This window comes from Grampus griseus, assembly GCF_964374135.1.
Source record: "Grampus griseus genome assembly, chromosome: X".
Classification (NCBI taxonomy): Eukaryota; Metazoa; Chordata; class Mammalia; order Artiodactyla; family Delphinidae; genus Grampus; species Grampus griseus.
In genome coordinates, this window is record NC_138999.1 from 87,495,438 (window position 1) to 87,639,616 (window position 144,179).

The 144,179-nt window shown below is 41.4% G+C and overlaps 3 protein-coding genes across 5 annotated transcripts; all 3 read right to left on the reverse strand.

Annotated features, from left to right (window-relative positions):
- Positions 1–9,021: 9,021 nt before the first annotated feature.
- Positions 9,022–18,715, reverse strand: LOC309817572 (nuclear RNA export factor 5-like; the record flags this gene model as incomplete). The annotated part of the gene is made up of 19 exons (XM_082646857.1): positions 9,022–9,193; positions 9,731–9,803; positions 10,434–10,476; positions 10,572–10,687; positions 10,796–10,854; positions 10,961–11,068; positions 11,212–11,267; positions 11,351–11,419; positions 11,802–11,838; positions 13,639–13,748; positions 13,933–14,040; positions 14,160–14,248; positions 14,395–14,464; positions 14,603–14,683; positions 14,800–14,904; positions 15,020–15,103; positions 16,110–16,285; positions 16,709–16,877; positions 18,521–18,715. 19 exons carry the CDS (start codon positions 18,713–18,715, stop codon positions 9,022–9,024), a joined length of 1,920 nt encoding a protein of 639 aa, XP_082502983.1.
- Positions 18,716–38,513: 19,798 nt separating this feature from the next.
- Positions 38,514–50,557, reverse strand: LOC309817573 (nuclear RNA export factor 2-like; the record flags this gene model as incomplete). The annotated part of the gene is made up of 22 exons (XM_082646858.1): positions 38,514–38,676; positions 39,214–39,286; positions 39,916–39,958; positions 40,054–40,169; positions 40,278–40,336; positions 40,443–40,550; positions 40,694–40,749; positions 40,833–40,901; positions 43,124–43,255; positions 43,413–43,520; positions 43,640–43,728; positions 43,875–43,944; positions 44,083–44,163; positions 44,280–44,384; positions 44,500–44,583; positions 45,422–45,537; positions 45,644–45,696; positions 46,059–46,114; positions 46,216–46,266; positions 47,925–48,032; positions 50,140–50,246; positions 50,386–50,557. 22 exons carry the CDS (start codon positions 50,555–50,557, stop codon positions 38,514–38,516), a joined length of 2,019 nt encoding a protein of 672 aa, XP_082502984.1.
- Positions 50,558–75,737: 25,180 nt separating this feature from the next.
- On the reverse strand, positions 75,738–109,457 carry ZMAT1 (zinc finger matrin-type 1). Of its 3 annotated transcripts, none has more exons than XM_082681598.1 (7): positions 109,173–109,457; positions 94,908–95,014; positions 90,903–91,004; positions 90,651–90,825; positions 88,973–89,041; positions 78,621–78,720; positions 75,738–77,068 (listed from the first exon to the last, which is right to left on the reverse strand). In XM_082681598.1, exons 1-7 carry the CDS (start codon positions 109,450–109,452, stop codon positions 75,754–75,756), a joined length of 2,148 nt encoding a protein of 715 aa, XP_082537724.1. In that variant the 5' UTR covers positions 109,453–109,457; the 3' UTR covers positions 75,738–75,753. The 3 variants fall into 3 exon arrangements, with proteins under 3 accessions (XP_082537724.1, XP_082537723.1, XP_082537725.1); XM_082681597.1 differs by having other exon boundaries at positions 88,757–89,041; XM_082681599.1 differs by lacking the exon at positions 88,973–89,041.
- Positions 109,458–144,179: the final 34,722 nt, after the last annotated feature.

A 144,179-nucleotide genomic window follows, 5' to 3' on the forward strand; every position in this document is an offset into this window, starting at 1 on the left:
GCTGCTTTTAATATTCTCTCTTTATCTTTAATTTTTGCCATTTTAACTACAGCGTGTCTTGGTGTGGTCTCCTTTGGCTTGACCCTGTTTGGGACTCTCTGTGCTTACTAAACCTGGATATCTCTTTCCTTTCCCAGGTTAGGGATGTTTTCAGCTATCATGTCTTCAAATATGTTCTCTGCTCCTTTCTCTTTCTCTTTCTCTTCTCCTTCTCAGACCCCTATAATGCAAATGTTAGTACACTTGCTGTTGTCCCAGAGGTCTCTTAAACTGTCCTATTTCTTTTTCTCTTTTATTCTTTTTTCTATTCTGCTTCAGTTATTTCTACTACTCAGTCTTCCAGCTTGCTCGTCCATTCCTCTGCATCATTTCATTTACTGTTGATTCCGTGTAGTGTATTTTTCATTTCCATTATTGTATTCTTCTCTGTGTGGTTCTTCTTCATATTTTCTAAATCTTTGTTAAAAACTTCTCACTCTGTTCATCCAATCTTCTCCTGAGTTCTTTGAACATCTTCATGATCATTACCCTGAACTCTTTATCAGGTAGATCGCCTATCTCCACTTCACTTTGTTCTTCTTCTGGGGTTTTATCATGTTCCTTTGTTTGGAATAGATTCCTCTGTTGCCTCATTTTGTCCAATTTGCTATTTTATTTCTCTGTGTCTGTTAGGTTGGCTCCATTTCCCAACCGTAGAGAAGTGGCTTTTTGTAGGAGATGTGCTGTGTGTCCCAGCCAAGCTCTCCTCTCTGGTCACCAGAGCTATATGCTCTAAGGGTGCCCCCTGTTAGGGCTGCATGTGTCCTTCTGTTGTGACCGGCACACTACTGTGGATGTTGTGGTAGGTGTGGCTGCCCCTGGTCCAGCGGGTTGCCAGGCCCTGCCTTGTGCAGAGGCTGGTGGCCACTGGCGAGTGAGGCTGGGTCATGAGGCTGCTGGCTGCAGTGCCCCAGGAAGTCCCGGGATTAGCGCTGGCCCACTGGTGGGTGGTGCTAAGCTCTGCAGTGGGTGGTGGTGGGGCTAGAGGTCCTGTATCTAGTGTCAGCCTGCTGGTGGGCAGGGCCAGTTCCACATGGCTGGCTGCCGGGTTTGGGGGTGTCCAAAAGCTGGTGTTGGCCCACTGTTGAGTGGGGCTGGATCCCAGGGCAGCTGGCTGAGGGGTCCAAGGTGTCTTGGAACTGGTGTTGGCCTGCTGGTGGGTGGGGCTGTGGCCCAGCGAGTCCTGGAGCTAGTGCTGGCTCGCTGGTGGGCAGAGCCAGGTTCCTGGGTCTCTGGCTGCAGGGCCTTGGAGTCCTGAAGCTAGTGTCGATTTGCTGGTGTGTGGGTCCAGTTCCTGACATGGCTGAGTATGGGGTCTGGGGTGTCCCAAAGCTGGCGTCATCCCACTGGTGAGTGGGGCCAGATCCAGGAGCAGCTGGTTGAGGGGCCCAATGTGTCCCAGAGCTGGTGTCAGCCTGTTGGTGTATGGGCTGAGTCCTGGTATGCCAGGCGGCAGGGCTGTGGTGGTTCTTGGGCTAGTGTTCCCAGAGGAATATTCCTTTTTGCATATTTACAAATATGTACATTAACAGAAGATGTTCTTTAATTTTATTACATTTTCATGAGACTGAATTTCTTCTAAAAGCTTGAAGCTTTTAAAGATATTCCATATTGAATTTTAATGGTGCTCTTTAAAGAAAATTGTTGCTGATCATAAATGTTGACAATTTTCTTGCTTCTCATCTTTCATGTCTTTATGAACTCTGTGTTGTATGTGTACAGAATGGTAATACTTGATGAAATTGTAACTGTAAAGAATCCATTGTGTCAAACTATCCTGACACAATAATATCAAAGTACGATAGTAAAGAAAAAGCTTTGCCAAAAATTTGAGAAAGAAAAAGAGATTTAAGTACGCTACCATGGATGCCTTTGTGGTCCTTCCTAAACTTACTGCAGGGGTGAGAGCTCTAGTGCTTTGTAACTACCCATTCACTGATTCAATGTAGGTATTTCCTGAATAGAAGTATTTGTTACCTGGAAAGGCATAGTAGTTGAAAACCATTTGAGCTTGAGTACTGTGGGTATTATGCTCATATTGATAATTGTGCTTTCAAATGGTGCCGGAAGGTGGTATTTTTGTTTACCTACGCAATATACATTCCTCATCTTCCTAAGTGGTCTCAAATTTTCATTAGTGCATTTCCTCCCTCGTACAGTCACATGTTGGGGGGAATTTGCCTGCTAGTTCCAAGGGTGAGACCAGAGTTACTCTAGATCTCACGCAATAATCCTGTGTCCCTAGCCACAGTCATTGGTTCAAGATTGGGCCTGAGTCTTTATATCTTTGAGCCACTGGATCAACGAACCTAAAGTCTCCTCTACCTCTGGGCTCTCAGTTATATAAGCAAGTATCTTTCCTTATCGTATACACAAAAGTGGATTTTACTTTCTGTTACTTGTAGCTTTGTTACTTACTGCTATATATGTTTTTGAAGATATGTTATCGGGTGAATGTAAGTTCAGAATTTGTAATCTTCTCAATACATTTTCTTTTATGGTTTGATAGTAGCCTTCTTGGTTGCAATTGCTTGATGTCTATTTTGCCTGATAGTGATACAAATTAACCACGTTTCTTTCAGTTTTACTGATCATTGGTATTTTTTACCATCACTTTATTTTCATCCTTTCTGACAGTCTACTCTACCTGCTTCATGACCTACTGAAACACGTTCATAATGCCTGTATTAGACTGTTCAGACTGCCACAACAAAAATACCACAGACTAAGTGGCTTAACAACAGAAATTTGTTTCTCACAGTGCTGGAGGCTGGAAGTACAAGATCAAGGTGTGAGCAGGGGTGATTTCTTCTAAGGCCACTCTCCTTGGCTTGAAGATGGCCATCTTCTTGCTGCTTTTTCACATGGTTGTCCCTCTTTGTATACACACTTCTGCTGTCTCTCTGTGTGTCCTAAACTCCTCTTCTTATAAGCACACCAGTCAGATGGGATTAACGTATCCCCTAACAGCCTTAAATTCACTTAATCACCTTTTAAAGGCCCTATCTCCAAATCCAGTCACATTCTGAGGCACTGGTAGTTAGGGCTTCAGGATATGAATTTTGGGAGAACACAGTTCAGTCAATAACAAAACCTAATGTTAAGATGACGTTATCATAGAAAACAAGAGAGCAGAGGCAGGAGCAATGATGCGGAGCAGGCAGGAGGATGGTATGTTAGGCTTTCATTTTCCTATAGCTTCTCCAGTTCCTAAAATTCTCGAATGGCCAATGAATCCCAGGCATTTGACTGAGAAATTTCCATTGCTACTACCTCAGCCTGGACCTAAAGGATGGGAACTAGTATTCCACACTAGTTAACAGCTCACAGCTTAAAATCTAACCCTTTCCTATTATCAATAGATCTGCTATTTTCTTCCAAGACACTTGACCCTTCTTAACCTCAGCTTCTTAATTAGATACAGAGACAAAATAATTAGTCATACAACTCCAACTGTGAGAATTAAATGAAATTGAGATCTACTTCTGCACATAATCAGGGCTGATTGCTGGGTGGAAGGTTTGGAAAGCTGTTTCCTCAGCCATTTATGCACAGAATGTTCAGGCTCATTCTATTCTAACAGCTCTATGTTCTAGGTCATGCCACAGCATTGTCTATGAGACATGCAGAAGGGGAAGAGTTGCGTCTGTGCACTGGAGTTAGACCTTTTGGGGGCCCAATTATCTCATCAAATGCCTCCCTTACTATTTAGCAACCAGAGCCACTTGCAGTTCTCTATTTCGACTCCTAATCTTCAGGAAGACAGAGACATTGTTTGAATTTTTTCATGGCCCTATCTTCCCTTCTTAGCACTAAGCTTGACATGCACTAGGTGCATGAATGAATGAGTAAGTGGATGAATGATAGTTATATGCCACACATATATCTTTCTTCTCTGACAGTTCGTAGCCCCTGGCAGGCCAGAGCCTTAGCCTTATAGCTAAGTCCAGTGGTTAAGCCTCGGTGCTCTCACTGCAAGGGGCCCAGGTTCAATCCCCGGTTGGGGAACTAAGATCTGGCAAGCCATGCAGCACAGCCCAAAAAAAAAAAAAAAAAAGATGGATGCATTATGTTGAACATAAATTATAGCTCAGTGAAGTTGGCTTTTAATATGTCTTTGTATCCCTTCCAGAATCTGGAGCTGTGTCATGCTCATATGTGGAATCAACCTGTATTTTCAGATTGAACTGTACAATTGGGTTTTTCATGTGTTTGCTTGCATGCTTGATTTTTGTTTTGTTTTGGGTTTTTTTTTTTGCCACAGCCAAGAATGTTCTCAGATCTCCTGACTTATACATCCAACCACATGCTCCCCACCGAGATTATTCGTAGGCTCCACAAACGACATGGTCAAAACAGAACTGTCAGTTTCCTGGCATTGCACCGAAGCTGGTCCTCCATTCATTTCCCCATCGAAGAAAACCGCCCTAACCCAGCTGCAAAAATCCACATTCCAAGAGACACACTTAATTCCTCTCTATCCCTTACCACAAACGTGGACTTCATCAACAGGTTCAGTACTTCCAAGATACATCTCATCTCAAACCCCATCTCACCCCTTCCATTGCTACGACTGTAGTCTATGAGACTGTAACCTCTCACTGTCATGTGTGTAGTAGCCTCCTAATCTTGTCTCTTGATCTTACAGTTGCTCTATTTCAGTCTGTCCTCCAAGGAACATTTAGAATGAGCTTTAATAAAGCAGATTTTGATAATAATTTCCCTTCATTTCAGAAAGCACCCAATGGCTCCATCATAATAAGAACAAAACCCAGAGTCCTTACCATGGCCCACAGGACCTTCTGTTATTGGGCCCCTCCTACCATTCTCACCTCATTTTCTAACACTGTCCTCCCAATACACACTGGCATACAAGCTGTTCCCTAAAACTGCCAAGCTTGCCCATATCTTAGGGCCTTTCGTCTTGCTCTTCCCTCTGCCTCGAGGGCTCAGCTCCTATATCTTCCCACTGCTGACTGTGTACTTCTTGTTATTTGAATATTAAATCTAAATTACGTCTTCAGAAAATCCTTCCTTGCTTTCCCCACCCTAGTCATTCTCTGTCACATTTTCCCAAATTATTTTCTTAATGGCTCTCAAATCTTGAGTGTATCAACCCCTGTAGAATGTGAGCTCCATGAGAACCATGACCCTGTCTGTCAGGTTCTCTGATTTATCTCCAGTGCCTATCACAGTGCCTCACATATCACTGGTAACCAATAAATATTTGTTGAATGAATGACTGAGTGAGTGAATGACGTAGATTAAGCATGCTAAGTTGTGAGGACTCAGGCATAGTCTGGGACATGGGATTTGGGAGGATGGGAGAGTGAGCTCAGGTGTCTCTGAAGCAGCAGTTTTCTTTGAATCCATGAAAACTGTGGTTGGAAAACTGGGTAGAAAGGACATGATAATTGAGGTGGTGCTTCTAGCTGCCTTGGGTATGAAAGTGTAGCATATGTTCTATACTTATTCTCCTTCTTTCTTAATAAAAGAATCCCAAATTTGTTTGGGACAGTAATGTTTCCAGTAAAAGACCACATTTATAGCCTCCTTTGCAGCCAAGAATGGTCACATGACCGACTTCCACCTAATGAGGTGATGGCAGAAGTGTTGTATAGTAGTTCCAGGAAGGTGGCTAAAAGGGAGATGAATTTCTCAGACCAAGGTGTTTCTCATACCATCTGTTGTGGACTGAACTGTGTCCTACCCAAATTCATATGCTGAAGCTTTACCCCCAGTACCTCAGAATGTGACTGTGTTTGAAGATAGGGCCTTTAAAGAGGTGATTAAATTAAAATGAGGCCGTTAGGGTAGACACTAATCCAATATGATTGGTTTCCTTATAAGAGGAGTTTAGGACACGTAAAGAGATACCAGGGTGTGTATGCACAGAGGGACAACCATGTGAAGAAGGAGTAAGAAGGAGGCCATTTGCAAGCCAAGGCGAGAGGCCTCAGAAGAAACCAAACCTGTGGACACCTGGATCTTGGACTTCCAACCTTTAAAACTGTGAGAAATAAATTTCTTTTGCTTAAGCTACTCAGCCTGTGGTGTTTTGTTATGGCAGCCATAGGAAACTAATACACCATCAGATAAGGTTTTCAATTTTGACAGCTCATTAGAATCAACTGGGGTGAACCTTAAAGATACTGATGACTGGGCTTATCCCTAGAGGCTCTGATTCAGTTGGTTGAATCTGAGCATTCGAGGGGATCCTAATGGATATCCAGAGTTGAAAACCACACGTCTAGGAGAATAGTTTTAGCACTCCATTGAGCAGGCTGAGAGTGATGAATCTAGCATCATTTAGAAGGCATCCCCCCGTATCTCCCTCCTTCCACTGTGTTTCCTCTACCCCATATCCCCCTTCTTCTTCTGCCCTATCTAGATCTCCACAGATGGACCCAGAGATGCCCCCATCTCTTAATCCTGTTCCATATCCAAGTTCAGTCCTAATTTGAGGAACATTTAATAGCTTCAGCCCCACTTCTGCCCTCCCTGTCAAGAAAAGTGAGTCTCGAGGGGCCTCACATTCTCTTACTCTGCCTGTTAGCCAGAGCCAGGGCAGCTCTCTAGAGGTAACTTCTTGCCTCTTAATCCAGTTATAAAATGGATGAAAGACATGGACAGAGGGCAAACAGGCTTAGGAAAAGCTATTCAACATCTTTAGCCATCATGCAAATGCAAATTAAAGGCACAATGAAATGTTAAACCCACCTATCAGAATGGCTGAAAAAAACAGTGACAAAACCAAATGCAGGCAACACTGGATAAACTGAGTCACTCACACATTGCCAAAGGCAATGCAAAATGGTACAGGCCGTCTGGAAAACAATATGGCAGGTTTTTCAAAACGAAACATGCGATTACCAAATGATACAGCAGTTGCACTCTGGGCAATTTACCCAGAGAAATGAAAATTCATGTTTACACAAAAACCTTTACATGAAGTTCATCACAGTTTTACTCACAATAGCTAAAAAGTGGAAATAGCCCAGATGTCTTTCAGCGGGGGAATGGGTAAGCAAACTGTGGTACATTCACACCGTGGAATCCTATTCAGCAATAAAAAGGAACAGACGATAGACACACTTTACAACTTGGATGGATCTCAGGAGAATTATGCTGAGTGAAAGGAATCCATTCCTAAAGGTAGTGTACTATATGATTCCATTTCTATGACATTTAGGAAATTATAATAGTGTTTGACAGAGTTTAGGGATGTGGGATCAGGAAGAAGGCGGGTGTGGCTATAAAGGCTAACATGAGGGAAACGTGTGGTGATGAAACAGTTTTTGATCTTGTTTGTGGTGATAGTTAGAACACCTACACTGCTGGTAAAAGTGCATGGAATTATATATATAAGTATTATGCACAAGTGTTCTAACACACAAAAGAGTGCATGTAAAATGGCGAAATTGTGGTAAGCTCAGTGGATTGTACCAATGTCCATTTCTTAGTTTCGATACTGTACTAAAGTAATACAAGGTGTTATCATTAGGAGAAGGTGAGTGATGGGTATACATGACCTCTGTACACATTTTTTTGCAACTTCTGGTAAATCGATAATTATTTCAAAATAAAAAAGTTAAAAAAACAACACAGGAGTTGTGGGGAAAATCGTCTTAGGTACAGAACCTAAGAACCTAATAAAAATGTTAACACAGTTTTAGACCTGTTAAATGATTAAGAAATCCATAATTATTGGAGTAAATATGGTACTTTACTTGCTAAATACCTTATGTTTGCTTATAGAAGTGAACATCAGAACGGTCACAACTTGTGAGTACTGAAGTGGTGGAGAGAAGGTTATCAGGAGGCAAAGCTTGGATTTTAGGGTTGTCCAGGAATGGAGTCCTTACTCTATAATTTTCAAGCACTGTGTAGGTCGGATATAAATGCTAGAGACTGCCAGGGATGATGTGGGAGAGGGGACTTTTTGGTCCTGGCCCCACTAACTCATGGTTGGGTCAGGGGAAGAGCAATCCAAGACACACAACATACGATGTGCAATGTTACTCTTTAATATAAAGATAAACAAGGATCATGTGTGGGAAAAATATAAAACAACGGGCAGGCCTACACGGTAAACTTTGGCTTCCTGGTTAGCTGGACTGCAAGCTTAGTCATGGATATGGCTTCAGTTAAGAGAAGAGAGGTGACAAATATGATGAGGATGAAAATGACATCTAAAGGCTCATTTGCAGAGTTTTGTTCTCAAGATCCCAGGTCAGTGGATGAGGGTCACATGTGGAATTTTGCCCTTGGACTGAAGAAAGTAAAGAGAAAGAATTGGGATGTCAGCAGAGCCAGCAGCCGTGAGTGTCAACCCCCGGGCACCTGACTTCTGTCCACCTTCACCTTCCTGAAACCCTAGACGTCTATTTCTTCTTATCTCTGAATTCTCAGAATTCACTTTTTGATGAGTAAAGAAATTTTTAGTTCTGGTATAGTCTAGTCATTGTACTGAAAGCACCTCTAGTGGGGAGGATAGATGACCTCCCTTAGGACTAAACGGGAGACACTTGACCACACAACTTCACTGCTACATCTATGCTACAAGAGCAAGCCTTCAAGTTTACCAACATGTATGTACCAGAATGAGCAGATGCCACTGCATGTAATGCTGAAAAAGAGGCGAAAAGCTAAATGCCTATCAATAATAGCTTATGGCTTCCTGGAATTCAATTGTTTAATATATTGATCTTAGAAAGAATAATGTAGCTTCACATATACTGAGAAGAAACTATGCTGGCACTAATAATAAAAGAAGTTTCAAGACAGTATTTAAGATAGGATACCTGTATTTTATAATACATGGAAATGTATTAATATGAAATTAGGGTATTTCTCACAAGTAAACGTTTGTAAGGAAAAATAGATTTAAAATAATTACCTGAAAATTCCCATTAATCACTCCTCTACTCCTCCCAGCTCCCTCCTATCCCCATGCAACCCCAGCACTCACTTCTGAGACCACTAGCGGTTCATCTCAGATGGGGTGGAGGATGCCTGCATGATGTCCTGCTGCTGCTGGGAGAGGGGGTGCATGGAGCTGGAGGTGGGTGTAGGCAGTGGGATGGAGAACACACTCTGGGTCTCGCTGGGGTTGGCATCCCTCACATACAGCTCGTCATTCACGATGCACAGACTGAAGGAAAAATGGGGCCTCAGACAAGTGGTGGATGGACACCCACACCCCCAATACTGACTCTGCTCCCACTGGCACTCAGCAACCAGATTCCTTCCACGTCCCTCCTGTGTCTGTCTCCCAGGTTCCTTGACTGGTACCTCTGCCCCTCCCCACAGAGCCCACCTTTGGAGAGACTATCTACCACCTTCACTTGATTTATAGGTTCATCCCCAAACCAGGGGCAATTTCGCATTTACCCTTTACCACAGTGCAAGGGGTGGACAGTCTGATCCCCATTCTCAGAAGAAGACACTGAGTCACACAGAGGTCATGGGAATTGACCAAGGTCACACAGCGAGTGAGTGTTGGGTCAAGGAGTGAACGCATAGGCCGATTCCAGGCCCATACTCTTCCTAACCACTAGGCTACACTGCTCCTGGGATCCCCCTGCTGGCTTTCCACAATACTGAGTAAACCTAAGGTCTTTGCCACCACATTCCCTGGCCCCTGAGCCCAGGCGGGGATGGGCATTCCCTCCCACAACAGGGCTCTCACCTGCAGTCGCGGGCAGGGGTAGCGATGAAGGTCCGGGTGAATGCACGCAAACAGCCCTGAGAACTTCCTTCCACTTCAACAGCAAACAAACAACAGTACCCCTTACAGCTGCATGTGCTGTACACGCTCACACAGCGGTCCCCAGTCAGGGTGTGACTGGACACTCATGCTGAGAGGGCAGTTGTTCACGGGGGCCAGGGTGTCGGGAATGGGGAGGGCAACTATAGGAGCAGTCTGCACCCAGTGACAGGGCCCCTGACGACCACTACACAAGTTCACGGGATGCATTTTTCACAGCCGCCCAAGAGGTGGATACTACTACCCTATTTTGCAAATGAGGAAACTGAGAGGTTCAGTAACAGCCCAAGTTCTCAGAGTAAGGATCTGGGATGAGAGCCACCAAAATCCACAGCCTGTGTCCCCAACGCCCAGGGTGTGCAGGGCAGACAGGCATGGACACAGCTCAGACCTGGGTTGTCTGTGGGAAGCCTGAGGGCAGGAGAATACAGTGGGGAAGGGGAGGCGGGGGGAGGGGAGGGGAGGGGAGGGAACAGAAGGGAATACAAGGGGAGGGAAGGGAAGGGAAGGGGAAAGAAAGCGAAGGGAAGGGAAGGGGTCAAGGACGCTGGGTGGTTCTGGGTGTGAGCCTGGCCAGGGGGAGGCAGCAGTGGGCCATCTGCGCTGGGGGTCTACACACACTCACCTGCCTTGAACACTCCGCAGACGGAGAAGCAGAGCATCGATTCCTGAAAGGGAAGAGCCCAGGAGCCCAGTCACCACCTCCACCTCCCACCCACCTGCGGCTTCCTGGGCCCACGCGAGGGAGGAAGCAGGCGCTCACCGTCTGGAACCACGTGTCCACCACGAAGGAGCTGAAGGCATGCTGAGTCTTGGGCAACACACAGAGGGTGTGCACAATGACACGTTTTGTGTGCTTCAGCAGCTGGACCCGCAGGTCTGTGAGGGGAGGGGAAGCGAGCGAAGGTCAGGGGCTGCCACGCCCTGGGCCCTATGATTGACCCCTTCACCGCCCTTTCCCACCCAGTCTCCCCATCACACACTCACAGGGGTCCTTGAGCTTCTTCATATTCCTGCTGTCCTTGAAATACTCGCACAAGCTGCTTCTAGGAGACAAAGAGCAACAGTGGGTGGTGGGTGTTTGCAGGAGCTGGCCTGTGTCTGCTGGGGAGCCACACGGCCCAGGAGCACAGCCTGTGCTGTCATACTCACGGGGCTGGGTCCTCGGGGTGGAAGGGAATCGTCAGGGAGAAGCAGGCCTCCTCGTGATAAGCACCCGCGAGAACCTGTCTGTCTCCATAGTCATGGATCAAGTAGTACCTAAGGAGGAGCAATGAAGACAGTCTATCTCTGTGGTCTGGACCTCAAATGAGACTTGAAAACTCCCCTGAGCAGACCTGTGCTCAGGTGGCCTCACCTGTCCTAGACCTGCCCCCCTTGCTCAGCTTCCCAGAGATACTTACTGCTTCAGGAATTGCAGGACTAGGCTCTTCAGCTCATCAGATCCAAAGTAGCTTCCCTGGAATCAAATGGCACTTGAGACTATGCAGTAGATAAAGCCTCCCTGCAACACCCCAAATGTTGTTTGATCCTCTTCCTCACCTTGCAGGGCTTTACTATGTAGGGAGTGTCAACGTCAACGGTCACTGGTGACGGTAACTCCTGGCCATCCTGGAGAAGGGAAGAGAAAGTCAGGAGTGGAGACGAGGGGAGTGGCCCTGGATGATCCGGGAAAAGGATGGGCCCAGGAGGGTGAGGGTCAGAGGTCAGGTGTGAAAGGGCCCTGGAAATTCCGTGGGAAAGCTTACAGTGGATGTCTTCATCATGAGGTCCTGAAAGTCTCTAGTGTTATATTCAACTTGTGTGTGTGCATGTGTGTATTTATGGGTATTTTTCCAGCAAGTATATCCATGTCATTTTCAGGAGTCCATGTCCCCCAAAATGGTTAAGGTTCTGATGCTAATATGTGATCTAGGCAAGACCCAAAGGGCTTGAGGGCAGGTGCAGAGGCCACCGACATTTGTAAGAGACAATGATTTACGTAGGCACTTACCAGGCGTAACAACTTCGGGAAACATTCTCTGATGGCCCTGTCCAAAACCAAAAATAGAGAAGAGGTGGTTGATAGTTCAAGGTTGCAATGCTTCCTTTGAGTTAAAACAGTAATACCATAAACAGAGATCAGTGTGTTCTGGCCAATCCAGCAGCACCCTTTGCCCACCTCTGCTCCTGATTTTAGGGGTTTTCAGTCCACTTGCCTGTTGAGTACTGAGCATCTGTCATCTTACTGTCTGAAAGACACTGTCTCCTCATCTCTCTCAGTACCTTCACTTTAATATTCCTCCCCTCCCTCCCTTCCTCTCCTTCGCCTTGGTAGCTCCCACCCAGACTACTCGGACTCCCTTCTCCAGTGCCACAGGGACCAGCATTTCAAACCCATGCTGCAGGGCTTCCTTCTCCTCCCTTCCTTCCTCCAGGGCCCCACTGAAGGCTGTGGGGAGAAGAGCGGATGGAGTGGGAGCCCGGGGCTCTGCTACCTCACTGGGGGTCCAGCACTCTGGCAAGACCCCGACACACCCCAGGGATGGCCCAGGATGCTGGGCCAGCGAGGTGAGTGAGGTGGTGCTCAGGGAGGCAGATGGAGGTGATGAAGACAGAAAGGGAGTGAAGGTAGGAAGGGAGAGATGAGAGAGACATAGGGGCACAGAGACAGGGGAGAGAGAGACAACAAAGGGAAGGGAAAGAAACTCTCCCGTGGTGAGGGTCAGGGAAGAAGAGAGAAGAAAGGGGAAACGGCACACTTGTTGCGGCTCTTCACCTGCCCCAGAATCGCCCAGACACACCAGGTAGGAAGGGAAAATATGCACATGTTGGGCTGGGGGCCCACTGGATGCTGGCTGAAACTTTGTCACCTGTGTGAGCTCAGCCAGACTTGGGCATGGGAAACCGAGCAGCCATGGGGGCAGATCTTCCTCAGAAGGAGGAAAGGGTCAGGTCCCAGCTCAGTATGGGGTTGAGGATCCGTGGCCCCCTCTGATGATCACTGTCTTCTCTCCCGATGACCCCTGCACCTCTCTGAGTTGGTTCTTTATCTGAGGAATCATAGCTGTCTCAGGCTGCCCAGGGCTCCTGTGAAGGACCAGGCGGGATGATGTGATGTGTGCAGGGAGGGATGGGAAGTGCCCCTGAGAGCCCTGTCCTTCTGTCTCCTCTACCACCTCTGCCCTCTGCCTTCCACCCCTGCCTCAGGAAGCCCTCTGATCACTGGCGTTAAGCCCACGTCTGGCCCCTTGACTCAGGGAGCCCTGCTTCTTCCCAAGGAGGGTCCAGCTCCTGGCACTGGGCCAGCAGAATGGATGTCATGACAGCAGCCACCCATGGCCTCAGCCCTCAGCATGGCGCAGGAAAGCCCCCATGTCAACCTGGGAGAGGAGGGGGGATCCCTTTGGAGGAAGGGGAAGAGGGCCCCTCTCAGAACGGGGGAGGCAAACCCCATCTCAGCACGAAGAAGGAAGGCTTCTCTCAGCAAGAAGCCCTGGACAGGAGGACCCTTCTCAGTCCAGGGCGCCAGCATCTGGATCAAGGCTGGTCGCTCCTGGTCCTGGTGAGGAGGAGAAGCCCTGCTTCCTGGGGCACACTCTTGGGAGGCCTTGCTGGAATATATCTGGGCGCAGAGAGCTGGAAACAGACCCCAGAGCGCCTGCAGAGCTGAGCAGGTCAGGGGAAGGAAACTCCTCACCGGTGATAGGCACAGAGAGAGCAGAAGTTGGGGCCTGTGATCCTCCCAGAAGACCAGGGCTGCCACCTTTGGCAAAGGGGCACTGTCACAGATAGTCTAGGCACCCATGGGTGAAGGTCACCAAGAAGGGTGACAGGGTGTTCACACTGACCTTACATAGGTGGACTGGTCTGGGAAGGTGTCACACAATGGGTTCCCTTGCAGCCACAGCTCTTCAAGCTTCAGCCCTTGCATCTTGCTCAACTCCCACATAGACGTCAGCTGAGAAATATGGCGTGGAAGTGGGAAAAGGAATCCCAGGGAAAGAGGGACATCTGGATCCCTGCACCCCCAGACCCCTCCCTCCCACACAGGTACCTTCACCTGCCTCCTGTCATCACTCTGATGGCCACTAACATGCCCCCCCCACTCTCAACCCAACTTTGACCTGGCTCCCTCTTCTCACCTCATTTTTGGAGAGGTTCAGGATCTTGACGGTGAGGGCCATCTGTATAATGTCAGACAGGCCATTCAGCTGGTACAGTTTGTTGTTGCTCAAGTTCAAGGACAACAGCTTTGTGGCAAGAAGAGGTAGAGTGAAGGTTACTATCTAGGACCTTGGAGACAAATCTGCCCTCCTCCCCATCTCTTCCACCCCCTACCCTAATACCAGCACTGGGCCTACAGCCTCACCTCAGGGAAATTCTTTTCGATGACCTGCAGGGTGGCAGTCATGCAGCTTCTTCGATTCAGAAATATATCAATATCATAGCCCACCAAGTCTTCAGGAAAGAGAGGGGAGGGAATCAGATGGCTGAGTGGGGTGTGGGGCCAGCACCTGCCCCTCCCCACGTTACCATCCCTAAGTCTCCCTCCAGGAAGACCCCTCTGCCCTCACCCGCCCTAGAATTACCGCTGTCAGCCATACCTGGGTCAACGTAGAGCCTCTGCAGGTCAAGAGCTAGCTTGGAGACATCAAATCGTTTGATAAAAGTCAGCTGCAGAGTGAGAGATGGAGAGAGCTGCTCTGAGGCTGTGGTGGTGGCAGGGAAATTGGGGGCGAGGGGGACGGGGGTCTGGAGGAAGGAGAGGTGGGTCTGAGCATTGGCACACAACATGCCTTGCATCTGCATTACCTTTAGCTGCTCCATTTCTTCTGGCTTCAACTTATACCGCACAGAGTAGGGAACAGCGGAGGGCCTGACAAAGACAGGTATCTACAGCAAGAAGAGGTGGGGTAAGCACCAGGAACTCTAGTTCCAAAGACGAATACCAGCCCCTGGCCTGTACTCCTTCCTCAGGATGAGGTACACGTAACGCCCTCGACACACACCTTTCGGCTCTCCTCGTCACGAATCTTGTAGCTGACATCCATCAATGCAGAGGCAGTGCTAGCTTCCTGGACAAAGAATCGAGCCCCATTTTTCACAAAGTGGAACTACAGGGATTGAATGCAACAGCAATAGAATCAGAAGCCAGCAGACCCTGCTGAACCAGGTCTCTCTCTCCCCCTTCCCTGTGCCCATGCGTCTGGCTTCGGCATCCTCTCTTACGTCCACTGGAGTGAAGGGGACACTGCAATGTCTCTGGATTGAGTTCGTTAGCCATGTCCTGTTATACTTTATCCCATAAGGAATCTAAGGATGAAAAGAAGCGATGGGAGAGAGGACAGACAACAGGGAATTTAGGCTGGAGGACGAATCTTTTCCTGTTCTTTTCCGGCCTTCTACTGAGCTTGAAAGGGCTTGTAAAGAAGGGACCACTGGCATGATTTCTTATGGGTGTGCGTAATATGGATTTCCTAAATACTCTTTCTCTCCAGTCAAACTCTCTTCCACATAATCAAGGTGTCAGTGATGATCTTCCTTTTATAAATTTCCAGGAGATCCTACCTGGTGCAGACACTGCTTGCCCCTCAGACAAGGTGTCCAGAGGCTAAACCCTCCATCTCCCACACTCAGCTTGCCAAGCTGAGACCTCCAATGTGGAGTTGCTCCATATCCTTGGCAGTAGTTTCCATCTTTGCTTTGAGACAGGCTCCTCCGTTCTCCTCACGGTCAGCCTGTTCCCTTTACATTGCTTCTCTGAATCTGCCCTTAGATGAACAAGACTGTTAACTCCCGCTAGTAAAAGGGACAGATTACAAACTGTCCCCAGTGAAATAAACCAGCATCTCTACATGAGACCAACAAAACTCCCCCGGGGCTTTTCTCTCCTGCACGTTCCATACATTTTACAGGATACTCACTGTGACCCTGAACCAGCTCCCTGGGGTTCCACCTTGTGTGTTCTCCCCCATTTCCCTCTCCAGAGGTTTTCTGTTTCTCCCCACAATCGTATCCATGTGGCCTTCACTGTGCCATCTCACTCCTCTCTTGTTGCCTGGGATGGTACAGGGAGAGCTGCAGGGGGGATGTGGAGAGAAGGCGGATGAGTGGCCATAAGTGCTAAGAAAGTCTTCTGTACACCCTCGTGTCTTTGACACCAGCACTACAATTAGGATTGCTCAACCATTATTTCACTTCTAGCATGCCTCAGATTTGCAGTGAGAGAAGAAAAACAAGTCCACGGAGCGTGAGAGAGGTGCATAGTCCCAGGGGCTGCTGTGCACAAACCCTGCTGCCTGGTCACTTACTGTCTTACTTCGGGGTCCTCCTGGACATCCTTCTTCATGACGTTTCCATCATCCTCCTTGAGCTGTGAGGGCTGAGGCTCACATCTATCGTGTTCATAATGAGGGCTCCTCTCGCCAGAATTACCTGGGAAAGAACACCAGCCTTTCTTTCTTCCTTGAGGTGGTCTACCACCATCACTGTATTCTGAAAAGAGGAACAAAAATACAAGTTTGCAGACACATCTGTGGTCCACTTACCACATTCCATGTCTTAGGCTAACAGCATGGTAGGGCAGGCAAAGTGCCAACCTGGCCTAAGGGACCAGTCCCACAAGCCTCAGAAAGGACACTCTTCTGCCTGTGCAGAGAGGACAGCCTTATCCGACAGATGGCACTATCAGGGGAAGAATCGAGGAGGAGCAGGATGAGGAAGAGGACGACAAGGAGGACAAAGAGGGAGGAGGGAGGAGAGGACAACTGCGCTGAAACTTTTAAAACAGTGGAGCAGGACTGATAAAGAACCGAGGTGTATGCATCCATGGGTTAGACTGGACACCAGTCATAGAGATACCAGGAAGGCCCCCGAATCTTGCCTTCTCTCAGGACTTTCCAGCAACCACACCAATACCTCTCTCATGCTTCCCAAGTCCAAGGAGCCGCCAAACCGATTCCACTAACAACCAGCAAGCTAGCTGGACTTCCTTTGCCAGTGCACTTGGAGCTTTAATGTCAGGTGGCACTGATGTAACGGCCTCCTGAACTGTCTCCCTCCCTCCAGCCTTGCCCTGAACAATACTCTGTTTGAAAGAGCCAGAGTGAGCTCTCTTTCGGGCCAGCCTGAAATGCCTTTCAGCTCAGCAGGCAACTCTTCCTAATTTCAGCCCTTCTATAACAAGGGTGTGAATGATAACCTGGAATGATGTGTCAACCACCATTTCCCAGTGTTTAGGGATTCTTCTTTTTGCTTTCCATTACTGTTTTCTAATTTGATTCCATCATGGCCAGGGAACACACTCGGGGAGATTTGAAATCATTTTTTTTATTTTTATTTTTTTTAAATAAATTTATTTCTTTATTTATGGCTGCATTGGGTCTTTGTTGCTGCACACGGGCTTTCCCTACTTGCGGCAGCGGGGGCTACTCTTCATTGCGGTGCATGGGCTTCTTGTTGTGGCGGCTTATCTTATTGCGGAGCACAGGCTCTAGGCATGCGGGCTTCAGTAGTTGTGGCACGCGGGCTCTAGAGCGCAGGATCAATAGTTGAGGCGCACAGGCTTAGCTGCTCCGCGGCATGTGGGATCTTCCTGACCAGGGCTCGAACCTGTGTTCCCTGCACTGGCAGGCGGATTCTTAACCACTGCGCCACCAGGGAAGTCCCTCAATTCTTTTTGAATTTATTGAGGTTTGTCTGATGGTCGAGGAGATGGTCTAACTTGGTGAATGTTACAGAGACCCTCGGGGAAAAAAACTGTACTCTGCTGTTGTTGCGCAGACTGTTCTATTTATGTCATGCAGATATCATTAGTTTACTGTGTTATTCAGGTCTCCTATATCCTTGCTGATTTTCTCTCTAGCAATTCTGTCACTTGCTAAGAGGGAGGTGGGTGTGGAAAGCCCCCACTATAATTATAGATCTGGCACTTTCTCCTTTCATCTCCATCAGTTTTTGCTTCATGTACCTTGAGGCTCCATTGTTTGGTGCGTACACATTTAGGATCTTTATGTCTCCCTGGTGTGCTGATCCTTTCACCATTCTGTAAGGCCTCTCTTTGGCTCTTGTTCATTTTCTTTACTCTGACATCTACTGTACTGGATACTGAAGCTACAGCCACGCTTAGAAAGTGTCCTGGGTGTACCTCACCTTGTATTCACTCCTAGCAGTTGTGTTGCTGTTCACCCCTCCACCCACAAATTCTCCCCTCCAGCATATCTAATTCACCATGTCAAAAGATTTGGAAGTTTTTCAGCACCTGCAGAAATAAGATCGTGTCAATTCTCTCTCCCATGGGTGGATTCATTAAGGGTATTTTATTTTTAATGCATTCCACTGAAACAGTGAACCAGCAGATAATCATACTAGTGGCTTGTGGGGAGGGAGGATTATGGTAATTACACTGTTAGAAACAAGCTTCCGTTGGGTTGTAATACTTAAGGTTCTCTAGGTTTGTGTGCTGTGCCTTTTGTACATTAACTATTCCATGTTGTCTCAGGGCACGCTTATGAGTAAAGATCCGCCCACTGCTGATCACTCCACGATGGAGTGATTATGACCAGGCCTCAGATGAACTCCTCTGGGGAGCCCTTGCTTTCCCTGTGTGGCCCGCTGTCAGGGCAATCCTGCTACTCACAACCTTGGGACTTTCCCTGTGTGGCACTGGAAGTGAAAGGAAACACAGATAGGGCATTTGACCCACAAATGCTACTTGCTCAGTCCCCAAACCTCGGAGGGGGCCTGGCGTGCTCTCTTTCTCCCACACTCCACATCCAACTGGTCAGGAGATTCTCTCGGCCCCTCTCTCAAAGTATGTCCAGAAGCCAGCCACTTCTCACCACCTTCATTACCACCACCCTGGCCAAGATACCAACAGCTACCTCCTGGACTGTACTGCTGTCCAGCTGGCCCCTCTGCTTTCATCCTGGCTCCCTTACCTGTCTCTTTTCAACCCAGCAGCAGAGAGCAAGTCAAATCATTTCACTCCTCTGCTCAACACCACATAACGATGGTTTGAAGCCCACCAACATGTTCAAAAGCCAGGAGTTCATAATGACACTCATCAACAATAACAACAACAAAGAGGAACCTTACTGGTGACCTTTGGAGAATGCCGGGCAACCAACTCGTTTTCAGGAAAATCCAGCAATGAAAGGGAAAAATTCACATTTTAAAGGGAGCAGTAAGGGCATGTGGTCTACGTACGGTGTATAGGAAGAGTCAGAGTCATTTGCAAGAACCCACTTTCCTTCCGTAATAACGTTGCCGAGGGGAAAGCGTAAAAGGGAGCTATATGACAGCTACCGCAGTCCCCCGGCTGACCAACTATGTCGGGTGCCTGAACAGGGCTAGAGACCTCCCTCATCAAGGTGATTCAGACACAAGCAATCTCAGACATCGACTTGTCAAGTATTTGATAGAATAATCCAGTGAATCTCTGTCACTTACTGCGTATGTGATTTTCGGCGAGTATTTTACCTCTCTGAGCCTCAATTCCATCGTGCGGTAGTGCTGTTTGCCATGTGTTTCCATTTGTCCCTGTTCCGGCGACCTGGAAGAGCTGTACTTCTTGACCTCCTTTGTTTGGACAGGGCTGTGTATGTGACTGGTTCTGGCTAATGGGCTGTGAGTGACATGTGCTATTTCTGGGCCAGAACATATGCTTGTTGGATTGAGACCTTGCAGGGTCCTCTTCCCCTCAGGCACAGAGACTGACAACTTTCTAGATGATGGCTGCTCTGTCAGTTTGGGTCTCCAAGTCATTCCAGTAAGAATGGCTCAGACCCCCAAAGTCCACCATCCTGTGAGGGGTATGCACCCGCCATGGACATGTAGTCGAAGTGAGGAATAATCCCCTGAGATGCAGGGACTGTCTATTACCACAGCATAATCTAGCCTATCTTGATTCTTGTATCTTATCTGTAAATTAAAATAACATCCTCTCAGGATTTTTCTGAGGATTAAATGAGAAAACTGGTATGACAAGGTTGCCACAGTGCTTGACATATAACAGGAACGCAAAAAATGGCAGCTATAATGATTAAATAATTATAACAAACTAGTTTTGAAAAAGTGTGGAAAATTGGTATAAAATGAGAGCTATTTCATCCACTCATCCTTACGGGTAAGTTGTATCATATTTTCAAGAGTGGGGCATTTTATTTTATTTTTAAGACTTCCTAATGACTAGCACTTATGCACTTATTTCTTGCCGTCATGATATCAGAAACATAATTTGAGGTTATATGTAAAGAATGAAAAAGTGGAAAGATTAGGCAAAAGAGAGAATGACTAATGACATAAGATAAAATGAGTTAGCAATAAGTAGTTTTTAATGAGAAGAACAGATTTTAATTATTAGTAAGCATACATTCTTCTTAGTAAACAAAGGTACAAGGTATTAATGCGGCAGAAGAGACTTACTTTGAACAGGCTTTCCCAAAAGGTTTTCTGAGGAACACTAGTACTTCCAGTGGTCTGTGGAAAAATGTTCCTTTCCCATATAGCTTGAGGAAACTACCTGCTACAGACTGAATGTTTATGTACCAACCTAGTCTCCAAGGTGACAGTATTTGCAGGTAGAGTCTTTGGTAGGTGATTAGGTCACGAGGGAGATGCCGTCATGAATGGGATTAGTGCCTTTATAAAAGAGGACCCAGAGAGCTCCCTTGCCCTTTCTGCCATGTGAGGATACAGCGTGAAGACAGCCCTTTATGAACCAGGAAGCAGGCTCTCACCAGACACTGAACCTACTGGTGCCTTGATTTTGGATTTCACAGACTCCAGAACCGTGAAGAATAAATTTTTGTAATTTGTAATCCACCCGGTCCATGGTGTTCTACTACAGCAGCCTGAACAAGCTAAGACACTACCCTATTCTTTGAGATTCAAGTGGCATATTATCTTAAAAATATGACAATATAGAAATCCTTTTTACCTTCATTTTTGTATGTCCCATATTTCTTCGATGGATAAAAACATTTTTGTTGTTGCTGTCTCCCAGACATAGTGTCTTGTAGAGCAAACCTGAAAGTGCTGAAATGAGAGGAAAGAAATGGCTATTATATAAGAAAAAATATATATATCACCCCTTTAACCATCTCTCAAGCAATATTTAAATCCCTCACAAATGTAAACACCATCTTTTACTTGCTGCATTTTACTCATTAAGTACCATCTACGTGATTTTTATGAAATGTATCATCTATAATTTTACTTAATATGGTTTTCTTAAATAAATTCACTGTTTTTTTTCCCACACGAAGGAAAGGGGAGAGCTTTCAAGGAATGTAACAAGGAATGGTTAGAAAGTCAGGAGGAAAATCAGAAGCCAATAGTGTCTGGCTGGACTAATTTAAGCCGTTTAGAGAGTCCAAGCAGAAAAAGATTATGGCATCCCACCCCCCCCCACGCACTTCGAAAAGCTACTGATCAGCAAAGCAAATACAGAAAACAAATTCTGAACCTTAAGATGCTGGCTACTTTCACACTTTTACTGAAAAAATATCAAATTAAAAAAAGTCTCTCTCCTTGCCTCTCTCTACAGAACAAATTAAGAGACAGAAATTCAGATCAGATTTGAAATCATCGATACGAACTGGCATCTAGGAGTTCTCTGGTGTCCCTAATAACAAACGTGGTTGGAGGAGCGCAGAGGACGCCATCACATGGCAGGCAGTGAATACGAATATGGAAGAGAGATAAGCAAGAGTAGGGCTTTAATGTGGGGGTTGGGAACGAAGGGCGAAGGAAGGGGTCCACCCAGTTTCCTGAGCCTAGCTGCCGAGAGCAGCCCATGAACGCCTGCCGCCCGCTGTCCCGCCAATTCTGAGTAAACCTCTAGTACCGGCGGGCGCCCCTCCTACCCGACTACCGCCTACCGTCTACCGCCTACCGTGGCAGAATATGAAAGCCGGTGGAAAGGTTGGCATCGGAGCCAGAGCCTCATCAAAGTTCCCCCTCAGCCAGGACAAGTACCTTAATTCTAAAGGTCTTCTTCACCTCTCGGTCTGACTCCTCAGAAGGCTAAGCCGAGGTACCGACCATTCGGCAGGCTCTCCACACGCTGAAAGGGCGCCCCCCTCGGTCGCGACCTTATGGCGTCACGTGACTGCGCGACCTACGTAACGTAACGTAACGCAACGCACCGCTGTGGGGCCCTACCTGACTTCCAGGGGCTTGGCTGGCGGAGGCCACAGAGTAGAAGGATGCAGGTGACCTCAGGGTTCAGGAGCCCTCAATCGTGAACTGTGACCGAGAGAACTGAGCCTCAGGAGACCACAGCATGTCCCATGACTGTAGAATATACATGACCAACAGCCGAAGGGTAGGTGTGGTGTTCACATGACGGCAGGTGCTTTGCCTGCCATGTGATGGTAGCGGCCACATCCGTGTTGACTCAGGGATCTGAAGATTCTGGTAGCCAGCAATCTTCACGAGACAGAGATGGCTGAGCCTGATGTGTGACCAAGGGGGATATGTGACCGACCATAGCATCCATACGACTCTCAGAAGCAGGTCACCTGTGTGACTTGGAGGGCTGAGGCTTCCACATGCCACTAGCTAGGGAGGGCCACATGACAGGATGAATCCACATGATGGGCAGGGTTTAGGAGTCTGCCATGCTCTAGCGACTTGAAAAGCTGGATCTACCACATGATCATAGTGGCAATAGGTCCAGAGAGACTACACGAGCTCAGGGTTTAAGGGCTCATGGTGCTGACATGGCCAGTAGGTCTGGGCCTGCCACATATCTGTCAGGGCCTGCCACTTGATGGCCGCATCCGCGTGACCATAGCCTTAGGAGCCCACGGTGCTCAAAAGCTGGGTCAGCCTCCTGAGTGTAGGATAGTGACAGCAGGGTTCTCCCGGCTGCATGTTTCAGGAGGCCGTTCTCTTCACGAGACCTGGAGACCTGAGACTGCCCACATTCCTGGGCTTCCCGTTGATGGTGGTGCCTCTGGATGACCTTCCTCAGAACACAGGCTGGCTTCACCTGCCCCAACCCCCTTTTAATGTGCTAATGTGCTTCTTTCATGTGCTAATTCTGTTTCCCTATAACACGTGAAATTTAACACATAAATTAACACATAGCAATGGACTAGGTCCTCCCTAAATCTATAACCATTGCCATATTTTAGGGACCACTTGAAAAACATAAGCGGTGGGTACAGGTAAGCTTTGTTGCTGTAATTTCATGCAAGTCTAAGAGAAATTAAAGCAAACTCAATAAGTGAATTTTAGCAGTTAATTTGAAAACAAATGTATATAATGATTACTATGTATCAGGCACTTTAAAACGTCAACTCCTTTAATGCTGGCAATTCTATAAATGAGGTACTATGATTATTATTCCAGTTTTCAAAGATGAGAAAGTGGAAGCACAGATGTGTTAAGTCACTTGCCTAAGAGGTAACTGAACCTATAGGTGCCAAACCAGGGTTTACTCCCAGGCACCCTGGCTCCAGACTTTGTGTTTTGATCACCCACAAGAGTCTCCAAAGAAAATTAAGAATAATTCAGCCTTCCTTATTCAGACTAACTGGAAAGCCATCCGCAGTTACTGAAAAGTTGAGATCATAGCGGACCTCTTTAAAGTGCCATTTAAATAATTTCCACTACTACCAGTAATTAGAACGAATCCAAGCTGAAGCCAGGTAAGGCCCTCGGATTCATTTTAAGGTATAAACTTATCCTTAATAAGTGAAGTATTTGTGTATATAAAAGGTGGTATAAAATTCTAGACGTTAGTTGAAAACGTTTCCTTCTTTTATTTTTAAACACTCTAAAGAGAAATATTGCAGACTTTATGGCTCTTTTTCTCTAAAGAGAAAAAGTGCAGACTTTATGGCTCTTTACGGAATTCCAAAAGTTAAAAGTGAGCAGAATCTGAATTAGATATTACTGCATTTATATTTTGTTTGCATCTTCCTAGAAAGGACAGAGAAAGGGAAAGGAGAATATACAATATACTTTAGTTTTTTTTTTAATTGCAGTTTTACAAACACCTCTTTTGCTGATTGGTGCGGAAAACAGAAGACCTATCTGTATATCCAAAAGAGATTTGATGTGATATTGCGCGTTTGCTGGCTTAGGCAAACTTAATGCTATACAAGCAGTGGGATTATTTTGCCGGCACCCTGCAACGTGGCATGGCTACATAAATAACCTGAAGAAAATACAACAGACCAAATTTTGCACCATGGTTAAATTTGAATATACTAGTAAGGATAACAGACTGTGTTTGTAGTTCTAAGCCTGTTGAAGGAAGTAGTGATTTTTTGGAGTGACTCTGTTTGGGCACATTGCTGTTACTTGGATAATTTTGGAAAATTATTTATGGGACACATGTAAATGCACGGTATGAAAATGGAGCCGCGTGTTTACAATAGAGCCTATTATGAAACCTCAAGATGCATTTAGGAAGCATCTGTATACAATCACTGGATGGAATCCGACATCAAGACCTGATGTCTGTCCCAACTGTAGCTTCTGTAATGGACAAATCCACTAATGGTGATTGAGGTCAACTTCTTTCACCAAAAGGCAAACCCTGGAGTTCTAATTATAACTTTACCTGGGAAGGGTCAGATATTCTCCTGTCAGAACTAAAGGTCGTATCATTTATTCTTTCCCTGCGATGATTACCAGGAGTTATTTTAGGATTTAAAGATATATTTAGTTACACCAGTGGTTGCCCGTCAGCTCTTTGTAACATACATTGGGGAAGGGACGCTAAGGCTATGGGTAAACACCTGTATGAACACAGCTTATATGAGCTAGGCAGTTTAGGCACTGCATGTATCAGGTGCTCCGTCTGTTTAGGTGAGGCAGGCTGATAAGCTATTTTTCTTGAATGTTGTTTGGCAAGGTTTACTGGGAACAACTTTTACTTCTTTTATATTTCTGTTTTGGGGTGGACGTTTTGGAGGTCAGTGCTAGTGGCTTTGTTTAACACAGAGAAATGGGAAAGGAGAATAACAGACATTTGTGATGCTGCTAAATTAAACACAAATACTCAAATGGTTTTGGTTCAAACACAAATATGTACAACTCAAGTAGAGATCCTATGTGAATTTACTTTCAGAAAGTAAAATTGACTTAATCTGGTAACATTATCCAAGAGAACTTATGAGATATTGCTGTGCCTTTATAGAAATGGTAATCGAAACATGTTTTTCTTTGTTCCTTTAAGAAGCTCATTAATTAACTAGAAGTGACTTTACTGTCAGTGTCAAGCAATGGGAAAGAAGAGAAACAATTGTAGATAGTGCTCCCTGTCAGAGTACTCAGTGTGCTCCCTTCCCCCAGCACCGTGTAAATTTTAACAGCTCTAGGTGATGAGCCCATTCTTGGGGACTAGCAAAGCCTAGAAACAGAAAATTACATCCACCGTGAAAACTTCTTTTGAGGCCAAAGGATGGAAGGGGGCGAGAAGGCAGGGATTCCTTACAGGGTTTTTGCTCATAGACTATGTCATTTGTGATGGTATGATTCTCTGATACAGTTTGAAAATCCCATCCACGTGAAGACTATTTAAAAATTAAATAAGTGTGTTTCAAGGCTTTAAAAATTATGAGACAGGGAGAATTGAAGTGGTCCTAGCTTGGCTCTTGTTATCCACTCATTGTAACTATTTTTTTGCCACACCCCCCCAAATAATTCTAACTATAGACTTTGAAAGTATTGTGAGATGGGTTTTTACGTAAACAGCCACATTGTTTCCTTGTTACGATATCACACTGGCATCTACTGCTGGTGGATATGTTCCCATATGATGTAAATGAGTGACCTTTGCCAGTTTTCTTTAGAATAAAAACAGGCTCTGAGGACTAAATTATGTCAATGAACTTTGCATTTCCATAACATCACCAGATGATTTTTTAATTATCTACTTCATGTAGCCTGTTTGGGGCCAGCGATAATCTAAAGTGTACATGATGCTCTACCTTTTTTTCCCACAAAATCTGGAAAAACATGGCATATCCTGTGCTCTCTAAAAAATGACAGGCACTTGCAATAGTTGACTATCACTGGATTCTGAAATTCTAATTTAGTCTAGTGTATCTGTTTTTATATGGGACACTTTGATGCAGTTCAAAGTCTCCCAAATGGGGAGGGGGATCAAGATGGTGGAGGAGGAGTATGTGGAGCTCACCTCTCCCCACAAACACATCAAAAATACCCCTACATGTGAGGCAATTCTCACAGAAATCCAACTGGAAACTGGCAGAGGATCTCCTACACAACCAAAGCTGCAAGGAATATCTCTATGTATCCAGGAAGGACAGAAAAAATTTTAAAGGCATGAGGACGGTCCTGGCACCCGTGGGAGAGAGGAGGAAAGGTACACATAGGCAGACCCTTGCCTCGGGGAGCCCCCTTGCCTGCTGGAAAAGCCACTGGGATAGATGGAGGGGATGGAAAAGCCTAAATTCTACTCACAAGGAATGCATGGATGCTGGCTTGCTAACAATCAGGGCAGAGAGAGACTGGCACTGGCGGCTGCTGCCTTGCTGCACTTCCCAATCCAAAGCACACACAAGGTGGTGGGGCCACAGATGCACACAGCAGCTGAGTATGGAATCTTAGGTAGACAGGTCCAGGGAGAGGACTTGATCTAGATGTGTGGAGACAGCCCGGAGGGCCTGGGGTATGGTCTGGGCCAAACCAAGAAGCCCATGGTGAGCCCGCACATAGTGGGGGCAGGTCCTGCCACAGTGCCCATTGTCAGTGTGCACACAGTGGGGGCAGGTCTGCCCATGGTGGACTTTGCCAGCACATGCACCACATGGCACCATGGAAAGGCACAGCAGCTGGGCACTGCATCTCGGTTGGACGGGCTCTTGGCAGGAGTATGCAGCCGTTCATTTCACGGTGGGAGCACACTGGCCCCACTCACTCTACACCATAGCTTGGAGCCAGATCTGGAGCTGACAGGTCCTGGGAGAGGGCTTCCACAGAGGCAGCCCAGGTTCCAGGCAGCGGCACAACCACCTCAATTCCTGTAGCCACAGGGCCCCGGCCGCCAGCACCAGCCTACTCCACACCACAGCCCAGCACTAGGTCTGGGATGAACACAACAGAGAAGGGATGCAACCTTGGGCTGCTTCTGGGCAGAACCATGGATGCCTGCACGGGAGGCACATAGGTTTGTGGTGACCACACGGACCTCATTAGCTTCAGTGGTCACCTCCTTTGCATCAGGGCATGTGCTCAGGGGCAATGGAACCTGACTGAACCTGACCCTCAGGGCTTCTACTCCAACAGCTGGGAAGCAGACCCCAGCCCCAACAGGGCTGTGACACCCATCGAGCAAAGAGGAGGCCCCAGCCAACAACCAGTGCAGGCTCTGGTCAACACAACTTCAAACACACCCCCTATCAAGGGAACAAGGGCCAGCACAATTTAAGGAAATATGTGGCAAGCACCCACACCAAAACCAGCCCTTGCACCAAAAATATTGGACTCATACCGTCTACACAGGAATCCTCCAACTTCAAAACACCCCTTCAAGAACACAGTAGATTCATGCTTCTCCTAAATTCAGAGACAAAGAAAGTTAAGTAGAATGAAAAACAGAAGAACTATTCCCAATGAAAAGAACAAGAGAAATCCCCTGAAGGAACAAATAATGAAAGAGACCTCACCAGTCTACTAGTCCCCAGATTCAGAAAGGAGGTAAGAAAAAGGCTAAAGAAATTAAGAAAGATTATTGATAGAAATGCAGATCCCTGCAACAAGAACTAGAAACTATAAAGAGAAATCAATCAAAACTAGACAACTCGGGCTTCCCTGGTGGCGCAGTGGTTGAGAGTCCGCCTGCCAATGCAGGGGACACAGGTTCGTGCCCCGATCCGGGAGGATCCCACATGCCGCAGAGCGGCTGGGCCCGTGAGCCATGGCCGCTGGGCCTGCGCGTCCGGAGCCTGTGCTCTGCAACGGGAGAGGCCGCAGCGGTGAGAGGCCCGCGTACCGCAAAAAAAAAAAAAAAAAAAAAACTAGACAACTCAATTGCCGAGATAAAAAACAAACTAAAAGCAATAAATAGCAGACAAACTAAAGCAGAAGAATAAATAAGTGATCTGGAAGATAGAATAATGGAAATCACCAAATCAGAACAGCAAACAGAAAGACAAATTTTTAAAAATAAAGAAAACATATGAGATCTATAGGATAATATAAAGCATGCGTAATATGCATAATCATATGCATAATGTGCACAGTCATATGCATAATAGGGGTACCAGAAGAAGAGGAGAGAGAAAAGGGGATAGAAAATGTATTTGAAGAAATTATGGCTGAAAACTTCCCAAACCTAAAGAAGAAAACTGATATCCAGGTACAGGAAGCACAGAGGGTCCCACACAAGAAGAACCCAAATAGAGTGACACCAAGACGTAGCATAATTAAAATGGCCAAAGTGAAAGATATAGAGAACTACAAAGTCAACTGGGAAACAAGGTTTAAAATGGCAGTAAGTACATACTTATCAATAATTACTTTAAATATCAGTGGACTAAATGCTCCCATCAAAAGACAGAGTGGCTGAATGGATTAAAAAAAAAAACAGAAAAAAAACCAAGAACCTACAATATGCTGCCCATAAGAGACTCACTTCAGGGCACATGACACAGACAGATTGAAAGTGAGCAGATGGAAGGCTCTTTCATGCAACTGGAAACAACAAGAAAGCGGGGTTAGCAATACACATATCTGACAAAATAGACTTAAAGTACATAAAGACAAAGAAGGACATTATATAATGATAAAGGGATCAATAAAGAAGAGGATATTACACTAGTTGGCATATATACAGCCAATATAGGAGCACCTAAATATATAAAACAAATAGTTACAAACATAAAGGGAGAAATTAACAGGAATACTATAATACTAGGAAACTTTAACACCTCACTGACATCAATGGACACATCTTCCAGACAGAAGATCAATACGGCAACAGAGGCCCTAAATGACACAACAGACCACTTGGACTTAATTTATATCTACAGGACACTACATCCCCCAAATAAACAGAGTACACATTCTTTTCCAGTGTGCAAGGAACGTTCTCTAGGCGAGGCCACATACTAGATCAGAAAACAAACCTCAACACATTTAAGAGGATAGAAATGACTTCAAGCATCATTTATCACCAAAATGATATGAAACTAGAAATCAACCACAGAAAGAAAACTGGGAAAAGAACGAATACATGGAGACTGAACAACATGCTACCAGAAAACCAGTGGGTCAATGATGAAATCAAAGAAGAAATCAGGAAATACCTCAAGACAGATGACAATGAAAACACAACCTTCCAAAATCTGTGATGCAGCAAAAGCAGTTCTCAGAGGGAAGTACATAGCGATTCAGGCCTTCCTCAAGGAACAAGAAAAATCTCAAATATACAGAAAGAGAAAAAGAATTAGAAAAAGAAGAATCAAAAAATTCCCAAAGTCAGTTCTTTGGGAAAGAAATAAAATAGAGATAAAAATACAAAAGATCAATAAAACCAAGGGCTAGATTTTTGAAAAGACAAACAAAATCGACAAACTTCTAGCCAGGCTCACCAAGAGAAAAAAGAGATCATACACCGTGATCCAGTTGGATTCATTCCAGTTGCTCTGATAGCCTTATGGAAGTTCCCTTGTATGTTATTTGTTGCTTTTCCCTTGCTGCTTTTAATATTCTCTCTTTATCTTTAATTTTTGCCATTTTAACTACAGCGTGTCTTGGTGTGGTCTCCTTTGGCTTGACCCTGTTTGGGACTCTCTGTGCTTACTAAACCTGGATATCTCTGTCCTTTCCCAGGTTAGGGATGTTTTCAGCTATCATGTCTTCAAATATGTTCTCTGCCCCTTTCTCTTTCTCTTCTCCTTCTTAGACCCCTGTAATACAAATGTTAGTACACTTGCTGTTGTCCCAGAGGTCTCTTAAACTGTCCTATTTCTTTTTCTCTTTTTTCTTTTTTCTATTCTGCTTCCGTTATATCTACTACTCAGTCTTCCAGCTTGCTCGTCCATTCCTCTGCATCATTTCATTTACTGTTGATTCCATGTAGTGTATTTTTCATTTCAGTTATTGTATTCTTCTCTGTGTGGTTCTTCTTCATATTTTCTAAATCTTTGTTAAAAACTTCTCACTCTGTTCATCCAATCTTCTCCTGAGTTCTTTGAACATCTTCATGATCATTACCCTGAACTCTTTATCAGGTAGATCGCCTATCTCCACTTCACTTTGTTCTTCTTCTGGGGTTTTATCATGTTCCTTTGTTTGGAATAGATTCCTCTGTTGCCTCATTTTGTCCAATTTGCTGTTTTATTTCTCTGTATCTGGTAGGTTGGCTCCATTTCCCAACCGTAGAGCAGTGGCTTTTTGTAGGAGACGTCCTGTGTGACCCAGCCGAGCTCTCCCCTCTGGTCACCAGAGCTACATGCTCTAAGGGTGCCCCCTGTTAGGGCTGCATGTGTCCTTCTGCTGTGACCAGCACACTACTGTGGGTGGTGTGGTAGGTGTGGCTGCCCCTGGTCCAGCGGGTTGCCAGGCCCTGCCTTGTACAGAGGCTGGTGGCCACTGGCGAGTGAGGCTGGGTCATGAGGCTGCTGGCTGCAGTGCCCCAGGAAGTCCCGGGATTAGCGCTAGCCCACTGGTGGGTGGTGCTAAGCTCTGCAGTGGGTGGTGGTGGGGCTAGAGGTCCTGTATCTAGTGTCAGCCTGCTGGTGGGCAGGGCCAGTTCCACATGGCTGGCTGCCGGGTTTGGGGGTGTCCAAAAGCTGGTGTTGGCCCACTGTTGAGTGGGGCTGGATCCCAGGGCAGCTGGCTGAGGGGTCCAAGGTGTCTTGGAACTGGTGTTGGCCTGCTGGTGGGTGGGGCTGTGGCCCAGCGAGTCCTGGAGCTAGTGCTGGCTCGCTGGTGGGCAGAGCCAGGTTCCTGGGTCTCTGGCTGCAGGGCCTTGGAGTCCTGAAGCTAGTGTCGATTTGCTGGTGTGTGGGTCCAGTTCCTGACATGGCTGAGTATGGGGTCTGGGGTGTCCCAAAGCTGGCGTCATCCCACTGGTGAGTGGGGCCAGATCCAGGAGCAGCTGGTTGAGGGGCCCAATGTGTCCCAGAGCTGGTGCCAGCCTGTTGGTGTATGGGCTGGGTCCTGGTATGCCAGGCGGCAGGGCTGTGGTAGTTCTTGGGCTAGTGTTCCCAGAGGAATATTCCTTTTTGCATATTTACAAATATGTACATTAACAGAAGATGTTCTTTAATTTTATTACATTTTCATGAGACTGAATTTCTTCTAAAAGCTTGAAGCTTTTAAAGATATTCCATATTGAATTTTAATGGTGCTCTTTAAAGAAAATTGTTGCTGATCATAAATGTTGACAATTTTCTTGCTTCTCATCTTTCATGTCTTTATGAACTCTGTGTTGTATGTGTACAGAATGGTAATACTTGATGAAATTGTAACTGTAAAGAATCCATTGTGTCAAACTATCCTGACACAATAATATCAAAGTACGATAGTAAAGAAAAAGCTTTGCCAAAAATTTGAGAAAGAAAAAGAGATTTAAGTACGCTACCATGGATGCCTTTGTGGTCCTTCCTAAACTTACTGCAGGGGTGAGAGCTCTAGTGCTTTGTAACTACCCATTCACTGATTCAATGTAGGTATTTCCTGAATAGAAGTATTTGTTACCTGGAAAGGCATAGTAGTTGAAAACCATTTGAGCTTGAGTACTGTGGGTATTATGCTCATATTGATAATTGTGCTTTCAAATGGTGCCGGAAGGTGGTATTTTTGTTTACCTACGCAATATACATTCCTCATCTTCCTAAGTGGTCTCAAATTTTCATTAGTGCATTTCCTCCCTCGTACAGTCACATGTTGGGGGGAATTTGCCTGCTAGTTCCAAGGGTGAGACCAGAGTTACTCTAGATCTCACGCAATAATCCTGTGTCCCTAGCCACAGTCATTGGTTCAAGATTGGGCCTGAGTCTTTATATCTTTGAGCCACTGGATCAACGAACCTAAAGTCTCCTCTACCTCTGGGCTCTCAGTTATATAAGCAAGTATCTTTCCTTATCGTATACACAAAAGTGGATTTTACTTTCTGTTACTTGTAGCTTTGTTACTTACTGCTATATATGTTTTTGAAGATATGTTATCGGGTGAATGTAAGTTCAGAATTTGTAATCTTCTCAATACATTTTCTTTTATGGTTTGATAGTAGCCTTCTTGGTTGCAATTGCTTGATGTCTATTTTGCCTGATAGTGATACAAATTAACCACGTTTCTTTCAGTTTTACTGATCATTGGTATTTTTTACCATCACTTTATTTTCATCCTTTCTGACAGTCTACTCTACCTGCTTCATGACCTACTGAAACACGTTCATAATGCCTGTATTAGACTGTTCAGACTGCCACAACAAAAATACCACAGACTAAGTGGCTTAACAACAGAAATTTGTTTCTCACAGTGCTGGAGGCTGGAAGTACAAGATCAAGGTGTGAGCAGGGGTGATTTCTTCTAAGGCCACTCTCCTTGGCTTGAAGATGGCCATCTTCTTGCTGCTTTTTCACATGGTTGTCCCTCTTTGTATACACACTTCTGCTGTCTCTCTGTGTGTCCTAAACTCCTCTTCTTATAAGCACACCAGTCAGATGGGATTAACGTATCCCCTAACAGCCTTAAATTCACTTAATCACCTTTTAAAGGCCCTATCTCCAAATCCAGTCACATTCTGAGGCACTGGTAGTTAGGGCTTCAGGATATGAATTTTGGGAGAACACAGTTCAGTCAATAACAAAACCTAATGTTAAGATGACGTTATCATAGAAAACAAGAGAGCAGAGGCAGGAGCAATGATGCGGAGCAGGCAGGAGGATGGTATGTTAGGCTTTCATTTTCCTATAGCTTCTCCAGTTCCTAAAATTCTCGAATGGCCAATGAATCCCAGGCATTTGACTGAGAAATTTCCATTGCTACTACCTCAGCCTGGACCTAAAGGATGGGAACTAGTATTCCACACTAGTTAACAGCTCACAGCTTAAAATCTAACCCTTTCCTATTATCAATAGATCTGCTATTTTCTTCCAAGACACTTGACCCTTCTTAACCTCAGCTTCTTAATTAGATACAGAGACAAAATAATTAGTCATACAACTCCAACTGTGAGAATTAAATGAAATTGAGATCTACTTCTGCACATAATCAGGGCTGATTGCTGGGTGGAAGGTTTGGAAAGCTGTTTCCTCAGCCATTTATGCACAGAATGTTCAGGCTCATTCTATTCTAACAGCTCTATGTTCTAGGTCATGCCACAGCATTGTCTATGAGACATGCAGAAGGGGAAGAGTTGCGTCTGTGCACTGGGGTTAGACCTTTTGGGGGCCCAATTATCTCACCAAATACCTCCCTTACTATTTAGCAACCAGAGCCACTTGCAGTTCTCTATTTCGACTCCTAATCTTCAGGAAGACAGAGACATTGTCTGAATTTTTTCATGGCCCTATCTTCCCTTCTTAGCACTAAGCTTGACATGCACTAGGTGCATGAATGAATGAGTAAGTGGATGAATGATAGTTATATGCCACACATATATCTTTCTTCTCTGACAGTTCGCAGCCCCTGGCAGGCCAGAGCCTTAGCCTTATAGCCAAGTCCAGTGGTTAAGCCTCGGTGCTCTCACTGCAAGAGGCCCAGGTTCGATCCCCGGTTGGGGAACTAAGATCGGGCAAGCCACGCAGCACAGCCAAAAAAAAAAAAAGATGGATGCATTATGTTGAACATAAATTATAGCTCAGTGAAGTTGGCTTTTAATATGTCTTTGTATCCCTTCCAGAATCTGGAGTCTTTGTATCCCCTCCAGAATCTGGAGTCATGCTCATATGTGGAATCAACCTGTATTTTCAGATTGAACTGTACAGTTGGGTTTTTCGTGTGTTTGCTTGCATGCTTGATTTTTGTTTTGTTTTGGGGTTTGTTTTTTTTTGCCACAGCCAAGAATGTTCTCAGGATCTCCTGACTTATACATCCAACCACATGCTCCCCACCCAGATTATTCGTAGGCTCCACAAACGACATGGTCAAAACAGAACTGTCAGTTTCCTGGCATTGCACCGAAGCTGGTCCTCCATTCATTTCCCCATCGAAGAAAACCGCCCTAACCCAGCTGCAAAAACCCACATTCCAAGAGACACACTTAATTCCTCTCTATCCCTTACCACAAACGTGGACTTCATCAACAAGTTCAGTACTTCCAAGATACATCTCATCTCAAACCCCATCTCACCCCTTCCATTGCTACAACTGTAGTCTACGAGACTGTAACCTCTCACTGTCATGTGTGTAGTAGCCTCCTAATCTTGTCTCTTGATCTTACAGTTGCTCTATTTCAGTCTGTCCTCCAAGGAACATTTAGAGTGAGCTTTAATAAGGTAGTTTATAATAATAATTCCTTTCCTTTCAGAAAGCACCCAATGGCTCCATCATAATAAGAACAAAACCCAGAGTCCTTCCCATGGCCCACAGGACCTTCTGTTATTGGGCCCCTCCTACCATTCTCACCTCATTTTCTAACACTGTCTTCCCACTACACACTGGCATACAAGCTGTTCCCTAAAACTGCCAAGCTTGCCCATATCTTAGGGCCTTTCGTCTTGCTCTTCCCTCTGCCTCGAGGGCTCAGCTCCTATATCTTCCCACTGCTGACTGTGTACTTCTTGTTATTTGAATATTAAATCTAAATTACGTCTTCAGAAAATCCTTCCTTGCTTTCCCCACCCTAGTCATTCTCTGTCACATTTTCCCAAATTATTTTCTTAATGGCTCTCAAATCTTGAGTGTATCAACCCCTGTAGAATGTGAGCTCCATGAGAACCATGACCCTGTCTGTCAGGTTCTCTGATTTATCTCCAGTGCCTATCACAGTGCCTCACATATCACTGGTAACCAATAAATATTTGTTGAATGAATGACTGAGTGAGTGAATGACGTAGATTAAGCATGCTAAGTTGTGAGGACTCAGGCATAGTCTGGGACATGGGATTTGGGAGGATGGGAGAGTGAGCTCAGGTGTCTCTGAAGCAGCAGTTTTCTTTGAATCCATGAAAACTGTGGTTGGAAAACTGGGTAGAAAGGACATGATAATTGAGGTGGTGCTTCTAGCTGCCTTGGGTATGAAAGTGTAGCATATGTTCTATACTTATTCTCCTTCTTTCTTAATAAAAGAATCCCAAATTTGTTTGGGACAGTAATGTTTCCAGTAAAAGACCACATTTATAGCCTCCTTTGCAGCCAAGAATGGTCACATGACCGACTTCCACCTAATGAGGTGATGGCAGAAGTGTTGTATAGTAGTTCCAGGAAGGTGGCTAAAAGGGAGATGAATTTCTCAGACCAAGGTGTTTCTCATACCATCTGTTGTGGACTGAACTGTGTCCTACCCAAATTCATATGCTGAAGCTTTACCCCCAGTACCTCAGAATGTGACTGTGTTTGAAGATAGGGCCTTTAAAGAGGTGATTAAATTAAAATGAGGCCGTTAGGGTAGACACTAATCCAATATGATTGGTTTCCTTATAAGAGGAGTTTAGGACACGTAAAGAGATACCAGGGTGTGTATGCACAGAGGGACAACCATGTGAAGAAGGAGTAAGAAGGAGGCCATTTGCAAGCCAAGGCGAGAGGCCTCAGAAGAAACCAAACCTGTGGACACCTGGATCTTGGACTTCCAACCTTTAAAACTGTGAGAAATAAATTTCTTTTGCTTAAGCTACTCAGCCTGTGGTGTTTTGTTATGGCAGCCATAGGAAACTAATACACCATCAGATAAGGTTTTCAATTTTGACAGCTCATTAGAATCAACTGGGGTGAACCTTAAAGATACTGATGACTGGGCTTATCCCTAGAGGCTCTGATTCAGTTGGTTGAATCTGAGCATTCGAGGGGATCCTAATGGATATCCAGAGTTGAAAACCACACGTCTAGGAGAATAGTTTTTTGCACTCCATTGAGCAGGCTGAGAGTGATGAATCTAGCATCATTTAGAAGGCATCCCCCCATATCTCCCTCCTTCCACTGTGTTTCCTCTACCCCATATCCCCCGTCTTTTTCTGCCCTATCCAGATCTCCACAGATGGACCCAGAGATGCCCCCATCTCTTAATCCTGTTCCATATCCAAGTTCAGTCCTAATTTGAGGAACATTTAATAGCTTCAGCCCCACTTCTGCCCTCCCTGTCAAGAAAAGTGAGTCTCGAGGGGCCTCACATTCTCTTACTCTGCCTGTTAGCCAGAGCCAGGGCAGCTCTCTAGAGGTAACTTCTTGCCTCTTAATCCAATTATAAAATGGATGAAAGACATGAACAGAGGGCAAACAGGCTTAGGAAAAGCTATTCAACATCTTTAGCCATCATGCAAATGCAAATTAAAGGCACAATGAAATGTTAAACCCACCTATCAGAATGGCTGAAAAAAACAGTGACAAAACCAAATGCAGGCAACACTGGATAAACTGAGTCACTCACACATTGCCAAAGGCAATGCAAAATGGTACAGGCCGTCTGGAAAACAATATGGCAGGTTTTTCAAAACGAAACATGCGATTACCAAATGATACAGCAGTTGCACTCTGGGCAATTTACCCAGAGAAATGAAAATTTATGTTTACACAAAAACCTTTACATGAAGTTCATCACAGTTTTACTCACAATAGCTAAAAAGTGGAAATAGCCCAGATGTCTTTCAGCGGGGGAATGGGTAAGCAAACTGTGGTACATTCACACCGTGGAATCCTATTCAGCAATAAAAAGGAACAGACGATAGACACACTTTACAACTTGGATGGATCTCAGGAGAATTATGCTGAGTGAAAGGAATCCATTCCTAAAGGTAGTGTACTATATGATTCCATTTCTATGACATTTAGGAAATTATAATAGTGTTTGACAGAGTTTAGGGATGTGGGATCAGGAAGAAGGCGGGTGTGGCTATAAAGGCTAACATGAGGGAAACGTGTGGTGATGAAACAGTTTTTGATCTTGTTTGTGGTGATAGTTAGAACACCTACACTGCTGGTAAAAGTGCATGGAATTATATATATAAGTATTATGCACAAGTGTTCTAACACACAAAAGAGTGCATGTAAAATGGCGAAATTGTGGTAAGCTCAGTGGATTGTACCAATGTCCATTTCTTAGTTTCGATACTGTACTAAAGTAATACAAGGTGTTATCATTAGGAGAAGGTGAGTGATGGGTATACATGACCTCTGTACACATTTTTTTGCAACTTCTGGTAAATCGATAATTATTTCAAAATAAAAAAGTTAAAAAAACAACACAGGAGTTGTGGGGAAAATCGTCTTAGGTACAGAACCTAAGAACCTAATAAAAATGTTAACACAGTTTTAGACCTGTTAAATGATTAAGAAATCCATAATTATTGGAGTAAATATGGTACTTTACTTGCTAAATACCTTATGTTTGCTTATAGAAGTGAACATCAGAACGGTCACAACTTGTGAGTACTGAAGTGGTGGAGAGAAGGTTATCAGGAGGCAAAGCTTGGATTTTAGGGTTGTCCAGGAATGGAGTCCTTACTCTATAATTTTCAAGCACTGTGTAGGTCGGATATAAATGCTAGAGACTGCCAGGGATGATGTGGGAGAGGGGACTTTTTGGTCCTGGCCCCACTAACTCATGGTTGGGTCAGGGGAAGAGCAATCCAAGACACACAACATACGATGTGCAATGTTACTCTTTAATATAAAGATAAACAAGGATCATGTGTGGGAAAAATATAAAACAACGGGCAGGCCTACACGGTAAACTTTGGCTTCCTGATTAGCTGGACTGCAAGCTTAGTCATGGATATGGCTTCAGTTAAGAGAAGAGAGGTGACAAATATGATGAGGATGAAAATGACATCTAAAGGCTCATTTGCAGAGTTTTGTTCTCAAGATCCCAGGTCAGTGGATGAGGGTCACATGTGGAATTTTGCCCTTGGACTGAAGAAAGTAAAGAGAAAGAATTGGGATGTCAGCAGAGCCAGCAGCCGTGAGTGTCAACCCCCGGGCACCTGACTTCTGTCTACCTTCACCTTCCTGAAACCCTAGACGTCTATTTCTTCTTATCTCTGAATTCTCAGAATTCACTTTTTGATGAGTAAAGAAATTTTTAGTTCTGGTATAGTCTAGTCATTGTACTGAAAGCACCTCTAGTGGGGAGGATAGATGACCTCCCTTAGGACTAAACTGGAGACACTTGACCACACAACTTCACTGCTACATCTATGCTGCAACAGCAAGCCTTCAAGTTTACCAACATGTATGTACCAGAATGAGCAGATGCCACTGCATGTAATGCTGAAAAAGAGGCGAAAAGCTAAATGCCTATCAATAATAGCTTATGGCTTCCTGGAATTCAATTGTTTAATATATTGATCTTAGAAAGAATAATGTAGCTTCACATATACTGAGAAGAAACTATGCTGGCACTAATAATAAAAGAAGTTTCAAGACAGTATATAAGATAGGATACCTGTATTTTATAATACATGGAAATGTATTAATATGAAATTAGGGTATTTCTCACAAGTAAACGTTTGTAAGGAAAAATAGATTTAAAATAATTACCTGAAAATTCCCATTAATCACTCCTCTACTCCTCCCAGCTCCCTCCTATCCCCATGCAACCCCAGCACTCACTTCTGAGACCACTAGCGGTTCATCTCAGATGGGGTGGAGGATGCCTGCATGATGTCCTGCTGCTGCTGGGAGAGGGGTGCATGGAGCTGGAGGTGGGTGTAGGCAGTGGGATGGAGAACACACTCTGGGTCTCGCTGGGGTCGGCATCCCTCACATACAGCTCGTCATTCACGATGCACAGACTGAAGGAAAAATGGGGCCTCAGACAAGTGGTGGATGGACACCCACACCCCCAATACTGACTCTGCTCCCACTGGCACTCAGCAACCAGATTCCTTCCACGTCCCTCCTGTGTCTGTCTTCCAGGTTCCTTAACTGGTACCTCTGCCCCTCCCCACAGAGCCCACCTTTGGAGAGACTATCTACCACCTTCACTTGATTTATAGGTTCATCCCCAAACCAGGGGCAATTTCGCATTTACCCTTTACCACAGTGCAAGGAGTGGACAGTCTGATCCCCATTCTCAGAAGAAGACACTGAGTCACACAGAGGTCATGGGAATTGACCAAGGTCACACAGCGAGTGAGTGTTGGGTCAAGGAGTGAACGCATAGGCCGATTCCAGGCCCATACTCTTCCTAACCACTAGGCTACACTGCTCCTGGGATCCCCCTGCTGGCTTTCCACAATACTGAGTAAACCTAAGGTCTTTGCCACCACATTCCCTGGCCCCTGAGCCCAGGCGGGGATGGGCATTCCCTCCCACAACAGGGCTCTCACCTGCAGTCGCGGGCAGGGGTAGCGATGAAGGTCCGGGTGAATGCACGCAAACAGCCCTGAGAACTTCCTTCCACTTCAACAGCAAACAAACAACAGTACCCCTTACAGCTGCATGTGCTGTACACGCTCACACAGCGGTCCCCAGTCAGGGTGTGACTGGACACTCATGCTGAGAGGGCAGTTGTTCACGGGGGCCAGGGTGTCGGGAATGGGGAGGGCAACTATAGGAGCAGTCTGCACCCAGTGACAGGACCCCTGTCGACCACTGCCCAAGTTCACGGGGTGCATTTTTCACAGCCGCCCAAGAGGTGGATACTACTACCCTATTTTGCAAATGAGGAAACTGAGAGGTTCAGTAACAGCCCAAGTTCTCAGAGTAAGGATCTGGGATGAGAGCCACCAAAATCCACAGCCTGTGTCCCCAACGCCCAGGGTGTGCAGGGCAGACAGGCATGGACACAGCTCAGACCTGGATTGTCTGTGGGAAGCCTGAGGGCAGGAGAACACAGTGGGGAAGGGGAGGGGAGAGGAGGGGAGGGGAGGTGGGGGAGGGCAGGTGGGGAGGGGAGGGGTGGAATGCAGGGAAGGGAAGGGAAGGGAAAGGAAGGGAAGGGGTCAGGGAAGCTAGGTGGTTCTGGGAGTGAGCCTGGCCAGGGGGAGGCAGCAGTGGGCCATCTGCGCTGGGGGTCTACACACACTCACCTGCCTTGAACACTCCGCAGACGGAGAAGCAGAGCATCGATTCCTGAAAGGGAAGAGCCCAGGAGCCCAGTCACCACCTCCACCTCCCACCCACCTGCGGCTTCCTGGGCCCACGCGAGGGAGGAAGCAGGCGCTCACCGTCTGGAACCACGTGTCCACCACAAAGGAGCTGAAGGCATGCTGAGTCTTGGGCAACACACAGAGGGTGTGCACAATGACACGTTTTGTGTGCTTCAGCAGCTGGACCCGCAGGTCTGTGAGGGGAGGGGAAGCGAGCGAAGGTCAGGGGCTGCCACGCCCTGGGCCCTATGATTGACCCCTTCACCGCCCTTTCCCACCCAGTCTTCCCATCACACACTCACAGGGGTCCTTGAGCTTCTTCATATTCCTGCTGTCCTTGAAATACTCGCACAAGCTGCTTCTAGGAGACAAAGAGCAACAGTGGGTGGTGGGTGTTTGCAGGAGCTGGCCTGTGTCTGCTGGGGAGCCACACGGCCCGGGAGCACAGCCTGTGCTGTCATACTCACGGGGCTGGGTCCTTGGGGTGGAAGGGAATCATCAGGGAGAAGCAGGACTCCTCGTGATAAGCACCCGCGAGAACCTGTCTGTCTCCATAGTCATGGATCAAGTAGTACCTAAGGAGGAGCAATGAAGACAGTCTATCTCTGTGGTCTGGACCTCAAATGAGACTTGAAAACTCCCCTGAGCAGACCTGTGCTCAGGTGGCCTCACCTGTCCTAGACCTGCCCCCCTTGCTCAGCTTCCCAGAGATACTTACTGCTTCAGGAATTGCAGGACTAGGCTCTTCAGCTCATCAGATCCAAAGTAGCTTCCCTGGAATCAAATGGCACTTGAGACTATGCAGTAGATAAAGCCTCCCTGCAACACCCCAAATGTTGTTTGATCCTCTTCCTGACCTTGCAGAGCTTTACTATGTAGGGAGTGTCAACGTCAACGGTCACTGGTGACGGTAACTCCTGGCCATCCTGGAGAAGGGAAGAGGAAGTCAGGAGTGGAGACCAGGGGAGTGGCTCTGGATGATCCGGGAAAAGGATGGGCCCTGGAGGCTGAGGGTCAGAGGTCAGGTGTGAAAGGGCCCTGGAAATTCCATGGGAAAGCTTACAGTGGATGTCTTCATCATGAGGTCCTGGAAGTCTCTAGTGTTATATTCAACTTGTGTGTGTGCGTTTGTGTATTTATGGGTATTTTTCCAGCAAGTATATCCATGTCATTTTCAGGAGTCCATGTCCCCCAAAATGGTTAAGGTTCTGATGCTAATATGTGATCTAGGCAAGACCCAAAGGGCTTGAGGGCAGGTGCAGAGGCCACCGACATTCATAAGAGACAATGATTTACGTAGGCACTTACCAGGCGTAACAACTTCGGGAAACATTCTCTGATGGCCTGTCCAAAACCAAAAATAGAGAAGAGGTCGTTGATAGTTCAAGGTTGCAATGCTTCCTTTGAGTTAAAACAGTAATACCATAAACAGAGATCAGTGTGTTCTGGCCAATCCAGCAGCACCCTTTGCCCACCTCTGCTCCTGATTTTAGGGGTTTTCAGTCCACTTGCCTGTTGAGCACTGAGCATCTGTCATCTTACTGTCTGAAAGGCACTGTCTCCTCATCTCTCTCAGTACCTTCACTTTAATATTCCTCCCCTCCCTCCCTTCCTCTCCTTCGCCTGGGTAGCTCCCACCCAGACTACTCGGACTCCCTTCTCCAGTGCCACAGGGACCAGCATTTCAAACCCATGCTGCAGGGCTTCCTTCTCCTCCCTCCCTTCCTCCAGGGCCCCACTGAAGGCTGTGGGGAGAAGAGGGGATGGAGTGGGAGCCCGGGGCTCTGCTACCTCACTGGGGGTCCAGCACTCTGGCAAGACCCCGACACCCCCCAGGGATGGCCCAGGATGCTGGGCCAGCGAGGTGAGTGAGGTGGGGCTCAGGGAGGGAGATGGAGGGGATGAAGACAGAAAGGGAGTGAAGGTAGGAAGGGAGAGATGAGAGAGACATAGGGGCACAGAGACAGGGGAGAGAGAGACAACAAAGGGAAGGGAAAGAAGCTCTCCCATGGTCGGGGTCAGGGAAGAAGAGAGAAGAAAGGGGAAACGGCACACTTGTTGCGGCTCTTCACCTGCCCCAGAATCGCCCAGACACACCAGGTAGGAAGGGAAAATATGCACATGTTCGGCTGGGGGCCCACTGGATGCTGGCTGAAACTTTGTCACCTGTGTGAGCTCAGCCAGACTTGGGCATGGGAAACCGAGCAGCCATGGGGGCAGATCTTCCTCAGAAGGAGGAAAGGGTCAGGTCCCAGCTCAGTATGGGGTTGAGGATCCGTGGCCCCCTCTGATGATCACTGTCTTCTCTCCCGATGACCCCTGCACCTCTCTGAGTTGGTTCTTTATCTGAGGAATCATACCTGTCTCAGGCTGCCCAGGGCTCCTGTGAAGGACCAGGCGGGATGATGTGACGTGTGCAGGGAGGGATGGGAAGTGCCCCTCAGAGGCCTGTCCTTCTCTCTCCTCTACCACCTCTGCCCTCTGCCTTCCACTCCTGCCTCAGGAAGCCCTCTGATCACTGGCAGGGGCCCACGTCTGGCCCCTTGACTCAAGGAGCCCTGCTTTCTCCCAAGGAGGGTCCAGCTCCTGGCATTGGGCCAGCAGAATGGATGTCATGACAGCAGCCACCCATGGCCTCAGCCCTCAGCATGGCGCAGGAAAGCCCCCATGTCAACCTGGGAGAGGAGGGGGGATCCATTTGGAGGAAGGGGAAGAGGGCCCCTCTCAGAACGGGGGAGGCAAACCCCATCTCAGCACGAAGAAGGAAGGCTTCTCTCAGCAAGAAGCCCTGGACAGGAGGACCCTTCTCAGTCCAGGGCGCCAGCATCTGGATCAAGGCTGGTCGCTCCTGGTCCTGGTGAGGAGGAGAAGCCCTGCTTCTTGGGGCACACTCTTGGGAGGTCTTGCTGGAATATATCTGGGCGCAGAGAGCTGGAAACAGACCCCAGAGCGCCTGCAGAGGTGAGCAGGTCAGGGGAAGGAAACTCCTCACCGGTGATAGGCACAGAGAGAGCAGAAGGTGGGGCCTGTGATCCTCCCAGAAGACCAGGGCTGCCACCTTTGGCAAAGGGGCACTGTCACAGATAGTCTAGGCTCCCATGGGTGAAGGTCACCAAGAAGGGTGACAGGGTGTTCACACTGACCTTACATAGGTGGACTGGTCTGGGAAAGTGTCACACAATGGGTTCCCTTGCAGCCACAGCTCTTCAAGCTTCAGCCCTTGCATCTTGCTCAACTCCCACATAGACGTCAGCTGAGAAATATGGGGCAGAAGTGGGAAAAGGAATCCCAGGGAAAGAGGGACATCTGGATCCCTGCACCCCCAGACCCCTCCCTCCCACACAGGTACCTTCACCTGCCTCCTGTCATCACTCTGATGGCCACTAACATGCCCCCCCCACTCTCAACCCAACTTTGACCTGGCTCCCTCTTCTCACCTCATTTTTGGAGAGGTTCAGGATCTTGACGGTGAGGGCCATCTGTATAATGTCAGACAGGCCATTCAGCTGGTACAGTTTGTTGTTGCTCAAGTTCAAGGACAACAGCTTTGTGGCAAGAAGAGGTAGAGTGAAGGTTACTATCTAGGACCTTGGAGACAAATCTGCCCTCCTCCCCATCTCTTCCACCCCCTACCCTAATACCAGCACTGGGCCTACAGCCTCACCTCAGGGAAATTCTTTTCGATGACCTGCAGGGTGGCAGTCATGCAGCTTCTTCGATTCAGAAATATATCAATATCATAGCCCACCAAGTCTTCAGGAAAGAGAGGGGAGGGAATCAGATGGCTGAGTGGGGTGTGGGGCCAGCACCTGCCCCTCCCCACGTTACCATCCCTAAGTCTCCCTCCAGGAAGACCCCTCTGCCCTCACCCGCCCTAGAATTACCGCTGTCAGCCATACCTGGGTCAACGTAGAGCCTCTGCAGGTCAAGAGCTAGCTTGGAGACATCAAATCGTTTGATAAAAGTCAGCTGCAGAGTGAGAGATGGAGAGAGCCGCTCTGAGGCTGTGGTGGTGGCAGGGAAATTGGGGGCGAGGGGGACGGGGGTCTGGAGGAAGGAGAGGTGGGTCTGAGCATTGGCACACAACATGCCTTGCATCTGCATTACCTTTAGCTGCTCCATTTCTTCTGGCTTCAACTTATACCGCACAGAGTAGGGAACAGCGGAGGGCCTGACAAAGACAGGTATCTACAGCAAGAAGAGGTGGGGTAAGCACCAGGAACTCTAGTTCCAAAGACGAATACCAGCCCCTGGCCTGTACTCCTTCCTCAGGATGAGGTACACGTAACGCCCTCGACACACACCTTTCGGCTCTCCTCGTCACGAATCTTGTAGCTGACATCCTTCAATGCAGAGGCAGTGCTAGCTTCCTGGACAAAGAATCGAGCCCCATTTTTCACAAAGTGGAACTACAGGGATTGAATACAACAGCAATAGAATCAGAAGCCAACAGACCCTGCTGAACCAGGTCTCTCTCTCCCCCTTCCCTGTGCCCACACGTCTGGCTTCGGCATCCTGTCTTACGTTCACTGGAGTGAAGGGGACACTGCAATGTCTCTGGATTGAGTTCATTAGCCATGTCCTGTCATACTTTATCCCATAAGGAATCTAAGGATGAAAAGAAGCGATGGGAGAGAGGACAGACAACAGGGAATTTAAGCTGGAGGACGAACCTTTTCCTGTTCTTTTCTGGCCTTCTACTGAGCTTGCAAGGGCTTGTAAAGAAGGGAACATATGTATATGTATAACCGATTCAGTTTGTTATAAAGCAGAAACTGACACACCATTGTCAAGCAATTGTACCCCAATAAAGATGTTTAAAAAAATGAGAAAAAGAAAATTTTTTTTAAAAAAAAGAAGGGACTACTGACATGATTTCTTATGGGTGTACGTCATATGGATTTCCTAAGTACTCTTTCTGTCCAGTCAAACTCTCTTCCACATAATCAAGGTGTCAGTGATGATCTTCCTTTTATAAATTTCCAACGCCCAGGGTGTGCAGAGCAGAGAGGCATGGATACAGCTAAGACCTGGATTGTCTGTGGGAAGCCTGAGGGCAGGAGAACACAGTGCGGAAGGGGAGAGGAGGGGAGGGGAGGGGAGTGGGAAGGGGAGGGGAGTGGGGGGACGGGAGGGAGGGAAGGGCAGGGAAGGAAGGGGAGGGGAAGGGAAATGAAGAGAAGGGGAAGGAATGGAAAGGAAATGCAAGGGAAGGGAAGGGGTCAGGGAAGCTGGGTGGTTCTAGGAGTGAGCCTGGCCAGGGGGAGACAGCAGTGGGGCATCTGGGGTGTGGGTCTATACACACTCACCTGCCTTGAACACCCCGCTGACAGAGAAGCAGAACATCGTTTCCTGAAAGGGAAGAGCCCAGGCGCCCAGTCACCACCTCCACCTCCTACCCACCTGTGGTTCCTGGGCCCACCCGAGGGAGGAAGCAGGCGCTCACCGTCTGGAACCACATATCCACCACGAAGGAGCTGAAGTCATGCTGAGTCTTGGGCAACACACAGAGAATGTGCACAATGACACGTTTTGTGTGCTTCAGCAGCTGGACCCGCAGGTCTGAGGGGAGGGGAAGCGAGCGAAGGTCAGGGGCTGCCACGCCCTGGGCCCTATGATTGACCCCTTCACCGCCCTTTCCCACCCAGTCTTCCCATCACACACTCACAAGTGTCCTTGAGCTTCTTCATATTCCTGCTGTCCTTGAAGTACTCACACAAGCTGCTTGTAGGAGACAAAGAGCAACAGTGGGTGGTGGGTGTTTGCAAGAGCTGACCTGTGTCTGCTGGGGAGCCACATGGCCTGGGAGCAGAGCCTGTGTTGTGATACTCATGGGGCTGTGTCCTTGGGTTGGAAGGGAATCGTCAGGGAGAAGTAGGCCCTGTGGTGATAAGCACCGAGGAGACCATATCGGTCTCCAGAGTCACAGATCAAGTAATACCTGTGGGAGAGCAATGAGGACAGGCTGTCTGTATGATCTGAGCCCCAAATATGACATGAAAGTCTCTGTGAGCAGACCTGTGCTTGGGTGGCCTGGCCCAGTCTCAGCCCTCTCTATTCCTCATGGTGGCAAGGGTACTTACTGCTGCAGGAAGTAAAGGATCATACTCTTCAGTGTCTCAGATCCTTTATAGCTTTCCTGGAATCAAAAGGCATTTGAGAGTAAGCAGTGGATAAAGCCTCCCCACAACACCCCAAATGTTGTTTGATCCTCTCCCTCACATTTCAGGGCTTTATTACGTAGGGGGTGTCAACATCATTGATAACTGGTGACAGTAACTCTTGGCCATCCTGGAGAAAGGAAGAAGAAGTCAAGAGTAGAGACCAAGGGAGTGGCCCTGGATGATCCGGGAAAAGGATGGGCCCAGGCGGGTGAGGGTCAGAGGTCAGGTGTGAAAGGGCCCTGGAAATTCCATGGGAAAGCTTACGGTGGATGTCTTCATCATGAGGTCCTGAAAGTCTCTAGTGTTATATTCAACTTGTGTGTGTGCGTGTGTGTATTTATGGGTATTTTTCCAGCAAGTATATCCACGTCATTTTCAGGAGGCCATGTCCCCCAAAATGGTTAAGGTTCTGATGCTAATATGTGATCTAGGCAAGACCCAAAGGGCTTGAAGGCAGGTGCAGAGGCCACCGACATTCATAAGAGACAATGATTTACGCAGGCACTTACCAGGCGTAACAACTTCGGGAAACATTCTCTGATGGCCTGTCCAAAACCAAAAATAGAGAAGAGGTCGTTGATAGTTCAAGGTTGCAATGCTTCCTTTGAGTTAAAACAGTAATACCATAAACAGAGATCAGTGTGTTCTGGCCAATCCAGCAGCACCCTTTGCCCACCTCTGCTCCTGATTTTAGGGGTTTTCAGTCCACTTGCCTGTTGAGCACTGAGCATCTGTCATCTTACTGTCTGAAAGGCACTGTCTCCTCATCTCTCTCAGTACCTTCACTTTAATATTCCTTCCCTCCCTCCCTTCCTCTCCTTCGCCTGGGTAGCTCCCACCCAGGCTACTCGGACTCCCTTCTCCAGTGCCACAGGGACCAGCATTTCAAACCCATGCTGCAGGGCTTCCTTCCCCTCCCTTCCTTCCTCCAGGGCCCCACTGAAGGCTGTGGAGAGAAGAGGGAATGGAGTGGGAGCCCAGGGCTCTGCTACCTCACTGGGGGTCCAGCACTCTGCCAAGACCTGGACCAAGACCTGGACTCCCCCCATGGATGGCCCAGGATGCTGGGGCAGGGAGGTGAGTGAGGCGGGGCTCAGGGAGGGTGATGGAGGGGGATGAAAACAGAAAGGGAGTGAAGGTAGGAGGGGAGAGATGAGAGAGACATAAGAGCCTAGAGACAAGGGAGAGAGAGAAAACAAAGGGAAGGGAAAGAAGTTCTACTGTAGTGGGGGTCTGGAAAAAGAGAAAAGAAAGGGGAAATGGCACCCCTGCTGCAGCCCTTTCCATCATCTGCCCTGGAATGGCCCAGGCATCCCAGGCAGGAATGGAAAATATGCACATGTTGGGTTGGGGGCCCATTGGATGCTGGTTGAAACTTTTTCAACTTTATGACACAGAGAGGAGAGCATAGGGACTGTGGTCCTCCCATAGGACCAGGTCAGCTGCTCCCTGCAAACAGGCACTGTCATGTGTAGCTCAGGATCCTGCAGGCAACTGAGAATACATCTGACCTTATGTTGGTTGACTTATCAGGGAAGGTGGTGCATGGGGGGCTTCTGTCTACACACATCCTTTCTGGCTCCAGCCGGTGGCCCTTGTCCATCTCCCCTGCAGACTTCACCTGTAATTATTGGGAGGAATCACATGGACCAGAGAAACAAAGCCAGGATGGCCGTGCACCCCTAGTCCCTTCCTTTCCTTACAAATCCATTTCCCTTCCTCTGTCACCACCCTATTAGCTTTCCCACCTTCCCTTCAAAGATAGAACTGGGTACCACACCTCACCTCAGTGTTGGAGAGGTTCAAGTTCTTGGTGTTGGAAGCATTCGGCATAGTGTTGGATAGGCCGTGCAGCTGGTAGGGTTTCTTGCTGCTCAGGTCCAAGGACAAAAGCTATGATGAGGAAAGAGAGTGAGGATGCCAGCAGGGGATACCTGAGACCAATCTGCCTCTTCTACCTAAACTCTCCCACCATCTCCACCAGCCCCAGCATTGGGCCTAAGTCCTCATCTTGGGCGTATTCCCTGGATGGATCTGCAGGGAGGTGGCCATGCCATTTCTAGGGTTTCCCGCCATTCCAATATCACAGGTCATCAAGTCTCCAGGAAGCCAGGAGGAGGGAAACAGAAGCTGAGAGCCTCCTGGCTGGTTCCGCTCTAGCACCAGCACCTCCTCAAGTTACTATCCCTGAGCATCCTTCCCAGACAGACCCCTCTGCCCTCACCTGCCCTACAATTACTGCTGTAGCCATACCAGGGTCAAAGTGGAGCCTCTGGATATCAAGAGATTGCTGGGGAGCATCATATTGTCTGTTCACAGTCAGCTGCAGAGTTAGGGATGGGGCTCAGTGGCTCTGAGTCTGAGGTGGTGATTGGGGGCAATAGGTGGCAATCCCAAAAGAAAGGGGGAAAGATTTAACAGGATATGTTTAATTGGAGCCCTGGAGGCAAAGAACATGAACAGTGGAGAAGCAATATTTGAAGAAATCATGATTGAGAAATTTCCAAAAGGGTCAAAACACATCAAGTTTGTAAAACTTTATTAATTAGAGAAAAAGTATACTTTAAGGAAAACCATTACTAGAGAAAAAAGGATCAATTCATCAAGAATATATTAATTAAATCCTAAATTTCTATGTACCTCTTGATAGAGCCAAAATATGCAATCTGAAAATTGAGGGACTTCCCTGGTGGCACAGTGGTTAAGAATCCACCTGCCGGGGCTTCCCTGGTGGCGCAGTGGTTGAGAGTCCGCCTGCTGGTGCAGGGGACACGGGTTCGTGCCCCGGTCCGGGAGGATCCCATGTGCCGCGGAGCAGCTGGGCCCGTGAGCCATGGCCGCTGAGCCTGCGCGTCTGGAGCCTGTGCTCCACAACGGGAGAGGCCACAACGGTGAGAGGCCCACATACCGAAAAAAAAAAAAAAAAGAATCCGCCTGCCAATGCAGGGGACACAAGTTCAAGCCCTGGTCCAGGAAAATCCCACATGCCACAGAGCAACTAAGCCCGTGCACCACAACTACTGAGCCTGCGCTCTAAAGCCCATGAGCCACAACTACTGAGCCCACACGCCACAACTACTAAAGCCTATGTGCCCTAGAGCCTATGTGCCACAACTACTGAAGCCCACGTGCTCTAGGGCCTGTGTGCTGCAACTACTGAAGCCTGCGTGCCTAGAACCCATGCTCTGCAACAAGAGAAGCCACCACAATGAGAAGCCCGCATACCACAACAAAGAGTAGCCCCCACTCACCGCAAGTAGAGAAAGCCAATGCACAGCAACAAAGACCCAACGCAGCCTAAATAAATAATAAAAGAAAATTGATAAAAGCAATGGAGAAATAGACAAATCCACAGTCATGTGAGACATTTTAACATAACTCACTGAGTGACAGATAAAACAGGCAGACGAAAATTTGGTTAGATGTAGAAAATTAAACATGAGTAACAAAATTTACTTAATTGAAATAGAACACTGTACACAACAATTAACTACACAAAACTTTCCAGAATAGATTATATGCTGGGCCATAAAGCAAGCCTGGAGACACCTCTATGGGGATAATATATTATACCCTGAACGGTTGGTGTGAAAATTCAAGGGTAACCGTGGGTTCCCTGACCCTCTCCCACCTTTAGTATAAATCCAAAGAATATTAGCTTATACTAACCCCACCCCCAATTAGGGGACCGTCTCCACTCTCCAAGCCCTAGGTCACATGACTCAGGCCTTTTCCCTAACCAGGGGGAAAATTTCACCTCAGCCATGGCCATTTCCATAGGAGGGGAGGTTTTCCATGTGCAGTCAGGATGGGTGTGTCAGAGCCTACTTGGCCCATTTCCTCAAGAGAGTGGAAACTAGTCAGCCTGGGCCCTCTCCACCCCTTCTCTAAAGGGGGGTCAGATTGTTGGGGGTCCTGTGGGTTTGGGTTACGGAGGGAACTCAGAACCCCTCCAGCCCTATGGAGATCTGAGGACAAGGTTTCATGTTGACCAACTCACCCATCCGGTGGCCTGAAGGCAGTGATCTGTCACCACCGTCCTCACAGGCTGCTCGTGAAGAGAATCTGTGGGTCTGGTGCTGGAGGTTTGGAGAATATCAAAGAGGGCTGCCAAGGAAGGAGACAGCAGGCCCCAAACTCTGTCTCAGGGCCACAGAAGATGGAGTCCTAACCGGAAGTCCCTTCCCCAAGGGCATAGAGGAGGAGAGCCCTGGGAGTCAGAGGAGACTTAACTTCCTGTAATTACTGCCGCTTAAGTTTGCTACCAGCCTAACACCCAGGAAATCATTTCCAACTGAGGCACACTTGCAGAGGACACCAACTGCAGTTAAGAAGCCAAGGTCCCAAGTACTTGTAGCTATAAATCCAGGGAACTCCAAAGGCATGTAAGCCTGCTGCATTACATTTTCTTCCTTCATGTATTCCTCATGAGAGGACCCTGAATCACCAGGCCCTTGTCCTCTCTGTGGTTGCTGATGCTTACTGAGTTTCAGGAGCTTGTATGAGGTCATTCAGATGCTACAGGGGACAAAAGAGACTGGAACTGAGTTCCATGGATGGGGATGACCCTGCCCTGCATAGCTTTAATAAATTCTTGTTGCAATATATGGAGTTTTCTTAAGGTAGGGTAAAGTAATAGAAAGAACAGAAAATAGCCACATGTCAGGAAATAACTCCAGCACATCCCAGAGAGGTCAAACAAAACAGACCTAAGGGCTTCCCTGGTGGCGCAGTGGTTGAGAGTCCGCTTGCCGATGCAGGGGACACGGGATTCGTGCCCCGGTCCGGGGGGTCCCATGTGCCGGGGGGTGGCTGGGCCCGTGAGCCATGGCCGCTGGGCCTGCGCGTCCGGAGCCTGTGCTCTGAGGCGGGAGAGGCCACAACAGAAAGAGGCCCGCATACCGCAAAAACCCCCAAAAAACAGACCTAAAATATATAAAGGAAATTGCAAACAGAGTTTGGTGGACCACCGGAATGAGAGTAGGAAGGAAAACGTCATGCCCTTTCCTTAAAAAAAAAAAAAAAGTATTCAGTGTAGATAGATGCCCCCTGGTGGTCAGAGCTATAATTGTAGCTCTGAAAGTCTCAGAACAGGAGGCTTTGAAAGGTGAGGGAATGAAGTGGAGACTTGGGCTTCAGTGCAATTTTCAATTCAGTGGAATTTTCAACCCCCCCTGGCAGTAATCTCTTTCTGAGCTCCATGCCTTCAGAAAGGAAGCCTAGCCCCTGAATGAGCTAAGGAGAAATCTTCATATGAGACTGTGTGAAACTTTGGGGTGAAGGAAGTGTAAGACAGAAACACACACACATACACAGATAAACTGTCATGTCAAGAGTTCTGATCTTTTTTTTTAATGAAACAGTACAGTGTGAAAAATTTTCTAAAACAATAAATATATGTAAAATTATTGTCAGTGGTTATTAGTTATTACATTTCTCTTAATAAAATTTCCTAATTACAAAATATTAAGCAGCTAAAAGTATATTTAGATATCAAATTATATATATTCCATCTATATATAGATGGAATATATATAATTATATATATATATAATTATATATATTCCATCTATAAGAAGATAGACCTACAGATACCCATTGTAAATACATTAGTAAATATTTTCCAGATGTATTTTTCTGTGTATACAGATGTGTTTATCTACCTTTAAGTACTTATAAATATTTTATATATTTGTATTTTTTTTCAGTTTTGCAACTACTTGAATACATTTCTGTACAGTCTATTTTTTAATTATAACTCTCCGTATCTGTATTTCATCAGTTAATGTGATTTGGTGTCTCTCCAGATGTTTATTGGAAATGCATTTTACTTTTCAGGTGATTTTTTTGTTGTTGTTGGTCTATTATGTCCTTCTCTCTACTGATTAGCAAATTCCTTTATAGTCACGTATTAGCACAATATCTATCATATTGATAGCAAATATATTTAATCAATGAATATAATTTATAAAATTCATGAGGATAGCTTATTGCATGTACCCATATTTCTGCTCTATCTCTTCTTCTTTATTCCTTCCTGATTCTCCAAGAGTCCTTCTTTCATTATTTCTTTTCTGGTTGAAGAACGTCCCTGTCAACTCACAATCCTACACCCAGGGAAAATATCCTTTAGGAATGAAGAAGATAAATCAAGACATTCTCCAATAAAGGGAAATAATTTGTCACCATCAGATATACTCTAAAAGAATGGCTAAAGAAGTTCCTTAAACAGAAAACAAATGATAAAAGGAGCATTTGAACATCAGGAAGGAAGACAGAGAACAGCAAGCAAATGTGTAAGTAAACACAGTAGGCATTTTTTCTTCTCTTGAGTTTTCTGAATTATGTTTGATGATTGAAGCAAGAATTATAATACTGTATCATATAATTCTAAATGTATGTAGATGAAGTAACTAAGGCAATTATACTATAAATGGGTTAGGATAAAGGGACATACAGGGAGATGGAATTTCTGTACTTCATTTGAACTAGTAAAATGGTGACTCCAGTAGACCGTGGTAAGTTATATATATATAATGTGCTACAAAAAGCAACCATACACAAAAAAGCTATACAAAGACATACACTCAAAAACTCTAAATAGGAGAGACGGGGAAGATGGCGGAAGAGTAAGACGTGGAGATAACCTTCCTCCCCACAGATACACCAGAAATACATCTACATGTGGAACAACTACAGAACACCTACTGAACACTGGCAGAAGACCTCAGACCTCCCAAAAGGCAAGAAACTTCCCACGTACCTGGGTAGGGCAAAAGAAAAAAAGAATAAACAGAGACAAAAGAATAGGGATGGGACCTGCACCAGTGGGAGGGAGCTGTGAAGGAGGAAAGGTTTCCACACACTAGGAAACCCCTTCGCGGGCGGAGACTGCAGGTGGCGGAGGTGGGCAGCTTCGGAGCCACGGAGCAGAGCGCAGCAACAAGGGTGCGGAGGGCAAAGCAGAGAGATTCCCGCACAGAGGATCGGGGCCGACTGGCACTCACCAGCCCGAGAGGCTTGTCTGCTCACCCGCTGAGGCGGGTGGGGCTGGGAGCTGAGGCTCGCAGGGAGAGGACTGGGGTTGGCAGTGTGAACACAGCCTGCAGGGGGTTAGTGCACCATGGCTAGCCGGGAGGGAGTCCGGGGAAAAGTCTGGACCTGCCAAAGAGGCAAGAGACTTTTTCTTCCCTCTTTGTTTCCTGGTGCGCGAGGAGACGGGATTAAGAGCACTGCTTAAAGGAGCTCCAGAGACGGGCACGAGCTGCGGCTAACAGCGTGGACCCCAGAGACGGGAATGAGACGCTAAGGCTGCTGCTGCCGCCACCAAGAAGCCTGTGTGAGAGCACAGGTCACTCTCCACACCTCCCTTCCATGAGCCTGTGCAGCCTGCCACTGCCAGGGTCCTGGGATCCAGGGACAATTTCACCGGGAGAACGCACGGCACGCCTCAGGCTGGTGCATCATCGCACTGGCCTCTACCGCCGCAGGCTCATCTCGCATTCACACCCCTCCCTCCGCCCGGCCTGAGTGAGCCAGAACCCCCGAAGCAGCAGCGCCTTTAACCCCGGCCTGTCTGAGCGAAGAACAGACGCCCTCCAGCGACCTACACGCAGAGGCGGGGCCAAATCCAAAGCTGAGACCCGGGAGCTGAGTGAACAAAGAAGAGAAAGGGACATCTCTCCCAGCAGCCTCAGAAGGAGCGGATTCAAGCTCCACAATCAACTTGATATACCCTGCATCTGTGGAATACATGAATAGACAACGAATCATCCCAAATACAGGAGGCGGACTTTGGGAGCAAGATTATTTTTTCCCCTTTTCCTCTTTTTGTGAGTGTGTAAGTGTATGCTTCTGTGTGAAATTTTGTCTGTATAGCTTTGCTTTCACCATTTGTCCTAGGATTCTGTCCGTCCTTTTTTTTTCTTTTTCTTTTTTAAAAAAAAATTTTCTTAATAATTAATTTAATAACTTTATTTTAACTTACTATATTTTATTTTATTTGATCCTCTTTCTTTCCTCCTTTCTTTCTTTCTTTCTTTCTTTCTTTCTTTCTTTCTTTCTTTCTTTCTTTCTTTCTTTCTTTCTTTCTTTCTTTCTTTCTTTCTTTCTTTCTTTCTTTCTTTCTTTCTTTCTTTCTACTTTTTCTCCCTTTAATTCTGAGCCGTGTGGATGAAAGGCTCTTGGTGCTGCAGCCAGGAGTCAGTGCTGTGCCTCTGAGGTGGGAAAGCCAACTTTAGGAAACTGGTCCACAAGGAACCTCCCAGCTCCACATATCAAATGGCGAAAATCTCCCAGAGATCTCCATCTTAACAACAGCACCCAGCTTCACTCAACGTCCAGCAAGCTACACTGCTGGACACCATATGCCAAACAACTAGCAAGACAGGAACACAACATCACCCATTAGCAGAGAGGCTGCCTAAAATCATAATAAGTCCACAGACACCCCAAAACACACCACCAGACGTGGAACTGCCCACCAGAAATACAAGACCCAGCCTCATCCACCAGAACACAGGCAGTAGTCCCCTCCATTAGGAACCCTACACAACCCACTGAACCAACTTTAGCAACTGGGGACAGACACCAAAAACAATGGGAACTAAGAACCTGCAGCCTGCAAAAAGGAGACCCCAAACACAGCAAGATAAGCAAATGAGAAGAGAGAAAAACATACAGCAGATGAAGGAGCAAGATAAAAACCCACCAGACCTAACAAATAAAGAGGAAATAGGCAGTCTACCTGAAAAAGAATTCAGAATAATGATAGTAAAGATGATCCAAAATCTTGGAAATAGAATAGAGAAAATACAAGAAATATTTAACAAAGACATAGGAGAACTAAAGATGAAACAAGCAATGATGAACACAGTAAATGAAATGAAAAATACTCTAGATGGGATCAATAGCAGAAAAACTGAGGCAGAAGCACAGATAAGTGACCTGGAGGATAAAATAGTGGAAATAACTACTGCAGAGCAGAATAAAGAAAAAAGAATGAAAAGAGCTGAGGGCAGTCTCAGAGACCTCTTGGACAACATAAAATGCACAAACATTCAAATTATAGGGATTCCAGAAGAAGAGAAAAAGAAAGGGACTGAGAAAATATTTGAAGAGATTATAGTTGAAAACTTCCCTAATATGGGAAAGGAAATAGTTAATCAAGTCCAGGAAGCACAGAGCGTCCAATACAGGATAAATCCAAGGAGAAATATGCCAAGACACATATTAATCAAACTGTCAAAAATTAAATATAAAGAAAACATATTAAAAGCAGCAAGGGAAAAACAACAAATAACACACAAGGGAATCCCCATAAGGTTAACAGATGAACTTTCAGCAGAAACGCTGCAAGCCAGAAGGGACTGGCAGGACATATTTAAAGTGATGAAGGAGAGAAAACTACAACCAAGATTACTCTACCCAGCAAGGATCTCATTCAAATTTGATGGAGAAATTAAAACCTTTACAGACAAGCAAAAGCTGAGAGAGTTCAGCACCACCAAACCAGCTTTACAACAAATGCTAAAGGAACTTCTCTAGGCAAGAAACACAACAGAAGGAAAAGACCTACAATAACGAACCCAAAACAATTAAGAAAATGGGAATAGGAACGTACATATAGATAATTACCTTAAATGTAAATGGACAAAATGCTCCCACCAAAGGACACAGACTGGCTGAATGGATAAAAAACAAGACTCAATATATGCTGTCGAGAAGAGACCCACTTCAGACCCAGAGACACATTCAGACTGAGAGTAAGGGGATGGAAACAGATATTCCATGCAAATGGAAACCAAAAGAAAGCTGGAGTAGCAATTCTCATATCAGACAAAATAGACTTTAAAACAAAGACTATTACAAGAGACAAAGAAGGACACTACATTATGATCAAGGGATCAATCCAAGAAGAAGATATAACAATTGGAAATATTTATGCACCCAACATAGGAGCACCTCAATACATAAGGCAAATACTAACAGCCATAACAGGAGAAATCGACAGTAATACATTCATAGTAGGGGACTTTAACACCCCACTTTCACCAATGGACAGATCATCCAAAATGAAAATAAATAAGGAAACACAAGCTTTTAATGATACATTAAACAAGATGGACTTAATTGATACTTATAGGATACTCCATCCAAAAACAATAGAATACACATTTTTCTCAAGTGCTCATGGAACATTCTCCATGATAGATCATATCTTGGGTAACAAATCAAGCCTTGGTAAATTTAAGAAAATTGATATCATATCAAGTATCTTTTCCGACCACAACGCTATGAGACTAGATATCAATTACAGGAAAAGATCTTTAAAAATACAAACACATGGAGGCTAAACAATACATTACTTAATAACGAAGTGATCACTGAAGAAATCAAAGAGGAAATAAAAAAATACCTAGAAACAAATGACAATGGAGACACGATGAACCAAAACCTATGGGATGCAGCAAAAGCAGTTCTAAGAGGGAAGTCTATAGCAATACATTCCTACCTTAAGAAACAGGAAACATCTCAAATAAACAACCTAACCTTGCACCTAAAGCAATTAGAGAAAGAAAAACAGAAAAAGCCCAAAGTTAGGAGAAAGGAAGAAATCATAAAGATCAGATCAGAAATAAATGAAAAAGTAATGAAGGAAATGATAGCAAAGATCAATAAAATTAAAAGCTGGTTCTTTGAGAAGATAAACAAAATTGATGAACCATTAGCCACACTCATCAAGAAAAAAAGGGACAAGACTCAAATCAATAGAATTAGAAATGAAAAAGGAGAAGTAACAACTGACACTGCAGAAGTACAAAAGATCATGAGAGATTACTACAAGCAACTCTATGCCAATAAAATGGACAACCCGGAAGAAATGGACAAATTCTTAGAAATGCACAACCTGCCAAGACTGAATCAGGAAGAAATAGAAAATATGAACAGACCAATCACAAGCACTGAAATTGAAACTGTGATTAAAAATCTTCCAACAAACAAAAGCCCAGGACCAGATGGCTTCACAGGCGAATTCTATCAAACATTTAGAGAAGAGCTAACACCTATCCTTCTCAAACTCTTCCAAAATATAGCAGAGGGAGGAACACTCCCAAACCTCATTCTACGAGGCCACCATCAGCCTGATACCAAAACCAGACAAGAATGTCACAAAGAAAGAAAACTTCAGGCCAATATCAGTTATGAACATAGATGCAAAAATTCTCAACGAAATACTACCAAACAGAATCCAACAGCACGTTAAAAGGATCATACACCATGATCAAGTGGGGTTTATTCCAGGAATGCAAGGATTCTTCAATATACGCAAATCAATCAATGTGATACTCCATATTAACCAACTGAAGGAGAAAAACCATATGGCCATCTCAATAGATGCAGAGAAAGCTTTCGACAAAATTCAACACCCATTTATGATAACCCTCCAGAAAGTAGGCATAGAGGGAACTTTCCTCAGCATAATAAAGACCATATATGACAAACCCACAGCCAGCATCGTCTTCAATGGTGAAAAAGAAAGCATTTCCACTAAGATCAGGAACAAGACAAGGTTGCCCACTCTCACCACTCTTATTCAACATAGTTTTGGAAGTTTTAGCCACAGCAATCAGAGAAGTAAAGGAAATAAAAGGAATCCAAATCAGAAAAGAAGAAGTAAAGCTGTCACTGTTTTCAGATGACATGATACTCTACATAGAGAATCCTAAAGATGCTACCAGAAAACTGCGAGAGCTAATCAATGAATTTGGTGAGGTAGCAGGATACAAAATTAATGCACAGAAATCTCTGGCATTCCTATACACTAATGATGAAAAATCTGAAAGTGAAATCAAGAAAACACTCCCATTTACCATTGCAGCAAGAAGAATAAAATATCTAGGAATAAACCTACCTAAGGAGACAAAAGACCTGTATGCAGAAAATTATAAGACACTGACGAAAGAAATTAAAGATGATACAAAGAGATGGAGAGATATACCATGTTCTTGGATTGGAAGAATCAACATTGTGAAAATGACTCTACTACCCAAAGCAATCTACAGATTCAATGCAATCCGTATCAAACTACCACTGGCATTTTTCACAGAGCTAGAACCAAAATTTTCACAATTTGTATGGAATCACAAAAGACCCTGAAAAGCCAAAGCAATCTTGAGAACGAAAAACGGGGCTGGAGGAATCAGGCTCCCTGATTTCACACTATACTACAGAGCTACAGTAATCAAGACAGTATGGTACTGGCACAAAAACAGAAATAGAGATCAATGAAGCAGGATAGAGAGCCCGGAGATAAACCCACGCACATATGGTCACCTTATCTTAGATAAAGGAGGCAGGAATATACAGTGGAGAAAGGACAGCCTCTTCAATAAGTGGTGTTTGGAAAACTGGACAGGTACATGTAAAAGTATGAGATTAGAATCGTCCCTAACACCATACACAAAAATAAGCTCAAATGGATTAAAGACCTAAATGTAAGGCCAGAAAGTATCAAACTCTTAGAGGAAAACATAGGCAGAATACTCTATGACATAAATCACAGTAAGATCCTTTTTGACCCACCTCCTCAAGAAATGGAAATAAAAACAAAAATAAACAAATGGGACCTAATGAAACTGCAAAGCTTGTGCTCAGCAAAGGAAACCATAAACAAGACCAAAAGACAACCCTCAGAATGGGAGAAAATAATTTGTAAATGAAGCAACTGACAAAGGATTAATCTCCAAAATTTATAAGCACCTCATGCAGCTCAATAACAAAAAAACAAACAACCCAATCCAAAAATGGGCAGGGGACCTAAATAGACATTTCTCCAAAGAAGATATACAGACTGCCAACAAACACATGAAAGAATGCTCAACATCATTAATCATTAGAGAAATGCAAATCAAAAGTAGAATGAGATATCATCTCACACTGGTCAGAATGGCCATCATCAAAACATCTAGAAACAATAAATGCTGGAGAGGGTGTGGAGAAAAGGGAACACTCTTGCACTGCTGGTGGGAATGTGAATTGGTACAGCCACTATGGAGAACAGTATGGAGGTTCCTTAGAAAACTACAAATAGAACTACCATATGACCCAGCAATCCCACTACTGGGCATATACCCTGAGAAAACCATGTTCATTGCAGCTCTATTTACAATAGCCCGGAGATGGAAACAACCTAAGTGCCCGTCATCGGATGAATGGATAAAGAAGATGTGGCACATATATACAATGGAATATTACTCAGCCATAAAAAGAAACGAAATTGAGCTATTTGTAATGAGGTGGATAGACCTAGAGTCTGTCATACAGAGTGAAGTAAGTCAGAAAGAAAAAGACAAATACCGTATGCTAACACATATATATGGAATTTAAGGAAAAAAATGTCATGAAGAACCTAGGTGTAAAGCAGGAATAAAGACGCAGACCTCCTAGAGAACGGACTTGAGGTTATGGGGAGGGGGAAGGGTGAGCTGTGACAGGGCGAGAGAGAGTCATGGACATATACACACTAACAAACGTAGTAAGGTAGATAGCTAGTGGGAAGCAGCCACATGGCACAGGGATATTGGCTCGGTGCTTTGTGACAGCCTGGAGGGGTGGGATAGGGAGGGTGGGAGGGAGGGAGACGCAACAGGGAAGACATATGGGAACATATGTTTATGTATGACTGATTCACTTTATTATAAAGCAGAAACTAACACACCATTGTAAAGCAATTATACCCCAATAAAGATGTTAAAAAAAAAAAAAGAGTCATGTACCAAAATGTTAATTGCAGCTCTATCTACAATAGCCCGGAGATGGAAACAACCTAAGTGTCCATCATCAGATGAATGGATAAAGAAGATGTGGCACATATATACAGTGGAATATTACACAGCCATAAAAGGAAACGAAATTGGGTTATTTGTAGTGAGGTGGATGGACCTAGAGTCTGTCATACAGAGTGAAGTAAGTCAGAAAGAGAGAGACAAATACCGTATGCTAACACATATATATGGAATATAGGAAAAAAAATGCCATGAAGAACCTAGGGGTAAGACGGGAATAAGACACAGACCTACTAGAGAATGGAGTTGAGGATATGGGGAGGGGGAACGGTAAGCTGTGACAAAGTGAGAGACTGTCGTTGACATATATATACTACCGAACGTAAAATAGATAGCTAGTGGAAAGCAGCCACATAGCACAGGGAAATCAGCTCGGTTTTTTGTGACCGCCTGGATGGGTGCGATAGGGAGGGTGGGAGGGAGGGAGACGCAAGAGGGAGGAGATATGGGAACATATGCATATGTATAACTGATTCACTTTGTTATAGAGCAGAAACTAAGGCACTGTTTTAAAGCAATTATACTCCAATAGAGATGTAAAAAAAAAAAGCTCTAAATAAAAATTAAAGTTTTAAAAATTGTTCAAGCAACCTATATAAATTTAGGAAAAATAAAACTAATAATCAAAAACCAGAGAGAGCAAACAGAAAACAAATAATAAAGTGGCTGACTTAAAATGTAACATATCGATAATTACATTAAATGTAATCTGAAGTAAATGTGAATGGTCTAAATACACCAATTAAAACACCAAGATTGGCATAGTGGATTGAAAAACATGATCCAACTATATGCTTCTTTTAAGAAGTTAACTTCAAATATAATAACAAATGCAGGTTGAAAGTAAGTGATGGAAAAAGATACATCATATGAACACTAATCAAAGGAAAGCAGAAGTGGCTAAATTAACATCAGATAAAGTTGACTTCAGAGGGGAGAAAATTCTGAGACATAAAGGGATATTGCATTATTATAAGAGGCTAAATCTACCAAAAGACATAGCCATCCTAAATGTGTGCACACCAAACAACAGATAGACAAAATATTTGAAGTGAAAGCTGATAGAACTGAAAGGAGAAATAGACAAATCCACAATTAAAGTTGGAGACCTCAACAACCCTCTCCTGAGAATTGATAGAATAATGAGACAGAAAATTGGGGAGGATATAGAAGAACTCAACAACACTAACAACCAACAGGGTCTAATTGAAGTTTATAGAACACTTCACCTAACAATAGCAGAATACACATTCTTTTCAGGTGCCTATGGAATATTTAACAAGATATATCATAAATCAAACCTCAACAAATTTCAAGAAATTCAAATTATACAGAGTGTGTTCGCTGGCCATAATGGAATCAAACTAGAAATAAATGATAGAAAAAAATAACAGTATAGTCTCCAAACACTTGAAAACTACAAAACACACTTCTAAATAACCAGTGGGTCAAAGTTGAAGTCTCAGGGGCAATTTTAAAATTTTTAGCTGAATGAAAATGAAAACTCAACATATCAAAATTTGTGGGCCTCAGCTAAAGCAGCACCAAGAAGGAATTTATAGTACTAAATGCATAAGTTAGAAAAAACAAAAATGTCTCAAATTAATAGTCCAAGCTCTTACTTCAAGAATCTAGAAAAAAGAATAGCAAAATAAACCAAAATCAGAATAAGGAAGAAAATAATAAAGAGCAGAAATTAAAGAAATTGAAGTGAGAATAATAAAGTGAATGAAACAAACACCTGATTCTTTGAAAAGATGAAATTGACAAACCTCCAGCAAGACTGTTAAAGAAAAAAAAAGAAAAGACACAAGTTACCAGAATCATGGATAAAAGAAGATGTTACCATAGACCGTACAGCCTTTAAAAAAAAAAAGAGAGATAATCAGAGAATAACTACAAGCAACTCTACACACATCAGTTGACTACTTAGACAACATTGACCAATTTTTGGAGAAATACAATCTACAACTCAACCAATGTGAAATAGATAATTTAAATAGCCATCTAACTATTGAGGCAATTTAACTTGTAATTTAACAACTCTCCCAAAAGATCCAGGCCCACATGATACCACTGAAAAATTCAAAGTTTAAAGAAAAATTAACATCAATTCTACAAATCTCTATCCAGAAAATAAAAGAGGAGGGAATACTTCCCAATTCATTGTGTGAAGCAAGTGACAATATTAACCTAATACCAAAACCAGACAAAGGAAAGAGAGAAAGAGAGAAAGGAAGGAAGGAAGGAAGGAGGGAGGGAAGGAAGGAAAGGAAGGGAGGGAGGTCCATATGTAAAACATCTCACACCATAGATCTTCAGAAATGAGCAAGGAGCAGTATATTTGTGGGAGTGGGCTAACGGAAGGGTTGAGAAAATGGTGATGAGGCTACTTTTTCCTTTAATTGATTCATTTATCAGGCAATTATGAAAGTATCACTGTATATTCTGTAAAAGTTTAAATAACAGACAAGCATAAATCATGAAATGTGAAAATGTCTGTAGGTGAATCTTTAATATAGATACTAAATAAATCTCTTAAACTTTTAATAGGTTGTGGAAAGCTATAACCCAAAGTAGTGTTTAGACTATATTAATTGGCTCTCTTTCAACTGAAATTTTAAAAATACAGTAGCTGATGCCAGTGGCATTAGGAGAACATCTGGATTGCCTGATATACACAGGAGCTTTTAAAAGCTCTTATTTCCTCACATATCTGTTTGTCCCAACTTCATCCTTCCCAGGCTTTTCAGTCTGTCTATTCCTTGTCCTGACTGTTGTTCTTTTTTCCAGGCTGCTGCAGTCAGTACTTTTACCTTTGAATGTTATATTATTTTGCTAGGACTTTCATAACAAAATACCACAGACTGGGTGGCTTAAAAAACAGGAATTATTTTTTTCACAGTTCTGGAAGCTAGAAGTCTAAGATCAAGGTGTTGGCAGGCTTGATTTCTCCTGAGGCCTCTCTTCTTGGCTTGCAGATGGCTGTCTCCTCATTCTGTCCTCACATGATCTTTACTCTGTGTGCACATATCTTTGGTGTCTCTTTGTGTGTCCAAATTTTGTCTTCTCATAATGACGCCAGTCAGATTGGTTTAGGGCCCATCCTAAATGCCACATTTTAACTTACTCACCTCTTTAAAGACCCTATTTCCAAATACAGTCACATTCCGAAGTAGGGGTTGTTAGGACTTTGAACATATGAATTTTGAGGTGACACAATTCAGTTCATAGCACTCCACCCTCTAGATACCCAAATTTCATGTCCTTCTCACATGCAAATTACATTTACCCCTATCTCAACAGACTAAAAGTCTTAATCCATCTCAGTTTCAACTCTAAGTCCCACATCTCATCTAAATATCATCTAAATCAAGTGTAGGGGAGACTCGAGAGATGATTGATCTTGAAGCAAAATTCCTTTCCAGCTGTGAAACTGTGAAACCAGATTAAGTAATCTGCTTCCAAAATATAATAGTGAGATAGGCATAGGATAGACAGTCCCATTCCAAAAAGAAGAAATTTGAAAGAGGAAAGGGGTCATGGGTCATAAGCGAGTCTGAAACCTAGGCAGAAAATTCCATTAGATTTTAAGGGTCAAGAATAATCCTCTTTGGCTCAATGCTCTGTCCTCCAGGCTCATAGGGTTGGAAGCTCTACTTTCTGGGCCCACTGGGGTAACAGCGCCACTCCTGAGGCTCCAGGTCTGGCTTGCTGAAACCAAGGAGACAGCCCCATCTTTGGGGTCATTTCTACCTTTTCTTGAAGGATAACACGTGTTCACAGTTGAATGTATCTGTTGGCCTGTCCTGTAGAATCCCAGAGGTCCAACAGTCTTCCTTCACTTTGTCCCATCTCTGTCTTCTTCAGTCGAAGCTGGCAGTGTTTCTGCTGGTATAATCCCATCTCTGTTCCAGGCTTCTGCTGAGATGGCTGATTAGACCATGAGTCATACCCATAATCTCTTTATGGAGTGACTGTCTAATCACATACTTGGTGTTCTCTCCAGAGCATGCTTTCTCATTTTTTGCAATATGGATAGACTGAGAATTCCTCAAATATTTAAGTTCTGATGCCTTTTTGCTTAATTTCTTCTTCAATTTTTCTCTCTCTCACACATTTTGCTATAAGCAGCAAAGAGAAACTGGGCAATGCCATCAACGTTTTGCTTAAAATCTCCTCTGCTAAATATCTAAATTTGTCACTTACAATTTCTACTTTCCACAAAACACTAGAACACAATTTGGCCAAGTTCTTTGCCACTTTGTAACAAGAATCACCTTTCCTTCAGTTTCCTATAACATGTTCCTTTTTTCTTTCTAAGTTCTCATCAGAATCTCCTTTAATGTCCACTTTTCTACCAACAGTCTCTTCATGGCAAACTAGACTTTTTCTGACATACACTTCAAAACTCTTCCAGCCTCTATCCATTCTCAGATACAAAGCCACTTCCACATTTTCAGGCATTTGTTAAAGCAGTACCTCTCTTCTCAGTACCAAAATCCATATTAGTGTTCTCCAGAGAAACAGAACCAACAGGATGTTTATTTATTTTAAGGAACTGAGTCACACAATTGTGGAGGTTTGGCAAGTAAAAATATGGAAGGAATTCCCTGGCAGTCCAATGGTTAGGACTCTGAGCTTCCACTACAGGGGCCACGGGTTTGATCCCTGGTCAGGGAACTAAGATCCCACAAGCCAAGCAGCACGGCCAAAAAAAAAAAACAAAACAAAGGAAGAGGTCAGTCAGTTCTTCAACTGATTGGATGAGGCCCACCCACATTATGGAGGGTTATGTGCCTTACTCAAAGTTCACTGATTTCAATGTCAAATTCATCCAAATGATGGAAGAAATTTTCACATATTGAGGTATGGGGAAGTCATTCTAGCTTATACATGGTGTAACTTAAACTTTATGCTAACCAGAACAGCCTGTTTTGTGGCCTATTAAACATACATTGTAGGGACTTCCCTGATGGTCCAGTGGTTAAGAGTTCACCTTCCCATGCAGGGGGTACAGCTTCGATCTCTGGTCAGGGAGCTAAGATCCCACATGCCTCATGGTCAAAAAAACAAAAACATAAAACAGAAGCAATATTGTAACAAATTCAATATAGTCTTTTAAATAAAATGGTCCATGGACTTCCCTGGTGGTGCAGTGGTTAAGAATCCTCCTGCCAATGCAGGGGACACGGGTTCGATTCCTGGTCCAGGAAGATCCCACATGCCACGGAGCAACTAAGCCCATGCACCACAACTACTGAGCCTGTGCTCTAGCGGCCGCGAGCCACAACTACTGAGCCTGAGTGCCTGAACTACTGAAGCCCGTGCACCTAGAGCCTGTGCTCCACAACAAGAGAAGCCACCGCAATGAGAAGCCCGTGCACCACAACAAAGACCCTGCTCACTACAACTAGAGAAAGCCCATGAGCAGCAACAAAGACCCAATGCAGCCAAAAAAAAAAAAAGTTCACATCAAAAAATCTTTAAAAAAATACATTGTACATCTGCTTTAACCATTAAAGAACAGGGTGTTTTGTCCAGAAGTAAAGAATGCCCATTTGGAAGATAGAGATAAATGCTTCCTTTTCTGGGACATCAATGTTAGTATTCCTTCAGTGATAAGGCTCCTTTCCCAGACACCAATGCCATACTGACTTACTGTGTATGTGCTCATCCGTCTTTTTTGTAATCTTGAAGAAATGTAACTCTGTCATGTTTGATGTTCTTTGTTCTGACAAGACATAAAACTGTGCTGAAAACCATGCTTCGCTGAAGCAGTTCCTCAGAGCTATCTGAGAGGCTGTCTCCTGGGCAATAGTCCTCAGTTTGGCTCGAATAAAACTCCCCTCTATTATTATAGTTTAGTTTATAGATTATTTCCATCAACACAAAAAGCACCTTCATAGAAACATCCAGAGTAATGTTTGACCAAATGTCTTAGAACCATGGCCCAGCCAAGTTGACCCATAAAATAAACCGTCACGAATGCTGTCAGCAAATGCTGCCTGGGAAGTCACTTCAGCCCTGGGAATTCTCCAAGTCAAGAAAACAAAGGGAAGCCCCTGAGGTGGTCTGTCACAGAGCTGCCATACTAGTCAAAGCATACAACCACTATTCTTTGAGAATAAGGTCTGTACTATTTTCTCTGGCACTTAGCAACCTACACCAGGAATCTTCATGGCTGCTGCTGATCTGGGGAATAGGGATGGTAAGAGAATTATTTTAAATGCCATAGGTCTCTCTTACTAAAATGTCACAGCTTCTTTCTTCATTAAACTTTCTCCTGGTTGTAAGATTTTGACTAGATTCTAGAGTTCCGTGAAAGTTGAGTCTGACAGTCTTTGTCAGCTTAGTTGCTTTTGTAGATGAACAGGGCCCTGGAGTTTGCTACTGTACCATTTTGAGTGACATCACTCCCCTAAATTAAACCACTTTCATGGACCCCTGAAAGTATCATGGGACCTAGGCATTGTGACTACTGTGCTTAATTGATAAGATGGCCCTGGGCCTGCCCAGAATTTTGGTACCTAGAAGCCATTCTGAGACAGCCCTTCCCCAGGGATAGTGACCTTCCTAGCTCAGGTCAGCTTTAGTGGTCAGAAAAATGGGGATTCAGTTCCCAGCCCTGCCACTAACTCTATGATCTTGGGTAATGGACTTAACTACTCTGAGATTCACTTTTCCTCTTTTTTCCATTTGGTTCTCAGAATTAAAGTAACTCAAAGAGATAGCAAATCTGAAATTGTCTAGCCCAATACTGATACTCAAATCTAGTTCCAGTTCCCTCTCCTCACATTCAAATCTTCCATGAGCCATCTATTTTCTCTCTTGCCATTTTTCCACAGGTGAAATTAGTGACTGAGAATGGCTAAATAAATTTTGAAGAGTGTTTGCATTCTCATAAAGGACAATCTTCAGCCCATAGGATCTTTTTTTTTTTTTTCACGGGCCTCTCCCGTTGCGGAGCACAGGCTCCGGACGCACAGGCTCAGCGGCCATGGCTCACGGGCCCAGCCACTCCGCGGCACGTGGGATCTTCCCGGGCCGGGGCACGAACCCACGTCCCCTGCATCGGCAGGCGGATTCTCAACGATTGCACCACCAGGGAAGTCCACAGCCCATAGGATTTAAACTTTTCTGATGGAATTAAAAGTCTCATTTCTTTTGGGGGAAGTACAGTTTAGGAAGAGGAACGAGTCCCCTTATCTTGGCATATACTTTGGGCGTTGGCATGTGTTTTTGATAAGGGAAGATCTTTGGTAGATGATGACACTCCACTCTTGCAGAGGACATGATGCTTGATAAATTAGACACACTATGATGGGTATGCAGATATTAACTACCTGCAGGTAGGGAGTTGTGCGATTTGGGGCACATCACGTGAATCCTTACTTTGCTCATCTGTGAACTGAGGATAATGAAGGTGACATGTGAAAATACTTTACAAACTCAAACTTAACCAATGTAAGGCAGTATAATTATTCAGTTATACATCCACTGTTATAAAATCTTAGCTGATAGTAAAAAAATGCCTACCCACAAAGCAATAGCCTGAAAACGGTATCAATGCAAGGAGTTAGTGACACGTTTATTCCTTCAGCTTTCTTGAAGGAAGACTTTCCCGATCAAATCTCTCCTAGTACAAAAAATGAAACCACAGAATTTTTCATTACCAGGTCTAATTCCACATATAATTTTTGTGAAATTTATTTGTTTGTTTATATCAGGCTTCATTTCAAAAAAATGTCAAGGCAGCTCACAAAGACAGAGGCTTGATGGTAAAAAAAAATGTAAGTGATGAAATTGTAGATAAAGAAAAGTAGAAAAATATGAGTGAAGTTATGAGTGAAAAATGAGGGTTAGGTTGGTATTGAACCCCATATTCAATGCTTCAGAGCACCCTGTAAAACCTAGCCTAATAATCATCCAACCGTTGAACACTGCCAGTATTCAGTACTTCTTGAGATAACCTAGTTTACTTTTGAACAACTATGACCACTAGAAAGGGCTTTTTCTTAGGATCACCACCATGGAATTTAGCACTTAGTCATGGTCTCCCTAATACTCTCTACTTGATATTCTAATTTAATTAACATTTACTGCAAGTTCAATATGCATCAGAAATTGTATTGATACGTTATCTCATTTAATCTTTAAATAACCTTGTGAGGTGAGTTTTTTAAATCTTCATTTTACAGATGAGGAAAAGTAAGGTTTCAGAGGTTGAATGACCTGCTTCTAGTTACCTTAAAGCAAATGAGTGTTAGAATGGTCTTCCAAACATAGGTCTTCTGAATCTGAATCCAATGCCTGCACTACTCCATGTCATTTCCCCATAATGCATATGTTTTTTTTATCCCCCTGTTGCACTATAAACTACCTGGGCACTTGGTAGGTTGCTACCAATTATTGAGTAACAAATATTACACTGAAGTGAATTCAGGGAAAGCCTCAGGAATCACCTCCTGACTGCACTGGATATAGGATATAAGATACAGATATAATATATAAGATACAGAAATATGTAAGGATAGGATTTTCTTCTTTTTTAGGATGGGAATGAGCCCTGCTCCACCCAACCTATTAAGGGCTCTGTCAGCTTTGGAAAAGAAAAACATGATGTGGAGTATATACAAGCCAAATTAATGATTACTTTCTTGGTTACTTTATGCTGTATTTCAGGATAAATGAGAGCTCGATACGCCATGACTCTCTCTCTTGCTCTCCCCATAGCTGCCCTGGTATTTATAGATTCATCCATTTTATGGTGGCTGAAAATTTGAGGAACCAAATAAAGCTCTTGCTTGCTTAGATTATTTCTTAAATGAAGGCAAAAGAGTACTGCACACTTCTTGTTTGTCCACCTCTTGCTGGGGGTGGGGTGGGTACCAGCTACACTTCCTCTTTCTAACAAATCTCCCTCCTTGTATATGTATCAGGTGAGGTAAAACTGCCATACATCTCATCTTTTGAAAAGAAATACAACACAGTTAGATTTTCCTGACACATTGTTCTACCCTCAGTGAGACAATTAAAGATTTTATGAATTCTCCCTCCTGTGTCTTGCCACAATATACCTAAAAAGTATATAAAAACAAATGGAAGAAAACATAAATGGAACAAACCTCTAGTGAGGTTATGCTAATAATTTTATTTTGTTTATAGATCTGTGGGGAATCCTTTTCTATCTTTCCAGAGTATGATTTGTCATTGCTACTCCCAAACATCTGTTTTCCAAGTTCCTGTCTTAAATTGAGGTGCAGAGTGAAACTTTACTGACTCCAAGTCTCATGGGTCAATTGTTATGTACTTAAAGTTTTTAATTCTCTTTGGACTTGATTAAAAGGTCCCAAGAAACTTGGGTCTGTAATTAAATTAAGCTTCTTTTAATCTGAAGGCTACCTCTTTCCTTTAATGACATCATGATGCCTATTTGACTTTCTTGATATCAGTCACTGTGAAATTAGCCTGTCTGCAGCTGGGCTTTGCTTTCCCACTTTCCTGCATCTGAACTCGTATATTTCTCAGACACCTATGACCTAGCCCTGGCATTTCAGAGTCTTGTCAAGAGAACTTCACAGTCTCTCTTCATCTGTCTCTTACTCCCAGTTTTCTCTGATACCACCCTGCCCCTGATATCACACAGATCCTGTATCTGGTCTCCTCCCCTGTTTACCTTTCCAGCTTCACATTAACACTCTTTTTTTATGACCACATTAGATTCATTTAAGACCATCCAGTCCAAGTCCCTCTCATTTTCTTTTTCTGGTTAGAAACCTCAATGACCCCTTTTACCTAACAGTTAATGAATAAAACCCTCTCTGTCAGTCTTCCAGGTCTGACCCTACTCTTCCTGTGCATATTCTCTTATACATTCTCTGATGGGTTGCTCCCTCTATCTTTACTCTCTATCTGTAACCACCCCTGCACTATGGGGCTCTTCCTGGAAATCCCTAGCCCTCTTACAGTATGGCCACAAATTATGTGGCCTTTGAGCTCAAGCCCACCAAGCCTTCTCCTAGTTCTTTCCTTCCCTTAGAGTGTACCTAGGCCCTTTTTTACCTTATCAGACCAACACTTTTTAGGCCAGGTTAAGTTGTGATTTGATCATAGTTATCAGTCTGGTAGCCAGCAGGAGTGATGGGGATAGATACTAGGGTAGGGGGCTTGTTGTTTTGCAAGGCAGAGGGCTAAATATCATCTGGAAGCAAGGTGGGAATGCTAGCTATTAATTGGGAGAAATGGATAGGGTTGCTGGATTTAACCAAAAATAAATACAAGGACATCCAGTTAAATTTGAATTTCAGATAAACAATGACATTTTGTTTTAGTGTGTGTTCCAAATATTTCACTGGACATATTTATACTGAAAATTAGCTTTTTTGAAATTCAAATTTAACTGAGCATTCTGTTTTATCTGGCAATCCTAGAATTGGTCTACCTTTTCAAGTTCAGAGGGTTCAGGGGGAGGTGGGATTTCAAGATGAAGAGATGGAAGTCCCTTTCTCTGCTACCCAGGATGCCTTCTGACTTTCACATTTTGCCTTAATTTGGTAATTAATTCTCTCAGTCTTTTGTTTTCTTTCTGCAATGCATCAATGTCACTCAACAAGTCAGCAGATTCCATATAATTCAATATAATGGCTATTTCTCTGAATCCTCTTAACTGCTTGAGATATTACACTTGCACGTGCATTCCTTTCTATTACCACCTGTGAAAATTTTAAAAATTGTACTGCTACAGCATGCCAGGAACAACTTACTACCAGTATTTTGCCAACTACCAATAACAGAATCTCATAGCCTGTTCCAAAATGGAGTCTATTCCCTAGGACTACTCCCAGTACCTCCTGTCTCAGGTAAGTTTCTAGGGGAAAATGACAATGAGACGGAGATTTGTTTGTAGGTTATTTACAGGGGTATGTTCAAAAGAACAACACTTGTGAGGGAAGCAGGAGATTAGTAGAGAAACTGAACTGTGATACAGTTCCAACAAAGGACTCAGCTGATCCCATGGTCTTTCAGAGTTGCCCAAAATTGAAACAGGTGGCCTGGTTTTTGTATACCTACATTATCCCATCAATGTGGGCTGCCCCCAGAAGGCATTACCTTAGGAGAGTCAGTTCCCTTCAGACAAGGCCAATTCCCCAGAAGGGGAAATGAGTGCCTCTGTCCTGATAAGGCCATACTGTAAGAGGGCAGTTCTGGGGAGCACAACACAGCACCCATTACAACAAATTTATTTGTATCTCCATTGCTGTCTATTACCTATTCTATCAATCTGTATAATTTTCAAAAATTTATCTTCATTTTTTCTATTATTTTCCTTACTACCTTTACTGTAGTCTCTTCTCTCTTGTATTCCTTCCAATTTAAGTTTACTTTGTTGTCATAATACTTCCTGGGATCTGCTTTCTCTAGACTCTTCCTTCATCCACTGCTATCTGAACTTTTCCTTCCCCTTACCCACAATGTTTCTGCCCTGTTGAATTTGATTTCTGACACTAGTGGTTTTCATTTTATATGTGGGTTTGTTCTTCTGGAGTAAACTATATGCTGGATAGTTCTGAAGTCCTCAAGGGCTTAGTTCACCTGAGCACTTTTTGATCTCTTGCTGATTCTATGCATTTTTTTCCACTCACCTGTAATTCAGAGCCTGTAATGACTTCTTTCAATGTTTCAGTTGCTCACAAACCTATTTTCTCAGTTTGATCAAGAAATAATGATGTCCCAGATGAGACTGGTAACAGTGAAGATGAGAATTGGACATTACAAGAGATATTTTGGTGATATGATCAAGGGGAATTGCTTATGGTCTAATGCAGGAGTGAAGAGGTGCTCAAAAATGGTTTTTGGCTTGAGCAACTGAATGAAGGTTTTATAGAAATGGGGGAAACTGGGAGATGAATGATTGGTAATGGCAGAAGCAGGCACTCTATTTGGATAAATTAAGTTTGAAGTACCTGTTAGATAGCTAAGTGGGTATATCAAAGAAGTAAGTCTTTGAGAGGAAAAGGTCTGCTTAGATGTCATTTCCTTTGGGAAGCCTTTCCTGAATACCCACTTACCATCCCATTAAGCTTATTACCCTTGCTACCCACAGCATCCTTCATCACTCCTATTGTAGCTTTTATCAAATTTATATTGCAGTTTCCTATTTATTGGTCCATTTTCTCTGTTAGAATGTGAGCTGTTTGTGGAACAGAACTTATGTTCTTCATTTTTTTCTCAGATTCCTTCCGGGCTCAGTGCTAACAGTCACCTCTTATTATTTGTTCAATGCATGCATATAAACCAAGCAGCCAATTCCATTTTTCTCCATAGCTCCAATTATTGAAAATTATTTTCTAAATTCAGCCAAAATTTGCTTCCCTCTACCTTCTATTCAAATGAGGATATACCTATGAAGCTAAGTGCTATTAATTTACTTGTCTGAATACTGACTTCGATAACTTGCCTTATATCTATGTGATTTTATATATATATATATATATATATATATATATGCCTATTAGTCTTTCAAAACAAGCATGTAATAAAAATCCCAACATTGTTTTCACATGTAGTATCTTTTTTTGCCCCCACTACCACGTAATATCTTAAAAACTATGTCTCCTCAAACATGTTTTTGTATTGTCTTCCATAGCTAAATGTGGATTTGATATTTACGCTCTTAAATTCATCTTGCTAGATTCAGTACTCAACTCCAGAAGTGGAGATCATTTTGGATCCCTGTATATATATATATATATATATATATATATATATATATATATATATATATATATATATATATTTTTTTTTTTTTTTTTTTTTTGCGGTATGCGGGCCTCTCACTGTTGTGGCCTCTCCCGTTGTGGAGCACAGGCTCCAGACGCGCAGGCTCAGCGGCCATGGCTCACGGGCCCAGCCGCTCCGCGGCATGTGGGATCTTCCCGGACCGGGGCACGAACCCATGTCTGCTGCATCGGCAGGCGGACTCTCAACCACTGCGCCACCAGGGAAGCCCCTTGCATATATATTTAAATATCTTGACATACTCTGACCTTCAAGTGCTCAGAGGCAGAAGTTGGAAGCAAAGCAAATGTGCTAAAGTTGGATCCAAGTCCTTGTCCCCAGATTCAAGCAGAAAATAATACTTCCTGGTTAACAGAAAATTTATTTTATGGTGGGGTTAAGATAAAGCCCATTTTTGGCAAAAAAAAGGGTTTTGTCCTAAAAATTTTTTAAACCATTTACTAGAGGTCACTGATAACTTCTCCAAGAAAGCAGTTCAACACCACACCCTTATCCCTCCCCCAACTTGCCACACCACCAATTTAAATGATTTACCCAGTATTGACTAAAATTTTAATTTTTGATGTGTGCAGCTAATTTTAATAAATAATTCATCTATTTATTTTGGAAAGATCATCGTAATTTGGTATCTTAGTGAATATTCTTACGATATATAGTTTGAATTCCTACCCTCCAGCTTTAAACGCAAAATGGACTTCTGCAAAAGAATTTACCAATTCTAAAAATGCTTACAATTCAATTGAACTCATCTTGTACTTCCTGTGGAAAAAAATGCTACTTTTTTTTTACATGTTCAGAAAAGAGAATTTGCCATTTTTGTGGCCAATTAACACTCTATTTGCTCTACTCTGGTTCTTCTTTCCCCTCTCCTTTCACCAGTACACCAGATGGGCTTTTTAAAAAGAGGGGAAGTGATATTGTAACACCAATAATGTTATACCAACAGTATTCTGGAAGAAAAGTTAATTTGAGGACCATCGAACTCCCCTTTGGACTATTCATTCAACCAGGTATGAGCCCAACAATCATATCATGCTTCAGTTAATATTTACCATTTTATTCAAATCTCAATAAAAAACAACCATTAAATGCCTTGCCTAAGTGCAGATAAATCACCATCTAAATTTATTTGCTTTTTGATAGGATTAACACATCAAGGGAATACTATAGCCTATTTTTCCTATTCCTAATGACTCCATGTTTGGATTTTGATGGTATTTCTACAAGGTCACACAGCAACTTGATGGTACAACTGAGACCAGAATCCTGGGATTTAGATTCCCAGGCTACGACTCTTTATACTATACCATGATGATGCTCAAATGCTTACAGGAGGTGTTTATCATAAAACATAAAAAAAAGGAGCACCAGAGTAAAAAGCATAATCAAGATGAAACAAGTTAAAGGTAATGCCTGGGCTTCCCTAGCAGTACAGTGGTTAAGAATCTGCCTGCCAATGCAGGGGACACGGGTTCGAGCCCTGGTCCAGGAAGATCCCACATGCCGTGGAGCAACTAAGCCCATGCGCCACAACTACTGAGCCTGCACTCTAGAGCCCATGAGCCACAACTACTGAGCCCACGTGCCACAACTACTGAAGCCCACAGGCTTAGAGCCTGTGCTCTGCAACAAGAGAAGCCACCGCAAGGAGAAGCCTGCACACTGCAACAAAGAGTAGCCCCCACTCGCCACAACTAGAGAAAGCCGCACGCAGCAACGAAGACCCAATGCAGTCAAAAATAAATAATAAATAAATAAATTTTAAATAAATAAATAAATAAAGGTAATGCCCCCTCCTCACAGTCCTCTCCCACTTATAAATTCTTCCTTTTTCAGTTTCAAGTATTTAGCTGGTCATATTTTTCTAACTTAAAACTGAGCTCAACTCTGAATATCAGCTTTTCCTAAGCTAGATGTAGGATAAATGAAACTATTAAAACTTTATAGTGTGATCTCCCCAGAGGTGCAAACTGTTTAATTATTTCCCCTCTCACTCCCAAAGTAAGATAATATCCAGCTGGGAAATGATCATTTACATAAAACAATACGTAGAAATTAAAACACTTTAATATAATATAAACATTTCCAGAATATAGACTGATTTTTATCAGTACTTTTTTAGAGCTCTTTAAAACCATATATCATCTTAGTTTACTATAGACTGTTTCATTTTCCACTTTCAGAAATAGAAAATACAAAAATACACTGCAAATTAGATTTAACAAACAAACAAAAAATCAGTCTAAATCGCTTCACATGTTTTCCTTGGAGAAAACCAAGAAACATAAACAAACACACAATAACAACAATAAAATACCACCAACACTAACACAAACCCAAAGAAGGGATGGATTCTGTAATGCCTGGTGATTCATTTAAAATAAATTATCTCCCACAGGTAAGTAATTCACTATCACAGCAATTTGTAGAAGCAGAGACAGCCTCATTAAGGGAAATTACTTTATACATAGGAAACATGTAATTTTTCTTTCAATTTAATAAATGAGGAAAAATAACTTGAGGAAAAGGCATATTGAATACTCTTATTTCACTTGGCTTTTGTTAGCAGTTAAAGTAACTGTCCACTTAGGAAAATTCAATAACATGAATTTAACAAAACCAAACTCTTCAACTTATTTCTTCAATTCAACCTAAGTGAACAAAACTGAAAAGTTCAAAATCCAAGAGAAGACTCATCCTAAAGCACTGACACCTTTGTCTTTTCTTCAACAGGCTTCCTTTTCTCTTATGTTCTTAGGTTCTTCTTAGGTTCTTCTTTCTCAGAGACTAGGTTTAGGCTTGTCTTTTCTTTCAATTCAATTTCAATTTTTACACACAAAAAACTAAGCTTTCCTGAACTGACACTGACTGTATTCACCTCTCCTTTTCTTCATTGGATGTTCCTGTCTTTGTCTAAATTCCCCTATTCTTAACCGATTTCTCATTGGGTAAACAAAGCTAAAAGTTCAAAATCCAAGAATAGACTCATCCCAAAGCATTTCCTCTTCTGTCTTTTCTTCAACAGATTTCTTTTTCTCTTTCTTGTGCTTATGTTCTTCCTTCTCAGAGGGAACACCATGTCTTTTTTTCTTTTTTCGATGCTTAAGCTTTCCTGAACTGACTTTATCTCCCTCTCTTTTCCTTTTCTGGATGCTCTTGTCCTTGTCTAGATCTGTATCCCCATAACTCTTTTTCCTTTTATGCTTCGACTGCTCCTTCTCTGGCTTTTCTTCACCTTCCTCCAGGTGCCTTCTCTTCTGATGTTTCCGTGTATGACTTGCTTCATGGTCACTGGTATTGTTTTCTGAGGAGAGGTGCTTGTAAACTTCAGATTCTACACTGTATGGGCCAGAATTATTTTCCTGTTGACTAAGGCTCAGGGGTACTGGTTTTTCTGGGAAATAGTCTCTGGTGGGTTGACAGTAGGTCATAGAGTCTAATCTCTGTTTGCTGTCATGAGTTGGTAAGCAATGAGGTAACTGCTTTTCCGCTGCCTGTGAAATACTATATGATACTGGGTAATTCTGGAAAGTCTCAAATGGGAGCCTCTGCTCAAACATTCTATGTCTGGGTCTGGAATCAACCATTTCTCTGTATTTATGGGTTTCCACAGAGCTCTTGCTTATATTTCTGAAACAAGTCTTTGGCTCTAGTCCTCTGGCTTTCTGCACTTTGATATAATCCTCAAGTTCATCTTGGAAAGAGTCATATGACCTCTTTGAATGAGCTGGTAACGAGTGATGTAATTGGCTTCCCACTGGTGAAGTACCGTATGGTCGCTGGGAGTTCTGAGAAGTCTCAAATGAAAATCTTTGCTCACACATTCTTGGTCTGGGTCCAGAATCAACTTCTCTGTACCCATGGGTTTCCACAGAGCTCTTGCTTATCTTTCTGAAACAAGTCTTTGGATCTAGTCCTCTGGCTTTCTGCACTTTGATATAATCTTCCAGTTCATCTTGGAAAGAGTCATATGTGTTCTTTGAGTGAGCTGGTAAGCAATGAGGTAACTGGTTTTCCACTGTTTGTGAAATATTGTATGGTCCTGGGTATGTCCAGAAAGTCTCACATGGGAGTATTTGTTCAAACATTCTATGTCTGGATCTGGAATCAACTGCTTCTCTGCACCTGCAGGCTTCCAAAGAAGTCTCTTCCATCTTTCTGAAATAAGTCTTTGGTTCTGGTCCTCTGGTTTTCTGTACTTTGATGTAATCTGTACTTTCATCTTGGTAAGAGTCTGGTGGCTTCTTCGGATTCTTCACTAGATTGGTAACAATGGATTCTCTGCAAACAAGACAGTAGAAAGTTCTTGTTACTAGATTATTTTATTTGGAATGTTTGCTTTGCTTTCAAAAATATTAGTTTGAAAAAACAAATACAACAGAGGCCCAAACAAAATTTTAAAACCTACCTCAATATAAAAGCTAAAAATTGTGACTTTTTGTATGTCAAAGAGAAGCAGCAGGGATAATCAGATATCTCCTAAGCATCTCACAATGTTTTACACATAAAAAAATTTTCAGGCCTGGGATGAATGGAAATATGGGTACAAAGAAGCAGACATATTTGACACTGCTATAGTACTTAAAAATATAAGGCATGTTGGGATGTGTGGGAAAGGACCAATAATATTTAATGCCCTAAAGATGGTCTGATCTGAATGTCACATTGCTTTAAAAAATTTTTGATTATTAGTTCCCTGTACAGATCTATAAATGTGACAGCTATTTATTCTGGAACCCTGAGAACGGACTTGAGGTTATGGGGAGGGGGAAGGGTGAGCTGTGACAGGGCGAGAGAGAGTCATGGACATATACACACTAACAAACGTAGTAAGGTAGATAGCTAGTGGGAAGCAGCCGCATGGCACAGGGATATTGGCTTGGTGCTTTGTGACAGCCTGGAGGGGTGGGATAGGGAGGGTGGGAGGGAGGGAGACGCAAGAGGGAAGACATATGGGAACATATGTTTATGTATGACTGATTCACTTTGTTATAAAGCAGAAACTAACACACCATTGTAAAGCAATTATACCCCAATAAAGATGTTAAAAAAAAAGAGTCTAAATGAAGGTTAATTTGGTCAGTGAGACAACTTAGCTACTTAGTATTCAGACTCAATAATATAAATATTTTCCACTAAAATAATGTAACCGAAATAGTATGCTTTGATTTTAAAAGCAACAACAAAAACTATACAATAGTTAAGTGCCCCACTGTCCCACTACCTGACTTATCCGATCCCCAATTGTCCACTCAATCCTCTCCTCCTTAAAATAACAAAACAGATTGGAATAAATGTGTATTGAGCTCCTACTATGTGCCAGTCAGGCACCTTGCACATATTTTTATATTTCATTATAACCACTGTATGTCAGAGCTGTCCAAAGTTACATATGTGGCAGAAAGATAGATCTGGTATTCCAATTCAGTTCTGTCTAACAACAAGACCTTCTTTCTTAACCACTATACCTCATTGGAAGGATGATGACTGGATCACTGAATCTCTGGAACTAGCCAACCTTCCAGGGATTACAGGGATTATTTGAATTTATATGGTTAGCCTGAGAATGATCCTTTAGCATCTTTCCAAAGAAGGACAATGCTGTCTGGTCAGGAGGAGTGCCAGTTAGCCAGCTCTGTCAGTTACTATCATGGCTAGAGAACTCCCTGGGAGATGGAACTAACATACAATATGTTACAAATATCACCAACCATACCCAGGATCAACTCTTAGGGAAATAAATGCCTAGAAAGTTTGTAAAGTACATGCAAAGGTACTTGACAGAAGCCCTGGTCTTTGGTATCACAGGAGCATTTTGGCAAGAAATACTTACTTAATTTGATGTTCACTTCCTTGCATATGGGACCGGAACATTTCTAAAGATGTAAAGGTGATATTACAAATATGACAAACATAGGTTTTCATACTAAATGCTGAAAAAACAGAGAGTTCAAGTTAATAAGGTCAATAGGAATACACTTCGAATCACATAGCTGGACAGGAATTTACTAGAGATCATCTACTTGAGCCTTCCCAATTTAAAGCTAAGGCCCAGAGAGGTCAAATGACTTGGTCAAAGTCACACAGCATTAGTAACAAAGATAGCCTCTCAGAGCCCATGTCTCTTAATTTAAAGTCCAAAATTTTTCACACTACACCACACTGCCTCTCTAGCCTTGGCCTCTTTCCTAAGAAACTGCTATCTGCCTGTTTATTGTTGCTACATGAAAGTACAACAGACACTTCAAATCTAGCATGCCCAATCAATCTTTGCCTCTTAATCCCTCAACCAACCTCTTTTTTGTTTGCTCCTAATTCTCTTTCTACCCAACTAAAACTTGAAACATCCCAAAATATTAAAAACAAATAAAAGAAAATTCTTACTCTCTTACCTGAAATCACTGTAGTGCATTACTTTACCAAAAGTTCTTTCTACAGACAGATTTTAGAAATGAGAGAGGTTCAGTGAGCCCCACTCTCAGGATAAATTCTGAAAGCAAAATTCTAAAACAAAACTGCTAGTTACCACTTCATAAGAGTCAAGAACTATAGAATAGATATACTAGCTACCTCTCTATTCTGATTCATAGGTAGAACAGGAAGCAGGTGACAGATTAAGTTTTATTTTCTTAATCTTATCACCTTCCACTTTCTCTTTGGTCTGAAGAAGCAAATTAATAAATTTCATAAGCTAAATATAAAAACAATCCCACCCTAAGGAAGAGGCAATAAACTGATGGCTGCAGAGATTTTTAGGGTCAGGGAAGACCATCTTCTTTTAAATCAAACAGCAACTTAATCATTTAAAGGCCACTAAATTAATTATTACTAAGTGTATTGGCCTTGTCTAAGCAAAGATTATTCACAGAAACAGGAGATTATTGTCAAGTAGAAAGAAAGAAATTGACTTTAAAGAACATGAGGACTACGTTCACTATTGACATATACTCTGTGGTGGGCCCAGGAGAGCTCAGCCAGTTATGTCAAAGTCTAAATAAATAATTCTTCAAAACTATCCTCTCTTCCTGTGCTCTGATTTTGTGCTTGCCAAGTCATTTCTGATTATAATTTGGTTTCCCATATTACTGATACAAAAAAGAGGATACCCTAGATGATAGATATTTTTTTTAAAAAACTCAGAACTGGAAATATATATTTCTCCTCCTACCATAAATCAATACCAGAATGACAGTGTATTAAACTACAATGTTTCCCAGCCTTCTCTGGCAAGAATCACCTGGAGGTCTCGAGAGGAAGGCCTCCCACTAGCAGCCGTGAGGCTGTTCTTGAGGAAGGCTGATTCCAGCACAGTCATGGCTGCAGCTAGAAGGATTCCTGGACCAAGCGACCATGGTGTAGCAGCATTCTTTGAAAAACAACGACTGAGCCAGTGACCGTGTGGATGAAAGGCTCTTGGTGCTGCAGCAAGGAGTCAGTGCTGTGCCTCTGAGGCGGGAGAGCCAACTTCAGGAAACTGGTCAACAAGAGACCTCCCAACTCCATATAATATCAAACGGCAAAAATCTCCCAGAGATCTCCATCTCAATGCCAGCACCCAGCTTCACTCAACGACCAGCAAGCTACAGTGCTGGACACCCTATGCCAAACAACTAGCAAAACAGGAACACAACCCCACCCATTAGCAGAGAGGCTGCCTAAAATCATAATAAGTCCACAGACACCCCAAAACACACCATCAGACGTGGACCTGCCCACCAGAGAGACAAGATCCAGCCTCATCCACCAGAACACAGGCACTAGTCCCCTCCACCAGGAAGCCAACACAACCCACTGAACCAATCTTAGCCACTGGGGACAGACACCAAAAACAATGGTAATTACGAACCTGCAGCCTGCAAAAAGGAGACCCCAAACACAGTAAGATAAGCAAAATGAGAAGACAGATACAATAATATATATTAATATATATAATATTTGTATTATATTTGAGAACAGTATGGAGGTTCCTTAAAATACTACAAATAGAACTACCATATGACCCAGCAATCCCAGTACTGGGCATATACCCTGAGAAAACCATAATTCAAAAAGAGTCATGTACCAAAATGTTCATTGTAGCTCTATTTACAATAGCCCGGAGATGGAAACAACCTAAGTGCCCATCATCGGATGAATGGATAAAGAAGATGTGGCACTTATATACAATGGAATATTATTCAGCCATAAAAAGAAATGAAATTGAGCTATTTGTAATGAGGTGGATAGACCTAGAGTCTGTCATACAGAGTGAAGTAAGTCAGAAAGAGAAAGACAAATACCATATGCTAACACATATATATGGAATTTAAGAAAAAAATGTCATGAAGAACCTAGGGGTAAGACAGGAATAAAGACACAGACCTACTAGAGTACGGACTTGAGGATATGGGGAGGTGGAAGGGTGATCTGTGACAAAGCGAGAGAGAGGCATGGACATATATACACTACCAAACGTAAGGTAGATAGCTAGTGGGAAGCAGTCGCATAGCACAGGGAGATCAGCTTGGTGCTTTGTGACCGCCTGGAGGGGTGGGATAGGGAGGGTGGGAGGGAGGGAGACGCAAGAGGGAAGAGATATGGGAACATAAGTATATGTATAACTGATTCACTTTGTTATAAAGCAGAAACTAAGACACCATTGCAAAGCAATTACACTCCAATAAAGATGTTAAAAAAAAAAAAGAATCACCTGGAGTGTGAGTTTAAAATACAGATCCCTAGACCCCCTCCTCTGGAGAATATGATTCACTGGGACAGGGATTGTGTATTTTAACAGTACCCCAGCTAGTTATTGTCAGAGGATGTGTGGAGAAAACCACTAAGGGAATACCTTTCCAGTTCCTTGGTTATTTTTCTGCATCTTCCAATTTTGTTTTTGGTTTGTGGAGTCCCTGATTTGAGGCTGATCACCTCTGAAGACTCTGGACTTCCTGCAAAGCTGAGGACTAAATCCAGGACTCTGCATGCTCATAACAACCCTTTTCAGGAAATTATTACTAACCTTATTTCACAGGTGGGAAAATTAAGGCTCATATTCACTTGGCCAATACCATGTATTTTGAGGGCACCCAAGTTATGCAAGATAAGCAGGAATCCTGGTTTCCTCTAGACTAGTGGTTCTTAAGGTTAGTTACACATTGGAACCTTGTGGAGAACTCTAAAAATATTCATGTTACAGCTCCACATAAGACTAATTTAATCAGAATCTCTAGGGGTAGAACCAGGCTTTCTTACTTTTTGAAAGCACTCTAGATGATTTTTCTGTGCAGACACTGTTGAGCACCACTGCCTAGATTATCAAGTCAATGATCTTCAGTATGATTATAAACTCAGATTATATTTCAGAGGTTTTACATATTTGTTTAGTGCTTATAGAGTATATTGTATATAATGTTCTCCTCAGTTCCTCCTTGGTTTCTTCACAAGTTATACCAGAAGATTATAATATAGGCAATATAGTAGTTTAGAGCAGCTGCAGGTCACATATGAAAGATCCAGAGGCAGTTCTGGAACTATGGTCTGCTTTCTATTACCTTAGCCTTTGTCTTTTTCACACACTGATATTCTTTATCTTTTTCTAGGATATAGACATCTCAGAAAATAATATATAAAAATGGTGTAAACCCTTTCTGTGAAGACATGAAGTCTATTTATTGGCCCCAAGATCAAAATTCCTGGTCTGATCCTACTGAAACCTGCCTCTACTATGCTCCTTACACTGTCCATTCTCCTATCTGAGTCTGCTCCTTGGGCCTGTCAAACTTTGCTCCCCTCAGCCCTGCTAGGATTCCGTTTCTGACTTCACCCAGAAACTCAAGCTTCTTTGCAACCTGTAACTTTCAGAATCATCCATAAGCTAACACTTGTGGAGCCCACTTTTCTCCTAATCACAGCCGTATCTCATAACTCCCTGGACTAAGGTCTTTGTTTTCATAGGATAGATTGAGGAACTGCATATCTTTATAGTCTAACATTTTGGTTCTCAATCTTGGCTCTATATCATAACTTCTTGGGGAGTTAAAAAAGAGAAAACAAAACACTAATGTGTGGGTCCCAGGGATTCTAATTTAATTGATTTTAGCGATGGCCTGTGCATTGGGATTTCTAAAAGTTGCCTGCATGATTCTAGTATGTAGTCAAGAATGAGAACCATTGATCTAGTATCTTAAATGGGGAAAATCAACTGAGAGCTACATGCAAGCAAAAATGCAACTTAATGTGGCATTTAGCTTATGAAGAAAAACAGAAAATGTCCAGTTTACATGTTTTTAAATTACGGCAGGAAAACAAAATATTTCAAGAAAACTAACATTTGTTGATGACCTATCCTGTGATGGGTACTGTATATACTGCTTCATTTCATCCTCTTTCAATCCTGTGAAGTAGTCTTATTTTCATTTTATACCTGAGGAATCTGAGGTGCAACTGGGCAACTGACTTCAAACATTTCTCCAAATCTATGTTTATCCCACTACACAACACTGCCTTTCAATAAACAATTATCAAATATTGAGAAAAACCATATACTCATTCCCATATAAAGCACTGAGAAGGATATTGCAGAATAAAATACAATCCCTTGTCTCAAGGGGGCCAATTCAGTTAAGGGACTATAATTAATGCAACTGTCAATGAACAGTAATATCTATGAAAAATCAGAGGAAGGGGAGAATATCAAGAGCTAGAGAAGCAAGGGAAGTTGTGATGGACTTTGGAGGAAAAGAAGGATTTGAATTGTAAGGAAAGCAGTTAGGGAATTCCAGGGGATGAAAACAATATCAGGTATGGAAGAGACAGAAATGAGCATGATGTGCTGAATTCAAATAATCTGTTCAACCAACACTAAACACCTCTGTGGCACCAAGCATCATGCTAGATGCTAGAGGTACAAGATTAATAAATTGGGCAGGTTGCTCACAAATCCAAGTGAGAAACAGACACATGAACAGAGGATTTCAATCTCATTTGGTAAAAGGTAAGACAAGTATGCTTAAGAGGTATGGGAATTCAATGAAGCAGAGGCACTTAGTACAATATGGGAGCCTGAAGAGGGCTACTGGAAGAGATGATGCCTTAGTTAAACTTGGAAAAATGAAAAATAGTTAACGGTTAAAAGAGTTGAGAAGAGTACTGTAGGCAGAGGAAATAGCATGAAAAGAACACAGAAGTGTTTACAGTAACTAGTTAAAATTTGGAATTGTTGCAGAATAAAATATAAGGGGATGAGATGGGAGAGGCAAAAGTATATCACATCAAAGAGACTTTTATATTATGCTAAGGAGCCTAGATTTTTATTCTGTGGGCTGGGAAACCTTGAAGTGGTTTAAGTAGTAAGTAACATGGTCAGCTGTGTGTTTTAGAGAAATCTCTCCTCTAACTGCAATATGGAGGGTAATTTTAAGAGGAGCAAGCCTGGAAGTAAGGAGACCACAGTTACATAAGGCAAGAGATGAGGAGGGCATGGGCTAGAAAGGTCACAGTAGGGGTAGAGAGAAGCAGGGATATTGGTGAAATACTTACCATTAAAACAGACAAAATTTAATGACTGAGTGAATGTGGGAGATAAGGGAGAAGGAGGAATCTAGAGAAGTCTAAAATACCTCTCAGCATAGTTTGGTGACTGAGTGGGTGGTGATCCTAACTGAAATTGGAACTTCATAAGGAAGCACTATTTTAGGAGGTGGGAGAATAAGCATTGGTGAGTTTGAATTTGGACACACAGAGTCTGATATATCTGTGAGATTTTCATGTAAAGGTGTCCAATAGGCAGTTAGATATGGGAATTTGAAAGGCAGAAGATAGGTTAATTTTGGAGAAGTCAGGGGATGGGGGTTAGTTAAGACAATCAGAGTGGGTGAGATGTCCTGAGGATAATGTATGGGTGGGCATAGCAACACCAACATAATGATAAAAACCCTGGAGAGCACCACTCTTTAAACTAGATGGTAGAGGAGGAGGGGGACCATGAAAAATCAAGAAGTAAAGGACAAAGTTGTAAGGATGAACAGGAGAGACTGATGTCAAAGGAGGAAAGTTTAGTGAATGGAGTAAAGATGGCCATTGGATTTAGAAATTTAGAAGTCACAATAACCCCGTGAGGGACAGTTTCAGTGGAACGGTACAGTGGTGGTGTGGAGGGCTGGGGGAATGTGTGTCAACAAATGGTAATGAGTTGAGGAGTGAATATCAGTAAAGACAGTTAAGAGTATATTTGAAAAACAAAAACAACAACACAACCAAAAAAAACCTGGCAAAGAAGAGAAGGGGAAAGTGTAGTAGTTAAAGGGAAACTCAAGGTTAAGGGATTATTTGGTTAAGGCAAGATACTTGGTATGCACATTTGATGGCCACATTTTTCTTGATGAAATAAGGAATAAGCTTGCCTGAATGTTGTGAGGAGGGGGAGTGTTGAACAGTAGAAGAGAGTCCTGGAGAGTGGTATAGGCTTAAAAATCACTGCTGAAAGGAAAGTGAAGGAAAAGGAAAAGTATTAAGTAGGACTAAAAGGCCACAGAGATTGGATACTAAGACTCTGTAGAGGCACCCAATCTCTAGCCTTATATAATTCTCCATAGCATCACTCAGTGTTCTGAATGTAAAAGTAGAACAAGTGGACTGTGGAATTGATCCTGGGTTGAAATCTTGCTACTAGGTAGTGAGAGAATAACAATGAGGTATAAGTAAAGCCTTCCAGAAGGTGGTTACAGCATTAAACTGTGAGATGATGGTAGTGAAAATGCAATGGAACGATAAAGGAAGAAGAAACAGTTCTAAAAAGACCTGATAAGACTGTGGACGGATAGGAGATAGGGAAATTTAGTCAAAGATGCCCTCAAAGATTCAAGTGTGGGTGACTAATAAATAGTGGTACTACTGGCAAAGAAAGAAAACTTGGTAAATTTAAGGTGGTTTTAGGGAAGATTATTAATTCAGTTTTAGATATGCTGAGTTACAGGTGAAGGTGAGACATCTAAGTGCAATAATGGGGCTAGAAATTAGTAAAATAAACAAAACAAATACAGTAAATTAAAAATACATACATATTTTATTTCCATATTGTTATGGTAGCCATTCCTGTGCTAATAAGATCTGGACTGAATGAGGGACATGAAGAGAGCAGTAAGAATGATGAAGAAAAAGGGAAAGAGATTGGATATAGTAGAAACATATATAAACCATAGCAGACAGAAAAGACGGCAGAGACAGAAAGAAGGGAGAAAATGGGTGAAGAGTGAATATAGTTAAAGTGGCACAGGTTAAGCTGTTTTTGTCTTACCGCTTGCTCACTTATAATATGGGCTTCTGCTGTAGCTGTTCTTTGCAATTCTCATTTGCTACTTTAAATTCTTCAGCTATTTTTTTAATCCTCAAATGTTTACTGTTATCAAAATGAAATAGTCAAGGCAGGGTTGAAAATCTGTTCTTTGAGCTTCATCTTCAGAGGCTAGTATAAAATGACTTCAAAGACTGGATTAAATTATGCTGATGATCAGCACTCGCCTCCCCAGCCAGATAAAAATTTCACCAAAATCCTTCTCTCAATCTAATAACCTTGAAACTTCAGAGTGCTAAAATGACCCTCCTTTCAGAAGTGACCAAAGTGCACACATTTCTCATGGCTGACACACTTCTCAGTTCCAATTTACCTAATGCCACAAACTAGAAGTCACTTATTTCAGATCACCCTCAGCGTAGCGATGGGAAAAATACCCTAACAAGTGGAAGTCTGTCATTTCTCCAAACATCTACGACTTTCAGAAGCCCTACCACTTCTATTTCTACACTTGCCTAAATCAACGTTCTTTAAAATCCTAGATAAAAATACAGATCTCTATGTAACTTTTGGGGACATGTTGAATCACATTAAGCAGAAAACTTAATAGTACAAACACAGGGTTAGCACTCAATAAATAAAGGTTAATAGTTCACTGATTCATATATTAAACTAATCTCTATTGAGGTAGGCCTACTCTGTGCCAGTTTCTATCTCTAGTAGTGGAAATACAGATGAGTTAGATGAAGTCCCTTCCCTCAAAGACCTTACATTCTAGTGGGAGATAAAGACGCAGGGAGAGATAATTAGATATTCAGGTTAAGGAAGCACAGAATATAAGCCTTGAAGGAAGTGAAAAGGCTTGAAAGAAGTGAAATGAGTAGGAGTTGGTCAAGAGAAGAGGGACATGAAGATGTTCTAGGCAAAATGGCAGCATGAAGGGCACAGAGACAAGAAATGGGGTAATGGTTTCTGGAAACCATAAGCAGTTTGTAGATTCTGACCCACATAAATCATAGCAGGAAGTAGCAGGGAATAAGCCTGGAGAAGGAGATAGGGACAAGAGGGTAGAGAGCTATGAAGCTTAGATTTTTATCCTTAGAAAATAGAGAAATAAGGACTTTTAAGCAGGGGAATGACATGAAAAGATGTACACTTTAGATGAAACACTCTAGTGGTTAAACTGAGGGTAGATCTGGGGAGACAAAACTGATGGCAAGGAGAGTAGTTAGAGGTTGTGGCAATATTCTAGAACAATGCTTCTCAAAATTTATTGTGAGTACAAATCACCTAAGCATCTTGTTAAAATGCAGATTCTGATTCAGTAGGTCTGCAGTGAGGCCTGAGATTATTTTTTCTAACAAGCTCCCAAGTGATGTTTATAATGCTGGCCACAAACCACACTTTGAGTAGCAAAACTCTAGAAAAGATGTTGAGGGCCTGAACTAGTATGGGAAAAGCATGGCTGGAGAAAAGGTAACAGTAAGATTCAGGAGGTAAAACAGTCATGGCTTGGTGCCTCATTAGATATAGGAAGTGAAGTAGATGGTGCTGAGGGATTTACAATTAACTACAGGTTTCTACTTTGAATGACTGAGTGGATTTGAAATGGCTATGAGGTATACAGGTGAAGAGGTAGCTGCTCTTTGAATATATGAATCTAAAGCTTTGCAGAAAGGTCATAAGCATACAGATGACAGATGAAATCAGAGGAACGGATTAGATCATGTTATAGATTAAGGTCAAGAATGGAACCATGGGAACGTCTACATTTAGACAATGAATTTAAAAAAGAGCCCCCAAAGAAAACAGAAAATAAATAGAAACACGGGAAAAGAACAATAGCATAAGGAGTTACTAATGACAAAGAATAGAGCTTCAAGGAGGGAGTAATGAACATTTTCACATTAAGCAAAAAGGTCTAGTAAGGAAAGAATTGAAAAATAATGGTGAGTAGAGGAAAAGTGGGTGGAGAAGAGAATATGAAAAGGGAATAAAAATACTAGTAGTGAGATGGTGCCTGTGGGGGAAAAATGAAAAAACATATGGTTAGAAGAGCAAGTGGATCACTCCAGTCAGGATCAGAATCTTTATTGCACCTGAATTCTTGCCACTCTTTCTCAGCTCTTTTGTTCATCCTCTCTCCTTCCCACTGCTATCAATCTAAATCATATACTTCCTCTATAAAGATTTTCTGAACCATGATGTTTGGCTTCTCTGGTTACCAAAAATATGTACACAAAAATCCATGTCTGCAGCCTCTTGCAATGAAGTATTATTAACCCAATTAGTTATACACTTGCCCCTTCAGGGAAAATAGTATATCTTCATTTGTATTCCCAAGAATAACTAGCCTAGCAACTAAGAGACACTTAAGTCATACTTAGTGACCGAATGATATAACTACATGATACTAATTTAAAATACTTCCTTATGTACCTATGATATAACATGAAACCGTGGTAATACCTATATTTTATTAGTAAGTGTCATCTAAACCTTTCTGGGTCTCATTTTCTAGAAAACCAACAGACAGACCTATATGGACTCAAAAGTCCTTATCGAAAATTCTATGATCCCATGAGTATTATAAACCTTGTATTCAGTAAAAGCAAAATAGTATATACATAAGCCAGATATGTTTAATAAAATATAAACTTTCTAAGAAAGAGATTTGGGATAATTTTACTATTTACCATTTGCATCTGATTTTGCTGGAAGAGGTTTCTCTCTTATCTTGTCTACAAACTTCTTCTTAGCTTCATTTCTTTTGTGTTTTTTCCCAACATAATGTTGTTGGGCCATTAATGGACCATTAAAGGAAGCAGGACAGAGCTTACAATACTTGTTTGGATTATTCAAATCCAAAGCACTGCTGGAAGAGGAAGGCGTAGTCTCGTCTTTAATCCCACCTGGAGGAGGCTTGACAACAAGGGGCTTCAGAAAAGTTGACTCAGCAGAAGTAGTAATAGGCACACCTGCTGAAATAGTCATAATGAAAAGTGATCAACATGTGTCCAGCTATTAGAGCTGCATTCATTATAAAGTATTAGGGAAAGTTAGAGTTTTTTTAAAACCTACTATCTCTGGACTTTTTCCATATAAGGCTGTTGGATAAAGGTACTCAGGCTAAAACGAATTTCCTTCTGTGAGAATAGAAATTTGAATACAAGTCTGTCACCAAGTTTCTCCAACAAAGATACAGGAAAGAATATTCAGCATTAGGCATGTATTTCAAATGAATTTTATTCATCTGAAAAATCAATAAAGGCATAAGAGATGTCTTAGGATGGTTCTTGAAATTAGTGAGGGTAAAAGAGATGGTACCAACTTCTAAGTTGGTGTCTTTCTTGAGTAGCAAAGTAAATCACCTATTCAGTCCAGATTTGTGGTGTCTGTATCAAAATAAAATTTATGCAGTTGTTTAAGGCTATAAAAGTATGTTTCCACATTTACAGTTATTTCAGATCTCTTTCATTTAGTCTCCTCTCTGAGCCCAAATTTATGAATTTTGGGGACTAAAGATAAGGCTTTACAAGATGCTTTCTCTTGTAGGGCACACTGATTCTGTCCCTCTTGACTGACAGGCAGAAAAACAAATATACAAAAATTAGAGAGACTAGAATAAATTTAAAAATAATTCTGGTTTCATTTATTAAGAAAACTATATGTTTTAATGCTGATGAGGCCTACACTATGAGTTGGAAATTAATGTTGGTAAAATTTCCATGCTAGACATGCTTTATTCCTAAAGTGTTGAAGCTAGTGAGAATGTGGTAAATTATTTATTCCAGAGAATTGATCATCTTATTTTTTGTTCTGGCACACATTTTCAAAATACAGGCACATTTTCAAAATACAGGCTGGGTTTTCCAGGGTGTACTCTGCCACTTCAGGCCAGAAGTGAGATCTGTGGGTCAGTTCTCTCATGCGCTGGCGGCCCAACATCACTGGAAGGAGGAAACAGCAATGTTTTACAGTTCTCTGTATCTTTGGCATCTAACATAAAATAAGTACTCAATAACTGCTGATTGATAATGCTAGTAGTACCTTTTCTTTATATTCATAGGAAGAAAGAAATGAGCAATCCGGTAGAAGAAGATTCCATACCTTTTTTTTTTGGCTATAGTTATAGTCAGAAAATGCTGCAACATAACTATATTATGGTGAAGACATTGGTCTGAACACACACTATGAGGTAATGTTTTGGAAAGTACTAAAGCAAAAAAAGAAGAATGAGATAGATGCCAAGGGGAAGAAGTAAGAAGGAGCTAAGACTTTATAATTTGATTAGAAACTGGAGAGTTCAGGTTGCTTATTGTTCTTTCTGTATAGCAACATAGCAAATAACTTGCTTTTATTTGGATTTAATAAACTGAAAAGGAGAGGTCACAACATTTCTTAAAATTCAGCTAGCAATTATGATCTCTATATTAAATTACAAGGATACAGAAAGAGATTAACCAGGCAGAAGAAGAACCAAGTTACTGTGGCAGAGTAAAAGTCTCTCCAATAAAAAATGGATGGCAGAGATGGGAAAAAATTATAGAGAGACCCTGTATTGAAGTTAAAGAGTGAATGTCATCTTACCCATCTCTGGCTGAAATCCTGATGGAGATACCTGATCATGCTCCTCCATTAATTGCTTCAGTTTTTTAGCATGGAATTTCCCCACATAGTGAGACTGAGCAACAACTGGGGAGCTAAAAATCATGTTGCAGAGATCACAAAATTTGTTTCTGTCCACTACTTCACTCCTATGCATCTGAAATAAGCACAATCTTGTTAGAAAGATTCAATAACTCAAACTTTCGAATTACAACATCAACAAAGGACACTCACCTGAAAATTCCTAACATCCATCTTCATTTTCTTACCAGGCACTTCATTTTGTTCCCCATGCATTTGAAAATAAAACCTAACATTTTGATCATGTTTTTCACTCTAAAAAAATATATATATAATATGACTTTGTTTATTCAATAACAGAGGTACCCCAAATTTACACCTCTTCAAATTTGAGGACAGTACCCGTGAATTGAAATATATTTAATGTGTACCAAGTTTATGAAAAGGCTTCACATGCTTTCAAATCTCTAAATCTCAATTAAAATGAAAATAATGCTGTAGTTTAGAGTCCAATAACTTCTAGGTTTTTGTTTTTGACAGAGACTCCTAGATTTTTTTGCCTAATATCAAACTTATTCTTCTTCCTTAGTTACACATCTTAGGCAATATACCCAGCTAAAAGACTGCATGTTCCAGCCTCTCTTTCAGCAAGACGTAATCTTGTGACTCTATTCTGGCCAATAAGATGTAATCTGAAATGCTGGGTAGAACTTCTGGGAAGCCTCCTAAAAGGATGGAGGATGAACCCTTCTTCTAACCTTCTTCCCTCCTGCTTCTGGAATTAAGATTTAAAGGTCATCTGGGACTATGGGGGATCTTGAGGACAGAGGCTAGTTCATCAGAGTAGAAAGAGAGAAAATGCCTAGATCTCTGATAATGTTATGGAGCTGTCACATCAGCCCTGTACTGCTTACCTCTAAAATTCTTTTATGTGAGGAAATTAACTCTTCTAGGTTAGGCACATTAGAAAAATCTCTGAACAAATGTAGAACAAAATACATAATAACGAAAATGTTGGTGTAAATAGAAGGGAAACTAACATTCCTGAACATATACTGTGAGGCAACTACTTACCCTCTCTCTACAGCATTTTAAATTGTGAAATATATATATATAGAAAAGCACAGGAAATAATATAGCTGAAGTACATACCCACTGTCCAGTTTTAACAGATATTATTAACATTTTTCTATATTTGTTTCAGATCTCCTTTTCAAAAGAGGTGAAATTTTACACATACAGTCCTATCTCCTCATGCCAACAATCCCTCCCCTCCTCCCGATAGGTAACCACTATCTTAAAGTTGGTCTATATCATTTCCTCTATGCCTCTCTTCTTTTACTAGATATGCATGTACCCATAAACAGTATTATGTACTACTGTCATTTTTTTAATTTTATGAAAATGAAATCAGTCTATTCATATCCTTTTCAACTTTTTATAACTCAATATTATGTAAGATTTGCCCATATTGATACATATAGCTCTAGTTCATTCATATTACATGTTGCATAATATTCCACTCCATATGCTACCCATCAAGTTACCTACTGAAGGCAGTTATGTTTCTGTTTATTTTGCTATCACAAGCATTTCTGCACTGAACATATGTAAATATATCTCCTAATATAATGTCCAAGAGTTTCTTTAAAGTAGACACCTAGATATGGACTATTTGGCTTATAAGGTATGAGGGTTTTCAGCTTTAATAGGTATTATAAAATTTCTCTCCAAAGATGTTGAAGCAAGCAACTATATTCCAATAAAAAATAATTTAAAAAAAGATGTTGAAGCAGTTTACAACTCCAAATGTAGCATATATGAGTGATTTGTCTTCCTATATTCTCCTGAAGTGTTAAGTGCTATTAGATTTCAATTTTTGCGAACATGATGGTTTTGATAAGATAGTTCATTATCACTTTAACTTGCATTTCCCATATGATCACTTCTGAAGTTAAGTATCTCTTCTATAGCCTGTTTATAACACTTTCCCATTTTTCTATTGGGTTGTTTCTTGTTCTAATTGATATATAGTTCTTTATATATTCTAGATACTAATCCTTTGTTAGTTATATCGGTTATAAATAGCACTCAATCTGTGGCTTGTCTTTTAACTTTATAATGAGTTTTTTGTCATATAAATTTTCCCTACCAGGTATCATGGCATATTTTAAAGCTATACTAATAAGGTGAAATTATTATAGAGACAGGCAAACAAAGCAATACAATAGAACATAATAACATTATAAATATATATATAAATTAACTTATGATAGAGATGCCACTACAAATCAGTGAGGCAAGGATGGACTGTTTAAATAAATATTGCTGGGATACCTGGTTATCTGTATGGAAAATAATGTTACCACCCTCCATATGTGAAAATCAATACCAGATGGATCAAACACTTTAACCTAAAAAATAAAGCTTTTAAAAGTATTAGAAGAAAATAGAAATATCTATATGACAAAAGAACAAAGAATGGTTTCTTAAACAAGTAAGTATAAATACAAAAGGAAATATTAATAAGTGCAACCTCATTAAAATTCAAATCTTCTGCAGTACTGTCCTATTTTACATGAACAATAAATACTATGCTGAGATAGTCTGACGCTATTAACCAAGCTGTATACTAAAGAGAAAAAAAATCCCCTTTTCAAGTAGGATATTTGCACAGAAGTGCTTTCAAATATATGGAAAGTCATGTATAGTTTTGATTTGATTATTTAACAAGCTTAAGTACCAAACTTACAGATGGCACTGAAATTTAAATTTAAAAATATGCTACAACATTACATAACATAATGCCTTATAGCCATTAAACTATTACAGAAAAGTAAAACGATGTAATGATAAGACAAAGTGTTCAGAATATGTTCTTATATGAAAAAGCAAGTGCAAAACAACATACAATTCTCTTTTGTAAAAATATGTCTGTGTGTTTAGAAAGCATACTGGAATCATATAAACAGAAGTTAATTAAATGATGCTTACTTACAAGCAACAGAATTATGATTGATTCATATTTTCTTATATTTTTGTATATTTTCTACACTGAATAGTACTTCATAAGCCCATAAAAGTGATTTTTCAAATTTAAATTCAAATGGCTCCAACCACAGTTATCACAGAGCCCCTTTATTACATGTCTCTCTTTATTAACTCTAAATCTTTGAGCTTTGGGGTCCCAGGATATGCTAGGCACAATCACATATCTGATTTCACTTAATTCTCACAAGTATAGTAAGAGAGATCTTACGCCCCCATTTTGCAGGCTCAAGAAACATGCTCAGAGAGGTAAAGTGATTTGCCCAGGGTTTCACAACAATGGTGGAGTTAAGACTTGAATCTACGTCCTCTCAATCCACAGCCAACACAATTTCGCTATCTGTAATTACAGTAATTGAATCCCAATCAACATAAGGACTGAAATATAGTTGCCAATAAGATTAGCAATGGGCAAAACAAGATGAGGTGTTTAAAAAAGTAGAACTGGCATTATATTTCTTTTAAGTAAATGTATCTAGTACTTTTGTTAACAAGGATACCAGATATGAAAATAAATCCAATAGTTCATAATATGATGTAGAAATGGGAGACAACACTAAAAGAAAGGAAAGAACACTGGATATGAAATTAGAAGAAATCATTTTTAAGCTTAGTCATGCCAAGATTAGTTATGCAGAATCACTATCCCTCTGGGTTTCAGTTTTCTAATCAATAAACTAAAGAAGTAAGAACATTATACATTCCTCTTTTAACTCTAGAATTCTATGGTACTGTGCTTAAAAACATGTAGCTAAATTAAGTGCAAGACGAGTTCATTTTGTTTTTATCCTTCATTTACTGTAAAGGAAAACTCTGGAGTTCAATAATATCCCTTGATTCACATTAACTGTTTCCTACACAAGCTTTATAAAACTTCCCTTATATTTACTACAAGGACACGAAGGATATAGTGGCTTGATAGATACAAATGGAGGCAGAATGATGTGAAGAAAAGAAAACATGCTTTGGAGTCAAAAAGGCTAAGTTTAAACCCAAATTCTCCAAACTTAAGCTAGTAAGTTACTGTCCCTCTCTGAGCCAGGCTCCTCATCCATCAAAGGGAAATAATACACAGGATTCTCATAAGAATCAAAAACAGATAATATATGAAGTTTATCTGTTATATTTAAAAACCTATTTTAGATTCTATTCCCAGTATTTTTAACCTACCTCATAATGTGAAATCCTTTGTGATTCAAACTGCAGCACCACTCCACATATATTACAAAAATTATCTGTAAAAAGTTCAGTCTTTTCCTGTTCTTTCCAAGTCATATCTATGAATAAAATAAAGGGTAATGAGACTATATATCACATAAATGAATATTTAGAAGTATCATTTTCATTCTTCAACTACATATTGTTTCATATACCACCTCAAACCTGAGTGCTTGTGAGGCTACAGTAAAAGCTTTTTGCTTATTGAGTATGCAATTTAATATGAGCATAATAAATATGCCTCTAATGTAGGATATAGCAAGTGTTATTTATTTAACATGATAAGCCTAGGCAATACCATTCCAAATTAAAAGTTATGGGGGTACCAGTAACTTCATGAGCTTCGTAGACTGATTTGGGGCACCAATAATGAGCAGCAGGATTAAAAAACCAAGCCTTGGAATTTGTGTTTTACAGTAGACAATCCTTAAAAAGGCATTGTTATAAGACTGTCACTTATCTGGAGCTATGGTTCCAATGTTATCTAAAAATCACACGGAACCACAAAAAAATTTTGCCCATAGTAGGCAAACATTTTCCATTGTTGTATGAACATTAGCACATTCATCTGGCCAAACAAGTCTCACGGAAGCCGCCAAAGATATAAAGTAATGTTCATATAATAACATCTAGAAGTGTTATTTCTAAATGTTTCTCACTGTAATAAATAACACATGCCAAAATTTTCTGAATTTACACTTGAGGTCCACACTTCTATCTAAACTTCTTAACAGCTCAATGTATTCCCCCCAAATTTATTAGTGCATCTATAAGGTATAAATCACAAAACATCAAAATTTTGTTTGCTATTTGGCTATTTAAATGAATAAGCTGATACCACACATACTTTCACAGAGAAAGGCCAATGATATATTAAATGGATAAAAAGTTGTAGAACAATAAATAGAATACATCCATTTCCAACACTAACAAAAATTAAATATACATCACATATAAAAAATATGGAAAGATATAAATTAAATTTAAAAGTGATTAACTTTGGGAAGCGGGGCTAGAAAAGGAAGAAAGGGAGAAAATTTAACATTTTATTTTCTGTACAACTGTTTTCTTTCAATTTTTGCAAGAATTATGTAGGACTTTCTATTTAAAAACCTTTAGAGGTATTTATTTTAAAAGTTATGTTGGATATCTACAACTAAGCTTTGTTTTCAGTACCACTGTATGGATTAAAATGCTTACTTAAATTGCATGCTCAAGATAATAATAACTGTAACCAGGAACATGTCAAAAACAAGTTGATGAACACTTAAAAATTTATCCCTATAATATATAGTATCCTCTCTGAATTATTTTTAGGTTGTTTTAAAATATATGATTTCTCTAACTTTGACTCTTAAAGTCAGCAAGGTAGAGAGTTTAACTAAAATGTATTTCAGGACTTGCCTTGTTTCAGAATTAACTACTATATGCAATCTGAGCATAGTGATAAGATATTGAGCTTCCTATTGAATTCTTTAATAATAAGTAAATATTATCATTTGGTGGCAATATAACTTGTTACAGAGGAAAAGTTTCCATTAAGAAGACAAAAGGAAACTACTAATTTAGAGGTTCAACAATTCCTAAAATTTAACACTCATTTCTTTCCTAGATCAACCTTTAATTCCAGATTTCCCCACTTCTAATAGTCAAAGTTTGACACTGACACTCAAGTTGGGAAATATGAAGGCTAAATATTTTAACCTAGCCTTTCATTACTGGTGACCCAGATAAATTTCCATGAAGTCCATGAAGTTACTGGTACCCCTACAACTTTTCCTTTAGAATGGTATTGCCTAGACTTATTGCCTTTGACTCATTTTCTCAAACAAGATCTTGGTCTGTTTTTCTTTATTAAATGGCATAATATTCCAGACTCAAAATCTCAGCCATTCTGCTCCCCAGAAAATCACTGTTTCATGTCAATTCTAGCTTATAACGTTATCTGATATCCATCTCTTCCTTTTAATTCCCCATAACACTACCCAAGTTCAGGCCCTCAATGTCTTGCACATCATTTAGCTTTATTGGTATTTACTGAGGTTAGTTTCAAAGTACTATGGTACACATTTTGGAAAGAGATAAGAAAAAATAAAGAGCACTTATTGAAGGCCCTCTATGTGTAAACAAGATAATAGCTTACCCCTTTAGTTCTTTAAATAAGTCTGCAAGGTAAGTGATATTTGCCACATTCTGAAGGTTAGGAAATTAGGATTCACTGAAATCGAAATAACTTGTCACATGTGTTATTTGGTGGAGCGGAACTTTGTTTTACCTTGACTTTTTTCCATTATAAATACATGACTGTTCCACATGTTGGAAATGACACAGCAAGTGAATAACTCCTAATCTCAAGGAATTTATAATTTAGTAAGGAAGATGTGTATAGAAAGAACCATGGGGACTTCACTGGTGGTCCAGTGGTGAGGACTCTACACTCCCAATGCAGGGGCCTGGGTTCAATCCCTGGTGGGGGAACTGGATCCCACATTCCGCAACTAAGAGTTCGCATACCACAACTGAAAAATCCTGCATGCCGCAAAGAAGATCCTGCAGGCCGCAACTAAAGATTCTGCGTGCAGCAACGAAGATCCCGCAGGCCACAACTAAAGATCCCCGTGCCGCAACTAAGACCCGGTGCAGTTAAATTAATTAATTAATTATTTTTAAAAAGAACTATGATTCCAAGATCAAAATGTCATAAGTGATATAAGACATAAGGTACAGTGGGTTCCTGCTGAGGAGTTTGGGAAAAGCTTTCTAGAGGTAAACAGGTATTGAACTAAGCTTTAAAAGATGAATAAAATTCAGATAAAAAGAGTGGAGAAAAGGTACCTGGGGATACACAAGAATATGAAAGACAATAATTGAAAGCTTGGAATGAGGCCAAATCATAATTGGCTTCATCAGGGCATTTGGACTTAATTCTGCATTCAACAAAGGAAAAGAAGTGATTAAAAAGGGATATGAGAGGAGCTTCAAGATGACGGAAGAGTAAGATGCGGAGATCACCTTCCTCCCCACAAATACATCAGAAATACATCTACATGTGGAACAACTCCTACAGAACACCTACTGAACGCTGGCAGAACACCTCAGACCTCCCAAAAGGCAAGAAACTGCCCACGTACCTGGGTAGGGCAAGAGAAAAAAGAAAAAACAGAGATAAAAGAATAGGCACGGGACCTGCACCACTGGGAGGGAGCTGTGAAGGAGGAGAGTTTTCCAAACACTAGGAAGGTCCTTCCCGGACAGAGACTGCAGGTGGTGGAGGGGGGCAGCTTCGGAGCCACGGAGGAGAGTGCATCAACAGGGGTGCGGAGATGAGCATGAGACGCTAAGGCTGCTACTGCAGCAACCAAGAAGCCTGTATGCAAGCACAGGTCACTATCACCTCCCCTACCTGGAGCCTGTGCAGCCCGCCACTGCCAGGGTCCCGTGATCCAGGGACAACTTTCCCAGGAGAACGCACGGCACGCCTCAGGCTGGTGCAAGGTCACGGGGATCTCTGCCGCCACAGGCTCACCCCACATCTGTACCCCTACTTCCCCCCCGGCCTGAGTGAGCCAGAGCCCCCGAATCAGCTGCTTCTTTAACCCTGTCCTGTCTGAGTGAAGAACAGAAGCCTTCAGGAGACCTACACACAGATGCGGGGCCAAATCCAAACCTGAACCCCGGGAGCTGTGCGAACAAAGAAGAGAAAGGGAAATCTCTCCCAGCAGCCTCAGGAGCAGTGCATTAAATCTCCACAATCAACTTGATGTACCCTGCATCTGTGGAATACCTGAATAGACAACGAATCATCCCAAATTGAGGAGGTGGACTTTGGGAGCAATGATATGTATATTTTTCTCCCTTTTTCTCTTTTTGTGAGTGTTTATGTGTATGCTTCTGTGTGTGATTATTGTCTGTACAGCTTTGCTTTTTCCATTTACCCTAGGGTTCTGTCTGTCCGTCTTTTTTTTTTATTACTTAAATTTTTTTTTCTTAATAATTATTTTTTTAATTTATTTTATTTCAGGTTTTAATTTTTTATTTATTTTACTTTATTTTATTTTATCTTCTTCTTTCTCTCTTTCTTTTCTCCCTTTTATTCTGAGCTGCGTGGAGGACAGGCTCTTGGTGCTCCAGCCAGGCGTCAGCGCTGGGCCACTGAGGTGGGAGAGCCAAGTTCAAGACACTGGTCCAAAAGAGACCTCCCAGCTTCACATAATATCAAACGGCAAAAATCTCCCAGAGATCTCCATCTCAACGAAAAAACCCAGCTCCATTCAATGACTAGCAAGCTACAGTGCTGGACAACCTGTGCCAAACAACTAGCAAGACACGAACACAACCCCATCCATTAGCACAGAAGCTGCCTAAAATCATAATAAGGCCACAGACACCCCAAAACACACCACCAGATGTGGAACTGCCCACCAGACAGAGAAGATCCAGCCTCATCCACCAGAACACAGGCACGAGTCCCCTCCACCAGGAAGCCTACACAACCCACTGAGTCAACATTAGCCACTGGGGACAGATACCAAAAACAATGGAAACTACGACCTGCAGCCTACGAAAAGGACACCCCAAACACAGTAAGTTAAGCAAAATGAAAAGACAGAGAAACACACAGCAGATGAAGGAGCAAGGTAAAAACCCACCAGACCTAACAAATGAAGAGGAAATAGGCAGTCTACCTGAAAAGGAATTCAGAAAAATGATAGCAAAGATGATCCAAAATATCGGAAATAGAATGGAGAATATACAAGAAACATTTAACAAGGACCTAGAAGAACTAAAGAGCAAACAAACAGTGATGAACAACAAAATAAATGAAATTAAAAATTCTCTAGAAGGGATCAATAGCAGAATAACTGAGGCAGAAGCACGGATAAGTGACCTGGAAGATAAAATAGTGGAAATAACTACTGCAGAGCAGAATAAAGAAAAAAAATTGAAAAGAATTGAGGACAGTCTCAGAGATCTCTGGGACAACATTAAGGGCACCAACATTCGAATTATATGGGTCCCAGAAGAAGAAGAGGAAAACAAAGGTACTGAGAAAATATTTGAAGAGATTATAGTTGAAAACTTCCCTATTATGGGAAAGGAAATAGATAATTAAGTCCAGGAAGCACAGAGAGTCACATACAGGATAAACCCAAGGAGTAGTAACACACCAAGACATATTAATCAAACTATCAAAAACTGAATACAAAGAACAAATATAAAAAGCAGCAAGGGAAAAACAACAAATAACACATAAGGGAATCCCCAAAAAGTTAAAAGCTGATCTTTCAGCAGAAACTCTGCAAGCCAGAAGGGAGAGTCAGGACATATACAAAGTGATGAAGGAGAAAAACCTACAACCAAGATTACTCTACCCAGCAAGGATCTCATCAGAATGACTGAGAAATTAAAACCTTTACAGACAAGCAAAAGCTAACAGAATTCAGCACCACCAAACCAGCTTTACAACAAATGCTAAAGGAACTCCTCTAGGCAGGAAACAAAACAGAAGGAAAAGACCTACAATAATAAACACAAAACAATTAAGAAAGTGGTAATAGGAACTTACATATCACTAATTACCTTAAATGTAAATAGATTAAATGCTGCCACCAAAAGACATAGATTGGCTGAATGGATACAAAAACAAGACCCATATATATGCTGTCTAAAAGTGACCCACTTCAGACCTAGGGACACATACAGACTGAAAGTGAGGGGATGGAAAAGGATATTCCATGCAAATGGAAATCAAAAGAAATCTGGAGTAGCAGTTCTCAAATTAGACAAAATAGACTTTAAAACAAAGACTATTACAAGAGACAAAGAAGTACACTACATTATGATCAAGGGATCAATCTAAGAAGAAGATATAACAATTGTAAATATTTATGCACCCTACATAGGAGCACCTCAATACATAAGGCAAATACTAACAGCTGTAAAAGGGGAAATCGACAGTAACACAATCATAATAGGGGACTTTAACACCCCTCTTTCACCAATGGACAGATCATCCAAAATGAAAATAAATAAGGAAACACAAGCTTTAAATGATACATTAAACAAGATGGACTTAATTGATATTTATAGGACATTCCATCCCAAAACAACAGAATACACATTCTTCTCAAGTGCTCATGGAACATTCTACAGGACAGGTCATATCTTGGGTCACAAAGCAAGCCTTGATAAATTTAGGAAAATTGAAATTGTATCAAGTACCTTTTCCAACCACAACGGTATGAAACTAGATATCAATTTCAGGAAAAAATCTGTAAGAAAAACAAACACATGGAGGCTAAACAACACACTACTTAATAAACAAGAGATCACTGAAGATATCAAAGAGGAAATCAAACAATACCTAGAAACAAATGACAATGAAAACACGACGACCCAAAACCTATGGGATGCAGCAAAAGCAGTTCTAAGAGGGAAGTTTATAGCAAGGCAATCCTACTTTAAGAAACAAGAAACATCTCAAATAAAAAACCTAACCTTACACCTAAAGCAATTAGAGAAAGTAGAACAAAAAAATCCCAAAGTTACCAGAAGGAAAGAAATCATAAAGATCAGATCAGAAATAAATTAAAAAAGAAATGAAGGAAACGATAGCAAAGATCAATAAAACTAAAGGCCAGTTCTTTGAGGAGATAAAAAAGTGGATAAACCATTAGCCACACTTATCAAGAGAAAAAGGGAGAAGACTCAAATCAATAGAATTAGAAATGAAAAAGGAGAAGTAACAACTGACACTGCAGAAATACAAAGGATCATGCGAGATTACTACAAGCAACTATATGCCAATAAAATGGACATCCTGGAAGAAATGGATAAATTCTTTGAAATGCACAACGTTCCGAGACTGAACGAGGAAGAAATAGAAAATATGAACAGACCAATCACAAGCACTGAAATTGAAACTGTGATTAAAAATCTTCCAACAGGGGCTTCCCTGGTGGCGCAGTGGTTGAGAGTCCGCCTGCCGATGCAGGGGACATGGGTTCGTGCCCCAGTCCAGGAAAATCCCACATGCCGCGAAGTGGCTAGGCCCATGAGCCACGGCCACTAAGCCTGCGCGTCCGGAGCCTGTGCTCCGCAACGGGAGAGGCCACAAGAGTGAGAGGCCCACATACTGCAAAAAAAAAAAAAAAAAAAAAAAAAAAATCTTCCAACAAAAAAAGACCAGATGGCTTCACAGGCAAATTCTATCAAACATTTAGAAAAGAGCTAACACCTATCCTTCTCAAACTCTTCCAAAATATAGCAGAGGGAGGAACACTCCCAAACTCATTCTATGAGGCCACCATCACTGTGATACCAAAACCAGACAAAGATGTCAAAAAGAAAGAAAACCATAGGCCAATATCACTGATGAACATAGGTGCAAAAATCCTCAACAGAATACTAGCAAACAGAATCCAACAGCACATTAAAAGGATCATACACCATGATCAACTGGGGTTTATCTCAAGAATGCAAGGATTCGTCAATATACGCAAATCAATCAACGTGATACACCATATTAACAAATTGAAGGAGAAAAACCATATGATCCTCTCAATCGATGCAGAGAAAACTTTTGACATAATTCAACACCCATTTATGATAAAAACCCTCCAGAAAGTTGGCATAGTGGGAACATTTCTCAACATAATAAAGGCCATATATGACAAACCCACAGCCAACATCGTCCTCAATGCTGAAAAACTGAAAGCATTTCCACTAAGATCAGGAACAAGACAAGGTTGCCCACTCTCACCACTCTTACTCAACATAGTTTTGGAAGTTTTAGCCACAGCAATCAGAGAAGAAAAGGAAATAAAAGGAATCCAAATTGCAAAAGAAGTAAAGCTGTCACTGTTTGCAGATGACATGATACTATAAATAGAGAATCCTAAAGATGCTACCAGAAAACTCTGAGAGCTAATCAATTAATTTGGTTAAGTACTAGGATAGAAAATTAATGCACAGAAATCTCTGCATTCCTATACACTAATGATGAAAATCTTAAAGAGAAATTAAGAAAACACTCCCATTTACCACTGCAACAAAAAGAATAAAATATCTAGGAATAAAGCTGCCTAAGGAGACAAAAGACCTGTATGCAGAAAATTGTAAGACACTGATGAAAAAAATTAAAGTTGATATAAATAGATGGAGAGATATACCATGTTCTTGGATTGGAAAAATCAACATTATGAAAATGACTCTACTACCCAAAGAAATCTACAGATTCAATGCAATCCCTATCAAACTATCACTGGCATTTTTCACAGAACTAGAACAAAAAATTTCACAATTTGTATGGAAACATAAAAGACCCAGAATAGCCAAAGCAATCTTGAGAAAGAAAAATCAGGCTGGAGGAATCAGGCTCCCTGACTTCAGACTATTCTACAAAGCTACAGTAATCAAGACAGTATGGTACTGGCACAGAAACAGAAATATAGATCAAAGGAACAGGATAGAAAGCCCAGAGGTAAACCCACGCACATATGGTCACCTTATCTTTGATAAAGGAGGCAAGAATATACAGTGGAGAAAAGACAGCCTCTTCTACAAGTGGGGCTGGGAAAACTGGGCAGCTACATGTAAAAGAATGAAATTAGAACACTCCCTAACACCATACACAAAAATAAACTCAAAATGGATTAAAGATCTAAATGTAAGGCCAGAGACTATCAAACTCTTAGAGGAAAACATAGGCAGAACACTCTATGACATAAATCACAGCAAGATCCTTTTTGACCCACGTCCTAGAGAAATGAAAATAAAAACAAAAATAAACAAATTGGAGCTAATGAAACTTAAAAGCTTTTGCACAGCAAAGGAAACCATTAAGAAGATGAAAAGACAACCGTCAGAATGAGAGAAAATATTTGCAAATGAAGCAACTGACAAAGGATTAATCTCCAAAATTTACAAGCAGCTCATGCAGCTCAATATCAAAAAATCAAACAACCCAGTCCAAAAATGGGCAGAAGACCTAAATAGACATTTCTTCAAAGAAGATATACAGATTGCCAACAAACACATGAAAGAATGCTCATCATCATTAATCATTAGAGAAATGCAAATCAAAACTACAATGAGATATCATCTCAGACTGGTCAGAATGTCCATCATTAAAAAATGTACAAACAATAAATGCTGGAGAGGGTGTGGAGAAAAGGGAACCCTCTTGCACTTTGGTGGGAGTGTAAATTCATACAGCCACTATGGAGAACAGTATGGAGGTTCCTTAAAAAACTAAAAATATAACTACCATACGACCCAGGAATCCTACTACTGAGCATATACCCTGAGAAAACCATAATTCAAAAAGAGTCATGTACCAAAATGTTCACTGCAGCACTATTTACAATAGCCAGGTCATGGAAGCAACCTAAATGCCCATCGACAGATGAACAGATAAAGAAGTTGTGGTACATATATACAATGGAATATTTCTCAGCCATAAAAAAGAACGAAACTGAGTCATTTGTTGAGATGTGGATGGACCTAGCGACTGTCATACAGAGTGAAGTAAGTCAGAAAAACAAATATTGTATATTAACGCATGTATGTGAAAATGGTACAGATGAACCAGTTTGCAGGGCAGAAGTTCAGACACAGATGTAGAGAACAGACGTGTGGACACCAAGGGGGGAAAACCATGGTGGGGTGGGGATGGTTGTGTGAATTGGGTGATTGTGATTGACATGTATACACTGATGTGTATAAAATTGATGACTAATAAGAACCTGCAGTATAAAAAAAACAAAGAAAAACAAATAATACTAAACTTCCTTTGGGTTATTTGTATGGAAATACATTAATATAAATGTTTCAGACTACATGAAATTTCTAAAAATCTTATATGTTCTGGTATAATGTTATATATCATAATTCTAGTTATTACTTTAAAATGTATATTTCAGAAATAACTAAATATCCTTGTCAATTGCATTAATATGAACTTTCATCAAATCTTTAACCGTGGTCATTTTTACGTCTTTTGTCATTTACAGACAGTTCTGGGTGTACTCTGATGCTTTCACAAAAATGTTCCTATAAAAGGGTTTCATCTTCAAGGTGTTCATGGAAAAGACTCTGACAAGTACAGGTTTCTGGTAACTGAGTATACTGCTGAACTGAATGAATAAGCATTTTCAAAACTCTAATGGAAAACTGGTGAATTCATAAAAGTGCTAACAAAAGATCAAGATAAAAAAATTAATTACATGGGACTCAGTGAACTGATGAGGATGATTATAATTTTTGTGACCTTTTGTTTGAATAAAAGAAAAATCCCACAGGGACTCAGAGGCAAAAAATATAGAAATCAATTTTCACTGCAAAGTAAGGAGCTGTTACAGTGGAGGATTACTGGACTGAATGGCAATATTATGAAATAGTATGAGTATGTTTCGTGTTTGGTAATTGCAATCATTGTTGCTTTTGTTGTGGTTATCCATTTACAATGCTTGGTGTCAGTTTATTTATCTCTTGTAAAAATAAAATACAATGAAAAATAAAACCTATGATTTTGATTTTAAAATTTTAATTATTTTGCCCTTTTTATAAAATCTTCAGTTTATGAGCGAATGAATGTATGTTTCATAGTAGTTTAAAATACTTTATGTGACACTGGAAGATTGTCTCAATTTGGAAAGCAAAGCAATTATGCCAGTAGGTACTCAATCAATGACAAATGTTGTTTATTAGATAACTGCTAAGAATATATTTTATAAATTAACCCATATAATGCTTTATCAGTATTACACTCTGATGATTGTTAAATATGCCAACAACTTCAAGTGTTAAATAAATTGCTTCAGTCTGGAAAAAAAATTAATTCTAACAATTGGTTAATTATTCTTCCTTAGTACTAACATTAGATATATAATATAATGTGTTTTAGTGTGCCTATAGTATTTGAAACACCATGGGCAAAGTACAGATTTACAATAAACGATGGTGGAGCCTTGATAGTTTAGGAGTCTGGCTAGTTACCCTTAAAACTGCTTTTTCCCCAATTATTTTTTTATTTTATAATTTTACTATCAAGCACTACTATTGGGCTCTATAATATAGCTGTGTCTAGTGCGCCTGTATATTCTGGGCACTGAACCAAGTGCCTGGCACAGGTGCATGTGAGCCTGTGCACGCGCGCACACACACAGGTGTTCAATAAATGATTCCTGAACAAATGAAGGAAAGGCTATTAACTAGGTTTTCTTATGCTGCACTTGAACTTACTGAATAACATCAAGACAAAGGAAAGTCTTGTTAGGTAATGGCTGTGCAAACAGATCATTAACTAAATTAAATGCCAGCATGTCCTCCAATCTAAAAGAGAATCCATTTAATAATTTCTTTTTCTTAAAAGGAAGAGGAAAATAAACAAGAGGGTTTTTGTTTATTTTTGTTTTGATTTTTACTATGATCACATGGCAACATCAATACTGGATGAAAATTCAGTTTTGAGCCATTAAACATTTTTGAAAAACTTCACTGAATGAAATATGAAGGGTCCCTCAAACTCTCATGACTCCACTTGCCATGAATTTGGGGTAGGTATGTGCTTTTTTCATGTGTGTTCACTTGGCATTTCTTTTATTTGTTGATTGTTTTTATGTTGATTGCCCAATTTCCCACTTGTAACCTTTCAGAGTTTCTAATCTTCCCTGCTTGGCAATCTCTAATCTCCACTGATATTTGCTCATTACCAACCCCAAGACAGATGAAATCCTCTGGAATGCTGACTACAGTTGAAAATGGATCAGCAAATGCTTTATCAAACAACTTTTAATGGTCCTATCTGGAGTGGATTTGTAATAATCTGAATCTTGACAATTCTTTGCCACCTGTTAGAGCCATCTCCTAACTAGGACTTAAAAAAATAAACAAGCAAAAGACATTGGCACACCACCAAGAAACATTTTTCTCTCTTCTCTTTTAGCCACTATCATAATTGGTAACCATTTATGGCATTTATAAATATCTAAACAAAAATATTTTGAGACCTAATAGTGTTTTGGACAGTGTACTATATCAAATATGCAGAATTTGTTAGATGAAAATTTAAGAGTTTTGGTTTGGACTGAACAGTTAATGAAGGATATTTACCCAAAATGAAATGGTAAGAGATAATTTTTAGGTAGCAATTATATTTGGTTTCTCATATCCTAGTAAATTGTCTCAACACTTACAACACAGATTTCATTACTCACTGAATGTCAGGTCATAACTCTCGATGAAGGTTTCTATGGCTTATGAATCACTGTTCCAGTGCACAGCCATGGAAATGCCATCGAAAGATTATCAATGCAGCACTGCAAAATCATGGTTCATGCTTTCAGATCTGAAATCAACCTCAAGTTTGGCTACTCCATTACCTCTATTTCAAAAATGTCAAGACCCAAATCCAGGAAGCTTGGAATCTGTTCAGGGTCAGAAAAATCTAGCGGATAAACTAACAACAGAAGCTAGATTCACTACACCAGACCCCTATTCAAGGGCTCTCCTCATTTTTACCAGCTAGCAGTAGTATACACAGGGTATTGCTGCTACTTTCTGAATTTATATCTCTTAAAGCCATTAATACTTGCATATCAAAGATAATGCAACTAAGCCAGTCACAGAGCCAGGCAAAAAGGCATTTTTCCATAAGATGCTGGTCCTAAACCTTACTGTGAAAAGGCCATGAGAGCCAAACTGAATTGTGATCTTCACCCCTGAAAAACTGTTCTCTCCTTCCTGTTGGTTACAGACAGAAACTTTGGTATAAAAACAAAAAATCCAGGAGATTTCATACTTTCATCCCAGAACAACTGTACAAATGCAGCCTGACTGAATGCACTAAATAGTCTTTCAAAAGTTGCTTTCAGTAAGAGAGTTAATAAATTTAAAAAAATCATGTTACAGTGTATTTCTAACTTCCATATTTAGTAAGTGCCATTTATGTAATGTGCATATGACAAATATTGTAAGGGATTTTTTTTTACTGCTTTGCCATTCCTCCAAAGTGAAAGGAGTCAAAGGTTATGGGATATATAATTTAAGAATGTGAAGAGAAAATTATTTTTATGGGATAATTTTAATGCAGTGTCCTCCTAAGAAAAAGTAACTTACATTATTTTACTCTATTTTGGCGTCCACGGTCTTTCACTTTGGAGGCAAATTAGCAGCATACAGTGACACAGAATATACTGGAAATTAATTATGAACTTTACTATGGCAAAATGCTTTACTGAGATCTTCTGCGGTGGACTTGGTCTCAACCACCTAAGAAGCATTTCCAAAACTGCTTTAAAACACATTTCAATGGCAAATTTTACAGTTTGCTGTTAGTAGGCTGTTTACAAGTATATAATATACTTTGTGTGAACTAAATACCACTTCTACTGAAATAGTCAAGAAATATCTTTTTATGTTAGGAGTAATACCTGTTGGTAGGTACAAAAGCACTTATTAAAACCAAAACCACCTAAAAGATGGGCATGAAAACCTTGCTTTATAAGGTCACACCCTCAAATAGCCAAAGAAAATTCTGAAATCTGTGCTTCTCCCTCTCTTCTTTCCTCAGTACAACCCCCTCCACCAGACCCTACGATCCTAAAATCCAACCGATCCTACCTTAAAGCTCAATATACACTCTAACCTCCCCAAATGTCTAATGTTGTCTCTCCTCACGTATACTACTGCAAGTTTCTACACTGCGAGATGCTGAATTTCCCTAAAGGGAGATTTCCTCCCTCTCGTTTCTTTGGCCTTTGCTCTCTCATCTCTGCCCCTTCTCTCCGTCAGTCCCCCTTCCCTTACCCTGACCTTCTAGTTCCACTGCACTTTTCTACCTTGCCTCCTCTGCTTTCACCAAATCACACCTCAGCTTCCTACAGAGAATACTAAAGCGCCCTGACTGGGAGAGAAATTATGTGGTATTTTTTTCCCTTCGAACTCCTGCCTTGTGAATACCTGCAGTTCCTTTTCCTGGGGGCCATCCCTCTCGGGGCAGGGGGAGGTAGGGAAGCCCTTCTCTGCTACGTCCGTCTGGCACATTCGGGGCTACAACGGCGGGGCGGGGCGGGACGGGGTGAGGTTGGCCTTTACTGCGCCACAGCAGGTGGGGGGTGGGGCGCTAACGAACCGCGCCCAGTCCGATCTCGGACTGACTGAACTGAGGCAGCGAAGGAGACGGGGCCGCCCCCACACCCCGGGACGGGAACTCACCTTCTCTGAGGCAAGGGCGGGTGTCTACTTTAAAACTACTGTCCCCCCTCCCCGCCGCCGCCATAGTGGAGCCGCCAAAGCCGCCGCCGCCGTCGCCGCAGCCACCGGCAGGCGAGCAGGCAGGGGTGGAGGTGGCGGAGGAGACAGTCACAACCGCTGCCGCCGCCGCCGCCGCCGCCGCGCAGGCGGTGTAGGAGGAGGAGGAGGCGGCAGAGACGGTAGCTTCCTGAGGGGAAGACTCCGCCGCCAGCGGTGTGGCTGTGCTTCGCGCCGCCGCCATCGCAGCGAGGCGCGGACAATTGCACTTCGTCTCTTTCCAGTTAAGTTCCTTTGTCTCCGCCTCCTTCTTAGCCCCGCCCCTTGCCCCTCTTCTCTCTCTGGCTCAAGCCTCGTTCTCACTCCTTCTCTCCACCAATAGGAACGCTTCAGATCCGCGGGCCACCCCTCCCCTCCCCCCACGGCTCGGCGTCACCCGCCTCCCTTTGGAGGGGAAGCAACGGTGACCAAGTGCAAAGGGCAAAAAGCGCGGGATGTAAAGGCACGTGGGCCTCACACAATGAAGCTTCTTCCGTTGGAGGAGCTAATCTAAATCCAATTTAAGGTAAAAAAATGTCTGGAAACCAATTTATTTCACCCGCAAAATATCTCTAAAATATATGTTCTCCTGCCTTTCTTACAGCCCTCAGTGAACAGAAATAAGCAGAAGCCTTGGTCATGAAGCATTTCATCATGGGCCCTAAGGTCCTGCTTAACTATGGATCTACCCATCTAAATTACAATAAAAACCTGGGAATCCAGTACCCAACCAAAAAACTAGAATATTACTTATAATTTGAATCTCCTCACCATCTTTTTCCTCAACTTCCAAAGAAACCAATATCTTGATTTATGTTATTATTTCCATACCCCTTTTACATACATTCTAGCCATAGATGTGTGCCTAAACCATGTTGTCTTGTTTTCAAATTTAACAAAAATTTATATATTTTTCTAGGTAGCATTTTGGGGCTTGTTTCTTTCACTAAAATTTTGTTTCTGAGATTCATCCATATAGCTGTAGTTCACTCACTGTCAATGCTGTACAATATCCAACCATTTCTCTGTTGATGGGTGTGTGTCATGGTGCATCTGTGCAAAAGTTTCTCTTGGGTATGCTCTCCTTTCCAGTCTCACTTCCATTGCCCTATTTCAAGTACTCATCATCTCTTGCCAGAACTATGACATCTGTCCCACTGGTCTCCTTTTCTCTGATCTCAAACCCTCCAATCTATTTCCATTTTGCTGCCATTTATCAATAGCTCACCTTTGCTTGTTAGACAGTCAAAGGACACACCTTTGCACTATTAGTCTCCCCTCTTACTTCCTTATCTCATCCCCTTCCACTGCCTCCACCTCCCCACACTTCTTTTACTTTATTATTTAGCTGTATTAAATCTTCTTACAGATTCCTATAAAAACTGTTATTTCATGATGTAATGCTATTGTATATATTGCTCCTTCTTCCTGAAATGCCCCTTTCCCCACATTAGGCACCTTCCTACTGAATCCTTATACACCCCTGGAAACACAAATAATACATCACTTCTTCCAGGTAACATGTCCTGTCCCTGCTTAGACTTAATTCCACCCTCCTCTGTGCTACACCTATATCTTGTGCACATTTTTATTGTGTGCCTCTCTTGTCCATAGCCTGGGACCATTTTGAGACAAAAGACAGTTTGTTTTATTTCTGACTTCTCATGGTCCAGCACAGTAAAGTCCTAGGGCAAAGGTCAAAAACCAGTGGTCCCCAAGCCTAGGTCCCTAAGTCCTTAGGTCTGGCCCACAGATATGTTTTAACTGCACAATTATTTATTTACTTGCCTGTCAACATTTGAAAGGGGCATTTCATACAAAAGAAAAAAGTCTCTTAAAAGCATTTGAAGATTTGGCAGTATTGGTTGTGTATTCCTGACTGGCAACAACTGGCTGGAGCTGAATAGCAACTTCAGAGACTTGGGGTGCTAGGCTCTTAAGGACATTTTCTATGTTGTTTTTGTGGTTCAGTAATTTACCCAAGATTACCTGAGTCATTAGGTGGTTTCTCTAATGTTCTTTCCTGTCCTTCTCTAAGTTAGTGCAGCATTCACTCATCAAAGAAACTACTGGAAAGATCATGCACAAGAAATATTCCACTGAAATAGCCAGTAGGACAAGGTAAGCATAAAAAGGAGTGTTACTCCAATATGCGAGGGGGAATCCCTCAAAACCATTGTTTCTGAAAATACGAATCACAGTCTGCTGTATAAGAACTATTCAGTCAGAATCTCCTGGGAGTGTGCATCACTCAGGATTCAGTTAGCAAAAGAAAAACTGCACTAGGTATTTCGAACAGAAATGATTTAATATAGGGAATCAGGTATTTTTTTAAAATTAGAAAGGTTAGAGGACTAAAACTCAGAGGACTTTTTCGAATACTGTCAGCTAGTATTGGATAGCCTTTCCATCCCCTTCTATGCTCTCCCCTGTGTTGCAGAAGCTGGAAGCCTATGAATTACATTTCCCAGACTTTTTGGCCAGCAGGATTCTGAATATGGTTTAGGTCTCACCAATGGTAAACATTTTAGAATAGAATGGAGATAAAAGCCATTCTTTAAATGCACTCCAACAGATACAAAACATGAGTTTTTGTGGTGGCCTTAACATTCTTCTGCAAGGTTTGCACCCAAAGGCTTTGGAGGACCTGTAAGATTAGCAATGGTTTTCTGGAGCCCGCTGACCTCTGTGTGACAGTTACAATTTCCTGTCTTTGGACTATAGCAGTCAACAAATATTTATTAAATTATAGAGTTACTTCTTCCTTCTTAGGCACTATGGAAAATTCTGTGTCTGCTGTTCAATCAAACAGTAAAAAGAGGGGAGAGGATAATGCATGAAGTAAAAGAAAGTAGTTAATTTTCTGCACGTTCCCCAACTCCATTTGGTGACATGCCATAAAACAAAAATGCCACCAAATCTGAGTTATACACTGTGACAATGTGCACCTACTTTCCTGTCTTCCTCTTATACTTCTCATTGCTCTCTATGACAGTAATGCTATTAAGTGAATGCCAAAGTAATTTCTTTCACAAGAGAGAGGAGGTGGAATGGGGCAGAGAGTAACAATTGATGAAAGCCTGCTATGGGCTAGTCTTTTCCTATAATTTCCCAGTCATCTCACAACAGTGATATTACACTGGGCTCATTAACCCCGTTTAAAGAATGCACTCAGCCTCATGGATGTAACTAACTTTTCCATGATTTTCAATTTAGTGATTGAAATGGTTTGTTTATATCACTGGACCAGAGGGAGGAGGACAGTATTGGTTGAAATGAGTTTTAACTACCAACTCCCCAAATCATAGAGAGAAGACAGGGGTGGGGGGTTGTGGAAGTGGGTCTAAGGTGGAAGTCAAAAATAAATAAAGGAGTATATCTTTGAATATTTGAGAAATCAATAAGAAAAAGCATACCAATTGCTATTTTGCTATTTCTACAGTGAAACATAATATGCATTGTTTGGAATAATGTGGGGAAATTAAAAATTCATTATTACCAAATACGATACACTTAAAGATATCAGAAAATGGAAAAAATAATTAGAACATAATTTAGTGGCATATAGCTAGTGTGATTGACATAATAGGGAGGGTGGGAGGGAGGGAGATGCAAGAGGGAAGAGATATGGGGATATATGTATATGTAGAGCTGATTCACTTTGTTAAAAAGCAGAAACTAACACACCATTGTAAAGCAATTATACTCCAATAAAGATGTTAAAAAAAAGAATCTAAGTAGAACAGTGATGTTCAAATTTTATCAACAAATAAATCAAAGCTGAAAAACAATGGCAATCAAATATCCGGTTGTTCAACAACAGTAAAATTAAAGAAAAGCAAATAGACACATTGGTATGTACAAATAAGAAAGACATAAAATAGCATGTATAATGTGACAAAGTTTTAAACAAAAAATATATACATATGAACATACAGATATAACAACTGAATTGTGTACAAACACATAAAATGTATCTGCAGAATACTAAGAGTATTTCATATTTCTCCATTGTTGAAGCAGTAATAGTTATATAGATAAAATTATGACCGCATAAGATGTATCTCATTAGGAATTGATGTTGTAGAAGTATATTTTTATTAATATGAAAGTTGTCAAATATCTATACAGTTAAATGAAAAGGAAGTTATACAGAGACTTCACAGAAAATATATCTGTGTATGCCTAATGTCTTGGCCTCATGGTATACACTTAAGTATATTCTCATTCTTGTTCTCTGCTCCCCACCCCCATCACACAGACACACAGACACATAGACAGGCAGACAGACACACCACACACACACACACACACACACACACACACACACACACACAGAACTCTCTTGTCAGTCTAGAGAGGGTCTGAGGGGAATATCCTACCATGTGATTTAGCATCCAGATCTCTACCAGAATCACTCTTAATGCTCCATATGCTCCATAAACATACAGAAAATTCTCACTGGTTGGGAACTATAGGGAAGTGTTTTCCTAAACCTAAGTTTATCGTCTATGATGGGTTAAGGGAAGAACAGTTTAGGTATTGTTCACTTTATCACCCAATGGAGTTTGGAGTCAGGGACAAATTTCAGCACCCCACCTTCACTTGTTTCATGTGCTTTCCTGACTTCTGACTTTTACATTTTATGTTATCCATCCTCTTTACATCGCCATGCAGCTCTTGCTTTAAGAGACATCAACTACCCTCTTAGGTCCTATTTAGAGTTGTTCTTTCAGCTAGAGACTACTCAGCATTAAAGTGACAATGAAGTTAAATAAAAGTAATTGCCTAAGTAATAGTATGAGCTAGAAATTTTTTTTAATTTAGAACTAATCTTACTACCCAGCCAATAATTATTTTCTGTATGTAAATAATGTCAGAATAAATGTCACTGTAGCCATTTTTTGTTGTTGCAAAAGGTTGTATTTCACGTGAGCATTTAAAAAATATTTAGCTCTATTATAGAGACATTTTATGATACAGGAAGTGTCTGAGAATTTAGTTTGCTGATATCTGGTGTGCGTGCGTGCGTGTGTGTGTGTGTGTGTGTACTGAACAGACCAGATCCACGTCTTTGAAATTCTCTTCAACAGAGCCACTCACAAGTCTTTTCTTCAAGAAAGATTTTCTTTTAAAATAGCTCCATTCTAGAAGTGTTTGGGTGAGGGTCTGAATATTTTTACAGGGTCTTTTAAAACTACTCAAAAGCACCACAGGACATTTACTTCACTATAATAATGAGTTGGCATTTATTGGGTGCTGAACATGATGACAGAGAATGTGACCTACTTCAGGTTCTACAAAGACTGATGGGTCTGACTATGGGATACACACCGGCTGACTCTCACTTTAGCACTCAATCTAACAGACCTACTCCCTTCAGTATTTTGTCTTATCAGCCTCCAGGGACAGCATAGATGTGAGGTCCGCGGAAGTAAGGATCTTGCAACTCTATAGCAAGTTTATATGGTGATAGTTCACAGAGTCCTTCCCCAAAGACACCTATAGCCTTTTACTTAACTAATTGTACATTGGGGAACAATTACCCAGGCATATTTAGGCTCTTGGACATGGAGTTCTAGTTGACATTGATGCCTGAAGACCTAAAGCATATTCATGGCTCTCTGTTTGAGAGGGAGCATATGAATTATCCCATGTCTGACTCACTGTGGTTCTAATAAGTCTATGAAACAATCTGCTTGGCATCTCTCTGATCCACAAATATATAATTAGAGTAAATGTACATGGCAGGTGGCAGAACCTCCACATCGTTTCCTTAGCCTGTGAGGAAAAAGCTATTATTCTGGGGAAATCCAAGTGGAAGCCTCTGAAATTGCTACTACTCTGGCCAAGACAGTAAATTTTTAAAAAATCTTGTGGGGAGTGGCAGAAATTTGTCCCACTCTTAAAGACTTAGAGGATGCAGTGGTAATAATGCCCATCATTTTCCCACTTAATTTATCAGTCTGGACCATAAAAAGTCCAGAGGGACCATGGAGGAGGAGAGTAAGCCACCACAAACTGAAACAAGTATTAGCCTCAATTGCAGCTGCCATATTGGTTGTGGTATCTTTGCTAGAGCAGATTAACATGGCTTTAAGTACACAGGACATGGCCACTAATCTAACAAATGAGTTCTTTCCCATCTTTACCATGAAGAACGTCCAGGCACAGTTCACATTCACATGATTTGGACAACCTAATTAATGTAAGCCTTTGTCCCAGAGATATGTTAACATTCCAATTCTATTATAACATAGTTTGAAGAGATATGGAACATGTAGATATTCTGCAGAATATTGCTTTGGTCCACTATATAGATGATATCATGTTAATTGGATCAGATAAGAAAGAACTGGTAGGTACATTTGAGTCCTTAGTAAAACAGATAATGTTCCAGAGGGTGGGAGATAAAACCATCACAGCTTCACATCAGTGAAGTTTTTAGGGGTCTAGTGGTGTTGGGCACACAGGGACAATCTTATGAACGTACAGGATGTATTATAGCATTTTTAGCCATCCACCATCAAGTAGGATAGATAAGACACCTGATAGACCTCTTCAGATTTTGGAGGCAGCATATTCCAACTTGGAAGTACTGTTCTGACACATTTACTTAGTGGTATGCAAGAATACCAACTTTGAGTTGGGCTTAATTGAGAAAAGGCTCTGTAGTAGGTCCAAGTTGGGGTGTATGCAGCCTTGCTGCTTGGGCCATATGACCCAACAGATCCTATGATATTAAAGGTAGGTACATGTAGAGGGAATAGATGATGTGTACTTTATGGAAAGCCTCAGCAGGATATTTACAACATAATCTCTGATGTCCTGGAGAAAGGGCATGCCATGTGCAATGAAGAATTAGATACCATTCAAAAAAGACCCCCCAGCACATTATTCGGCCTTGGTAGAGACAAAGCACCTGATCCTTTGACACTAAGTGAATATACAGCTAGAATTTCCCATCATGAACTGAATACTGTCAGACCCACAAAATCATAAACTTGAGTGGGTCCAGCAATGATTCATTGTAAATTGGAAGTGATATGGCTGGGATTGGGCATGGGCAGGTCCCCAAAGCACAATTAAACTACTGATGTGGGTGGCCCAGCCTCCCAAGTTAGCAAAACTGTTGCATCAGAGACTCAAGTCTCAAGTCACACTTGTGGCCACGGGAGATTCCTTATGACTCGCTTGGAGAAAGAAACATTCATGTATAGGTTGGCCCAGTATGCAGGTACAAGCTGAACATGGAATGCTGCTGCACTAAGCTTCGCTCAGAGGTAGCCTTGAAAGACATACCTTTTAAGGGTAAAGTTTCCCAATGTGCAGCGCTATAGGGAGAGCATCTGGTCATTCACCTTGGTTCAAAGAGAACTGGCCCAAGGTAAGAATATATATGAATTCACAGGCAGTGGAGAATGACTTGTCAAGTTGGTCAGGGTCCTGGAAGGAGAAAGATAGAATATCCAGTACAAGAAAATCTGGAGAGGAGTTATGTGGATGGACTAATGGGAGTAGGCAAAAAGTGAACATCTTTGTATTGCATATTAATACCCACTAAAGAGCACCTACCACAGAAGAGGTACTAAACAATCAAGCAGACAGAATAAGCTAGCCAGTTGACCTTAGACAGTTCCTGTTAGAAGCCTACTATAGTGCTAGCAAAATGATTACTTGAAGGGAGTATTAATATAATTAATGAATTATATTAATCAATTAATATAATTAATGTTCATTAATGAAAATGATGTAGGTTATGTATGGGCCCAACAGTATGTATCTCCTGAATCCATTTCTCTGTTTAGCAGTCCCACTATTATGCTCTGTCACTCTGTCCATCTTTTCCTTTTGGAGATCAGTGGAAAATTTTCTCCTATATCATACTATACAATAATTTCAGGAGTTAGGAAAACACATGAAAGAAAAGAAAATGATAAAAAATATTCTTTTCTTTACCAATTCCATTAGGTAATTTATCCTATAACCACTGAATGTTGAAAACAATGTGAACTGGGACTCGAATGCATAACTGTCTGACTCCAAATAAATATTTAATACCACTAAATTCTATGACAGTTTGTTACACAGCAATAGATAACTGGAACAGTAGGTATTAAAGTGACTTCTTCATGTGAGGGAGAAAGCAGAGTGAGGCCAGTTTCTGAATGTGCCCAATGTGACAAACCTTCTTAGGTTTTCTCATTTTCTCCTCCCAGTGATCATGCAAGGAAGGTTCCATTGCTCCCATTTTGAAGATGGGCAATGCCTGAGTTACAGGAGGTAAATTACATTTTCTGGGATAGGTGCGCGTGCGCGCGCGCGCGCACACACACACACACATCTGGAGACTATACATCCAAATATTGCTATTGGTTTATTTTGTGATGTGGCAAGATGAGAGGCAACAACATAAAAATTTCCTCTTATATTGATATATTTTCCAATGCTTGCCTCAAATATATTAATTTGGTCATCAGGAAAAGAACTTGATATACATTTTTAAAATGTAAGAAATGGAGTTTTAAATTGAATCAAAAAATTATTTTGTGTAAATGTATTTCTCTTACATTCAAAGGTGTTAAATATGTATCATTGACAGAAAAAAATGAGGTTATAAACACCTTTTACCTGCATCTTTTGTTCAGTCATATATCACAGTATATTTATAGTGTTAATATATAGTATATATTTTTTTCAATAATATAATATATAATACTATATATTCTCTTAGTATGTCATTAGCTTCTGAACACTCCTTACACCTTTCTCTTCCTCTCCCTCTCTCTCTCTGTCTCTCTCTCTTTCCCCAGGGTCTCACACAAACACACACATACACAAACACACACACCTTTCTTGTTAGCTGAGAAAAGATCTAAAGAATACTTTTTGTCATGTGATTTAGTGTTTGAGTGCTCTGCCTGATTTCCTGTACCACATATAACCCCTTCATGCCCCTTCAACTCCTTGTTACCTGTTACATGATGTCCAAGCTATAATATTGGGCGTCTTCACCAGATGGCACTGACCTGTGACTAAAAACAATATATATAGCAATCTATTTTAAATATAGATTGTGAAAAAGTATAGAAAAAACCCTAATAGCCATATTCAGTGTTAACCTTTTTCTTCACTCTTAAATTATTATTATGAATGCAAATAATACAATTTTGCATTTATATTATCACATGGTGCTTTTAGGGTCGGTGGATGTAAAAGGCCTTCAGACAGAGTCCCCAGTGTGCAGGGACTTAGGGACCTTAGCAAAGTGGCCTGGATACAGACTGAAGCAGCAGATGCCAGGATGTCAACTACCCATAACCAGAGCTAACCAGTTTCACTTTAGCCACTGAGAAACTTCTCAGACCATCCATTTCCCAGCAGAGGGTCTATGTGGGTCTGTTCATATAACAGTGCCAGAAGGAGGGTACTGGATTGGACAAAATGCAATAAACTTCCCCAGTCTCCAACCACTAACCTTTATTCTTTTTCTGGTTGGCTGGGAGGAATACAAGTAATGATATATTCAGCAAACATATATTGAGAATATGTTAAATGCCAGGATCAATACTGCTTAAGTTATGTGCATTCTCTCTTTTACTCTTCACTACACTTTTATATGGTATGTACTTCCACTTCTAGTTCACAGATGGGGAAATAAATGTTTAGGGAAAATACATAACTCTGGTCAATTATCATGCAACCAGCAAGAAGTTTGAAGTCAGGTTTTTATTAAATATGTCTGTATATTGGATCTCTTTTTGAACAGGCCATTTTATTCCTGAACAATTTGTCATCCCCCTTCTAGCCATAAATGGGCACTTCTCACTTATAGGTCTAGGTATACAATATCCAAATGTAACAGCACCTTCAAATTAATGACATATCCCCATTCTATTACCCCATTTCTATCCTGGCACAAATCATGCTGAATTGGTGCCTGGATGAAGGGCAAATAATAGAATGAGACTCACCAAAAATTTAGTCTGCCTCCACCCCAAAAGGTTATTCTGTATGCCACAAGGAAGCTTTCCACAAAAGTCTGCTGTCCTATCCCAATATGATGGTTTTAAAGTTTGGTCAACTAGAAGTTCCTCTTTCCAAGGAATAGAAGTCTCCACACCTGATACTACTTACAACTGTGTGGCTCTTCCAGTGAAGAAAGATCTTAACTTAGTTCTCTGGGCCAGTATTGCTACATAGCATACCAGCTGTGGATCCACCTCATTACAGTGATACCAAATGAGGAGCCACTACAGGATCTGGGATGACAATGCCTATGACTCTCAACATAATAAACAGGCAGCCCCAGCACACCAGGGACTATATGCCAAAGGCCCAAAGTTGTGGAACATTCTAGTTCTGCTTGTTCTTGCTGTGCCTTATTTGGCTCATGGTTTGGATGTGGGATTCCACCACTTCAGCTCAATGCCAAACTGCTTGGGCTCCTTTTTCTCCTACTTGTTTGAAGTGTTCAGTCAGTTCACCGTTTCCCCATAAGAAGTTACTCCGTAACACCTGGAGGGCAAAAGGCAACTATTCAGCCACTTTTGTAATATTTTTCCAAATGTAAAACTTTGCTTTAAAGTCTTAAAGGTAGCTCAGGATTCATGTCAGGAGCTCCTGGTCCCCCTGCCCCACTAGGCTCCTTACAGGTATCACCCACAAGCCAGTAATGGACAAGGACACAGACAACAAACCATCACCTCAGAAATGATGCCCTCAGCCCAGCAGCCCAGCACTTTCAAGATGATGACCTCTGCCCAGTAGATGAACACATCTCAAATGATGATCTCAGCACAACTTGGCAGTCCTAGCCTTGACACTGACACTGCAAGATGTCCTGCCAACACAGTCCAATGCCAAAACCCACCAAATAAAGTTTCTGACCAGGCTCACCTTCTCTGTCTCCAGACTCAACCCTTGGCTCTTCCACCCCACCTATATACCCACCTGGATCCCCTATAATTTCCCTAACTGCCCTCTCTTCTCTCTCCTCCTACCTTATCCCTCAATTTCAATCTATTCAGGCCTCTGTTCCCTACCTAGATGATGCCAGTGCCACCATGGTTATTGTCAAATGCTTAAATGAAGATCCTACCCATCCTGCTTACCTACATCTCTATGATTTCATATCCTCTCTTATAACATGTAAGAATACCTTGCAAGGAACTAAAGCCTATTGGCAGGCCCCATTATCTATCCTGCTGCATCAAAGAACTCCTTGCAGATTATTTAGATTTGTTCTTGGCCCACTCTTTTCCATCTCCATGCACTGCCTTCTTGGTGTAAACTAGCACCCTCTAAGTTAGCTGATTTATTCCTACTGGTGCCACACCATTCTCCTCTTGGGTACCTAAAACCTGAATTGGGATCCTCACCTCCACTATCTCTTCACAAAGGCCTAAAACTCTACCTACTACTATGCATAGCAGTTGGGACCTGGCCGTGATTACTGTACCTATAATTGTTCCCACATCATTTTCCATTGTGACCCCCACAACTGCAGTAGCTATGATTTTCCCTTGTCCAACAACCCACACTTCACTCTCCACTATCTCGCAGTCATCATTCCCACTTCCTCCTTTCTTTGACTTGCTGGAAAATATTTATGCAACATGTTACCTAAGAGCTAAACCTCTAATAATGCTGGACCTGCTACCTGGTGCTCCAGCCTGGACAACCACTTATACAACTAACCCCTGTCCCCTTGGAGGTGTTTGATGTCCATATTGACTACTCATCATTTTCTCCTCATCTGGCACCCCTGCATTTCTTCCCAGCATTCCCTTGCCCTCATTGAATTTCCCTTCATTGGGCTTCCCTGGTGGCTCAGTGGTTGGGGGTCCGCCTGCTGGTGCATGGGATGCAGGTTCGTGCCCCGGTCCGGGAGGATCCCGCATGCCGTGGAGTGGCTGGGCCCGTGAGCCATGGCGGCTTAGCCTGTGCGTCCGGAGCCTGTGCTCTGCAGCGCGAGGGGCCACAACAGTGAGAGGCCCGCGTACCGAAAAAAAAAAATTCCTTCATGGACCGTATATCCTTCCTGTCTCCCACCATCAATCAATATTATACACAGCCATGTCCCTCCATTAAGACTATTTGATCCTCACATGTCTGCACTGATCTAAATTTTCCCATCAGAAATCCCACTCTCCAAGCCCCCTTGGGCTACTGGTTCTCCTGTGGTACCACTCCTGTTCAGTAGGGTAGCATATTCTACTCCTCCATTCCTCCCCCTTCTGCCTTATGCACCTTGACCTTTGTTTTATGCATATTTAGTCTCTGGTCTCATTATATCTAATTAGAAAATCAACTTCTCTTATCTAGCCTTCCCACAAAAAGTAGCAGCAAATTATCTTTTTACCTATTATATTGGGCCTCTTCAAAACCTTTGGTATAACAGGCACAAATTTAGGTATTTTCAATTTATTAACACAAACTCAATCCATATAGGCCACCCAGACAATGGCATCACTCCTAGAAGACCATGTATATCAAGCAGCTCAAGCCTTAGAAGCCCTTAATGTGGCATAAATCTCTCTAGCTCCTATGGTAACTGATTAAAAGTTAGCATTGGACTACTTACTGCCATATCAAGGTGAAGTTTGTGCCTTAAATATGGGCCAATAGTACAGGAAAGATCTTTGGAATATTCCAACAGATAGAGAAAACCAAGTAATAAATATTACAAAAGTACTCTAAGATTTTTCAGCACAGGGAGATCAGCTCGGTGCTTTGTGACCACCTGGAGGGGTGGGATAGGGAGGGTGGGAGGGAGGGAGACGCAAGCGGAAAGAGATATGGGAATATATGTATATATATAACTGATTCATTTTGTTGTGAAGCTGAAACTAACATACCATTGTAAAGCAATTATACTCCAATAAAGATGTTAAAAAAATATATAATCCATCACATCAACAGAATATAGAAAAAATTGTATGATCATATCAATAGATACAGAAAAAGCATTTGACAAAATCCAACACCAATTCATGATAAAAGTACTCAGCAAACTAGGAATTAGGGAAACTTCCTGAAAAAAAAAAAAGTACTCTAAGAGATTCCCTGGGCCCTGGTTGATTTCTTCTCCTGAATTTCTCCTTCTGCCTGCAGTGAAGGTGCTGGCTGTACTATCTTTCAGGGAGTTATAATAATTGCTGATCTGATTATTTTGAGTTGGTTTTGCAAATTTGATCTCTCTCAAGCATACGTTTATCTACAGGAAATGTAGTAGGTTGCTGTGCTAACTCAGACCTCAGGAAAAAATTTGTATCCTAACTGATGTTTGATTTAGTACCAGCGACCTCTAGGCCACATTTCCTATTTGTGTCTGTTGCCTCCTTCAGCATCCTAATAAGGCTCACCCTGCCCACACACATACTCCACAAGCTCTTGCACCCTCTTGATGCCTCTTTTAAACTTTATGCTAATAGCTGTCTCTTAAATTTCATGCCAGTTGGGATTCCATATTTTTTAATTGAAGTATAGTTGATTTACAATATTATATTAGTTTTTAGCTGTACAACATAGTGAGTGATTTGGTATTTTTACAGATTATACACCATTTAAAGTTATTATGAAATATTGCTATATTCCCTGTGCTGTACATTATATCCCTGTATCTTATTTATTTTATACCTAGTAGTTTGTACTTCTTAATCTCCTTCCCCTATCTTGCCCTTCCCTCCATCCTTCTCCCCTCTGGTAATGACTAGTTATAAAATGCCCATGCACTTGCCTCTCTCTCTATCTCTCTCTCCCTCTCTCCCCCCAGACTTTTTCCCAAAACAACCATCTTCCTAGCATCTTGCCTCAGAATTTCCCCACTTGTGTGAGTAACACATCTTTCTTTGATAGTACCAAAGAATTACTGTCTTGATTTTCAGTATCTGAACCTAATATTTGCAGGCAAGGAGGTTTTATTTTTTAAATATTTATCTATTTATTTACTGAGGTAACATTGGTTTATAACATTACATAGTTTCATGTGTACAACATTATATTTCTACCTCTGTATACACTACAGTGTGCTCACCACCAAAAATTTAGTTTCCATCCATCAGCATATAGTTGATCCCCTATACTCATTTTGCCCTCCCCACCCCTTCCCCTCTGGTAACCACTACTCTGTTCTCTGTATCTATGTTTTTTTTTTTTGGTTTGTTCATTTATTTTTTTTTGTTTGTTTTTTATAGATGTCACAGTCGAGATTGTATAACAAGATGGTTTATTTACCCTCCACAACAGCCAAAACAATCAGGATAGGCTGTTCTTCCTCCAACTTGTTTGAGTCTGCCTAGGCAAGCAGGTACACATGCCCAGCTGAATCCTACACGAGGCCTCTGCTCCCACCCACTGTCCCCAGGCTTCATTCTATATCATTCAATGCAACATATCTGAAAAGGGAGACCACCACCATTTCACATGCACATCTATTTAAGCAATAGGGCAGAGGATGAAGAAATGGAGATGGGAACTCTGAGAAACAATGAATACATTATAATCTGAAAAATCTGTCTTTCTTGGAGAGGAAAACCAAATTGGGGGGGAATTCTGTCCTTTTGGAGAGAAAAGACAAAAACAGGGGAAAGGCTTTTGCTGTGATATAAGCAAATTCATCCATTTAATTCAACACACACTTACTAAATATCCTCTATGTTCCAGGAATTGTACTAGATGTTTGAGAAAGAAAGGTGAATAAGAGAGCATACTCCTTGACCTTAGGGAGTTTATAGTCTGATGGAGTAGGCAGACAAGTAATCAGGCTTAAGATACATGTAAAGAGTGCTACGAGGATATTCCAGGATGAAAGGAGAGAGATCCCTGTTGGGTAATTAACTGAATATAGGGGATTCAGTGAGGCTTCACAGAGAAGTGACTTCTAAACTGGGGTTTAAGGATGAAAAAGAGTGGAACAGTTTGAGGGTATTTTAGACATAATATTTCAGAATTCAAAACAGATGAGCATGCATGATGTCAGGGAGACATGGGAAATTATAGTCCATTCAAAGGTCAGTGGGTGATTGGATTCAGCTGAAGTATAGGGTGTACATAGAGAAGAAGCTAAAGAAGGAAATGTCAGGAGACAAATCATTAAGAGTCTTGGGTGGTATGCCAAGGGGTCTGGATTTTATTCTTTGGTTGGTGTGAGTTACTGAAGAGTTTAAAGCAGGGAAGTGATAGAATCAGGTTTGTTTTTGAGATATAGCATTTTGATAGCACTGTGGAGGACAATTTAATTAGGAGACGGGAAAGCCTGGTTAAAAGAATTTACCAGTGATCTGTATCCAGTGATAGAGTTTTATTGATGCAAAAATAGCTAAAATTAAGGCACTGACAATAGGAATAAGGAAGAGTGAACAAATCCAAGTGATAATTAGGAGGTAGGAATTGGCAGCCAAGTGGATGAAGGAGAATGATAAGAAGTGATCAAAAATGACTTCCAACTTTCTGACTTGGACCACGTGGCTGTTTGTTAAGGTAGAAAATACCAGAGGGAAAGAAAGAGAGAGAAAGAGAAAGAAACAGTTTTGGTGGAAGAAGAGGAAAGAAAAAAAGGGGAAGACTTTACTTTTGTATGTCCAGTTGGATGAGCTCTGAAGAATGTCTTAGAAGCAACTGAGTGTGTGGGTCTACAATTTAGGAACAAGATCAGGAGGCTGAGATTTGTGAATCATCAGCCTATAGGTGGCCATTAAGGCTAAGGGCCCGACTGGGCTCATGTAACAAGCTTGCATAAAGTGAAATGAGAATGAGCTAACAATAAAGCCCACCACAGGAAAGGCTAATATATCAGGGGCAGTTAGAGAAATAAAGCCAACAAGGGCAATTGAGACGCACTAGGCACATTTCATGAGAATCACAAGAAAGTGGTGTCACAGAATCAAGGGTAGGAAGTATCAATTGATGAAGAGTTCAAGTAAGGTAAAGACTGAAAAGTATCTGCTGGAATTAGCCTTGGTAAAGCCATTTTACTGGAGGGATGGGAGGCCTGCAGTCCACAGTAGGTTCAAGAAGGAATGGGAAGTAAAAACGTGGAGATAACTATAAGAGACAATTCTTCTTTAAAAAAATACTTGATTGTGAAAACAATGACCAAAGAATCTCCATCTTCTTTATTGACTGCAATGAAAAAGCCAGTGGATAGTGAAATGTCAAGGGAAGGAGAAAGGACAATTTAAGGAGGAAGGTCCTAATGTCACAGGAGGGCAGGGGAGTTTCAGAACACAGATGTATGATTTAGTTTTGAAAAAGGAGGTCTCTCATTCCACTAAACTTCTAGGGAAGATTGTAAGGATGAGTGGAGATACAGATATTGTCATGAGGGTAGGAGGATGAACTGTAGGGAATCACATGTTCTGGACTCTGTTTTCTCTGACAAGTAGATGATGTCATTTGATGAAAACAGAGGACTCAAGGACAGTAGTGAATGTCTGAAATAACTACTGAGTTAAAGGGGAGAGAGAGCCAATGAGGGACACATAGAAGCATTTCTTTTCTTTTTTTAAAATCAATCCATTGAAGCATTTCTGGTTAGCACTGAAGGCCAAGTTGAGACTGTAGAACTGGAGCTTGTAGAGGCACATGTGCTTGGAGATGTGCTATTAAGGAAAATAACTAAGGAAAGCTATGATTACCACCCTCAAGTGAAGTAGGGAAAAATGAACAGTTAAATAAAATTGGTTCAAATGCTGCCAAACAAGCGGGTAGAATGGTCAAGAATGATAGAGGGTTTAGTGCATTGACAAGAAAGTGGTTAAAGTTATGAACTGGCAAGATAAGGAAAGATATGCAGACGGGAGATTGCTGATAGAGAAAATAGAATGTCAAATACTTGAGGTCTCTATGAGATCATACACTAACTTTAGTGGAAAGAAAGGAAAGATAGGTGAAAAGGTAGGAAGTGGTAATCAGAAAGTAGCACTAGATTTTAAAATGTCAGAAGTATAGAAGTTATGAATTATGACTGTGTCCAGGATGTGGCCATGAGAGGGTATGCCTGGTATGGAAGAAAGGGGAAGACAACTGGAATTGAGTAAACCAAGAATCCGTGAAGTTAGGGAGTTAGTTGACTTGTATAAGCAGATATTGAAGGCAGTGAAGATGAGATGGATAGGATAGACAGTAAGGACATGAACATAAGGAAAATGACCAAGGGCTAGCAGACAGTAATGATCAAGAAGGGTAGCTGATTATATAAAATCAGATGGCATGAGTGGAAGTTTTTATATGCGGGTATAAAAATAATGTGTTCGAAGTGGCAACTGGGTCTCAGAGACATCTCTAGGAATGTAGTATCGGGGCTTGAAAGAACTATCAACTTTCCCATAGAAGCTGCAAGAAAAGGAAATGTCCTCAAATGAGAGCCGAGTTTCAATTGCAAGAATTCTTCCAAGAGATGGAGATTACATGCAATAGACAGGGTTCAGAGGATGGGAAGTATTCTGGGTATAAAAGTATGAGAAACTGGAAAAGCTAACATTACAGACAGAGGTAACAGATATGGGGTATGCTGGAACCACCTGACTTCAAAATCAGGAACAAGTGTGGTCTCAGGGGTGTAGAATAAAAAAGCAGATAGAAGAGGGCTTTGCTGAAATTTTTGGAGATCTCAGAAGAATTTCTAGTTTAGAGTATCACACTAACTGAGTCAACTGATCCCAAGACCCTCGCTACTAGCAGAGACACAAAAGCAGTCTGCCAGAAAATGGGGAGATGTTGTCTACAATTCTAAAAATATACTTACTCAGTTGTACAGTGGGCCTGAGTAGATGATTCCTTCTGGAAAAAAGACCAGCAGCTCCTTAAGGAGTGAAAAGAATTGGGGAGGGGTGCAGTGGAAGAAATTATGTAGAAGTAATATATTTTTTAAACATTTTTATTGGAGTATAATTGCTTTACAATGGTGTGTTAGTCTCTGCAGTATAACAAAGTGAATCAGCTATACATACACATATATCCCCATATCTCTTCCCTCTTGCATATCCCTCCCTCCCACCCTCCCTATCCCACGCCTCTAGGTGGTCACAAAGCACCGAGCTGATCTCCCTGTGCTATGCGGCTGCTTCCCACTAGCTATCGATTTCACATTTGGTAGTGTATATATGTCCACGCCACTCTCTCACTTTGTCCCAGCTTACCTTTCTCCCTCCCCGTTTCCTCAAGTTCATTCCCTAGTAGGTCTGGGTCTTTATTCCCGTCCTGCCCCTAGGTTCTTCATAACCATTTTTTTTTTTTAGATCCCATATATATGTGTTACGAAATTTGTTTTTCTCTTTCTAAATTAATTCACTCGTATGACAGACTGTAGGTCCATCCACCTCACTACAAATAACTCAGTTTCATTCCTTTTATGGCTGAGTAATATTCCACTGTATATATGTGCCTCATCTTCTTTATCCATTCATCTGTCGATGGACACTTTGGTTGCTTCCATGTCCTGGGTATTGTAAATAGAGCTGCAATGAACATTTTGGTACATAACACTTTTTGAATTGTGGTTTGCTCAGGGTATATGCCCAGTAGTGGGATTGCTGGGTCGTATGGTAGTTCTATTTTTAGTTTTTTAAGGAACCTCAATACTGTTCTCCATAGTGGCTGTATCAATTTACTTTCCAACCAACAGTGCAAGAGGATTCACTTTTCTCCACAGCCCCTCCAGCATTTATTGTTTGCAGATTTTTTCATGATGGCCATTCTGAATGGTGTGAGGTGATACCTCATTGTAGTTTTTATTTGCATTTCTCAAATGATTAGTGATGTTGAACATCCTTTCATGTGTTTGTTTGCAATATGTGTAGCTTCTTTGGAGAAATGTCTGTTTAGGTCTTCTGTTCATTTTTGGATTGGGTTCTTCGGGTTTTTTGATATTGAGCTGCATGAGCAGCTTGTAAATTTTGGAGATTAATCCTTTGTCAGTTTGCTTCATTTGCAAATATTTTCTCCCATTCTGAGGGTTGTCTTTTCGTTTTGTTTGTGTTTTCCTTTGCTGTGCAAAAGCTTTTAAGTTTCGTTAGGTCCCATTTGTTTATTTTTGTTTTTAATTCCATTTCTGTAGGAGGTAGGTGAAAAAGGATCTTGCTGTGATTTATAAAATAGAGTGTTCTGCCTATGTTTTCCTCTAAGAGTTTTATAGTGTCTAGCCTTACATTTAGGTCTTTAATCTATTTTGAGTTTATTTCTTTTTTTTTTTTTTTGAGTTTATTTCTGTGTATGGTGTTGGCGAGTGTTCTAATTTCATTCTTTTACATGTAGCTGTCCAGTTTTCCCAGCACCACTTATTGAAGAGGCTGTTTTCTCCATTGTATATTCTTGCCTCCTTTATCAAATTAAAGTGACCATACGTGCATGGATTTATCTCTGGGCTTTCTCTCCTGTTCCGCTGATCTGCATTTCTGTTTTTGTGCCAATACCATACTGTCTTGTAGCTTTGTAGTATAGTCTGCACTCAGGGAGCCTGATTCCTCCAGCTCCATTTTTCTTTCTCAAGATTGCTTTGGCTATTCGGGGTCTTTTGTGTTTCCATACAAATTGTGAAATTTTTTCTTCTACTTCTGTGAAAAATGCCAGTGGTAGTTTGATAGGGATTGCATTGAATCTGTAGATTGCTTTAGGTAGTATAGTCATTTTCACAGTGTTGGTTCTTCCAATCCAAGAACGTGGTATATCTCTCCATCTGTTTGTACCATCTTTAATTGCTTTCATCAGTGTCTTATAGTTTTCTGCTACATGTCTTTTGTCTCCTTAGGAACATGTATTCCTAGGTATTTTATTCTTTTTGTTGCAATGGTAAATGGGAATGTTTTCTTAATTCCTCTTTCAGATTTTTCATGATTAGTGTAAGTGAATGCAAGAGATTTCTGTTCATTAATTTTGTATCCTGCTACTTTACCAAATTCATTGATTAGCTCTAGTAGTTTTCTGGTAGCAACTTTAAGATTCTCTATGTATAGTATCATGTCATCTGCAAACAGTGACAGTTTTACTTCTTTTCCTATTTGTATTCCTTTCATTTATTTTCTTTTCTGATTGCCGTGGCTAGGACTTCCAAAACTATGTTGAGTAACAGTGGTGAGAGTGGACATCTTGTCTTGTTCCTGATCTTAGAGGAAATGCTTTCAGTGTTTCACCATTGAGAATGATGTTTGCTGTGTTTTTGTCATATATGGCCTTTATTATGTTGAAATAGGTTCCCTCTATGCCGACTTTCTGGAGAGTTTTTATCATAAATGGGTGTTGAATTTTGTCAAAAGCTTTTCCTGCATCTATTGAGATGATCATATGTTTTTTATTCTTCAATTTGTTAATATGGTGTATCACATTGATTGACTTATGTGTATTGAAGAATCCTTGCATTTCTGGAATAAACCCAACTTGATCATGCTGTATGATCCTTTTAATGTGCTGTTGGATTCTGTTTGCTAGTATTTTGTTAAGGATTTTTGCATCTATTTTCATCAGTGCTATTGGCCTGTAGTTTTCTTTCGTTGTGAAATCTCTGTCTGGTTTTGGTATCAGGGTGATGGTGGCCTTGTAGAATGAGTTTGGGAGTGTTCCTCCTTCTGCTATATTTTGGAGGAGTTTGAGAAGAATAGGTGTTAGCTCTTTTCTAAATGTTTGATAGAATTCACCTGTGAAGCCATCTGGCCCTGCATTTTTGTTTGTTGGAAGATTTTAAATCACAGTCTCAATTTCAGTGCTTGTGATTGGACTGTTTATATTTTATATTTCTTCCTGGTTCTCTCTTGGAAGGTTGTGCTTTTCTAAGAATTTGTCCATCTCTTCAAGGTTGTCCATTTAATTGGCATAGAGCTGCTTGTAGTAATCTCTCATGATCCTTTGTATTTCTGCCGTGTCAGTTGTTATTTCTCCTTTTCATTTCTAATCCTACTGATTTGAGTCTTCTCCCTTTTTTCCTTGATGAATTGGCTAATGGTTTATCAATTTTGTTTATCTTCTCAAAGAGCTAGCTTTTAGTTTTATTGATCTTTGCTATCATTTCCTTCATTTCTTTTTCATTTATTTCTGATCTGATCTTTATGATTTCTTTCCTTTTGCTAACTTTGGAGGTTTTTTGTTCTTCTTTCTGTAATTGCTTTAGGTGTAAGGTTAGGTTGTTTATTTTAGATGTTTCTTGTTTCTTAAGGTATGATTGTATTGCTATAAACTTCCCTCTTAGAACTGTTTTGCTGCATCCCATAGGTTTTGGTCATTGTGTTTTCATTGTCATTTGTTTCTAGGTATTTTTTGACTTCCTCTTTGATTTCTTTAGTGGTCTCTTGGTTATTAAGTAGTGTATTGTTTAGCCTCCACGTGTTTGTAGTTTTTACAGATTTTTTTCATGTAATTGATATCTAGTCTCATAGCATTGTGGTCAGAAAAGATGCCTGATACGATTTCAATTTTCTTAAATTAACCAAGGCTTGATTTGTGACCCAAGATATGATCTATCCTGGAGAATGTTCCATGAGCACTTGAGAAGAAAGTATACTCTGTTGTTTTGGATAGAATGTCCTATAAATATCAGTTAAGTCCATCTTGCTTAATGTATCATTTAAACCTTGTGTTTCCTTATATATTTTCATTTTGAATGATCTGTACTTTGGTGAAAATGTGGTGTTAAAGTCCCCTACTATGAATGTGTTACCGTCGATTTCCCCTTTTATGGCTGTTAGCATTTACCTTAAGTATTGAGGTGTTCCTATGTTGGGTGCATAAATATTTACAATTGTTATATCTTCTTCTTGGATTGTTCCCTTGATCATTATGTAGTGTCCTTCTTTGTCCTTGTAATAGTGTTAATTTTAAAGTCTACTTTTTCTGATATAAGAATTGCTACTCCCGCTTTCTGTTGATTTCCATTTGTATGGAACGTCTTTTCCATCCCCTCACTTTCAGTCTGTATGTGTCCCTAGGTCTGAAGTGGGTTTCTTGTAGACAGTATATATACGGGTATTGTTTTTTTTATCCATTCAGCCAGTCTATATCTTTTGGTTGGAGCATTTAATCCATTTGTATTTAAGGTAGTTATCAATATGTATGTTCCTATTACCATTTTCTTAATTATTTTGGGTTTGTTATTGTAGGCCTTTTCCTTCTTTTGTGTTTCCTGCCTAGCGAAGTTCCTTTACCATTTGTTGTAAAGCTGGTTTGGTGGTGCTGAGTTCACTTAGCTTTTGCTTGTCTCTAAAGCTTTTAATTTCTCCTTCGAATCTGAATGAGATCCTTGCTGGGTAGAGTAATCTTGATTGTAGTTTCTTCCTTTTCTTCACTTTAAATATGTCCTGCCACTCCCTTCTGGCTTGCAGAGTTTCTGCTGAAAGATCAGCTGTTAACCTTATGGGGATTCCCTTGTATGTTATTTGTTGTTTTTCCCTTGCTGTTTTTTATATTTGTATTTAATTTTTGATAGTTTGAATAATATGTGCCTTGTCACGTTTCTCCTTGGATGTATCGTGTATGGGACTCTCTGCACTTCCTGGATTGATTTGCTATTTTCTCTCCCATATTAGGCAAGTTTTCAACTATAATCTCTTCAAATTTTTTCTCATTCCCTTTCTTTTTCTCTTCTTCTTCTGGGACCCCTATAATTCGAATGTTGGTGCATTTAATATTGTCCCACAGGTCTCTGAGACTGTCCTTAATTCTTTTCACTCTTTTTTCTTTATTCTTCTCTGAAGTAGTTATTGCCACTGTTTTATCTTCCAGGTCACTTATCCATTCTTCTGCCTCAGTTATTCTGCTATTGATTCTTTCTGGAGAATTTTTAATGTCATTTATTTTGTTGTTCATCATTGTTTGTTTACTTTTTAGTCCTTCTAGGTCCTTGTTAAACATTTCTTGTATTTTCTCCATTCTATTTCCAAGATTTTGGATCATCTTTACTATCATTACTCTGAATACTTTTTCAGGTAGACTGCCTATTTCCTCTTCATTTGTTTGGTCTGGTGGGCTTTTAACTTGCTCTTTCATCTGCTCTGTGTTTCTCTGTCTTTTCATGTTGCTTAACTTACTCTGTTTGGGGTCTTCTTTTTGCAGGCTGCAGGTTCATAATTCCCCTTGTTTTTGGTGTCTTCCCCCAGTGGCTTATGTTGGTTCAGTGGGTTGTGTAGGCTTCCTGGTGGAGGGGACTAGTGCCTGTGTCCCGGTACATGGGGCTGGATCTCATCTTTCTGGTGGGCAGGTCTAAATTCGGTGGTGTGTTTTGGGGTGTGTCACCTTAGTATGATTTTAGGCAGCCTCTCTGCTAATGGGTGGGGTTGTGTTCCTGTCTTGCCAGTTGTTTAGCATAGCGTGTCCAGCACTGTAAATTGCTGGTCGTTGAGTGGAGTTGGGTCTTGGTGTTGAGATGGAGATCTCTGGGAGATTTTTGCCGTTTGATATTATGTGGAGCTGGGAGATCTCTGGTGGACTAATATCCTGAATTCGGCTCTCCCACCTCAGAGGCACAGGCCTGACATCCGGCCAAAGCATCAAGATCCTGTCATCCACATGGCTCAGAATAAAAGGGAGAAAAAAGATAGAAAGAAAGAAAAATAAATAAAATTAAATTAAAAGTTATTAAAATAAAAAATAATTATTAAAAATAAAAAAATTAAAAAGTAATAAAAAACAAGAAAGAAAGAAGAGAGCAACTAAACCAAAAAACTAATCCACCAATGATATGAAGTGCTAAAAACTATACTAAAAACAAAAGAGAACAAAAAAAACCGGGCAGACAGAACGCTAGGACAAATTGTAAAAGCAAAGCTATAGAGACATAATTTCACGCAGAAGCATACACATACACACTCACAAAAAAAGAAAAAGAAAACAATATATATATCATTGCTTCCAAATCCACCACCTCAAATTGGGGTGATTTGTTGCCTATTCAGGTATTCCACAGATGCAGGGTACATCAGGTTGATTGTGGAGATTTAGTCCGCTGCCCCTGAGGCTGCTGGGAGAGATTTCCCTTTCTCTTCTTTGTTTGTACAGCTCCTGGGGTTCAGCTTTGGATTTGGACCCGCCTCTGCATGTAGGTCGCCTGAGGGCGTCTGTTCTTCGCTCAGACAGCACGAGGTTAAAGTAGCCGCTGATTCCGGGGCTCTGGCTCACTCAGGCTGGGGGGAGGGAGGGGTATAGAATGCGGGGCAAGCCTGTAACAGGGGCCGGTGTGACACTGCAACAGCCTGAGGCGTGCCGTGTGTTCCCCTGGGGAAATTGTCCCTGGATCAGGGGAGCCTGGCAGTGGCGGGCTGCACAGGCTCCCGGGAGGCGAGGTGTGGAGAGTGACCTGTGCTTGCACACAGGTTTCTTGGTGGCGACAGCAGCAGCCTCATCATTTCATGCCCCCGTCTCTGGGGTCCCTGCTAATAGCCGCGGCTCCGGCCCGTCTCTGGAGCTCTTAATCCCCTCTCCTCACGCATCCCGAAACAAAGAGGCAAGAAAAAGCCTCTTGCCTCTTCGGCAGGTACAGACTTTTTCTCGGACTCCCTCCTGGCTAGCTGTGGCGCACTAGTCCCCTTCAGGCTGTGTTCACGCAGCCAACCCCAGTCTTCTCCCTGGGATCCGACCAAAGCCCGAGCCTCAGCTCCCAGCCCCCACCCACCCGGGCGGATGAGCTGACAAGCCTCTCGGGCTTGCGCGTGCTGGTCGGCACTGATCCTCTGTGCGGGGGAATCTCTCCACTTTGCCCACTGCACCCCTGTTGCTGCGCTCTCCTGTGTGGCTCCAAAGCTTCCCCCTAGAAGTAATATTTGTTCAATGGAAACACTGAACTTTGTTGGCGACCTATGATATGGGCTAAAATGATAAAGCCCACCTTGGGATATATAATCTTATAAAACCCTGGAAAGTCAACTCTGCTGCCTCAACTGGTACCCTTAATCATCATACATGTGTACTTCTAAGGTTTTCCTTCAGCTTCACCCCTGATCAGACCCATAATCATCCAAGGCAGTCTGCAGAAGAGTCTTAGATATGAAAAGTGTCCAAATAGCTCTCATATAATTTTTAAAAACCCACAAAGCTTGATGGAAAAGGTGGGTGTGGGGAGACAATATCTTGCTTCAAGTGATATTTCTGGAATTATTTTTGAGATCTAGACTTTAAAATGAATCTTCTGGAAGATTAGGATGAGCACCCACTCACTTCTGCCAAAGCCTCACTTAGAAAAGGTTTCAGTACTCTTAGCAAAACCTAAATGGCACAAAACAACCCCCTCATCATAACTCCATGTTAATCTAAGGAAATTAGACATCATCCATCCTGTTGGGCAAGGCTCTGTGACTTGCAAATCAAAACAGAGACTGGCAAAGGAAAACGAGTAAAAGACAGGAAAGACCAGCAGTCCATTAAATACACACAAGATATGGATGAGAATCTGGACTTATCGTTACCCTGTCACTTTCAGCTCATGGATTACTACTACTTAATATCTGCCCCTCCACCCAACACAAACATTAATACACCTTCTTTTCCACACTACCTCTCTCTGATGGTTGTTTCTACTTTTCTCAAGAATTCTTGTAACAGATTAAGATACTGGGACTTATACAGAGCTTTATAACAGTAATAGCTAGTGTTTGTTAGGGGCTTCCCATACATTAATTATATCACACAACAATTTAATTCAAAAATACTAATGTTATCCCCATTTTTTCAGATGTGGAAGCTGAGAGATCAATTTTCCCAAAGCCACACAGCTAAGTGGCACTATTAAGTGATGGAGCCAAGATTATCATGCAGATATCCAGGTTGTAGCTCCTAAATCACTGTACAACTGTGACTTTTAAACCTGCTTTTAATGGGAATTGCAAAAAGACAGCATAATATACTGTTTATAATGCTCTTTCTCCTTATAACTTTTTGTTAAGAAGATGCATTACTAATAAAATCACACAATTTTAGTGCTAAAATAGATGGTAACAATCCTTTTTTGTCACTCCTTTTACAGACAGAGAAAATGAGATTGCCAGAGGAAAAGTGACTAGCCCAATAACATAGAGCTCATTAGTGACAGAACTGAGAATCTAACCCATGTCTTTCTTACTGCAAAATCTCACTACCATCCACAAGGTGTTTCCTCCAGTGGCCTACTGCAGTGAGTGCAAGTCCATCAATAGTAACTTCCTTTGCTATAGGTTTTGTGTTAAGCCGTCTTTTTTTCTTTTATTGAAGTATAGTTGATTTACAATGTTGTGTTAGTTCCAGGTATTTAAACCATCTGTCTCCATCACTCATTTGCACCAAGAGAAATCCTGCTATAAAATGTATTAGCTAAGCAATTAGTTGATGAGACATAGGAAAGTCATTTTTAATGAGGAGGAGGAAGAAAGGAAAGATCTACAACTAGAGAAAGGCAGGCCAGTGCAGACACAAGAGTTTCTGCCTCAGAAGTAAGGGAACAGAAGAAGGACACTGAATAACTGGAGAAATGAAATCTAAAGAAGTACTAAAGGGAGTACTGGGGTGCTGATAAAGGAAAGTACTCGCAGGTGGTAAAAACAAATCTCACTTACCCTTTACTATAATGAATAAAATTTCAAAAATGCTTTGCTATTTACAAAGTGCTTTATGTAAAGTAGTTCCTACAGAGCCTGCCTAGTAGGCATTTAATAAATGTTAGCTTTATTTATTTATTTATTTTGTGGTACGCGGGCTTCTCACTGTTGTGGCCTCTCCCGTTGCGGAGCACAGGCTCCGGACACGCAGGCTCAGCAGCCATGGCTCACGGGCCCAGCCACTCTGCGGCATGTGGGATCTTCCCAGACTGGGACACGAACCCGTGTCCCCTTCATCGGCAAGCGGACTCTCAACCACTGCGCCACCAGGGAAGCCCTGTTAGCTTTATTTTTATTTTCCTCCTGTATTTACATTCTTGAAAATATTTTGAGATATATCAGGGCAGGCAGTGTTGTGTCTAACAGCAGGCTGTGTCTTACACTGGAAAGAGAATGGACGTCAGAGCCTCCAGACAGGACTTGAATCCTGTTTCAATCACTTAGTTGGTGCTAAGCAGGTGAAAACACAATTCCATCCTGAGAAAGATATTCAGGTTATTTTTCCCCTGAATTTCAATTGTTTTTCCTGAAAATATTCTAGGGAGAGGGCTAAGATGCTTCTGAGAGCTCCCAACATACTGTTTCCAAATTCAGATGAAATCTTTATGGAAAAGAGGTGCCAGATTTGTGTTTTTACCTTCTCAGTGCTATCTTGGTAGTGCTTTCTTTTAGCTCTTTATCTAATAAACTCTCAAAGAAATGAACCTTCTCATATTAACTAACACCTTTGGCCAGAATGCAAGCTCACATGCCAATGTGAATACATAATGCAACAGAGGAAAATGGAAGAGAGAAGACATGAGTGCTGCATTTTACAATGTATAACTGTTGCTGGCTGACAGCTCATGTTTTTTAACCAAAAGCAAGTACTATTGCTTTATGTTGTCTCTAGAAAATGAAAGGGCTTTCTATGTGATTGTTAAGGGGAGAAGAAACTTTTCCAACCCCTTAAAATTAAGCTGGATCTCACTTTAAAGTAATCAAAGCAGAAGATGCTACCAAAATGATAGATGAGCTTCAGATTTTGAAAAGTCAAAGGATGGTTTGCCATAATTTCTGGCACCATATCTGATTCACTTGGTCTAGCTGTTCAGAGCACTGTGGTAAAAAGACTCAGTGGTAAAGAAAACCACGTTCAATTATTGATGCTACTATGGGTGTAGGAAGAAGTGGTTATACGGATGCCATATAGTTGCTGTATCTGGGATAGACACACTTATAAGTGACTGTCCAGGACCTATGATCATAACGTATATGTAACCATCTGATAAAAGAAATTTTTACATACTGAGATATAGTGAAGTCTTTCTGGCTTATGCATGATTTAACTTGAATTTTATGCCTGTTTGTGGCCTATCAAACATACGCTGTACATCTGCTTTAATTATTAAAGAAAAGGGCACACTGACAAGAAGTAAAGAATGTCCACGTTAAAAATAAAGATTAAATGCCCTTCTTTCTGGGATGCTAATTCTGGTACTGCTTTGATGATAAGACTTCCTTCCTAGCTGCCAAGGCCATACTGTACGTGCTGTGCTGTATGTGTATGTGCTGGTCTGTTTTTTTTAAACAGTGAAGAAATGTATCTCTGACTTGTTTAATGTTCTTTGTTCTGACAAGATATAAAACTGTGCTAAAAACCCTGCTTCTCTGGATCAGTTTCTCAGAGTAATCTAAGAAGCAGGATTCCAGGTTAGCTCTCAGTTAGGCTCAAATAAAACTCTTTTCTATTCTTATTATTGATTGTTTATTGATTATTTTCACAAACACATCCATCATCCTCTTGTCATAGACTGAGACCTTCTCAATGCCTGGAGGTAGGAAAAGACCTCAGGAACAATGCTCAGAATAGGTAGCATGTAGATGTTTGTGTGGGAAAATGCTGGCTCCTCTGTCTACAGGCACTTCTAACATAATTTCACAACCCAGATGAGTCATCAGTCTTGTCTCCTTTTGCTTGAGGGCAGATGATTATTTGAGCATATTTGAGCATCATGATGACATGGAGCACTCATTTTGTTTTACATGTGGGAATGTTCTGAAAGGGTTTGGAAATCCCTACTCATATTTAACTAAGATATAGTGTAGGTGAAGTAAAAGGAGAGATAAAGCTGACATACCAGGGTGAGGAGTTTTCATGTAGTCCCGTATGCAAATATGGAATGACTTCTGAGAGATATGATAAATGCAATGTTTTAAAAAATAAATTGGCATTATAATAATAACAAACTCTATTAAGCATACTTGTACTACTTTATAAAAGTGTTGTGTGTGTGTGGTAATCCCACAACAACCCTAAGAATTAGATGTTACTAAAATGCTCATTTTTTTACAGGTGCGAAAACTAAAGCACAAAGAAATTAATTATTTTGCTCACTATCACAGGAAGAATAAGTGACACAGCCAGGATTTAAACCCAGGCAGTCCAGCTCCCCAGCCTGTGTTCCTAACCTTGACTGATTCCCAATCCTGAGTACAAATTAAACTCACCCAGAGAGCCATTAAAATATATTCATATCCCTACCCAAGACCAAGTAAAACAAATCTCTGGGAATGGGACTGTAGCATTTGTAGGTTTTAAAAGTGTCTAGTGGTTCTGATACACTGTGAGGTTTGAGATTAACTTTACTACACTCTGCTGCAAGTGGGCAAAATGAATTAGCATGTTTCTTTGTCTAAAGGAGAATAAAGTAGAATCTCTCAAACCTGCCCCTGCCCAGAGATGACCACAGTTAGACTTTTGGTGAACATTCTATGCATATACAGAAAAACGATACTTAAAATATGAAACAAACAGTATAGGGCAGTTACCAAACAGAACAGACACTGGTCATAAACAATAACTATTTTGTTGCCTTACCAGTGTATACTGGTTGAATTTTTAAAATTATATATATTATATACACACATTAATATATATTGTAGATATTTTCCATGTCAATAAAAGAGATCTACATTATACTTTTTAATAGCTATATCATTTCTCACTTATGGAGTTGGCATACTTTATTTAACCAGTTCCCTATGTTCTTTTTTTTTTCTTATTAGAATTGGACTCAACAGCTCTTTAGATTTGCTGCACACATTGTTTTATAAATTCAGTCTCCCCAGACTACCAAAAAGTAACAAAAGAGCAGGCATTAGTTCCAATAGAATAGAAACAATCTTACTTTGTAGAGGAAATCAAAATCTTCCCTCACATTTTTGCTAGCTGCTGTAGGCCAGCCCTACAATTGGCATTCATCTTGCAGAAAATATATGAATCCTCTGGTCAGGACAGCTTGCTTTGGGGCCAGGTCTCTGAATGTAGGGGACAATATATTTGCTTTTCAGCTCATGCCACCCATTTTGGCTTCTATAAAGTTCCTGACTGTGCTTGAACTTTTGACTACCCTCTTTACCTTGTCTTTCTGTATTTTGGTCCTCCTTGAATTTCTTCAGCATGCCTACCTGTGCCTGACCTCAGGATTTCCCCATCACATGCGTCTATCAATCCCATGTCTTTTGCTTGCAGGCTTGGTTTCTGATTTGATCTTTGCCTTGACCTTTGGTTTGGGTTTGATTTCAGGTTTCCAGCTATTTCCCTGCCTGGATCACCATTGCCTGTACCCTTGATTTCTAGCCCATTCTTTACCATGTCTCAAACCTGTGGATGTCTGTAGTATTGTGTAAATAAAAATCCTGCTAACAATGCAGAGTATTCACCACAAAGTGTAGAAAGATTGATGTTTCATTTTTAATAAGCATCCAAGTTATGTGTGCATAGGCAGTTTGTAATATAAAACTATAAAGTCAGGGCATTTTCACATACATTTATATAGATAGATTGCAGCCATACATAACACATACTCTTCAGGTTTTATGGTATCCTTGTGTCTCCTATAAGAGGACTTAACAGGACAATTTGTATATATATATATTTTTTCATATAGTTCATCCTAAGTTCAGTTGAGAATTGAGATAGGTATTTGTTCTAGTTAATTACCTTCCCATAGGAATAGAAAATCCTCTCTTACCTCCTCTATAAGCAAATGGTTACAGCCTAAGACAAAGCTGGTTAAGCTATCAAGTGCCAGGAAGACTTTGCTAGGTGTTTACATTTCAAAGGGGATGAAATCCAGACCCTTGAAGAGAGTTATTTACATTCCAAAAGGTTAGATTACAGACTCTGGTTGAATTGGGTTTCCCAAAGAGTCTTAGAAGGAGAGGGCAAATGATCTATTTGCCCATTAAAAACAGAAACAATTATTTTTATTTACTCGTACAGTTAGCTCTGTCTTTGACAACACTGGGAATTCAGACCCAAAGAGCAGTTATGGGAGCTTCCTAAAAGGCAGTATAGAGCTGAAAAGACTCAGGAAACCTTATCTTCCAGATCTCATATTAACTCACTGAGCACTAGTAAACTAAGATTGCTCCTAAATTCTCCAACAGCATCCCGGAGCACACAAGTCTAGGAGCTGCCTACTTTCTACCAGTATTAGAGAATTAATTCATGCTCCTAAGACAACCAACTACTAGAAACTGGCTAATGTCTACAGAGAAAAACTAAATTCACTCAATAGAGTAATGATTTAGCCTTCTGTTAACTTGGATCATTTCTTTGTTTCAGACAAGTCTTTTCAATGAGTGTTTTTGCTTTCTTAAGTTCATTTGTACCAAGGCTATTTGTCAGAAGAGGTCATGCAGAGTGTTATGGTTGGTATTCCAGACATGCTCTTCACATCTGACAGTCTGCATGTTTACTTTAATACAACATCTCCTTGTAACCCAAGTACTAGATCTCAGAAATCACTCTTATTTATGATTACTGGTTGCTAGTCTCATCATCTTCAGATCTCAAAATTCTTAATGAACCTCTTGGCCATGCACTCAGGTCATTAATACAGATCTTGCTCAAATTTGTTGCAAGAGAACATATCACTTCGAGCTCTGGAAGTGAATCACAGTTTTAAGTCAATGGTCAACATTTTCAAACAACCTAACTGAGTGGTTGCAATTAACAGATTAATAAGCATACTTTACATAGATTATACAAAACAGGCTCCTCCTCTGAGAAGAGAGGGTTCCTATAGTTTGCTCCAGGTTTGAACAAGAGTGAAGGCTTACATTTCTTCTGATGCACGGACATGATTTAAAGGGCTCAGGCAGTGATAACTGGACTCTGATCAGATGCCTCAAAACTAATAGAAGGAAAACAGGGAGATGGGAACTGGGATCAAGGGGGAGAGGGGGAGGAGCCAAAGAAGGAGGAAGAAGGTTGTTTTCTCAAATTTGAGGAGTTGGGAAATATCTCCAATGTGGAATGCATGGGTGGAAGCTAGAAACAAATAGAAAAAAACCCATAAATGCCCTTAACACACAGAGGACAAACTAAAATTATTTACCATATCTGTATTTACATGTACATATATAAAGGAGTTCAGGGAAAAATTGATGCCAATTTAAAATTTCGAATGAGTCAGAGAGGTTTGCATTCTTTTTTTCTTTTTATTTATTTTTTTATTTACTTATTAGTCATCCATCTTATACACGTGAGTGTATACATGTCAATCCCAATCTCCCAATTCATCACACCATAAACCCCACCCCCCGGCGCTTTACCTGCTTGGTGTCCAAATGTTTGTTCTCTACTTCTGTGTCTCAATTTCTGCTCTGCAAACGGGTTCATCTGTACCATTTTCTAGGTTCCACATATATGTGTTAATATACGATATTTGTTTTTCTCTTTCTGACTTACTTCACTCTGTATGACAGTCTCTAGATCCATCCACGTCTCAACAAATGACCCAGTTTTGTTCCGTTTTATGGCTGAGTAATATTCCATAGTATATATGTGCCACATCTTTATCCATCCGTCTATTGATGGGCATTTAGGCTGCTTCCATGACCTAGCTATTGTAAATAGTGCTGCAATGAACACTGGGGTGCATGTGTCTTTTTCAATTATGGTTTTCTCTGGGTATATGCCCAGTAGTGGGATTGCTGGGTCATATGGTAATTCTATTTTTAGTTCTTTAAGGAACCTCTATACTGTTCTCCATAGTGGCTGTATTAAGTTACATTCCCACCAACAGTGCAAGAGGGTTCCCATTTCTCCACACCCTCTCCGGCATTTGTTGTTTGCAGATTTTATGATGATGCCCATTCTAATTGATGTGAGGTGATACCTCATTGTAGTTTTGATTTACATTTCTCTAATAATTAGTGATGTTGAGCAGCTTTTCATGTGCTTCTTATTCATCTGTATGTCTTTAAGGAGAAATGTCTATTTAGGTCTTCTGCCCATTTTTGGATTGGGTTTTTGTCTTTTAAATATTGAGCTGCATGAGCTGTTTATATATTTCAGAAATTAATCCTTTGTCTGATGATTCATTTGCAAGTATTTTCTCCCATTCTGAGGGTTGTCTTTTCATCTTGTTTATGGTTTCCTTTGCTGTGAAAAAGCTTTTAAGTTTCATTAGGTCCAATTTGTTTATTTTTGTTTTTATTTCCATTACTCTAGGAGGTGGATCAAAAAAAATCTTGTGATGATTTATGTCAAAGAGTGTTCTACCTATGTTTTCCTCTAAGAGTTTTATGGTGTCCAGTCTTATATTTAGGTCTCTAATCCATTTTGAGTTTATTTTTGTGTATGGTGTTAGGGAGTGTTCTAATTTCATTCTTTTACATGTAGCTGTCCAGTTTTCTCAGCACCACTTATTGAAGAGACTGTCTTTTCTCCATTGTATATCCTTGCCTCATTTGTCATAGATTAGTTGACCATAGGTGTGTGGTTTTATCTGTGGGCTTTCTCTCCTGTTCCATTGATCTATATTTCTGTTTTTGTGCCAGTACCATACTGTCTTGATGACTGTAGCTTTGTAGTATAGTCTGAAGTCCATGAGCCTGTTTCCTCCAGCTCTGTTTTTTTCCCTCAAGACTGCTTTGGCTATTCGGAGTCTTTTGTGTCTCCATACAAATTTTAAGAATTTTAATTCTAGTTCTGTGAAAAATGCCATTGGTAAATTGATAGGGATTGCATTGAATCTGTAGATTGCTTTGGGTAGTACAGTCATTTTCATAATGTTGATTCTTCCAATCCAAGAACATGGTATATCTCTCCATCTGTTGGTATCATCTTTAATTTCTTTCATAAGTGTCTTATAGTTTTCTGCATACAGGACTTTTGTCTCCCTAGGTTTATCCCTAGGTATTTTATTCTTTTTCTTGCAATGGTAAATGGGAGTGTTTCCTTAATTTCACTTTCAGATTTTTCATCATTAGTGTATAGGAATGCAAGAGATTTCTGTGCATTAATTTTGTATCCTGCAACTTTACCAAATTCATTGATTAGCTCTAGTAGTTTTCTGGTGGCATCTTTAGGATTCTCTATGTATAGTATCATGGCATCTGCAAACACTGAGAGTTTTATATCTTCTTTTCTAATTTGTATTCCTTTTATTTCTTTTTCTTCTCTGATTGCCATGGCTAGGACTTCCAAAACTATGTTGAATAAGAGTGGTGAGAGTGGACATCCTTGTCTTGTTCTTGATGTTAGAGCAAATGCTTTCAGTGTTTCACCATTGAGAATGATGTTTGCTGTGGGTGTGTCATATATGGCCTTTATTATGTTGAAGTAGGTTCCCTATATGCCCACTTTCTGGAGAGGTTTTATCATAAATGGGTGTTGAATTTTGTTAAAAGCTTTTTCTGCATCTATTGACATGATCATATGGTTTTTATTCTTCAATTTGTTTATATGGTGTATCACATTGATTGATTTGCATATATTGAAGAGCCCTTGCACCTCTGAGATAAATCCCACTTGATCATGCTGTATGATCCTTTTAATGTGTTGTTGGAATCCATTTGCTAGTATTTTCTTGAGGATTTTTTGCATCTATATTCATCAGTGATATTGGTCTGTAATTTTCTTTTTTTTTTGTTGTATCTTTGTCTGGTTTTGGTATCAGAGTGATGGTGGCCTCATAAAATGAGTTTGGGAGTGTTCCTTCCTCTGCCATTTTTTAGAAGAGTTTGAGAAGGATGGGTGTTAGCTCTGCTCTAAATGTTTGATGGAATTCACTTGTGAAGCCATCTGGTCCTGGGCTTTTGTTTGTTTGAAAATTTTTAATCACAGACTCAATTTCAGTGCTTGTGATTGGTCTGTTCATATTTTCTATTTCTTCCTGGTTCAGTCTTGGAAGGTTATACCTTTCTAAGAATTTATCCATTTCTTCCAGGTTGTCCATTTTATTGGCATAAAGTTGCTTGTAGTAGTCTCTTAGGATGCTTTGTATTTCTGCGGTGTCTGTTGTACCTTCTCCTTTTTCATTTCTAATTTTATTGATTTGAGTCCTCTCCCTCTTCTTCTTGATGAGTCTGGCTAATGGTTTATCAA

What these genes read in the sequence shown, in the direction of transcription:
- ZMAT1 (XM_082681597.1), bottom strand. Translation starts at nt 109,452, where the DNA reads ATGGCGGCGGCGCGAAGCACAGCCACACCGCTGGCGGCGGAGTCTTCC. An exon ending in CCGCCCTTGCCTCAGAGAAG is followed by an intron (nt 95,015 to 109,172) that starts GTGAGTTCCCGT and finishes TTTTATTCATAG; the next exon opens with ATATGACTTGGAAAGAACAG. An exon ending in AGGATTTCAGCCAGAGATGG is followed by an intron (nt 89,042 to 90,650) that starts GTAAGATGACAT and finishes TGACTATTTCAG; the next exon opens with CAGGTGTGCCTATTACTACT.